Source organism: Macaca fascicularis, chromosome 9 (genome assembly GCF_037993035.2).
Source record: "Macaca fascicularis isolate 582-1 chromosome 9, T2T-MFA8v1.1".
NCBI lineage: Eukaryota > Metazoa > Chordata > Mammalia > Primates > Cercopithecidae > Macaca > Macaca fascicularis.
This window is the reverse complement of record NC_088383.1, coordinates 66995090-67138152: the sequence shown is the minus strand read 5'-3', so window position 1 is coordinate 67138152 and position 143063 is coordinate 66995090. Positions and strand designations below refer to the sequence as shown.

General features: G+C 49.7%; 2 protein-coding genes and 1 long non-coding RNA gene across 5 annotated transcripts; 2 read left to right on the top strand and 1 right to left on the bottom strand.

Annotated features, from left to right (window-relative positions):
- Nucleotides 1-5839: 5839 nt before the first annotated feature.
- Nucleotides 5840-13485, top strand: PPIF (peptidylprolyl isomerase F). 3 transcript variants are annotated; one of them, XM_005565327.4, is made up of 6 exons: nt 5840-6117; nt 7561-7591; nt 8142-8230; nt 9964-10060; nt 11090-11165; nt 12478-13485. In XM_005565327.4, the coding sequence occupies exons 1-6, from the start codon at nt 5923-5925 to the stop codon at nt 12611-12613; spliced, it is 624 nt and encodes a 207-aa protein (XP_005565384.1). In that variant the 5' UTR covers nt 5840-5922; the 3' UTR covers nt 12614-13485. The 3 variants fall into 3 exon arrangements, with proteins under 3 accessions (XP_005565384.1, XP_045255948.1, XP_073857791.1); XM_045400013.2 differs by having other exon boundaries at nt 9964-10082; nt 11046-11165; XM_074001690.1 differs by lacking the exon at nt 9964-10060.
- A 29959-nt stretch (nt 13486-43444) lies between these two features.
- On the bottom strand, nt 43445-106796 carry ZCCHC24 (zinc finger CCHC-type containing 24). The gene is made up of 4 exons (XM_005565326.4): nt 106367-106796; nt 93358-93558; nt 54029-54193; nt 43445-47599 (listed from the first exon to the last, which is right to left on the bottom strand). Exons 1-4 carry the CDS (start codon nt 106610-106612, stop codon nt 47486-47488), a joined length of 726 nt encoding a protein of 241 aa, XP_005565383.1. The 5' UTR covers nt 106613-106796; the 3' UTR covers nt 43445-47485.
- Nucleotides 106797-109320: 2524 nt separating this feature from the next.
- LOC135965105 (uncharacterized) lies at nt 109321-117564 on the top strand. Its single transcript, XR_010577964.2, has 3 exons — nt 109321-110101; nt 112261-112334; nt 117091-117564. It is a non-coding gene; the product is annotated as an uncharacterized lncRNA (long non-coding RNA).
- The last annotated feature ends 25499 nt before the right edge of the window (nt 117565-143063 follow it).

Sequence of the window (143063 nt, the reverse complement as noted above, 5' to 3'; positions counted from 1 at the left end):
CTCAGCCTCCCAAGTAGCTGGGATTACAGGCACCCGCCACCACGCCCGGCTAATTTTGTATATTTAGTAGAGACGGGGTTTCTCCATGTTGGTCAGGCTGGTCTCGAACTCCCAACTTCAGGTGATCTGCCCGTCTCGGCCTCCCAAAGTGCTGGGATTACAGGCATGAGCCACCGTGCCCGGCCTAATTTTTGTATTTTTTAGTAGAGACGGGGTTTCACCATGGCGTTTATCTTAATTGGAAAAGACAAACACTTGTCATCAAGGGTGGACCATATTGATTGGAAGGTGGACAATATGGATCACAAGGTAAGCATTGTTGACCAGAAGGAGATTTATTCTAATGGAGCAAGGAGAGGTATCAATGTGAGTTAGTCAGTGAAGATAGAGGGTCAAGTCAGCAGATTCATCAAAATTGCACAGACCAAAACAACAGACCAAAAAAGGGAAACTGCAGAATTGGAGGCTGCTTGCTTCCTTGCACCCACAAGGCAGAGAGCCCAGAGCTCAGGCGAAGTCTGACTGAGCAGCATTTTAGGCTTGGCAAAGTCTTGGGCCCCACTCCTAGACAACTGGCAGTGGGACCCTCTCCTGAGGATAATGACGCATTGAGAAAAGCCACTGCAAATCAGTAAACAGTAAATAAAGGTGGCAATGGGGCATGCACCAAGGACAAATCTGGACTGAACTTGGCAACCTTGTGGGTCCTGCTGACCAGGTACTTTTCTATTGACTCTGGGCAGGGACTGTGTAAATGAAGTCAGTGTGTTTCTGTGTTACCTAGCTGTACTGTTGCGTGTCATCCTGCAGGGCTGAGCCAATGGTAGATTCTCTAGGGTGAGAAGACCCAGTCAGTGGGAGGGAGTGCAGATGTGGAGTCAGCCAGGCCTGGGTTCAAACCCAGCTCAGCCACCTGGTGTCCACCTGGTGTCCACCTGGAGACAACAGACCCTCCCTTGCAGAGGTATCATGAGGACTACATAGGATCATGGATCTCAATCACTAAGCACAGTGTCAGGCTAGCTGGAAGAAAAGGCTGCGTGGAGGGGATGATGTCTGACACAAGCCAGCTCAGAGGCACCACTCAGAGCCTACCTGCCCCTGGAGACACAGAGCCAGGTCAGTTGGGAAGAATTCCACTCTCCGCTTGGCCCTAGTGTGACCTTGGGCACATCATTAATCTCTCATGGCCTCCATTCCTTTATTTGTAAGGCAGGGACAACAAGCTCCACTTTGCAGGGTCACCCTGAGGCTCAGAACAACATCTACAAAGTGCAGAGCGCCCAGCACGGAGGCATAAAGTGAGGCCCTGTCCCCTTCCCAGAGGCCAATAGGATGCCACGGCCAGACCCAGCTCAGGCCCTGCCACTGAGGACTTTCTCCCAGATCCTCCATCCTCCGCAGCTTCATTCATTCTCCCTCAGAGGCATGAGACAGAAATAGCCAGCCCACTCCACGTCTTTACAAAGACAAGGAAGTCCTGTCTCTTGGGCCAGTTCTCCCTGACCATGCCTGTGAGGTCCTTGCCAAGAGCTGGTGACCAAGCTCGCTGAGACAGCAGATCCAGGACTGGCTGTGCATGGAGCAACGGGATCTTCCAGGAGCCCTGGCCGGGGCGGGGTCCTATGGGTATGAGTTATCTATTGCACATGGCAAATGACCCGGCACTTAGTGGCTTCAAACAACAAACATGGATTATCTCGCAGATATAATCGAGCTCTGCTGAGTTGTGAGTTGCGGGGGGGCTGTGGCCAGGCAGGTTGTGTGAGAGCCCAGCAGCTGAGGGTCAGCCACACCCTGCTGAGCTCCACCCTACCATGCTGGCCCCACTCTCAGTGGCCTGCAGTGACCCAGATCACATGAATAACTTTCAAAGTCCAGCTGGACTCCAGAGGAGAGCTTCCCCCCATCTTCCCCCTGTGGGTCTCTCCCACCACTTCCCTGGGCCTCAGTGGAACCTCCCTTCTCTGCCTCTGCCTCCCCATCATGGTCTGGTTCTTAGAAGTCAGCAGAGAGAGGATGATGAATGTACTGACTTTACAAAGGCCACGGGGGACACTCCATCCCCAGAGAGTCCCACAGCAGCCCATTAGCAGGGTCTGGTGGATTTCTGAGTTGCAGCGAACCTCTCTCTCAGTTTCCCTTCCCATGACAGATGCTATCCTGGACCTCAAACCCCTCAAGCATAACCAGACAGATGAAGTCCATGGCCTCATCCTATCTGAGGACCATTGTCTAGGCTGGCAGCACAGGTTGTATGACCCGGTGACTGGCACTGACAATGATCTCAGCCTTCATGATATTTAATATTATAGAAACCCCACCTCATGCCCACAGCGGGGCTACCTTCACCCCCGGCCCCTCCTGGAGGGCCTCTCCAGAACAGCTGTAACTTTGTACCCCACAACAACCACAGCGTTCACTCCTGTCACACACAGGGCCACCTGGGAGAGGTTCGTTCAGCAGCTCCACCATCTCAGGGCACCGTAACCTCCTGTCCCTTTGTCCTTCTGAATCCCCAGGGTGAAGCTCAGGGCTCAGAACACAGTAGGTGCTCTGAAATCATGTCTGCTGAGTGAACTTTGCAGAAAAGGCCATGGGGAGAGTGAAGAAAGGGTCTGACCACAGTCCTGGTACTGCCCAGCTGCGTGGCCTGGGGCCATTCCCCATCCGTCTCTGAGTCTCATTCCTCTCACCTGTATAGTGGAAATCAGAGCTTACAAACTATTGGTCCAGAGTCCTCATCTAGTTTGGATATGTTGTTTACAGTTCATTCAGTGTTTAATTTTATTTTAAAATTCATTTCAAACATTTGAAAACTAGATTTCTATAAAACTTAAAGTCTTCAGCTTTTATTGAAAGATGAGAAAACCTGGGTGGCCTGTGTGGACCCATAGTCCTATATACAACAATTGGCTGGCCTGGGCAGCAGCTAACTCTTTACCTGGGACATCCATTAGCTATTTGGCTACAGTGCCACCTCCCCTCACTCCCTACATCCTTACCAGCTTGCACCACTCATGTGTATCACCTGCCTGGCCCCCACAGGCATCTGAGTTTGCAACCCCTGAATGAGATTCTCAGCTTAGCACAAACTGATTTTTCTATGGCTTTGTGAGGCCTAGAGGTGGTATTACAGGATCCCTAGGTGACAAAACCCATCAGCACCTTGGATAAAAAACTAGGTGAGCTGAGCGGAGAGAAACACTGCTATTTCTGAGGATGACACAGTCTGTAAATAGCCTCGGAGCCAGGTGAGTGCTAACACCTGCCTGATGTCACCTGGGCCTGGAGCCCTCAAGGGCTGGGCACGTGTTCAGCTCATGGCTTAGCCTATGAACTTTCCTTCTTCCTAATACCACTGAGAATAGCACAGGAAGGGATGACATCGTAGCTAAGCCTTTGGGGAAGGTAGGCTTTTCTCTGGCTCAGACCGGAGGTAGTGATGACGTTTGCTTTTCCAAAGAGAGTGGAAGGAATAACATGAACGAAAGAAGCTGGTTCCCAGTCCAGAGTCCTAAGCATGGAATCTTTGCACTACTGATGACTCCCCAGTGCTATCCAACAATGTCAGACCTCAGCCAGGCCGTCAGAGCCCTCTGCGATTAGGTCCCCAAAGGCCTTTCAGCTCATGCTCACTATTAAACCACCTCCCTAGGCCCTGAGTGCCACAGCCCCCTGGCCAACCCCACGGTTTCTATCTTACTGTGTTGTCTGCCCAGGCTTATCTCTCCTGCCTCCTCACCCTGTCCCAAGGATCAGCTTCATGGTGAGAGTGAGAAGGGTTTGACATGCAATAACCCTGATTGTGAAGTCAGACAGACTGGTCCCAGCTCCAACAGCCTGCCCTTGGGCAATTCACTCCCCAGGCCTGGTTTCCCCATCTGCAAAACAGAGCTGCCTCTTAGACAGAGTTCACAGCTGGGAAAGGGTTCTGAGAACTGAAGTGGTCAAGTGAATGAAGGCAGCATTCCCCTGGAGTGGGGCTGCTCACGCTTCATCAGGATGGAGCGTAAACTGAGTTCCCCTAGGAGCAGGCTTGAGAAACAACAGGGTACGCTGAGCCACCCGCTGTGGCTGAAGGTCCTGTGAGCTCAGGGCCTGGAATTGGCCGCAGGGAAGCCTGGGGCCTTAAGGAAGCTTCATGACAAGGCACATGGCGTGATTCCTCTGCTCTCAAATCAGGTTGCACTGGTAGAGGAGGGTCTGGGACATGTGCTGAGGGCTCAAGTGGGCTCCCCACTCAGGCCTGCTCACCTCAGGGCACAGTCATGAGAAAGGAGGGGCTGCTCCTCAGGGCAGAGTGAGGCCCCTTTCTGGGCTGGGACCTAGAATGCATCCCACCTGGGCTTCGCTGGGTCCCTAGGCCCCTCCTAGGCCAGGAATCAGAGAAGGGGGCTATGAACTTCCAGAAGCCAAGCTAGCCAAACTTCCAGAGGCCAAGCCAGCATTCTCATGAAGCTAGGACACTGCTCTGACCTCGTGAATTTGCTTGGCTGGCATTTTGCTGCCCGACCTATTCCCATGAGCCCATTCAGAATCTGGGGCAGGTCAGTCCAGAGCTGGTCCCTGCTCAAGCCCACCTGCCTCCAAGGCTCAGCCCCACCCCTTTCTCTGGCCACTCAGGGCTCTGAGACCACTGCTCTCTGAATCCCAAACCCTGAGAAAGACAGTCCAGACTGTATCCATCACAGATGCCCACAGGCACAGTACTTAGTTGACAAATCCATCTCTCTCTAGTTCATTTTATCCTAAGAACAGACCTGAGACAAAAGCAGAATGAGGAGCATGATCACACCCTTACCCTCCAGATGGGAAACTGAGGCCCAGAGAGGCCTGGAGCACTGGCGCAAGCTGGCAGCAGGACTCTAGGGCTCCCCAGCCCTAGCCAGTGCCTTCCCGTGTCCAGGCCTCAGCTTCCCCTGGGGACAGTACTAGTGTTGGGCCAGATGCCCTCTCAAGTCCCTGCTTGGCATCCATTTATTGCAGGCCTCCCACCACCTTGCAGTGAGGGTGGCTCTTGCTGCTGGGAAGCCCACTCTCAGCACATGGGGCTTAAATGCTCCTGCTGTGGGTCTCCCCACTAAGTCCCCTCCCGGGGTGCATGCTGATGGGAGGGGGCAGGTGGCTGCCCTGGCTGGCCGGGTACGGGGGCTGTCAGTGTGGGTCCTAGGAGGAGGGATCAGAACCAGTCCTGGGGAGGGCTGGGGGCCTGGAAGGAGCATGATGAGCCCAGGCTGCGTTTTCAGTCTTGCTGGAAGCAGGTCTGGTCCCTAGAAATAACTAGAGACAGGACCAGGCCGGGACAAGCAGGCTAGGGGGCATCATGGGAGGTGTCTCAGCTTATCTCCTCCCTCTTTCGCCTCTGGCTCACTAATCCCGCCTCTCATCTCACCTTTCTCTAACCCTCTCGGACTGCAGGACCTAGGGCAGCAGGGAAGCTTATTTGGCCTGAGCCTTACCTATAAAGGGCCCTGAGCCTTACCTATAAAGGGCTCAAAGGTAGACTTTTGTTATTATATTCAAATTGCAACGTGTAGATGCTCATATTTTTTAGTTAATTACGTTTTAGCAGTTTTTCCTTTTTAAGAAAAGTCTGCTGGTACCTTAATAAACATGGAATCAGCATCCTTTTGCCGGGTGGTGTCTGTTCTCCGGGTCTCTGGGCCTGGAGGCGGGAGTGTTCCAAAGCATTTCACGCCCGGCGGCCCCACCGGCTGGCTGCGCTGCGCGCTGCGGCCGGCAGGGGTCGCCCACGGACAGGCCCGGAGGAGGCGGGACAAGGGCGGGGCCGCAAACCTGGCCAGGCCAATAAAGGCTGCTGCGCGCGGCTGCGCGGGACTCGGCCTTCTGGGCGCGCGCGACCTCTTTTTCAGAGTTGTGTGTTCTCCCTGCCCGTTTCCCGCCCGACCCTCGCCCGCGATGCTGGCGCTGCGCTGCGGCCCCCGGTGGCTCGGCCTGCTCTCCGTGCCGCGCTCCGTGCCGCTGCGACTCCCCGCGGCCCGCGCCTGCAGCAAGGGGGCCGGCGACCCGTCTTCTTCCTCCTCCTCCGGGAACCCGCTCGTGTACCTGGACGTGGGCGCCGACGGGCAGCCGCTCGGCCGCGTGGTGCTGGAGGTGAGACCGCTCGCAGGGCCGGCCTGGGCGCGAGACACGGGCCCGGGGAGAGCCCTGGGCTTTGGGCGGCGCGGTGCCGGGCGCGCTGGGTGACCTTGGGCCTCCCCCTGCCGGGCTCTGGGCCTCAGTTTCCCCATTTTGAGAATGGGCGTCGGAATGGCTTCTTCCGGCCTCGGAGCACTGGAGCCGGGGAGACGGGAGGGAGGGCACGTGTGGAGGAGAAAGCTCAAGGTCAGATCGCAGAGAGGGAGGGCCCAGCACCCCTGGGCCGGCCCCGGGACGAGAGAGGGGCTCCAGGAGTTTTCTGGGGCTGAGCCTAGATCCGGAGCTCTGAGGTGGGTGTCGGGGGGCTTGGGGTGAGCGTTGTGGCCCGGCGGGTGCTCACGTGGCGGCCCTTGCACAACGCGGAGCGCGCCCTGGCCCCGACCCCGCCCCCGCGGTCGGGCTCACACTCGGGGTGCTGGGAAATGGAGCGAGAAGTGGTTTCCAGCAGCAGTGCGGGCCCAGTAGGCCTCGGGCCCGGCCACCTGGTGGACCCCAGAATGCCCCTCCTGCGAGCTGGGACACATTCAGAGGCAGTGTGCCCGGAACCTTGCCCTGCCACCGTCCTTGGGAGTCACACTCAGCACCTGCCCAAACTCTTTGGGTCTTTTATAAAGCAAAGTAAGAAACAGTCATCAGGGTAACTTTAGAGGGAAAGCCCTAGTGGAGCCTTCAGCCCGGCCTCACATTGACAGCAGAGGTCAGTTCGTGTTGACTGGCCCTTTTCTCAGGGAGCCCTTGGTATTTCTTTTTCAGTCTCAGTTTCTTCTGGAAAATAGGGACACCCTTCCTGCTTCCATTTGGTTCAAGGGTGGGTCTTGCAGCTTCGAGGCTAGAGGCTGGCTGGGATGGGGCTTCAGCCTTCCCTCCCCACACCCTCATGCCTCTCCCTGGGCCTCAGTTTCCCAACCCCGAATGGAGGAGCCTTAGACCCACTCTCTTGTCCCTGAATTTCTGATGCTTTGGGCCCAGCTGTAGGAGCACTGCCCCTCCCTGGGAGCATGCCTTTCCCTGGGCCTCAGTTTACCATCCCCAAATCAAAGAGCTGGTCTGGCTCCTACCTTAGACCCACTTTCTTGCCCGAGTTTCTGATGCTTTGGGCCCAGCTGTGGGAGCAGTGCCAGCTGTGTCCACAGAAGTAGGCCAAGATAGCATTGTCATCTCTTCTGACAGATTAGGAAACCAAGGCCACCTCCTCCAGCCTTGGGTTCAGGAAATGGCTCCCAGAAATGATAGAGCTGCCACCTACGCGGGTTGGCAATAATGGGAATGGAATGTCCACGTGCTTCTTCCTCAGCCTCCTTGGCCGCTGTGGGGGTGGGTGGGTGGGTGCTGAGAGACATCCACCTTCACCTGTCTCTCCAATGACCACCCACTTTTGTCCCTCTTCTCCCCCAACAGCTGAAGGCAGATGTCGTCCCAAAGACAGCTGGTAAGACAGGGCGTGGGGCCTTGTGAGATGGGAAGGGGGCCAGGCAGGGCAAGGTGGGTGGCGTAGTGAGAAGAATCGGGGCTCAGAGACCCCTGACGAATGGGAGCTCCATGTGTGGCTCAGCCACTGGGTGCCCTGGGGCAGCTCTTCCCATCCCTCTCTGGGCCTCAACGTTGGCTCTGCCCTCCTCTCTCATAGTAGCTGGGAGCCTCAGAGCCGGTGGAAGGCACACGTAAATTTCCCAGAGACTTCCCCACTCTTGGTCCCCAATGAGGCAGGGTGGTGCGCACATAGCCCTTGAGTCGCTGCCCTGCTGGTGCCAGCACAGCCATGAGCCTGTACTCTTGTCACAGTGCTCAGGTACTGAGGTCAGGGAAGGGGAGTGACTTGTCCAGTTACATAGCGAGTTGGGCAGAGCAGACCCAAGAGGTGCCAAGGTCTTTATCCCCCTGTTCACTGCTGGGGATGTAGCAGGGATTTTGGCTGGAATGGGTATGACCCGGGAATTGGGGCCTGGCCGTGTTAACCTGTGTCTCCCTTTGACCCTCAGAGAACTTCAGAGCCCTGTGCACTGGTGAGAAGGGCTTTGGCTACAAAGGCTCCACCTTCCACAGGGTGATCCCTTCCTTCATGTGCCAGGTAACGTGGTTTCCTTTTCTGTAAGGGGGGATGAGAGCAGGAGCTGCCTTGTGGGTGTGTGAAGATGCCTGGCATGAGGAAGGTGTTGAGCAGGGCAGCTGCAGTTGCTCTGTTGGTCAGGCTGCCCCCCCTGCATTAGCCCTGTATCCAGGCTTCACTGCACATGGAAGTCCAGCCCCAACCCATTGCCACTCCAGGCCAGTGGCAGGCCCTGCCCAGGGGACTGGGAGGTGGAGTCTATCAAGGCAGAGCTGGGTTGGGGGATGGATGTGCTGGGGGTGGCCCTGAAGGCTTTGAAGAACCAGCATATTCCAGTGGTCTCTGACCTTGTCCCCTGCATGCCCCTGAGCACTGGTGTGGGAGATAAGAGGGGGAGAGGGAGAAGCGGCGGAGGTGGAGGAGGAAGACGGGTCCAGGGCAGGAACACACATGCCAGGACTTGGAGCTTCCCTTCCCAGAGAAAGGCATTATTCTCGGTGAAATGAATGTTTTTCAGTCATGTGCCACGCTCGGTTTTCGCAAGCATTGGTATTGCTGTGTCAGAGGTTTGGGGGTAGGTGTTGCAGCAGGAGCTTCCCGGGGGTCAGGACCCAGGTGGTATTGGGGCTGGTCCTCTATTAGCACAGATCTTCAAGATCAGGGATTGGGTATCCTAGGCAGGCAGAGCCTGGAGGCAGCGACATGGCTGTCATGACCTCTTTTAAGACCTTTCTGCCCGAAATTCTCTCCCCATTCCCTCTACCCTGACCCAGTGACTGTCATCGTATCATGCTAAGGGGCGGTGGGTTGGGGCTGGACGTCTGTGTGCGGTGAGGCCTGGATATGGGGTGAACACAGGGACGGCAGGCCTGGCCCAGCCCTGAGGCTGATGGTAAAGCAGGAGCTGAGGTGGAAGTCCTGAGCCAGGCTGGGGACTCCAGAGCTGGAGGGCTCCCTGGCACAAGGCGGTGGCACTGGGAGTCCAGGCCAGGGTCCTGAGTTATCCGTTGGGAGGGATATCAATTAGCGAGCACCTAATTAACACCTGCGGATGCTTCAGCTGGTCAGTTCCCTCTCTCACCCAAGGATCCCATCTCAGGAAAACAGCAGCCAGCCATGGCCTGGGCTGGGCAGCACTAGGCATAGGGGCTGCTACCAGGCTCTTCTGGCCATGGGTGCCCCATGCAGGTTTGGCCAGGGCTGCCCGGGCCTTAGCTGAGGCCTGAGGAAGGATGCCAGCCCTGGGCAGACTCTGTCCTGGGTCTGCAAGGGTTGGGGAAGCTGCTGGGCTGGGTAAGGGGCAGTGCGGGGACAGTGAGGGGACCTGGCATGGGGAGCTGGTCTGGACCAGCTGCTGGTGCTCCCACAGACTAGACACGGGAACTGCGGGGCCTCTGGCCTCTTCCTTGTTGCCCTCCAGGAGGAGTGGGTTAAATTCTGGGTCACTAAGTATCATCTCTGAATGGCCATTAGGTCCTTTGAAGATTACCTAAAAATTTGCTCAGACAAAAAGTAAGTCATTTGGAAACAAAGGTAGTTACTGTGACAAAAGATATTTAAGTTTAGTCTTTTTTTTTTCTTTTTTTGCTTATTTTTCTTATTATTAGTTCTAATTTTATTGGATGTTTATTGACGGCTTTACCTGAGGGGCACCAACTGGGTGGGCTTGGGTGGGCTGAGGCCGCTGCCAGTGTCGGGGCCGTGGCCCCCGTCTGCTCCATGGCAGCCACTCAGAAGGTGCTGTGTGCTCACAGGCGGGCGACTTCACCAACCACAATGGCACAGGCGGGAAATCCATCTACGGAAGCCGCTTTCCTGACGAGAACTTCACACTGAAGCACGTGGGGCCGGGTGAGTGGGGGTCGCCTCTAGGGTGAGTGTCCCCACAGCTCTGACCTGGCCTGGAAGCCCCAGCAGGCCCTGAGAGGCCACATGCGGTCACCGCCCAGTATCTGATGAGGCCCTTCCTCCCTGCGGCACTGCAGGCCGTCTCAGCATTTCTGGCTTGTTGAGTTTCCCTAGAGTTTTCTCGTCTCTCAGATTAAAAAGCAGGGTTTCCTTTGGGAACTTTGCGGAAGAACCTTTAAGCAGAATGGAGGCCTTGGCCACCTCCCTGTCTGTCCTCTGAGTTTCGGGTTGGAAATTCTAGGACACTTAGAATTGTTGCAGAATGGTCCGGGCACGGTGGCTCACGCCTATAATCTCAGCACTTTGGGAGGCTGAGGCGGGTGGATCACGAGGTCAGGAGATCAAGACCATCCTGGCTAACATGGTGAAACTCCGTCTCTACCAAAAACACAAAAATGAGCCGGGTGTGGTGGCGGGTGCCTGTAGTCCCAGCTACTCGGGAGGCTGAGACAGGAGATTGGCGTGAATCTGGGCGGCAGAGCTTGCAGTGAGCCGAGATCACGCCACTGCACTCCAGCTTGGGCGACAGAGCGAGACTCCATCTCAAAAAAAACATTGTTGCAGAAAAAAAGAATTGTTGCAAGATTTAAAATCTTGCTTAGACAAAAAGCAAATTGTTTGGAAGCCAGGGTGGTTATTGTGGCAGCATCTTGTCACCTATAAGACCCAAAGTGGTAGGTGGAGAAGTCTGGAGGTCAGGGCCTGGGGTCCTGTCCCAGGTCCCGCCCCAGCCCTACCACTGAGAGCTTCCACAAGGCCCTGTCCTCTCAGGCCACCCCACTGAGAACTAGCGGACAGCAAAGGCAGACACACCCTGGGGGGCTGGTATCGGGCCCTGGTTCTCCTCTTCTGGGTCCCAGGATCTGCAGACTCAAATGTCCCTGGTGTGGTTTGCACCGTCTGCCCTTTCTAATGTCCTCCCCGGCAGGTGCCTCCAGGGGCAGCGTGGCTCAGCTCTGCTGGTTTTTGCAGGTGTCCTGTCCATGGCTAATGCTGGTCCTAACACCAATGGCTCCCAGTTCTTCATCTGCACCATAAAGACAGACTGGTGAGTTCCCTGCCCCAGGCCCTCTGGGAATGTGGGCAGCCTTGCAGCTGGAGGAGGATTTGTGCACTTTTAGGGGCAGGCAGTTTACAGCCAGGCCATCTGCTCTGGAACAGTGGCCCTCTCCCAGGCTGTGTGTTTGTATGAGAAAGAGAAAGTTAGTGGAAGGATCAAAGGAGAATCGCAGTTGTTCCTGCAATTCTGTCATGGTTTGGGTTCCCATTGTTGCTGTCATCTGGAATTTTCTCCGTGTATTCTGCTCACACGCACACACGAAAGGGTTTCTCTACCAGATACATCTGGGAAATGTTGCAAAACATTATGAGGCCTCAGGAGGGACTGAGTAGAAGCCCACTTGTGTGGTTTTAACCTGGAGTTTCCCAGGCTTGTCTTGACCATGGGCTGAGCCTTGGCAATGCTGCAGCAGACATTTGGATATCAGCAGATTTCCACATGAAGCCCCTGTATTACCATAAGCCTGCAGATAGCCACAGGCCTGTAAGGGCCCTGTTTTCGATGCCCATGGATTTTAGGGATGTCTCTTTCCTGGTACATTTTCCTCTAAGGGATAAATTTCTCTGGCCAGAGTCCCAAATGTCATAGCCCTGGGGCACCTGCTGATGAGCTGGCTGGGAGCTGACTTGGTAAAGCCCATTTCCAAGAATTTTAGGGAGACCTAGGTGGGGCGGACACTAGAAGTGTCCAGCCTCCAAGCCTAAGAGATGTGGCCGGCAGGGCTGGGCAGGTCCTTGCTGGCTCAGCCTGCTCTTTGCTCCTTCATGGGACCCCAGTGGATCCTGCAGTTCTGCTCTTGGCTGAAACCATGCCAGCTTCGCCGGAGCTGAACTGAGCCGCCTTTTACATTATTGGACTCTCTTGAGTTGAGAGCTGCCCAGGACTCTGCAGTTTCACCACCCTTGTTCCTTTGGCTCTTGACTCATCATTCATGACCGTTAACGTGGTTCCATTTGTCTGGACTTCTTCTTTCTTCAGAGCATTTCATTATCCTGTTACCTCCCTGTGCAGAACAAAGAATAAATCCACTTTTAATAGATGGAGTTACCAGGATTCAGGCTACGTGACCTGAGGCAAGGTCACAACATGAGTGGCAGAATGTGTCCTGGAAGCCAGGCATTCTCTGGGGTGTATCTGGGGCGCTCAACAAGGCTTGATTGAGCTTTGGTGGTAGATCCAGGTATTACGTGGGGATTCCTTGCAGAATTGCTGTTTTCGGTAACTAATTCCATGACCGGGGCCATGGCATTGGATGACATTGCACTACACTGTTGCTCACCCGGGTCACCCGTCCTCACAGGTTGGATGGCAAGCATGTTGTGTTCGGTCACGTCAAAGAGGGCATGGATGTCGTGAAGAAAATAGAATCTTTCGGCTCTAAGAGTGGGAAGACATCCAAGAAGATTGTCATCACAGACTGTGGCCAGTTGAGCTAATCTGTGGCCATGGTGCTGGGATGGTGGCAACTGCAAATGTCCATGCACCCAGATGGCTGCCTTGGCTCTCAGCCAAGGTGCCCAAAATGATATCTGTGCCCACTCCACCATCATGGTGTGCCTGAGGAAGGCTGCTCAGGGATGTCGGACCTTGGCCAGGACCCACCACACTGCTTCCTAATACCCACCCTTCCTCACGACCTCATTTCTAGGCATCTTTGTGGACATGATGTCACCCCTCATCAAGCATTGCCTGTGATTGCCCAACCCAGATTCATCTGTGCCTTGGACATGGTGGTGGTGATGGGTTAGCATCCAAGTGAAGGTCTTTTCCTTGACCAAGGGGGACAGTCAGTTTTGCAAAAGGACTCTAATACCTGTTTAATGTTGTCTTCCTAATTGGGATAATTTAGTTAACAAGATTGACTAGAAGTGAAGCTGCAACACTAACTTCCCCATGCTGTGGTGTGACCTGAGTTGGTGACACAGACCACAGACCCCAGAGCTTGGCTTTTGAAACACAACTCAGGGCTTTTGTGAAGGTTCCCTCGGCTGAGATCTTTCCTCCTGGTTACTGTGAAGCCCGCTGGTTTGCTGCTGTCATTTCTGAGGAGGGCCTATGGGGGTAGGAGCAGTTGAACCTGGGAACAAACCTCACTTGAGCTGTGCCTAGACGATGTGAATTCCTGTGTTGCTAACAGAAGTGGCCTGTAAGCTCCTGTGCTCTGGAGGGAAGCATTTCCTGGTAGGCTTTGATTTTTCTGTGTGTTAAAGAAATTCAATCTACTGATGATGTATTATACATAAAACATTTCTGGAACATGTATTTGTGTTCACCTTAAATGTGAAAATAAATCCTATTTTCTATGAAAGACTGGTACCTGATTTCTGGAAGAGGGATCTGTAACTTGGAGCTGATCTTTACTGAGCTTGCCGTGGCGGGTGCCATGCTCAGGACGTTCATGTGGACGGTTTCATGTCATCATGCTGGCAACTTGTCCTCCCTGCCTTAGAAATGAGGCTCATACAAGCGACCTTAGCACCCACAGCCTGTGCCATGAGCACTGGCTTCACCCTGAATCCCAGCTCCTCCCCTTAGTGACCCCGAGTCTCAGTTTCCCTCAGCTGCATAAGGAGGCAATATAGTTTGAATATTTGTCCCCAGCCAAATCTCATGTTGAACTGTAATCCCCGGTGCTGGAGGTGGGACATAGTGCGAGGTGTTTGGATCATGGGGACGGGTCTCTCATGGCTTGATGCTGTTTTCTTGATAGTGAGTTATTTCAAGATCTGGTCATTTAAAGTATGTGGCACCTCCCCCTGCCCCCCTCTTGCTCCTGCTTTCCCTATGTGACATGCCTAATCCCCCTTCACCTTGTGCCATGGTCATAAGCTTCCTGAGGCCTCCCTGGAAGCCAAGCAGGTGCCAACACCATGCTTCCTGTACATCCTGCAGAACCATAAGCCAATTAAACCTTTTCAATAATAAATTACTCAGTCTTAAGATTTCTTTATAGCAATACAAGAATCCTAACACAGGGTAACAATAAGGCCCACCTCGTAGGGTGGTGATCCACATGAAGTGCATAACACAGTGCGTGGTGCATCTTCCTAAGCAGAGTGACAAGGATGATGACCTTTCCCCTGTCAGGGTCTTAGGGTCTTAGGAAAGAGGAGGGATGCCAGAGCAAAGGAGCCTCCATCATCTGAGGTTAGGAGTGGACTTCCTAGGATAAGCCAGTTCCATTTGGAGTTGACTTCTAGGTGTTTCTGAATTCACAGGGAAGGCAGGATTGGAGGTAAGAGCTTCCCTAGGTAGACAGGGCCGTGGCGTGGTCAGGCAGTTGAGTGGTTGGTCAGGCAGGCATTCTCAGAGGAAATTTGGGCTCTTGGGAGCATCTAACAGAATTATTTCTCACTGGGGTTCCCTGAGTGAGGTTATGTGCAGTCTCAGGTTGATGGAGTTACTCTGAGGTCATGGTGGCTGGGTTCGGGTCATTTGGAGTCGTGGAGAGTTTCGTGAAGTCAGTTTCAGTAGGACTAGTAGTCTTCAAACAATTATCAAGAGCCTTAGGGGTCCTCAAAGCAGACAAGGAGGACACAAGGAGCATGGGCCCCTGAACCCCATTTGCAGTCATAGATGCCCTCCATTTATGTTGGGGTTCTACAAAGGATTTCATTTGAAGAATGGGATCTTGAGCCAAATCATAATTAGTAATTTCTCACCCAGTCCAATACTTTACAGATGGGTAAACTGAGACCCTAAGAGGGATTATGATTGCCCCATGTGACCCTGTGAGTCAACTGGCAAAACAGGGGCTAGAATCCAGCGTTTCTGGCAGTCTGCAGGGATTTCTGTTGGGGGCCTTCGAGAATGCACAGGTGCCTTCGGGAACATATTGCCAAAGGTCCTCAGGCCACACATTCAGAGCACAATTGATACCTGAGGTCAAAGCCCACAGCTTCACTCCCTCTGGAGTTTCCTCTTTGGGGTCTTATGTTTAGTCACTGTGTGTGTCCTTCTTGCTGAGGAGTGTGTGTTTGTGTGTATCTGTGTGTGTGTGTCTGTGTGTGTGTATCTCCACCCAGAGGAGTCTAAGGTGAGGTGAGGGTGCAGCAAACATGCAGGAATCTCCTAAAAACCAAGTTCCCTGAAAGCAGGGCCATTCTCTGTGCTTCTCATTCCCTGAGCTCCCTGCACAAAGGCCTGAGCCTAGTCATATTTCTTGCATAAAGCAAGAACATAAGTAACATACAAATAAAATATTGGCTTGTTTATGGCCAGTGAGCACTCAATACCTCATGCATAAATGAGGCAGTGAATCTTACACGTGCACTCATAGATGTAATCATAAGTGGTGCCATGTACACGATTTTTAAAAAAAATCTGAAACATCAATTTTATTTTCTGCTATGTGATAGCTTTTCAAAATGATTTCATTGAGGTATAATTTACATAGAATAAAACTTCAAGTGTACACATCAATGACTTTTGACAAAAGTATATACTAGTAATAACTATCACCAAATTAAGATACTATCACCAAATTAAGAATGTTTCCATCTTTCCAGAAAGTTCTCTCCGTGCCCCTTCCCAGGCAGCCACTGGATTTTATCCCTGTAATTTTGCCCGTTCTAGAACTTTGTAGAAATGGTATTGAGCAGGGTTCACTTTCATGTCTGGCTTCTCCAGCGTGGCACGTGTGAGAATGTGTGAGACTCCAATATGCTTCTGGGTTCTAAAGGATCTTGCTCCATGAAAAGGAATTTCTTAAAGTTTTCCTAGGTCTGGGAAGGCCTAAAGCAATGCTTCTAGGGATCACAGAGTGCCAGTAAATCATGCAGATTTCTGGCCATACCTGACACACCTTTTGAATATTTGCATCTAGGAATCTGAATTTTAAAATAATAATTCTGAGAGGTGAAGCCAGCTGAACTTCCTGGGTCGAGTGGGGACTTGGGAAACTTTCCTGTCTTACAAGAGTATTGTAAAACACACCAATCAGCACTCTGTAAAACATACCAGTCGGTACTCCGTAAAATACACCAATCAGCGCTCTGTGAAACAGACCAATCAGCAGGATTCTAAAAGTAGCCAATCGTGGGGAGGATTGAAAAAAGGGCACTCTGATAGGACAGAAATGGAACATGGGCAGGGGCAAAAAAAGGGAATAAAAGCTGGCCGTCCCAGCCAGCAGCAGGGAAGCAGGTTGGGTCTCCTTTCACGTTGTGGAAGCTTTGTCCTTTTCCTCTTCACTGTAAACCTTGCTACTGGTCACGTGTGCCGTCTTTGAGAGTTTTAACCGTCACCGCGAAGGTCCGTGGCTCCATTCTTGAAGTCAGCGAGACCATGAACCCACCGGCAGGAGCCAATTCCGGACACATTTCTACTAAAGCTTAAGAATTTGAGTGTAGCCACAGTGGCTAAGAGTGAAAGGGAAAGTCATGGCTCAACATTGGAATCATCATTTACTTCTGGAAACATTTTTTACTGGACTTTCTGGGACTCAGAAGTGACACTCTCCACTTCTAAAAGAAGCCTCAGTTAAGGAGTCTGACCGACAAGTCTCGGATGACTGGGTGGGGCACATCCTATTCTACTCAAGCTCTGTGGGGGCCAGTGGGCAGGGGGGCTCCTCGATAGCGCTGGTGAAAGTGGCCAGTCAGGCATGGTGGCTCATGCCTGTAATCCCAGCCGCTTTGGGAAGCAGAGGTGAGTTGACTGCTTGAGCCCAGGGGTTCGAGACCAGCTTGGTCAACACAGTGAGACCTCATCTCTACAGAATTTTTTTTTTTTTTAATTTAGCTGGGCTCAGTGACATGTGCCTGTGGTCCCAGCTACTCGGAAGGCTGAGGTAAGAGGATCACCTGAGCCCAGTAGGTCGAGGCTGCAGTGAGCCATGATTATGCCACTGGACTGCAGTCTGGGGGACAGAGCAACACACTGTCTCAAAAAAAGAAAAGAAAAAGTGGCTCCCCCTGCCTTGGCCTATGCAGGAGCCTATGAGGGAAGAAGCTCCTTGAGGGGTGGAGGCCCCAGCTCTTGTTTTGCCATCTAGGATGAGAGGCTGCCTTGGGTGGGCCTCAGATGGAGAGCATTTCTCAGTGAGTGGATTGTGGAGGCCAGAAGTCAGCTCTGTGTCCAAGATTCCCCAGAACATGGCAGGTAGAGAAAGTCTTGGGTCCACTCTGCCTCCCAGATCACTCAGCCTGTAGAGGCTGTCCAGAATTATGCTGATAGCATTACTGCTATTGTATCATATTGTGATAGTTAATTTTATGGCAGTTTTTTTTTTTTTTTTTTTTTGAGACGGGGTCTCACTCTGTCATCCATGTTGGAGTGCAGTGGCACAATCATAGCTCGCTGTAACCTCGAACTCCTAGGCTCAAGCAATCCTCCCACCTCAGCACCCTGAGTAACTGGGAACTACAGGCACATGCCACCATGCTTGGCTATTTTTATTTTTTATTTTTTAAGATATGCAGGTCTTGCTATATATCCCAGGCCATTCTCAAACTCCTGGCCCCAAGTGGTCCTCCCACTTCAGATTCTCAAAATGTTGGGATTATAGGTGTGAGCCACCACACCCAGCCTTCTGTGTCAACCTAACTGGGTCACAGAGTGCTTACACATTGGGTCAGACACTATGCTGGGTGTGTCTGTGAGGGCGTTTCTGTCTGAGATTAATATTTGCATAGCTAGACCTAGTAAAGCAGGTGGTTCTCCCTAGTGTGGGTGGACCTCATCTAGTCAACTGAAGACCTGAATAGAACAAAAGGCTAAGAGGGAACGCCTCCTGCCTGACGGCCCTGAACTGGAACATTGGTATTTTCTGCCTTTGGACTCAAACTGAAATGTTGGCTGTCTCAGGGTCTTGAGCCTGCCAGCCTTCAGACTGAAACCTACATTGGCTCTTCTGGTTCTCAGGCCTTCAGACTCGGACTGGACCTAAACCATTGACTCTCCTGGGTCTCCAGCCCGCCAACTGCAGATTGTGGGCCTTCTCAGCCCCATGACCACTTACGCCAATTCCTTATATTTTTATATCATATATATCCTGTGTATATGGTATAAATATATACACACACGCACACACATGTGTATTCTATTGATTCTGTTTCTCTTACTTACACATATTGTCTTCTTTCTATTTATAAAACCAAAATGCACATATGAAAATTCAAATGTTACATAATTATATAGAGAATTAGCATTGCCTACAATCCTATTACAGTAATAGTTGGTATAGGTTTCTGCATTTGCGTAGCTGCAAAGACCACCATTCCTTTCCTAACAATGAGAAGAAGCTGAATAAACTACAAAATCGTAACTTTTCTTGAGCTCACCAGAAAGGCAAACAACCTGTTTCAAAGAGGAACAAAGCAACCGGTCGCGGTGGCTCACGCCTGTAATCCCAGCACTTTGGGAGGCCAAGATGGGCGGATCACCTGAGGTCAGGAGTTGGAGACTAGCCTGGCCAACGTGGTGAAACCCCGTCTCTACTAAAAATAAATTTAAAAAACAGCCGGGCATGGTGGTGCATGCCTGTAATCCCAGCTACTTGGGAGGCTGAGGCAGGAGAATCACTTGAACCCGGGAGGTGGAGGTTGCAATGAGCCAAGATTGCACCACTGCACTGCAGCCTGGGCAACAGAGTGAGACTCCATGTCAAAAAAAAAAAAAAAAAAAAAAAAGGGCGGAACGAGGCCCTGCAAGGTAAGACAGGACACACAGACCGTTTCACCTGTGGCAGAGCACTGTAGTAAGATATGACCACGAAACAACTGTGTAAAATAAAATTAGGTAACCTCTTAATGAATTGCTAAAGGCCAGGAGGGGGCTAATGTGTCTGTCTGGAGTAGCTGGAGACCCCAGATACAAAGGGAGTTCAACATCTTTCTCCAGGCTCCCACCAGATGCACAGAAGACCTAAGAGGGAGCCCGACTTGGTGGTTTAGGTCTGTAGGAGGGGACCTTCAGCTGCTGGAGAAAGGCATGGAGCATTGTCCACTTCCTCAGATTCTTCTCTCCTATGAAGTAAATTTGAGAATCCACTGGGAGGTTGGGCATTACACCGTCCACCCCCAGGAACATGTAAAAGTGCACTGTGGCTGGGAGAAGTAAAACACACATCCTTATATCCCTGGGGGAGGAGCAAGAAGCCATCCAGGGCACAGGATCCTTTAGCGATACCAACCAGAAATTGACTACCTCTGGTGGGAGAGGGGGCAAGAAACAGCCAAGACATGCCTAAGACTAAGGCGGGATCAGGAGAGCAGAAAAGCCTGCTGTCTTACTATGAGCCTGGTCTACCAGTGGGGGAGGGTGGGGCATGGAGAGAGACACCTTCCGTATTGCAGAAAGCTGAGTGTGGAGTCTAAACAATCCTTTGGCCCCCCAGCTCCACTGTAAGCACAAGTCAACAGTAATCCACCACTTAAGGAATTTGAAGTCTATGGAGCTCTGAAAGCAAGAATAGCAACACAAACCCCAAATCCAGCTCAACCCTTGAGGCGACTAACTCAATTTCCCACAATAATGGTCTGAAATAATCAGTGGCATGCCTGTCTCCAGTGTACATACTGTATTAATCAGGGTTCTTCAGAGAGCTAGAACCAATTGGATGTGTGTATACATATAGGCAGAGGGAGAGAGAGAGAGATTGAGAGATTTTAATTAATTGGCTCATGCAGTTGTGGGACCTGGGCAAGTCCAAATTCTGCAGGGCAGGCCAGCAGCCTGGTGACCCAGGGAAGAGTTGATTTTGGAGCTTGGGTTCTAGAAGCAAAATGCCACCTTCTTTGGTGGACCTTAGTCTTTTTCTCTTAAAATCTTCAACTGATTGGATGAGGCCCACCACATTATGGGGGGGCAATATGCTTTACTCAAAGTCATTGATTTAAATGTTAATCTCATCTCAAAAATACCTTCACAGCAGCATCTAGACTGGTGTGTGACCAAACATCTGAGTACCCTGGCCTAGCCAAGTTGACACATAAAATTAACAATGATACATACTGTTCACCACTGTCTCTTCTATTGTTGAAATTCTATTGAATTTCAACAAAAAATTTAAAAACACACAAAATGCAAAGAAGAAAAACATTGTCAAGAAATAAAACAATCATACTCAGATATAACATTGTCAAATATGAATATTAAAATAACTGATTAATATATTGGAAGATCTAGTGGGAAAGGATGCATTTCAGTAGAGAAAAACTACAAGAAAGAGTCTAATGGAGATGCTAGAAGTGAAAAAACATATTAAAATGAAGAATTCCTTTGACAAGCTTATCAGTAAACTTAGCACAGCTGAGGAATATATCAGTGAACTTAAAGAGGTCAAAAGAGATTAATCCAGATGGAAACACAAAGAGAAATCAGAGTGAAAGAGACAGAACAGAGCATCAAAGAACTATGGGATAATATCAAAATGCCTAGCAGAGGTGTCATTTTAACCCCAGAATGAGAAAAGAAGTGAGTGCACAAGAATAAGTATTTAAAGAAATAAGTGGTAACATTTTTCCAGAATTATTGAGACATATCAAACCACTGATATAAGAAACTCTGAGAACCTCAAGCAGGAAAGATCACACACACACACACACCATAGTAGCTTAGCATCAAACTATGAAAACCAAAGATAAAATCTCTAAGGTAATCCCCCACAACACACACACAAACCATGAATTACTTACACAGGAACAAAGATAAAAATGATAGCAGACTTCTCATCAGAAATTATGCAAGTTAAAAACAATGAATTGACAAGTTAATTTTTATTTTTAATTTTTGTGGGTACATAGTAGGTGTATACTTTTGAGATACATAAGTTGTTTCGATACAGGCATGCCACGTGAAAGGGAAATAAACACATCATGGATTGAGACTTTAAAGTACTGGGCAGGAGAAAAAATAACCCATCTATTCACAATTCTATGGCCAGGGAAAATACCCTTCAAAAATAAAAGCAAAAAACAAAACAAAACCAAAAATCCTTTCCAACAAACAAAAGCAGAACGAATTCACTGTCAGCAGACCCATGATACAAGCAAGGTCAGAAGAAGTTCTTCAGAAAGAAGTATGATACCAAACAGAAACTTGGATCTACACAAAGAAATGAAGAATTCTGGAAATGGTAAAAAATAAAGTATATAAAAGCACTTTCTTTCATTATTTTAAATGCAATTTGACTTAAAAAGATAATCTTAAAAAATATTCCTGCTTTAATTAGGACACATGCCTAATGCAAGTGGGGCTTAAAACCTAGGTGATGGGTTGATGGGTGCAGCAAACCACCATGGCATATATATACCTATGTAACAAACCTGCAAATTCTGCACATGTATCCCAGAACTTAGAGTAAAATTAAAAAAAAAAAAATCCTGCTTTAACATTTGTTTCAAAGTCTATTTTAATATGTGTAAAAGTTAAATGCACGCTAAAACTGCACAAGGAATGAGAGGAAGAAATCGGAAGTAAACTGTTGTAAGATTCTTACACTATAGTTGAAGTTGTATAGTATTTGAATGTAGACTGTGATAAATTAATGACATATGTTGTAAACATGAAAACAACCACTCACTTTTTAAAAGAGATCTAACTAATACATCAGTTTCCCATGGCTGCTGTCACAAATTACCATAAACATACTTGCTTAAAACAACACAAATTGGCTGGGCATGGTGACTCACTCCTGTTATCCCAGCACTTTGGGAGGCTGAGGCCGGTGGATCACGAGGTCAGGAGTTCAAGACCTGCCTGGCCAAGATGGTGAAGCACCGTCTCTACTAAAAATATAAAAATTAGCCGGGAGTAGTGGTGGGTGCCTGTAATCCCAGCTACTTGAGAAGCTGAGGCAGAGAATTGCTTGAACCCAGGAAGTGGAGGTTGCAGTGAGCTGAGATTGCACCACTGCACTCCAGCCTGGGTGACAGAGTGAGACTCCGTCTCACAAACAAACAAACAATAGCAACAAAAAAACCCCACAAATTTAAGTCTGAAATGGGTTTCACTGGGCTAAAGTCAAGATGCTGGTAGGTTGCATTGTTTTGGAGGCTCTAGGGGAGAGACCATTCCTTGCCTCTTCTAACTTCTCTAGAAGTTGCCTGTGTTCCTCGGCTTGTGGCCTCTTCCTCCATCTTCAAAGCCAACATAGCATTATCACCTGAATCTCTGCTTCCATATTATATTTTCTTCTCTGACTCTCACTCTCCTGCATTCCTCCTTCACTTTTCAGGACTCTTGTGATTACATTGGACCCATTGGGTAATCCAGATAATCTTCCCATATTAAAATCCTTAACTTAATTACATCTGCAAAGTTCCTTTTGCTATGTAAGTTAACACATTCATCGGTAGAAAGAAAGATGAAAGGAACAAAACACAAATGGATAGTATTTGGATGACAGCTTTAAATTCAAACATATTATAATAACATTACATGTAAATAGCCTAAATATTGCAATTAAAGCTTATTCTGTTAAGTTAAGACCTATATGGTAAACCCTAGAGAAACTACTAAAAAACCCTCAAAAAAAAAAAATGAAAAAAATCACGTTTAATTAATGAAAATTAAAATACTATATTGGAAAATATTCAGTTGATGCAAAAGACAACAATAAAGAAGAAACAGAGGAACAAAAATGACATGAGACGCATGAAAAACAAAAGGTAAGTTCGCAGATGCAAATCCAAACATGCTAATGACAACATGAAATCTAAATTGATTAAGCAATCTGATCAAAAGACTGAGCTAGACCATATTTAAAAAAAACCAGATCCAACTATATGGTGTCTATAGGAGATATGCTTTTAAATACATACATAAACAGACTGAAAGTGAAAGGATGGAAAAAGACACATTATGCTTATATAACAGCAACCACATGAAAGCTAAAGTGGCTACAATAATATCAAACAAAATATAATTTAAAACAACAAATGTTACTGGAGGCATGGTGGCTCACACTTGTAATCCCAGCACTTTGGGAGACTGAGGTGGGAGGATCACTTGAAACCAGGAGTTTAAGACCAGCCTAGACAACATAGTGAGAGCTTGTCTCTATTTAAAAACAAAACAAACAAATGTTACTGGAGATAAAGAGGGACATTTTATAATGGTGAATTCATTGGAGAGATATAACAATTATATACATATATGTACCCAATAAAAGAATACCAAAATACCCGAAGCACAACCTGACAGAAATAAAGGGAGAAATAACAATTTAACAATAGTTAGAGACTTCAATAATGAATAGAACAACCAGACAGAAGATTAACAGGGAAAGAGAACTAGAACAAAACTGCACGTGAACCAGACCTAACAGACATCAATAGAACCCTCCGCCTAACAACAACAAAGGGTACCTTCTTCTCAAGCACACGTAGAACCTTCTCTAGGGCAGGCCATCTGGCTAGACTATAAACAAACCTCTATACATTTAAAGGATAGGAATAATGTGAAGCATGTTTTCCAAGCACAATGGAATGAAATTAAAAGTCAATTGCAGGGAAAATTTGAGGGAACTCATAAATAAGTAGACAATAACAATTAAACAACACAGACCTTCTGGGATGCAGCTAAAGCAGTGATTAGAGGAAAACTTTTAACTGTAAATGCCTACATTAATGAAGAAGAAAGGTTTCAAATGAGTAACTTAATCTTTCATCTTGAAACACTGGGAAAAAAAGACAGAATAAACCCAGAGCAAGAAAAAGGAAGGAAATAAAGATTAAGGCAGAAATTAATAAAATAGAGATGAGAAAAGCTATAGAGAAAAATCAATGACCCAAAAGCCAGCTTTTCATAGAAAGATCAACAAAATTGACAAAGCTTTAGTCAATTTGATGAAGAAAAAAGAGAGAAGACTTAGTTGAATTATAAATTAAAGAGGGAATATTATTACCAGCCTTTCAGAAAGAAAAAGGATTAAAGAGAAATAGTATGAGCAATTGTATTGCAATAAATTAGGTAACTTACATAAAATACACTAATTCCTAGAAAGACACAGACTTCAAAAATAAAGAAATAAGCCGAATAGACCTGTAGTAAGTGAAGAGACTAAAGCAGTAATCACAATCTACCTGCAAAGAAAAGCCTAGGTCCAGATGGTCTCCGGGCTGGATTCTACCCAACACTCAAAGGAGAATTAATACCAATTTTTTACAAAATCTTCCAAAAAATAGAAGAGAAGGGAACAGTTTCCCTGTTATTCTATGAGGCCAGTATTATCTTGATGTCAAAACCAAAGACATCACAAGAGAAGAAAACTATGGACCAATATCTCTTATGAATATGGCCATAAAAATCCCCAACAAAATACTAGCAAATGAATACAGCAACATATGAAAAGAATTATACATCTTGACCAAGTGTGATTTATCCTAAGGATGTAAGGTTGGTTTAACATCTGAAAATCTATTAATATAATATATATTATAAATGCATAATATATAATAGCATATAACAAAATTTCAATAGAATAAAAACAAAAATTACACGATTATCTTAATAGATGCAGAAGAAATATTCAACAAAATCCAAAACCCTTTCATTATTTAAAAAAACCACTGAATGAGCTAGTAAGAGAAAGGATCTTTCTCAATATGTAAAGGGCATCCATGACAAACCTAGAGCTAACATCATATTTAATGGTGAGAGACTGAATGCTTTCCCCTTAAGAACAGAAATAAGACATGATATTTGCTTTTGCTTTCGGAACTTTTTTTTTTCTTTTTTTTTTTCTTTTTTGGCACAAGGTCTTACTGTGTTGCTCAGGCTGGAGTGAGTGCAGTGGTGCAATCACAGCTCACTGAAACCTTAACCTTCCAGGCTTAGGTGATCATCTCACCTCAGCCTCCTGAGTAGCTGGGACCACAAACACACACCACCACGCCTGGCTAATTTTTTGTTTTTGTTTTTGGTAGAGATGGGGTTTTGCCATGTTGCCCAGGCTGGTCTGAAACTCCTGGACTCAAGTGATCTATCCCCTTGGCTTCTCAGAGTGTTGGGATTATAGGTGTGAGCCACCGCACCCAGCTTGCTTTTGGAACTTCTATTCAAAATTGACTGGAGTCTGCAGTTGGGGCAATTAGGAAAAACAAAGAGGCATCTAGTTTGTAAAGGAAGAAATAAAACTGTCTCTACTGTCAGATTACATAATATTTTATATAGAAAAGCTTAAGGAATCCACTACAAATTATTACAATTCATAAAAAAGTTTATCACAATTGCAGGATATAAGCTCAACATACAAAAAAATCAGTTGTATTTTAATACACTTGCAATGATAAATCCAGAAATGGAATTAAGATAGTTCTATCCATAATAGAATACTTAGGAATAAATTTAACAACAAAAGTGCAAAACATATTCTGAAAACTACAAAACATGGTTGAAAAAAAGAACTAGACAAATGAAAAAACATTCCATATTCATGGATTGGAAAACTTAATATAGTTGAGATGGCAATACTCCTCAAATTTATCTACAGATTCAATGCAACCCTTATCAGAGTCTCAGATGGCTTCCTTGTACAAATTGACAAGCTGATTCTAAAATTCATACAAAATTAGGGGGACCCAGACTGACTAAAACAATCCCAGAAAAACAAGAATAAAATAGGAGTACTCACACTTCCTGATTTCAAAACTTATGAAAGCAATGATAATAAAGACAGTGTGGTATTGGCAGAAGGATATATATATAGCTCAATAGAGTAGAATTGAGATTACAGAAATAAACTCATACATCTATGGTCAACTGATTTTCAACAAAGATGCCAAGAGCATTCAGTGAGAAAAGAATAATCTTGGTGCTGGGACACTGGGTAATCACATAGAAAAGTATAAATCTCAACCCTTACTTCACATCATAAACAAAAATTAACTCAAAATGATCAAAGAAGCCTAAACCCCCAAAACAAAGCAAGACCCCATCTCTACAAAAAAAATGTAACCAGTTGTAGTGGCACAGCTATGGTACCAGCTACTCAGGAGACTGAGGCAGGAGGATCACTTGAGCCCAGCAATTTGAGGCTGTACTGAGCCATGATGGCACCACTGCACTCAGCTTGGGCCACAGAGGGAGACCCTGTCTAAAATAACAAAAACAACAACAAAAATGGATGAAAGACCTAAGCATAAGGGCATAACTAGATAACTTTTTATTTTATTTATTTTTTGAGAAGGAGTCTCGCTGTATTGCCCAGGCTGGAGTGCAGTGGTGCGATCTTGGCTCACTGCAAGCTGTGCCTCCCGGGTTCACGCCATTCTCCTGCCTCAGCCTCCCAAGTAGCTGGGACTACAGGCGCCCGCCACCACGCCCTGCTAATTTTTTTTGTATTTTTAGTAGAGACTTGGTTTCACCGTGTTAGGCAGGATGGTCTCGAACTCCTGACCTCGTGATCTGCCCGCCTCGGCCTCCCAAAGTGCTGGGATTACAGGCATGAGCCACCGTACCCAGCCTAGATAACTTTTTAAAGAAAATGTAGCGATAAATTTTTGTGACATGTGCAAACATCAAATCTTATTCCTGATCTTAAGAGGAAAGCATCCAGTCTTTCAGATTTGCCAGATGATTCATAGATACGACACCAAAGCATGAGCAACAAAAGGGAACAAAAATAGAAAAGGATAGATTAAGACTTTATCAAAATTTTAAACTTTTGTGGTTTTCCCACACAATGGGAGAAAATATTTGCAAATCATATATCAGATAAGGGACTTGTATTTAGAATATATGAAGAGCTCTGACAACTCAATGATAAAAAGACAAATATCCCAATTTTAAAACATGCAAAAGATTTGAACAGACATTTCTCCAAAGAAGATATATGATTGGCCAATAAGCACATGAGAAGATGCTCAACCTCATTAGTCACCAGGGAAATGCAAAAAACCCACAAAGAGATATCACTTTATACCCACTAGGGTGGTTAGATTAAGAAGTCAGATAATAACAAATGTTTGCAAAGATGTGGAGAATTTGAAACTCTCAAACATTGCTGTGGGATACAAAATGGTCCAACTGCTTTGGAAAACTGCCTGGCAGTTTCTCAGATGATTAAAGATAGAGATAGAGTTATCCTATGACCCAGCAATACCATTCCTAGGTATGTACCCAAGAGAAATGAAAACATGTCCACACAAAAACCTGTACACAAATGTTTATAGCAGCATTATTCATAAGGGTCAAAAGGTAGAAACAACCCAAATGTCCATCAATGGGCAAGTGGATAAAGAAAATGTGGCATAGCCATACAATGAAATAGTATTTGGTTATAAAAAGAAAAGAAGTACTGATACCTGCTGCAACCTGGATGAACCTTGAAAACATTATACTATGTGAAAGAAGTCAGTCACAAAAGACAAAATAGTTTATGATTCTATTCATATGACATGTCCAGAATAGATAAATCCATAGAGATGGCAAATAGATTAGTGGTTGTTTAGGGCTGAAGGGAGTAGATAGGGGCAGGGTATTAGTGCGTGATGGCTGAAGTTACAAGGGTTCTTTATGGGATGATAAAAATGTTCTAAAATTGACTTTTGTGATTGTTGCGTATATCTGTGAATATACTATCAACATTTTCATGGGTAAATTGTATAGTGTGTGAACTATATCTCAGTAAATCTGTTTAAAAATATGTATAGACGGTCCCTGACTTATGATGGTTCAACTTACAGTTTTTTCAGCTTTACAATACGCATTCAGTAGAAACTGTACTTTGAGTACCCATATGACTATTCTGTTTTTACTTTCGGTAGAGTATTCCACAAATCACATGAAATATGCAGCACTTTCTTATAAGATAGGCTTTGTGTTAGATGATTTTGCCCAACGGTGGGCTAATGTAAATGTTCTGAGCACATTTAAGGTAGGCCGGGCTAAACTCTGATGTTTGGTAAGTTAGGGGTATTAAGTGCATTCTCAACTTATGATATTTTCAGTTTACAATAGGCTTATCAGGATGTAACCCCATCACAAGTTGAGGAGCATCTATATTAGCCAAGTCTCATGATTCTTTGGGTGTGTAAGCTGTTTCCTCTGGAGTACTGCTGTTCCTCTGGAAAATGCTGAGATTCGACACCTATTATGGGGCTGGGGAGTGATCATAGCAGGTCTTGAGCATCCCCTTTCAAACCTTACGAGGTTATCACAGTGTTTTTAAGCAAAGAAGCCTCTTTTCCTCAGACACAGGAGAGCAAGCTAATTCCATTGGTAAGGAAGAAACAGAGTGGCTTGAGGGTTCAAGCTGTTGGTTTCATTTTGATCCACTCAGGTGACTCCATTCCAAATTTCAGGATCTTGTTTGAGATGAGGTCTCACTCTCTTGCTCAGGCTGGAGGGTAGTGGCACAATCAAGTCAAGTCACTGCAGCCTTGACTTCCTGGGCTCAAGTGATCCTCCTGCCTCAGCCTCTCGAGTACCTGGGACTACAGGCGTGCACCACCATGCCTGGCTAAATAAATTTGTTTATTTATCATTTATAATTTTTATTATTTATTTATTTTTTAGTAGAGAAGAGGTCTCATTATGTTGTCCAGTCTGGGATCTCATTCTTTTTGTATTTTTTGTTTGTTTGTTTGTTTTTTTAGAGGGAGTTTCATTCTTTTTGCTCAGGCTGGAGTGCAATGGTGTGATCTCAGCTCACTGCAGCCTCTGCCTCCCAGCCTCAAGTAATTCTCCTGCCTCAGCCTCCTGAGTAGTTGGGATTACAGGCACACATCAGCATGCCTGACTAATTTTGTATTTATAGTAGAGACAGGAGTTTCACCATGTTGGCCAGGCTGGTGTCGAACTCCTGACCTCAGGTGATCCTCCCGCCTCGGCTTCCCAAAGTGCTGGGATTACAGGTGTGAACCACCACACCCAGCCTGGGATATCATTCTTTTTCATCAATGCCCTTTCACATGAAAAACTTTGTGAAAAACTTGATGAAACTGTGAATTGAAATGATGTTGTAATTCAGCAACTTACATGGTAAAATTTTTGTTTGATTTTAAGTGCTGTTAACCTAGTGCCTACTGTTAGAGTTATCATGGAAGCTTTCTGGTTCTCAGGCTGTAATATAACCAGAAGCTTTCTGGTTCTCTGGTTTATGCCAAGAATTAAAGAACACAAGTTCTAAATTTTCTTTTGGTAAGCAATCAAGCATCCTCAAAAGAATTTTCCCCACATCCCAGTCTTTATGGTTATGATTACTACTGCAATGGTCAAGTGCTGCTGTCACCTGGTCTCCCAAGGCACGTGCTTCTCTTGTCACTTAATTACAGGTGACAGCTTAATTAATTGTGATGTCATTGCATGCCATGGATTACTAACATACCATTTCCCACTGGTAGATATGTTGGAGTCCAAAAGCACAGCAAAATACATCTCCAAATCTCATCTTGGTGGGGTTATCTTCTGGGACCACTTCTGGTATCAATTCCATATAGTCAGAGTCCAAACAGGAGACAGAAACAACACAGCAGTTTTAACAGGGAAAATGTAAAAAAATTATTAATTATAACAGGAGTTTACCAACTAAAGGAAAAAGAGAATACTGAAGACTAAAGTATTTCTCCAGTGCCTTGTACTGATAAAGCTTCATATAATTCCAGATGGCAAGGGAGAACAGTTACAGTATTACAAACAGGACAATGTAGGGAGGACTTAGAACTAAGAGACAATGGACTGATAATGGTGCACTGAGCATTGCTTTCTTATCAAATCTGACAATCTCTGCCATTCAATTAAATGTTTATCATTTATATTTAATGTAATTCTCAATATGGTTAAATTTAAACCATCCATCTTGCTATTTATTTTGTTTGTCCCATCTGTCTTTTGTTCTCTTCTTGCCTTCTTTTGGATTGAGATTTTTCTCCCAAATGATTTCATTTTTATCACCATTATTGGCTATTTGTTTATATATATGTATAAAATGACAAGTGTTGATGAGGATGTGGAGAAACTGGAACCCTCATACATTGTTGGTGGAAATGTAAAATGCCACAGCTATATATATGTGTATGTATACATATATGTATACATACATATATGTGTATATAATGTATACATACATATATGTGTATATATGTATGCATACATGCATGTATGTATATATACATGTGCATGCATACATGCATGTATGTATATATACATGTGCTTATGTATATGTACATGTGCATGCATACATGCATATATGTATATATACATGTGCATGCATACATGCATATATGTATATATACATGTGCTTATGTATATATACATGTGCATGCATGCATGCATATATGTATATGTACATGTGCATGCATGCATGCATATATGTGTATGTACATGTGCATGCATGCATGCATATATGTGTATGTACATGTGCATGCATGCATATATGTGTATGTACATGTGCATGCATGCATGCATATATGTGTATGTACATGTGCATGCATGCATGCATATATGTGTATGTGCATGTGCATGCATGCATGCATGCATATATGTATACATGCATACATGTATATGTATGCATACATGCATATATGTATACATGCATACATGTATATGTATGCATACATGCATATGTATGCATGCATGTATATGTATGCATGCATGTATATGTATGCATGCATGTATATGTATACATGCATGTATATGTATGCATGCATACATGTATATGTATACATGCATGTATATGTATGCATGCATACATGCATATGTATACATGCATGTATATGTATGCATGCATACATGTATTTATGTATACATGCATGTATATGTATGCATGCATACATGTATTTATGTATACATACATGTATATGTATGCATGCATACATGTATTTATGTATACATACATGTATATGTATGCATGCATACATGTATTTATGTATACATACATGTATATGTATGTATGCATGCATGTATTTATGTATACATACATGTATATGTATACATGCATACATGTATATATGTATATATGCATGTATATGTATACATGCATATATGTGTACATATGTATATACAGGTATATACGTATATACATACATACATGTATATCCCACACATATATGTATATATACATGTATACATACATGTGTATATGCATACATACATACATGTGTGTATGCGTTTATACATGCATGTGTATATGCATGCATACATACATGTGTATATACATGTATATATCATATATACGTGTGTGTGTGTGTGTGTATATATTTTTAAGAGCTGGGGTCCCACTCTGTAACCCAGGCAGTGGCACAGTCATAGTTCTCTGCTACCTTGAACTTCTAGCCTGAAGAAATCCTCTTGCCTTAGCCTCTCAAAGTGTTGGAATTACAAATGTCAGCCACCATTCTCAGCCTAATTATTCAGTCTATATTTTTAGTGGTTTCCCTAGGATTTACTATATATTGCTTAACTTATCACAGACTAACTGCAAATAGTATTATACCACCTTACATATTGTGTATATATTGCTGAATCAAATGATTATGTTTAACTTTTTTAGGAATTGCCAAACTGTTTTCCAAAATGACTGTGACATTTTACATTTCCACCAACAATGTATGAGGGTTCCAGTTTCTCCACATCCTCATCAACACTTGATATTATCTATCTGTTTTCATTCTAGCCATCCTAGTGAGTGGGAAGTGCTACTTCATTTATTTCTGGCTTGCATTTCTCTGATGACTAATGAGGTTGAGCATCTTCTCATGTACTTATCAGTCAGTTGTATGTCCTTGGAGCTGAGTCTGTTCAGATTCTTTGACTTTTTTTTTTTTTTTTTTTTTGAGACGGAGTCTCGCTCTGTAGCCCAGGCTGGAGTGCAGTGGCCGGAACTCAGCTCACTGCAAGCTCCGCATCCCGGGTTTATGCCATTCTCCTGTCTCGGCCTCCTGAGTAGCTGGGACTACAGGCGCCCACCACCTCGCCTGGCTAGTTTTTTGTATTTTTTAGTAGAGACGAGGTTTCACCATGTTAGCCAGGATGGTCTCGATCTCCTGACCTAGTGATCCGCCCGTCTCGGCCTCCCAAAGTGCTGGGATTACAGGCTTGAGCCACCACGCCCGGCCTCTTTGACTTTTTAAATTGGGCTATTTGCGTTTGTACTTTTGAGTTGTCAGAGCTCTTTATATGTTCTAAATACAAGTTCCTTATCAGATACATGATTTTCATATACATTCTCTCATTATGTAGGGTGTTTCTTCACTGTCTTGATGGTGCCCCTTGAAGCACAAAAATTTTAAATTGGGATGAAGTCCAATTTATTTTTGTTTTCAAAAGCACTTCAGGCTTCCACATGCTATTTCAAAAATAAAATAAAATAAAAGTTCCTTTGTGGAGAGATTTGGATATCTTTCTCTTATGGATTGTTTCTCTTTCTGATAAGCCAGTACTCTGGGGGCTGGGCAGGGTGGTAGCCTCTGATATTCTTGGCTTTCCTCTCCTAGCATAAAACCTGTGCTCTATGAGTGAGCTGGAGCAAGACTTGGGGTCCCAAAGTTTTTGGCCTTCTGCATCTGGGGTGGAGCCACTATTCTATGGGTTAGGGCTGGGTGTAGAAAGAAACCCCCCACTTCTCAGCTGCACTCATTCGGAATTTAGCTTCTTTAACTTGGAGTTGGGAGAGATGGGCAAAATTTATTAGTCTGCCTCTCCCACTAATATGTGAAAATACTTGATTGGGAAGTGAGGGCAGAGGGGCCTTGTCTTTTTGGCCACCCTCACCTTACGGAAGATTCCATTAAGCTGAGCTGAAGGTGAAGGAGAAGGGAATAGTTATGTGTCAAATGCCATAGACCAGCTGTTCTTACTGAGTTAGTTTTAGTGACTTCCCCACATACTCTCTTTATGGTCATGATTACTGTCATGGTCAAGTGCTGTTTTTGCTCTTGGCCGGGAGATGAGCTCAAAGGTGAGCCAGGTGGAGGAGATGCCCCAAGGCAGAGTGGGAGCCTTTCTTCATTTGCTCTATATCCTTAGGACGACTTCCAGAGACTTTAAAGGTTGATTTTTAAAAAGCAGTTTTCACCAACATTGCTTGTTTCACAGGGAAGTGGGCTCATGGAACTCTTCACACTGCCTCCAAGAAGTGGAACTCTTCACCTTTTTACTTTTAAGTTATTTGTATCTTTATGTTTCAAGATGAATCTATTAAAAGGAATAACCTTAGACAAGTTAAATTTAACAGTTTAATTGAGCAAAGAGTGATTCATGGATCAGACAGCTTTTGGAACCAGAACAGGCTCTAAGAACTCCAGCCCTGAAGTGTGGTGGGATACCCACATTCCCCTCCCAAGAGAAAGCAGCCAGGCCAGGTGTCCTCAGAGAGCACCAGAGGAGGAAGGCGGGTCTGGCCTCAGCCTTCTCAGCTTCAGTCTTCCCCGACCAGGCCCTCCCACGTCTAAGCAGGAGAATCTCAGACTTTTCCTCCCCACAATTGTGCAAGTGCTTACTGGACCTCATGCCCCAGAGAGCTGTGTGGTCCCTCATGCCCCTTTCTAGCACTGCCTAATAAATTTTATTGATGACCCCAGGGCAGCCTGTAGGCTCTATCAACTCAACATGGAATAATCGACTTGGGAGCTTGTCAGAGCGATGGATTCGAGATGGAGCCCAATGCCTGAGTTTGATACATTGGGACTGAGGCCTGGAAGATCACAAGGATGTGATCAAAGATAACAGGAATAAGAAGACAAATAGAAAAAATAGAAAGACAAATACTACATCTCACTCATTTGCGGACTTTAAAAAGCTGATGTCATAGAAGTAGAGAGTATAATAATGGTTACTATGTGCTGGAGAAGGAAGGCAGGATGGGGGAGATTGGCCAACAGGTACCAAATTGCAGTTAGATAGGAGGAATTAGTCTGGTCTTGCACAGTAGCATTACTGTAGCTAAGAACATTGTATTGTATATTTCAAAATAACCAGAAGAGAGGGTTTTCAATGTTCTCACTACAAAGAAATGATAAATGTTTGAGGTAATGAATAAGCTTGTCACCCTGATTTGATCATTACACAATGTACACATGTATCAAAACACCATACTGTGTCCCATAAATATGTATCATCATTATGTGTCATTTAAAAATAAAAAAAATTTAAAACCCAGTGGCCTGAGATCTGAGTCAAACCGTGGTTCTCCTGACTCCAGATCTTCCCACTGTACCAAACAGAAAGGTGATTAAGAAAAAAGATTGGCCAAGCGCAGTGGCTCATGCCTGTAATCCCAGCACTTCGGGAGGCCCAGGCAAGAGGATCACTTAATTCTAGGAGTTCAGGACTAGTCTGGGCAACACAGTGAAACCCTGCCTGTACAAACAACAACAATGACAACAAAAACAGAAATTAGCCCACAATAGTAGTGTGTGCCTGTAGTCTCAGCTATTCCGGAGGCTGAGGAGGGAGGATTGCTGGAGCTCAGGAGGTTGAGGCTGCTGTGAGCTGTGATAAAGGTTGTGCCACGTGTGCACCCCAGCCTAGGCAACAGAGTAAGACTCTGTCTCATAAAGAAGAAAAGAAAAGAAAAAAGATTGACTTGTAAAAGCAAGAATGCTTCAAACCCTTCAATAGGGAATTGGTAAGTATGTTAATCATTAACCAACAAAGAAATACAGCTATTAGACAAATGAGAAAGGTCTCTATGTTAACAGGGAAAGATGATGATGATGAGTCAAAGCAAGATATGGATGTCTATCAGGTATAATCCATTAACATACGTGTGTACACACACACACACACACACACGTGCGCACACGCACACACACACAGATTTCTATAAGCAAAAGACTATGGAAGGATATGGCCAAACTCTGGACGGTGCTGCTCTGGGGGAGGTTGGGCTACTGGGAACGCTCACACCCTGCTTACTGTCTTTGTTTCCATTTCACATTGTGAAGGCATTGTTTTTATAACCAAGGGCGAAAAACACGATCTTACCACTTGACAGGTGCATGAGGCCCAGGTATCCCTGTATTGGGAGGTCAGAGTTTGGGAGAAAAAAAAAATCTCTTTTTGTTCCCTGCACTGGGTCCTTGACAGCAGAAAGTTGCAGTTTTCAGTTTTGGCCACCAGGGGGCAGCAGGGAACCAGCTGATTGCTGCAAGATCCTGGAACGCTGGAGAATTCTGAGCTGGCACATTTGTTGGGGTGGGGCAGGGAGACCCAGTTTGAAGCAGCCTCCACCATTGTGCGGGACTGTGGTCAGGTTCCCAGGGAGAGGATGACAAATTACATGCTGGGCTAGGGTCCTTTGCCTCAGCACAATGGGGAAACTGAGGCAGAAGCCCAGCTGGAACTGGACTAACAGGGTGTGGCTGCCTGGGGAGGGGAGGTGAATGTCCCACAGGCCAGAGAGAGCCAACACACCCAAGTCCCTTCCTGGGGCTTCTCTTTGCCATCCTGTCAGGGTGAAGGTTCCAGAAAGCATGGCTCAAAGGCTGACAAGTGGAGGCAGAGACAGAGGGGATCATGGGGCCCGTTTAGAGGCAGCACAGGCCGAAGTGGCCATTCCACTCCATGACCAGAGCAGTAGCTAACAATTCCTGAGCATACCCCATGTGCCAAGGGCTTAGCCACTGTATCTCAACTAATCTCAATGGTGACCTTGGGTAGGTAGAAGGGTATTAGTGTCTCCATTTTACAAGGGAGGAAACTGAGGCTCAGAGAGGCGAGGTGGCTTGCTTAAGATGGTGGCTGATAAGTAGTGATGTTGTCACTCAGGGTCCAGCCCTTCTGCCCCCAGAATTCCTGCCCAGGATAAGAGTGCGGAGGGAGATGGAGTTCCAGGCAAGTGCCATGGTCCTGGACTTACAAGGCAGGATTTGGACTCCGGGTTGCCCCACAATTTGCAGGAGCCGCGTGTGGAGGGTTGTGGGCCCCCCACTAGGGACCAGGGAGAGGGTGGGGGTTGTTGAGAAGATGGTGGAGGGGAATCTCAGCTCCCAGCTTTGAGTGCTTCTGGGATGGGGCATGGAGAGGGTAACTGGCCTCAGTACAGGGCTCCAGGAGGCTGTGGGGCCAGGCATGAAAGAGAAGGAGGAGCAAGTGTCCAGGGAGAGAGGGCACAGGGGCCTGGCCTGGCTCAATCATGCTGGACACAGTGGGAACAGGAGCAGAGCTGCCCCTACCCCCAGGAGCTCCTGAGAACTTAGCAAGGAAGGAGGTAGAGGGAGGCCTGGAGGCTCCCTTGGGTTCTGGCTTCCACGTAGGCCTCTAACAACCATGGGGCTGGCCTTACATGGTTCATGACTCTGAGCTACTTCGGGGAGGTTGCAGGCCAGGTTGGGCAGTGGGGAGAGGCCCAGGACAGAAAGAGGGAGCTAAGAGAAGGCAGGTGGCTGCCTGGCTGTCTGGGAGGGCAGTATAACAGCAGGAAGCAGCAGGAGGTAGGGGTTAGACCTGGGCCTGAAATGCCCCTGGAGTTAGGGGGTGGAGGGGGAGAGGTTCTAGGAGGGGGCAGTGGGGGGCTTTGCTACTTACTACCTCTATTATCTTGGACAAGTCAGTTGACCTCTCTGAACCTCGGCTTCCCCATCTGTAAAATGGGAATCCTTGTAGTACCCACCTCCCAGGGCTGTTGCAAGGATGAAAACTGATGTGTGTGAATCACTAGCACCATGGCTGCCACACCAGCTCCTGGCTGGATGTTGGCAGCGACTCTTATGCACTCATTTACTCCACATTTAACCTGACTGAGTGCCAGGCCACAGTGAGCACTGGAGGTCGGCAATGAAGCAAGCCCAAGTAGCCCCTCTAGAGGAGGTGGTCAGGACTGTGGAGCGCACGGCACAGGGTGAGGATGTGGAGGGACCCGGCTCCCACTCTGCCTTGGGGCATCTCCTCGGCCTGGCTCACCTTTGAGCTCATCTCCTGGTCAGGAGCAAAAACAGACACAAAGCAGAGAGAGCAGTACAGCAGATCCCAGGTCCCCCTCCAGACCCTATTCCAGATTGTTTGAGAGCAAAGCCCAGACACTGCCTCATTTCACCCGTAAATTCTCCAAAATGCAACAGACGGAACATTTTTTACATGATCCCAATGCCATTATGACACTGAACAAAATGTGAATTCTCTCAACTGCGTCAACTGTGAGAATGGACTTTTGCTCACTGTGTGCAAGGCCTGGGTGTGACATCACCTGCCTACCTGGGGTCCTCAGCCCATGGGAAGGCCTCAGAGCCTGTGGGGAAGGAGATAGGCAGATTCACATGACATTTGTTACCCTGCTGGGCAGGAGGATCCCCACCCTACTGCAGTGCCCTTCCAGCTGGAGCGGGGCCCCAGGCCCGCTGCCCCCATGGGACTCCTGATGGTCTGTGGCCATGTGTGTTTGTGGGCTGTGCATGTGTGAATATGTGCAGGCTTGAGTGTGCAAATGGGTGTGTATGTGAGGGTGTGAACAGAGTGTGAGATGTGTGTGAGTGCACCTGTGAGTTGCATGAGTGCATGTGTGAGATGTGAGAATGTGCGTGTGAGATGTGTGAGTGCACATGTGAGATACGTGAATGCACTTGAGATGTGTGTGTGTGCATGCATGTGAGATGAGTGCATGTGTGAGATGTGTGAGTGCACGTGCGAGATGTGAGAGTGTGTAAGATGTGTGAGTGCACGTGTGAGACTGTGTGTGCATGTGAGATGTATCAGTGCACATGTGAGATGTGTGAGTGCATGTGTGACATGTGTGAGTGCTGGTGTGACGTGTGAGTGTATGTGTGAGATGTGTGTGTGCATGTGTGAGATGTGTGAGTGCACGTGTGAGGTGCATGTGTGTGAGATGTGTGTGCATGTGTGAGATGTGAGAGTGTGCATGTGAGATACATGTGAGTGCACATGTGAGATGTGTGTGTGCACGTGTGAGATGTATGAGTGCACATGTGAGATGTGTGTGTGTGAGATGTGTGTGTGCACGTGTGAAATGTGTGTGCGCGTGTGAGATGTGTGAGTGCACGTGTGATATGTGTGAGGGTGCATGTTTGAGATGTGTGAGTGTGTGTGTAAGATGTGTGGCTGTGCATGTGAGATGTGTGAGTGCACGTGTGAGATGGGTGTGGGTGTGCGTGTGAGATGTGTGAGTGCATGTGTGAGATGTGTGAGGGTGTGTGTGAGATGTGTGAGGGTGTGTGTGTGAGATGTGTGGGTGCATCTGTGAGATGTGTGAGGGTGTATGTTTGAGATGTGTGAGTGCACGTGTAAGATGTGTGGGTGTGTGAGATGTGTGAGTGCATGTGTGAGATGTTTGTTGGTGCACGTGTGAGATGTGTGTGGGTGTGCGTGTGAGATGTGTGAGTGCATGTGTGAGATGTGTGTGGGTGTCCGTGTGAGATGTGAGTGCACGTATGAGATGTGTGTGGGTGTGCATGTGAGATGTGTGAGTGCATGTGTGAGATGTGTGTGGGTGTCTGTGTGAGATGTGAGTGCACATGTAAGATGTGTGTGGGTGTGCGTGTGAGATGTGTGAGTGCATGTGTGAGATGTGTGTTGGTGCACGTGTGAGATGTATGTGGGTGCGCGTGTGAGATATGTGAGTGCGTGTGTGAGATGTGTGTGGGTGTGCATGTGAGATGTGTGGGTGTGTGAAATTGTGGGTGTGTGTGAGATGTGAGTGAGCGTGTGAGATGTGAGTGCACGTGTGAGATGTGTGGGTGTGCATGTGAGATGTGTGAGAGTGCGTGTGTGGTGTGGGTGCATGTGTGATATGTGTGAGATGTGTGTGAATGCACGTGTGGATTTGTGAGTGTGCACATGAAGTGTGTGGGTGCGTGTGAGATATGTGTGTGTGTGAGAAATGTGTGTGGGTGCCCGTGTGTGTGAGTGTGTGAGATGTGTGAGGGTGCACGTGTGAGATGTGTGTGGGTATGCGTTTGAGATGTGGTGTGAGTGCACCTGTGATATGTGTGAGTGCGCATGTGAGATGTGTGGGTGCGTGTGTGAGATGTGTGGGTGCATGTGTGAGATGAGTGTGGGTGCGTGTGAGATGTGTGTGTGTGAGATGTGAGTGCATGTGTGAGATGTGTGTGAGTGTGCATGTGAGGTGTGTGGGTGCACGTGTGAGATGTGTGAGTACATGTGTGAGATGTGTGAGTACACGTGTGAGATGTGTGAGGGTGCATGTGTGGTGTGGGTGCATGTGATGTGTGTGTGAGATGTGTGTGAATGCACGTGTGGATTTGTGTGTGCATGAAGTGTGTGGGTGCGTGAGATGTGTGTGTGTGAAATGTGTGTGGGTGCCCGTGTGTGAGATGTGTGTGAATGCACGTGTGGATTTGTGAGTGTGCATATGAAGTGTGTGGGTGCATATGAGATGTGTGTGAGTGTGCGTGTGAAATGTGTGTGGGTGCCCGTGTGAGTGTGTGAGATGTGTGAGGGTGCACGTGTGAGATGTGTGTGGGTATGCATTTGAGATGTGGTGTGAGTGCACCTGTGAGATGTGTGAGTGCGCATGTGAGATGTGTGGGTGCACATGTGAGATGTGTGGGTGCATGTGTGAGATGTGTGGGTGCATGTGTGAGATGTGTGTGGGTGCATGTGAGATGTGTGTGTGTGAGATGTGAGTGCACGTGTGAGGTGTGTGGGTGTGCATGTGAGGTGTGTGGGTGCACGTGTGAGATGTGTGAGAGTGCATGTGTGGTGTGGGTGCATGTGTGATGTGTGTGTGAGATGTGTGTGAATGCACATGTGGATGTGTGTGTGCATGAACTGTGTGGGCACGTGAGGTGTGTGTGTGTGTGAAATGTGTGTTGGTGCCCGTGTGTGTATGTGTGTGTGAGATGTGTGAGGGTGCACGTGTGAGATGTGTGTGAGTGCATGTGAAATGTGTGTGGGTGCCCATGTGTGAGTGTGCGTGTGTGTGAGATGTGTGAGTGCATGTGAAATGTGTGTGGGTGCCCATGTGTGAGTGTGCATGTGTGTGAGATGTGTGAGGGTGCACGTGTGAGATGTGTGTGAGTGCATGTGCGTGTGGGCAGGGGGAACAAGTGTCCCCAACATCTCAGTTGGGATCCAGCTCAGGACAAACGGCAGTGGAGTTGTCGAGAGAGGCCTGCTTTGCACCCAAGTGCAGCCGGTTCTTGGCTCCCACCAGTGCTCTGGGGGACTAGCAAGGACACCTGACTCTGGAGAGATGGCAAGCCCACTTCGGCCCTCATTCCCTTCATCTGGGGTATTCCCTGCCCCTTCTCCCCAATTCCAAACACGTGGGCAGGAGCCGGGCACAGGCCGCACAGGAGGCAGCCACTGGAAGGGTGGCGTTCGGATGCCTAGCCCTGGGTTTACCAGGCTGTGGGGAGGAGCACCAGGGTGTCTGAGGAGGGCAGGTGGGGGCTTGAATCCCCAGCGCATTGTGGATCCCAAGCCTAGCTCAGAGCTCCCGGCCGGGCCCCAGGACACACTGACAGACAGCTGTTTGCTGAAGGACTAGACAGGCTGGTGGGAATCCGCTCGGTGGCCCTGGTCAGGATCAGAAACAGTGAAGGTTGTCAGAACAGTGGAGATGGTGGAGGTTGAAGGGTGCAGCAGAGGTCCCTGCTTGTCAATCTGGGGCAGCAGGGCTTCCCCAGGCCTCAGTTTCTCCACCTGGCATACTGACATGTTGTTCCCTGTCCTGGTTCCTGCCAGGACTGTTAGGAGGATGCATGAGGCCAGAAAACCGGGAGGAATTCCAGCCTATGGCCGGAGTCCAGTGCAGAAGCCGGCTGGTGGCCTGGGCCTGGGAGCTTCAGCACCACAGTGGGGGTTGGTGGGAGAGAAGTGGCCACCCTAGAGCTGTGCGCAGGAGCTGCCCAGGTGTCCCCTACACTCAGTGTGTCCTGATTGCCCCTCACTTACAGATAAGGACCTGAGGCTCTGTGTCACACATGCCAAGAAGCAGAGCTTTGTCAGGGTCCTACCAGAGGGCCCTGGGCTCCTGACGGGCTCTGGTGCTCAGGTGGTTGAGCTCCCGCTGTCTCTCCCCAGGCCAGGTCTCCCCTCTCTGTGTCTGGAGCAGATGCCAAGGGGGCTCCTCACAACCTGGCAACCATCACCACTTGGCACCAACCTGCCCCACCTCCCTTCCTCCTGCCTGGTCTCTTGCCCTTTGAGACACCCAGCCTCGGACCCTCACTCCTGGTCTGACCTTTGCAACTCTGTCTCTGTCCCAGCTCTGCCCTGATACACTGCACTGGGAGGTGAGAACTCCAAGTTCAATCAAATCCTGGCTCTGCCACCTGCCTGCTGGGTGAGTGTGCCAGGTGAGACCTTTCCCTGTGGGGCCTCAGCTTTAGCTCAGGGCAGGGCCACCGTCTCTGGATCCCTTGCCAGCCCTTTCTTTGGTGGACTCTGCTCTCTCCTGGGTCCTCAGCAGCCAGCTGCCTCTGGACACGGGCACTGAGTCCAACCGGAAATCCTTCCTGTCCAGGGAGTTAGTGGTTTCCACGGCTCCAGGAGATGTTGAAATGCAGGCTGTGTTTGCCTTGGGTTTGTTTCCTTTCCACAGAAAACAAAACAAAACAAACACACAGGCGCATGCACACTGCCACACACTCAAAGACAAGGGCATGTCATCAAACAACAGCCCCGAAGCCCCAGCCTCAGCATGCATGGGTGCCCAGTCAATGCTTACTGGATGTGCAAAAGCACCTGGGGCCCTGGGTTCGAGGCCTGGCTCCCTGTGGAATCCCTGGTGTGATCACTGGTCGGATGCTTCTGCCTGAGCCACAGACAATGGGAACAGGAGACCCACACTCCCCGGGCCTCTCCCGGGTGCAAGCAGTGCGCTTTGTCTTGTGTTCAGTGGGTTGTCTCATCCACACAATACCCCCGGGAGAGCTGGGGCTCGGAGAGGGGCAAAGCCACCCAGTGTCACACAGCTGGGGTCGCAGGGCTGGCCTGGTGGCAGTGCTGAAGGAGACAGGAGGGCCCTGAGACAGACACCGGCTCTGTGTCCTCAGATCTGCCCAGGGAGAGCAACAGCCCCACCTGGGCTGCTGGAGGACTTGGGCTGGCAGAGGGCACAGTGTGGAGGAGGGGGTCCTTCATTCTCCTCTCACCCTGGTGGAGGTGGGTGCCCTCTCCACTCCCTTGCTGGGCCTGGCTGGCAGCCACCTGTGTTCAGGCTGACTCTAGCCTGGCTGCCATTCGACACACTGAGGGCAGGCACCCTGCGGGGAATTCTCTAGATGCCAATCAGCAGGAAGGGGCTTTGTTCTGGGATTTGCTCTGTACCCCAAATAAGACAGGAGGTCTGGCCTTGGTGGTCTCTGTTCCTGCCTGTCCCTCCCCCCTCACATCCATGGTCCCTGACCCCGAGGACTGGCATTTTGTTTTCTTTGCTCCATCTCAGAGTCTGCAGTCAGGGGGCATGGACTGGCCCGTACAGATTTGCTTTGACTTCTACAGTATTCAAAAATCCCGTTAACTCGTTGCCAAAATTTAAAACATGGACAATTCCATGTAACAACTGGGATTTCCAGTCTTTCTCCTGCTGCCCCTTCCTCCCTCCCCGGGCAACATCATTCACAGATAGCAACAGTTGGCTGGAGCTGAGGACCAGGCGCCCCTTGACAGGACTCTCTGGCCCCCGCCTCCTCCCCATCACCGTGGGCCCCACGGGAACACTAGGGACCATCTGAAGCCCAGTGCTGCTCAACTCTGGATGCACAATGGACTGAGCTGGGGGGCTTTACAAACTCAAGGACACCCTGAACCACTTCCTCGGCCTCCCTGGGGTGGGACCAATGATGTTCTTAAAGCCCCACAGGTGACTCAGGTGAGCAGCAAGGTTGAGAACAGCAAGAGCTGATGCTGGGCTTTGCAGGTGGGTGGCTGCTGACAGTCTTGCTTCGTTGTGATTCCCCATGGTCCTCAGCAGGAGCCCCACCTCATGACAGCCCAGGCCAGCCCAGGCTTTGGTCAGAAGAGGGGTCCCTGCGCCGTCTCCCCTGGACTCCTCTGTTTGCTCACTGTGTGATGCTCCGTGTCTGGGCCCAAATCCTGATCTTGGCCCAGTGTGCCAAGTGGGAGCGGCCCAGGGCTGCCGGCTCCGAGGCAGATTCACTCCTATATATGGTCACCCGGGAGTCCCCCCACTGAGTGAATGCGTGACCTCATCTGCCGACAATCTCACCCAGTCTGGGGCCAACTTGGGGAGGGCCGTCGCCCTGCAGAGTGTTCAGTTGGGGGCAGAGAGACTGGGAGGAGGCAAATCAATGGCATGGAGGCAGGACAATGACAAGATGACCCAGACCCAGGGGAGCTGAGGCCAGCCCCAAGTCTCTCTGATGCCTGCCCCGTCTCCTGCCTCTGAAAGAGTCCAGCCTCCCCACACGCTTGCGTGAACAAGGAAACCTGTGAGCCTCTTTTGCTTTTAAAAGTCCTTTTAATACAGCATGAAGAGGCTATATTTCTATAGGCGAGCCGTATACAGATTCTCCAGGAATAAGGCACACAACGGAATGCCATCCCAAGGGCTGCACTTCGGAGATGTCGGAGCCTTCTCCATGCACCCTCCGAGCTGGGCCCCCGGGTTCTGTTTTGTCTTTTTAGCTGGACTCACACGTATGGACAGACACAGACACAGATGGGGTCACCGCATGGGGGTGGAGGAGGTCCGTCGGCAAGGTTGGCAACAGAGAAGGGGATAAGCCCGCTGCCACAGCCCCCAGGGGACTGCTTGGCCGTCTCGCTGAAGGCTGGAATACTCCCATTTCAGGGTTAGTCGTTGGACTGAGCTACAATGTAGTGAGGTTGGATTAAATATTCATTTAGAGTAGATTCAAGTCTATTAGATGCTGGAGGGCTGGTGTAAGGGCTCCGGTTGACATTTCCAAGTTCAAGGAGCATGGCCTGGAGGAGGCGTGGCTCAGATGGCAAAGCTCCGGAGCGGCGAGGCCAGGCTTTGCCCCACTTCTTCTTCCCTCCTGGGGCCCTGCTGATCGAGAGCCCTCCCACCAAGCCAAGACGCTGGTGGACCACAGAGGGGCTGGTTAGTCAAATAAGCTGCTTCTTCCCCTCGCCCACCCCCTGCCCCTCTACAAAATGAATAAAACCGTAATAACAAGATAAGAAGAAGAAGGTGCCAGAGAATGGATTACAATGCTGTTTGTTATCCTCAGTGGAAGAGGCACAAAGGGGTCACCATTCCCTTTTTCACTGTGTATCAAATTATAGCTTCCCTTAAAAAAGGCAATACTTTTCAAAATACACATATGTATAAATACAGGACGAGAACATATTAATAAGCCTAAACACTTGAATAATATGCTGGCTACTTAATACTGATATTTTCATCCAGGGAAAACAACACAGAAAAACAATATGGCTTAAAGAATTGCAGAGATTTTTTTTCCTCATCAGAATTATGTACCAACTTCATATAATATTCTATGTAGACAATATTTCCTTCTGAATGTAGTTCAGTTGCATATTTTTACAGACCAAAGCAGAGTAAAAAACAAACAAAAACCAACCAAAAACCCAATAACGGGAAACAGAAAAGTTCTCACCATAAATATTTTCTTGCAGTTCAACCAGAAGGTTGGCAAAATACTTCCAGAAATCTTTGTTTGATATTCTCTTGCCCTCCTGAAAGTTCTGAAGTTTTGAAAATGCCTCTCTTTTTGTTTGTTTGTTTGTTTATTCTCAAAAATCAAACAATTATATTTTTCTTTTCTTTTTCTTTTTTTTTTAAAAAAAGGCCTTCAAATATATACAGACAAAAAATCACTGTGAAGATTTTTTCGGGAAAAGCTACCAAATTCAGTGTTGTGAGAAAAACTGGTAACCATGCAGAAATTTTAACATCTATGAATATTTTTTTTTCCAAAATACACACATAGTATTTTTTTTAAAAAAGGAATTCTGTGTCAAGTATAACTCAAAATAAATACAAATTCACAAGTAGAACTATTGAATACTTCATACGGGGTAAACACCATAATCTCCCAACTAGATCGCTAGATCTACCAACTGCAAGCGATTGTCCCTTTTGAACTTACTAAAACCACATACTTTCCTGTCCCCTGGGCTCCTGGCCCTCTGAGCACTTAATTCTCACGGCACCCAGCCTACATGGCAGTGGCTTTGCTGACCACAGAGAGTTCCCCAGTTCAGCCAGAGCCCAGTCAAGGGGAGCATAGGGGGTGGGCCTCAAAGCGGGAACCTCAGCCCCCAAGGTGGCTGGCTCTGCACAGATGGCAGGGCACTGGCTACCTGCTGAACAGCTCACTGGCCAGGTCACTTTGGGGTGATATCCCAACTCCCCTTAGCCCGTGCAGGGAAGCCCTGGCCTCCAGTGGTCAGGGACCTGGGTTCTTTTTAGGGTGTGGGCTCCCCCTGGGGCCTGCAGCACAGCTGGCAGGCCCCAGGCATCCTTGGGCCAAGGTCCCACATGGGGCCGGGTCCCTGGAAGGGTTGGCACAGGCACACTGCCCACCACTGTGAACATTCTCTTTAGTGATGCAGTAGGATGACTGTCAGTGGCAGCTTCTCCTTGAGGACAGAAGCCTGGGCCGGGGCCAACCCCAGCTCACCTCAACACCTTGGAGAAGTCGGGGAACAACGCGCTCGGGGAGTCCTTAGTAGCAGTCCCCAGTGGTGACAAGAGTGTCCACAGCCTGCTGCCTGGAGCAAATGTACCTTTTTTAAGTGCTCAGAGGGTATGGCCCCTCAAATCCACCCTGCAGCTCCCTGGCTGCAAATACACTCACTCCATCTTTTCAACTCGCTCCCTGGACCCCTGGTTAACACTTCACTGTAACTCCTCAGTTGTACAAAGCATTTTCATTTGAATACAAAAGGCAACTGGACACCAGGTGGGCATCCTTGAGGCCGTGGTAAACACTGAATTTCAGGCCCATTTCGTGGTCTGATTTTTTTTTTTTTTCCCACAGAGGCATCATGTAGGGGCAAAATCAAGAAACCCAGTTCTGACAGCCGGGAGAAAGGAAGGGTCATGACTATGGAAACGGGGCTTCTCATCCGGGAGACAGAGGAGCGCACGATCCCGCTGCCAGTCAGGACAGTGGGCTCCCTGGCCAGGGACGTGCCACGAGGCCTCTCTGCTCCCTTGGGAGGTAGGAAATTATTGTCCCCATTTTAGAAAAGAGGGGTTCTGTGGCTTGTCTCAGGGTTCCCCACGTGAGGGGCTAGGAGACCGAGGTGAGAAGGAGGAGGCTCCTCCATGTTTGCAGGGGTTGGGGATGAAAAGCAAGGCTGGGGCTGTAGGGGCCAGCAGGGGAGGACTCAGCATCCCTCAGCCTGACTTCCTAAGACACCAAGTGAAGGGTCACGGTGCGGGGTACCTGGCACCTGGGAGGCTTCTCCCACCATTCTGGGTGAAACTCCCCAAATAAAGCTCCAGGACACAGCACCGGCCAGCATGAATCCCAGAACAACAGACCTGAAATGGGCCCTCTGCTCTCTGGTGTTATGCTGTCATTTAACTAATGGAGAAACTGAGGCCCGGAGATGTGAATTCCTTGCCCAAGGTGACAGAATGCGTCAGCAGCAGGGCAAGGACTTGAGCCCAGGTCTCCAGAACGCCAGGCTTGCGTCCTTTCTGCTAGAACAGACACGCTGGGCTTCCACGCTGGGCCAAACTACCTTGATGTGGACCCCCAGCGTGGGTGGGAGGCACAGGGGAAGGAAGGGGAGTGGGACTGACAAAACCTAAGGCAGTCTGGTGGGGGTCGTGGGAGGGGCTGCTCACGTTCCCCAGGACAGATCCGTCCAGCGTTTCGTGCCTCCCCTGTGCCTAACCCCTCCTATCTGGGTCCATAGGGTAGGGAGGGGGGCACACCCAGGTGCAATGCCAGTGATGTCAGAGGGGGTCAGGATTTGGGGCTTAAAGTGGGCAAGGGACAGAGAGGTCCACTCCCCAGCAGCTGCTAGAACACATGTCCCCTTGCCAAGATTGCTGACTCAGGAAAGAAACAGGGATTTCCGAGAGTGGCTTTCCATACCGGGCAAACCGGAAGGTTGTGGGTGGGGGCAGGCGGCCTGGCTGGTCTGGGGGAAGTTTGGGATTCACAGTAAATTTAGTGCACCTGTGGCCAATACAAGGCTGCTCACCCCAAAGAGGCTCTCAGAGGAGAGTCTGTGGGGATACCCGGGGCTCCTGGACATGGGCTTTTGCTTGCTTTTGTCCCCTCCACAGAGACCTCAGGCCCGCCTAAAGAGCCCCAGACTCCCTGCTTTCCCTGGCCTGTGGGGGCAGCGATGTCAGTAACACTGTTTGTCAACACACACAAGACAAGGACGCTAAGAGCCCCCGGCCCAGCCCCGCAGGCCTGCGAGGACACCCCACGCACAGGGCGACACGCAGCCCCTTGGAGCAGCACAGGGAAGCAGCGTCTCCTTGGGCTGGTCGGGGGCGGCTCTGGGTGCGAGCGGGCAGCTGGTCACTGCACGCGACGGCAGTAGTAGCCCAGGACCTTGCACTTCTCGCAGAGGTGCTGCGGGTGCTCCTTGCTCTGGTCGGACACGTCCAGGCCATCGGGCTTCTCGAGGGGTCTCTGCAGAGAGAAGAAGGAAGGGGCCCAGGGGAGTGAGGGGAGAGAAAGACAGAAACACAGAAACAGACAGGGAGAGACACACGGAGACAGACAGGTGCGACAGGTACACAGAGAGGGGACCAGACAGACAGAGACAGAAACTGACAGACACAGAGAGGGAGAGACACACACCCGATGCGGGGTGGGGCGGAGGCACCTGTGGTCACAGGTCATTTCAACCACGGTGCTGGGGCCCTCCTGCTGAGGGAGGCTCCCTGCGATCACCCAGCGAGTGGGCTCGAATGCCGGTTCTTCTACCTAACAGCTGTCTGACCTTGGGCAGGCCACCTGCCCCCTCTGGCCTCCATGCTCCCATGGAGCATCAGGGATGCTGATAACAGCTTTTTCACGGGCTTGTTCTCACCAGACAACTCAATGGAGATAATGAATACAAAGAGCCCGGCATGTAGAAGCTGTCTGTGGTTTGTCTTATCGGTGGGAGGGGGACACCAGCTGGTGCAGGGCCATCAGAATTGAGCCAAGATCTCAAGGTGAAAGGACCTAGGAAGGGTAAGTTCCCTGCTCTCCTGGACGTCCCAGGGAGACCTCCAACAGCTCCTCCATCTAGGGCTTGGGTGTCCCCAGTTTACTGCCTGGACGGTAAGAAGGCTTTCCACCTTGAGTTAGAGTCTGGGTCCCTGTCGCCTCATCCTGGAGATCCAGCCACAGACTCTGTTCGGCTCCCAAAGGACCGTCCGATCAGTATAGTTGTGAAGTGTCACCTCCAGCACCCCAAACCCAAGCTGGTTTGCAGCCCTCACCCCCTAGGCTGGCCAGGGCCTCTTCCTGCACCCAGTCTTCCAGGACAGGCCAGAAAGGCCAGACTCAGCAGGGCCCACACAGCCCTCACTCCCCATGGCTTACACGTTATGTGGCAAAGTACTGCCACCTAAGTCAGGCCACTCTGGAACACACCCTAATGTCACCACTTCCCTGTGAGTGGCACAGGGAGGAAACAGGCCACAGATGTATGAGGAAGGGAGTTTCCACAGATGAGGCAACTGAGGCTCCAAGACATTAGGGACATCCCTGGGGCCTGCAATGAGGAGGTGGTAGTGTGTGGCCTTCCAGCCACACATGCTGTTTCCAAGCCCTGTGCTGCAGGGACATGCTGCCTACTGCCTGCAGTTGGCCCCACTGGCTGCACTGTACTGGGGCTCAGGGCCAGCTTATGACCAGTGCCCACCCCAGACTGCCGCACTCCCTCCCAGCCTGGCTGAGTCCCTGGCTTTCTGTCCCCAGGACAGCACCTCCTGTGTTTGGTGGAGGGAAGGCCATCTTCACCGGCACAGCGCTCTCCCCTGGGAATTCACGGGCACCTGCCAGCTGCACCCACCCTGACTGGCATCTGCCTTCTGAGTCTTTATCTCTGGGGCTGACAGAGGTTTGGCAGGCCCAGGACTGAGGGCAGAACCTCCATGGAGACTGAAGGGGTCATCGCCAGTTTGTTTTGAAGACTGTTCTGGAACACCCTGTGTCTGGTGTCTTCTGCAGTGTCTCCATATGACACGGTATTACCAAAGTCCGACAGACAGAGCTTTGCATGCCAGCTCTGCCACCTATCAGCCAACGGCTGTTGGGAAGGAGCTTTCTCCTCCACAACCTCGACTTGTCCTTTTGGCACCTGGGTGGGAGGTTAATAACATTCATTGCCTTTTTCCTAGTTTTGTGTGTGTGTGTGTGTGTGTGTGTGTGTGTGAGATAGAGAAGTAAATAAGATGACTGTCTTCTTTTTACTTTTTATTTATTTTTATTTTTTCAGACAGAATCTTAGTCTGTCACCTAGGCTGGAGTGCAGTAGTGTTATCTCGGCTCAGTGCAACCTCGGTCTCCTGGGTTCAAGCGATTCTCCTGCCTCAGCCTCCCAAGTAGCTGGGATTACAGGTGCACACAACCACCCAGCTAATTTTTGTATTTTGAGTAGAGACGGGTTTCGCTATGTTGGTCAGGCTGGTCTTGAACTCCTGACCTCAAGTGATCCACCCATCTTGGCCTCCCAAAGTGTTGGGATTACAGGTGTGAGCCACCACACCTGGCAGACTGTCTCTTTTAGAGACAGGGTTACCGTCACATAGGCTGGAGTGCAGTGAATCCTCCCACCTCAGCCTTCCAAGTAGCTGGGACCACAGGCATGCACCACTACGCCTGGCTAATTGTTTAAAAAAATCTTTATAGCGATGAGGTCTCATTATATTGACCAGGCTCGTCTTGAACTCCTGGGCTCAAGCAATCCTCTCACCTTGGCCTCCCAAAGTGCTGGGACTACAGGTGTGAGCCACTGCGCCCAACAGAGATGACTGTCTTAAAGTATTTTACAACCATAAAAAGCTCTGGAAGACTTAGTGATCACAGTGTGACCTGTAGCAAATCACTTAGCTTCTCTGGGACTCAATTTTCTCCTCCATAAACTGGGGGCTAAGTCTGTAGGCTAACTCTACATGATAGGGTTGCTGTGAAGAGTAAGTTAGTCTATGCAAAGGGATTAGAACAGTGCCTGGCACATAGAGAGCACTCAAAATGTTGGCCAGTATTGGTATCATGTGTTATATAGCGTTAGGGGCAGCATGGCGGCAGGGGAAGCCGCGAAGTCCCGGGTGAAATGCTCTGGAAACATCCTTGCCAGCGCCCTCCTGGGCTCATCTGAGCTGCGCCCCCTCCTTGGCCGTGACCCCATGGTGCAGGTTCCCTCTGTGGGCCCTGGTCTGACTGCTCAGCCCCGCTTGGCCTGCCACTGGGCGAGGAGCTTGCGGAAGCTGTCAAGACACTCTCCTCTGTGGATGGAAAACACTGCGCAGCTGGGGCTGACCGTGGTGGAGGGCCTCCCCCACTCCCTGCAGCAAGGCAAGGCCCAGTGGCGTTTTCTTTTTGGGGGGACCAGAGCCGGCAGGGGGAGCTGCAGCTGGAGGCTGACAGGAAGCAGATGTGGCGGCCAGGAGAGTGGGGAGGTGGAGGGTTCTCCGGAGACGGAGGCCACACAGGTCAGGGCTCTGCGGGGCAGGAGAAATAAACCAGCCCTCTCCACCGCGGGGCGCCATGGGGAGCACCACCGCTGGGCTCTTCAAAGGCTCTGGACAGCTGGGGGATAGAGAGGCACCACCCTCCCACCCCCACCCAGCTTGGGAGCTCAGGAGAGATCGAGCCCTGGGTGGTGGGAGACCTGGATTCCAAGGCCCCTTGATAGCAGCTGACTGGTCACCCTGCTCATGTCCTGTCTCCTCTTGGGGCCTCGGTGTCCCCAGTGCACACAGTAGGTGCTAAACAGTAGCCTAATGACTGGGAGAGGGGAAGGGCCCAGACACACGCTCTTGAGGGATCCTTTAGATTGGGTCCTGGGAGAGCTGATCCTGAATGTGGAGATGGGGGACAGGTGGTCAGGGAGGCTGCGCTGGGACCGAGCTTGGCAGGATGGAGATGGCGAGGCAGGTGAGGCCGTTGCCAGCTTGGGGATGGTGACATAAGCCAGGAATGGGCCTGGCATTATGGAAGGGGCATGGTGAGGAGCCCTGCCCAGCCAGATGCTAGGGCGATATCGGGGCAGGGGCCGAGGGCTGGAGCCACTGCAGAGACTCGGTTCCTGTGGGGCTTGGGTGCATGGGCTGGGCGCTGCCTCTCCGCTTAAGTCACGTAAGGACCCAGCCCCCAGGACGGTCAGCACAGACCCCAGCAGCTCCCATACATCTGAGGCCCTGCAGAAACTGGACTGTTCCTGACTCCTGCCCCCAGCCAGCCACCATTATCTGCCTTCCCTCCTCCCCTCCTCCCTCCCAGGCCACTTATCTGCCCTTCCAGGCTCCAAGCTATCCTCCAGGCCCCCAGTCTACTGACCTTCTACCCCATCAGAGCTCTGCCCCACATCTCTCCCTCAGGGGAGCCTTCCCCCAATAGCTCCCAGAGCTCTCTCCCCTCCTGCCTCCTCTGTCTGCTTGTCTTTTGTGGTGACTCAGCACACATGGAAGGCCCACCCCACCCCTGGCTCCTCCATCCCCCGCTACCTCATCGACAGTGACCTTTCCCTCCCACCACCCCTCAGCCACACCCTAGACTTGGGCTTCTTCAGAAACCACCCGTCTCTGCCCCCTCCTTTTCTCCTTCCATTCCACTGGCTCCCAGACTCCCCCCAGTCCACAGGCCCACCAGGCCTCCCTCTCCACCGGGCCTCTCTAGCTTCCCCTTCCTGCTGATGCCCCATGATGAAGCACGGTCGTCATGCTTTTACAAATATGCCCACCCCCCAGCCATCTGCCCTCTGGAGTGCTTGCCCAGCCAACCTCTGTCTTGTGGACCCTTTGTACACCAGGCCTGGCCTGCACCTGCCAGGCGAGCTGTGCTGGAGCAAGTCACGGAACTAGGCTGACACCTGCCACTGCATTAGGATCACGTACCTCCCCCGGGCCTGGGATGCGGCTGGGTGGTCCAGCCAGCTTTCCCTAGCAGGCTGCTTCCTCGCTCGTCCTTCCTCAAGCCCGCCCCAGCCCGCCTCACTCCTACCTGAGAACTTTGTCTTCCATTTGCTGAGAAAACAGAAGCGTTGGATGTGAGGTTCTTCTTGCATCATCCAACCCATGGACCTTCCTAATTACCCCCTCTTCTCCCTCCCTCCTGTGCCGATGGGTGAAGCATCTCCCGTTTTTCCCCTGAATCATCAGCCTTTGGCTGTCTTCTAGATCATTCTCACCAGACTGCACTGGGCTCCAGGCTCTACCATCTCCACAACACCTAGCTCCAGGGCTCCTTCCTGGTTGTGGCTACTGCTGTGATTCTCTCCACAATCAAACTCTCCTCAAGAGACTGGACAATGAGGCATTCCCTCTGCAGCCAGATCCACACCAGCCTCCCCTGACACTGCTCCATGGACACTGCCCCGACCTCCAGGCCAGCTACACATCAGCACCTCCACTCTCGCCCTCACGCCTGACTGGCCGGGCTTCTGTGCTTCTCAAACCTTGGTTGTAGTTCAAGTTCCCCAGGTAAAAGTGATACTTTTGTTTTGCTTTGTAAAACTTTGAGGACCGTCTCCTTATTGCCAAATTTCCAAGGCACTCCTCTGTGGTCTCTATACCTGACATTTGAGCACCAAGCACCAGTCAAGCCTCCAACAGCACTTCCCGAACCCCACCCCCGGCTTCCAGGACTCCACGCTCCCTGGTTCTCTTTCTCCTTACTGGGTCTTCCTCCTCTATCTGACCATCAAACACTGGGATTCAGCAACACTTGGTCTAGGGAATCCCTTCTCTACTCCGTCCACATTCTTTCTACAGGAACTCAAATCCATTCCCTACCATGTTTAGGTTGATGACACCCACTTATGTATGGGCCATCTTGACTTCTCACATGAGCTTCAGAATTACAAATCTAACTGCCTTCTTGACGTCTCTAATTGGATTACTGCGAACATCTCAAATGTAATCTGTATCAGAGGAGCCCTGCTTTCATTTCCAACACCTGTGTCCCAGCCAGGCTGCCCAGTTCAGGAACAAGCTCCTCCATCCACTCAGGTGCTCCAGCCTGCCTGGGGTGGGACTGTTCTCCAGGGCTCCTGTTCTTCCCCCACATTCCACCACCAATCTGATGATGCTTGGTGTCGCATCCAGCTCCAGAGCCTCCTCCAGAGTTCAGCCCCCTCCCAGCTTGTATGAGGGCTAGGGTGTTGTCTTTCTCACTGGTCTCCCCACTCAATCTCTGCACACAACCAGAGTAACTGACTTAAAATGAATCTGAAAGCCCTGCTGCTCTTGGGTTCCTCAAGTGCCCCCAGGGCTCTGTGACCGCCCCGTCTAGCCCTCTGCCCCAAGCCTCTCACTACCCTCTCCTGCGCCTTCACTGAACTGTGGTCCTGGAGCGCCCCAAGTCCTTATGGCCTCAGGGCATTTGTACCTGCTGTGCCCTCTTCCTAGGATGGCCAGCCCCCAACTTGTGATAGGCCTAGCTTCCCCCTGTCCTCCAGGTCCCCGAGTCAGCAGCACCTCCTCTGAGTGACTTTCCCTGTGCAGCTGCCTGAGGTAAGACCTTCCTAGGAGGAGCTGGCCCCATCCCTCCCACATGCCTGGGCCTGGTGCACACAGCCTCCCTGTTGACACTGGCCGACTGGATGGATCAAGGAAGGAAATTGGAGTTTCCTGCTGTTTCCTGCTGTCCTCACGTCTCTGTCTCACAACAGCAAGCCCTGTTCACTAGTTTTATAATTTGCTGGGATTCTCTGGTCTCAAGATCTTGGTACAGTTGCCCCACCATTCTCCTTCCCTTCCCTTCCCTCCCATTTCAGATGAGACAAGGAAAGAAAGAGTCAACTTAGAGACATATCCCTCGTAGGAGGGAGTAAACTGAGGCCCGGTAAGGGAAAAGTCACCCTCCCGTGGTCCTTCCGAGAAGGCCCCAGCCCGCCCGGCTCACCTGCTTGTGCGGGTACACGTTGATGTGGCACTTGATGCACTCCTGCCCCATGTTGGCCCAGGAGTTCCCGCTCATCCATTTTCTCTTGCACTTGGGACACTTGTACTCACCGAAGCAGCGCTTTTTGCCCTGGTATGGAGTCAGGCCCTCGCCTTTGGGGCGTGCCTACAGGGCAGGAAGCAAACACAGGGGATTGGGGTCCAAAGGCCAAGATGATGCCCCATGGGGTTCCCCTGGCCTCTGCCTCAGTCTTCATGTCCTGTGTCCATGTGTACAGGCCCCTTTTGCCCCCAGTCTAGATAATATCAGGGATGTCCCCAGAGCACAGACAGGATCCAAAGGCTGGGAGACACATGGGGAACAGAAAACAGAGGAGATGGTGAAAAAACAGAGGAGCACGTCTCTTCTAGATTTAAGGAGTAAAGTATTCAGTGGTGGCTGGAAATTACTTCCTTAACTCACACGTCATCAAGGGCAGCTGGTCTCATGGGCCTGCACACAGGCACTCTTTGGCCTACCCAGCAGTGTGCTTTAAAGGGTCATTGAAGAGGCAGTACAAGCGCGGAAACTGGTGGCAGTGCCAATGAGTCTTCCTCCTCCCTGCACCCAGTCAGCTCCTCTACTAGGAGGCAATCCAATGTCCCTCATACCACTCCAAAGGCGGGCCCTGCATTTACAGATGCATATGACATACCAATTTGTACGTACATTCTTTTCCATCATGAAAATGGAAACAGATTATCCATCTGGTTCTGCATCTTCCATTTTAAAACTTTATCTTATTTTGTTTTTTCGAGACAGGGTCTCGATATATTGGCCAGGCTGGACTCAAACTCCTGGGCTCAAGGGATCCTCCTGCCTCAGCCACCTGAGTAGTTGGGACTACAGGTGCATACAGCTGTGCCTGGCTACTGTTTTCTTACTGAATAATACATGTTAGAGTTTTCCCTACATCACTACAAATAGAGCTACTGCATTCGGTTTAACAGCTGCACACAGTATGTATGAGTCCATGCAAGCTCCATAGTGCATGGACCAGTTACTATTTTAGAACATCAAGCTTGTTTCTGTTCTTCCATCATTACAAACAATGCTCTAATGAACAACTTCATATGTGTATCATTTTGCACATGTGTGAGTGTATTTGTGAATATAGAAGTAAAATTGTTGGGTCAATGGGTATGAGCACCACTAATTTTTAAAGAGCAAATTCCCACTGCCCCTCCCCACATACTGCAGGTATCCCAACTTAACATTCCACAACAGCATCAACAGAGTTTTCATTATCACCAATCTAAGAGGTAGAAAATCTTCTCAGAGGAGCTTTGACTTTCATGTCTTTTATTATGAGCAAGAGTGAATTTGCCATGCATTTAAGAATCACTTGTGTTTAATTTGTGAACTATTTGTTCATACTCTTTGTGATTCTTTTTTCCTGCAAGAGTAGCCTAATATTTTTCTTGTTGATTTGTAATTGCATTTTATATATGAAAGAAACAAGCTGTCTCCCACACAGTGTTATTTTAACAGCTTTACTGAGATATAATTCATGTATCTTACATTTTACCCATTTAAAGTGGACAAATCAATTGGTTTTAAGTATATTCACAGAGTTCTACAGTCATCACCACAATCTAATTTTAGAATATCTTTATTGCCCCCCAAAAGTAGCCCTATACCCAGTAATAGTCCTTCCCCATCCTACTCCCACTTCCTTACCCCACACAGCCCTAGGCAGTCACTAATGTACTTTCTGTCTGTCTGGATTTCCCCATTCTAGGTATTTAATATAAGTAGAAACATACAACATTTGTCCTTTTGTGTCTGGTTTCACTTAGCATCATGTTTTCAAGGTTTATTCATGCTACAGCATATGTCAACACTTCAGTCCTTTTTGTTGCCAAATAATATTCCATGGTATGGATATGCCATGTTTTATTAGCCCATTTATCAGATGATAGACATTGGCGCTTTCTCTAATGTTTGGCTATTATGAATAATGCTATTATGAACATTCACATGCAAGCTGCAAGTGTTTTTAAAAGTTGAATGAGTTACCCTAATATTTGCAAATGGGAGATTTCACACAAATACGACCACTCTGATCTAGAATCCCTGCCGGCTGAGGTTAAGGAGTGGCTACCCCATCAGCTTCCTCCACATCACCTCTGCTCCCACCAGCTGCAGCTGAATTTATGTTCTCTACTAGGTCTTCGCAGGCTTTGAGTTGGAGAGGCTTAAATGCAGGCTCTCCACGGTGGCTATTCAAAGTGTGGTCCCCAGACCAACAGCGACAGCGCCACCAGCTTGTTAGAAATGTAGAGTCTCAAGCTCCACCTTGGATCTGCAGAATCAGAACTACATTTTAACAAGAGCCCCAGGGAATTAATATGCCATTACATTAAAGAAGCGCTGGGCTATGAGATGATGTCGCCATAGTAACTTTCCTTGGGGAACTGCCCATTTATGAAGTGGTGCGTAATGGTTAAGGGCACACACTCTGGATCCAGATCCTAGCTCTGGGATCTTGGGTAAGTTACTTCACAAGGATAAGGACAGTAACTACCATATAAGACTGTTCTGAGGATTAAATGAGCTGAGGATTAAATGCAAAACATTTAGAACAGTGCCTCGCACACAAGGCAAAACAGGAATATTAGTGCTATTATTATTATTAATGTAGAACAAAAAGTGGTATATAAAATGGGTACATAGTTTCTTCCTTTAGTAATCATGCCTCTTTGTCCCAGGCGCCATTACTACCACTCGGTGATAGCCTGCTAGAATTTCAGGCAAAACACTAAGGGGGGACATGCGTGCTGAGTGCGCAAACCTAAAGTTAGAAAGTGACACCAACACCACCCTGATCTCCTGGGCCCACTGCCTAAAGTCTTTGGATCCTCAGTGGCCTTCCTGGCAGCTGTAACATTCTTGGGAGAAGTTTCAGCCTGAGTTCCAGGGCAGGGCTGCCCTCAGCACTGGTCAGATCTGAGAGAGGGGTCAGCCACACCCGAGGGAGTGCTCAGTGGGCAGCCAGGGCCCAGGGGCCAGTCAGTTTGTAATAGAGGGGTCAACGTGTGCCTCTGAAGGCACACTGAGCTCTGTTGATCTCAAGTTAGTGGGTGTCCCTCTGACCATTTCTGGTGCCCGCTTCTCCTTCACCTGGGGTCTGGAACCTGTGGCTTCTAAGCCATCCCCTCTATCACAACCCCTCATCTTCCATCATCTGAAATAAAGCACTGGATGAACTCACTCCCCCATGTCTCCCCAGAAGCATCTACGTCTTCAGAGGGGATAAGGGGGCAGGCGTGGGTGCCTCCCTGATGCTGAGGTCTGAGATTCCTTGATTGAAGGTGGGAACTTGGGGACTCTCACCAGCCAGGCCCACTCTGGAGCTGGTTCTGCAGGCCTCTTAGCTTAGGGAGCTCACAGGACCAGGTGCCTGGCCTCACACAGTTGGGGCAAAGGGCAGGGGTCAAGGTACCAGAAGGAGGGGTCAAGTCATTCCAGGACACTGGGCAGAGTGAAGCATGGGGACTGAAGCCACACTGGAGGTGGACTCTGGGAATTTGTTCCCCGAGCCCCTGCTTCAGAAATGAACAGGAAGGAAACCCACGCAGATAAAGGAGACACTGAGTGCGAACTGAAGGGAACAGGAAAATGAAAGAGAAGAGCGAGGGGTGAGCCAGGAAGCATGGACGCACCATGTAATTAGAAAAGCAGCCATCTGGAGCCATCCATCAGGGCGTGTGGGCTGCTTGGCAGGCAAGGGATGGGGCCCCAGCCTCCTGCAGGACCAGACGTCCTCAGCGCACCATTCCCATGGCTGCTGTCAGGCCAGGCACTGGGAGGGCCTGGCTCCAACATGCCATTGCATGGGATGTGGCTCAAATTGTGGTCTCCAGGACCAGATGCCTGCAATGACATCTGGCTCTGCCTGTGACTATCTGGGGGGTTCCTTGTCAAGTTATTCAAACTCTCCGTGCCTTGGTTTCCTCATCTGGAAACCAGGATGATGACAAAGGACCTGCCTCCCAGGGCTGTTGGGATTTGACACATTCATGCGTGTAAAGGTCTCAGCTCAGTTGCTGGCACACTGCAAGTGCTCGGTCACCATTAGCTATTTCGGGGTGATTCTCTTCTTCCTTGCCTGCACTAGGAGAGGGAGCAGAGGTGTCTGAGGTATTGCAGAGGCTAGGGCTGAGGTCCGCAGGCATTAGTCCCAGGAGGATGGTTCCAGAGATGGGAGGGAAACCTGGGAGGGACATCTGGGTCACTCTCTATCCCTGGGTAGGAACGGATTGGCAAGCAAAAGAAGAAACAGCATTAGGCGTCTTCACTTTCTAGAATTCTCATGGAAGGACCATGCTGCAGAAGCTCTGGGGACACTGGTGGCAGAGGTTGAGGAAAGAGGAAAGAGAACTGGCATTAGTGTGGCACCGCCTGTGTGCTGGGCTTTATGCTCAGGACTCCACAGCCCACTAGGCCCCCAACGAACTCTCCTAGAATCCTGTGGGGCAGGGGACATTATCAACCCATTTAACAGATGGTGAAACTGAGGCACAGGGAATGGGTGGGACTTGCCAAAGTGCTTCCAGTGCGTGAAGGGCAGCAGGCTAGGCCCAGCAGGCTCTTCCACAAGGCCACACTTGATTCACCTCTTGTCTGCCATCCCCAAAATTGTCCCCACCATGATGGAGGCTTGTGCTGTTGGGGAGAGACCCCCTAGCAGGAATTTTATAAGAAAATTCCTAGAGCTTCCCCTCAGCCCAGTCCAGTGTCAGGCCTTGGCTGTGACCTCCGTAGAGGTGGCCTGTAGGGCAGGGGTAAAGGCAGTGGATGGAGGAGAAGACAGGACTGTGGGCAGCTCTTAGCAGCGAGGAGCCACTTCCTGGAAGGGTTCAGTCCCGACATTGTTTATGCTTACAAATGAGGGCAGGGCCAAGGGGAGAAGGAATTTCTAACAGAACAAAGGCTTCTCTACTCACCACCCCCCACCCCCCACCATCCCCCAGCCCCGCCTCCTCCCAGAAAGGCACAGCCTCTTCTCATAAACTTCAGCATGAAACAGACGGTAACTGCTGACAGCACTGCAGGGGCCACCACCCGCCCAGTTGGGAAGGATGCCAGGCCTGACCAGGCTCTCCTGACCCAGGCCCCTGCCATGTACCCCTCTGGGGAATGACATCTGCCAGGAGGCTGGGCAAAGCTCACTGGAGCTCAGAAACCACCCCTTGTAGCACAGACAGGCCCTTTGGGGACCCGAGAGGCAAGAGGACTCACTCAAGGACACACTCAGTAAATCTGACTGAGCTCGGGGGAGGGAGGGATCCTCTGACTTCCAGACTGGGGCTTGGATCGTCACAGGAGGGCAGCCTGGGAAGTGGGAAACTGTGGCCAGAGTGGGGGTGGGAAGGAGGAGCCAAGCCAAGGAGCAAAGAAGGCAGCACTGCAGGGCGGGGAAGTGGGAGGGGCCCCCCAGGCAAGCCAGTGGCTGGGGAAGAGATGTGGAGGAGGCTCACACTGGCTGGGCACTTCTTCAGAACGGTTCAGTGTTTTCTTCCCATCCCTGCGTGAAATCTCTTGTGGTTGGCTGGGAGGTGGTGAGCTCCCTTTTACTGGGGGTATGCAAGCAGAGGCTGAGTTAACAAGTATCAGGGAGGCTGCTGAGGGGGCCTTTGCCCTGGTCAGGCAGGTGGATCTGGTGACTCTGGAGGCACTTCCACCTCTACAGTCCTTCCAACCCCCGCATCTGGTAAAGGCCAACCAGGCAGGTGTGCAGACAGGCACTCTGAGATGCTGCTGGGTGGGGACTGAACAGGTATATTTTCCTACTGTATTTCTATATGACAACTTCAAACTTCTGTAAGCCTTCAAACTTTAAACAAATGTGCATTCCTTATCCTAAGCAAATCCATCTCCGGGCGACTATCCCAAGGAAATTATCAGACATGTGGACAAAAGAGATGTTCAGAAATGTCCATTACAGCATGAGTTAGGACAATGTAAATCTGGAATGAGCAAAATATTCAAATACAATGCCTGGGTTCCCTAAATTACGTTGTACCCTTTGGATGAATGACAACAAAGCCATTAAAATAGTTATGGTGATTTTTTTAGGGGTTTGGGAAAATACTTATAAAGAGAGCAGGATAAGCAACCGAAGACAACCGCTGCACAAGAACAGGACTGGCAGGAAAGCAGCCACAAAGGCTGAGAGACACGACTGTTGATGATCTTACTTCTGCAGCTTACTCTCTTTCTTAACGAATGAATTGCCTTTAATGAGTGGGTTACCGTCTTGGAAGAAGATGATAACCAGCCCACTCCCTGCCCCGCAGGGCCCTCCTGCCCCCTAGGGGGCGCACTGTGCTTTCACAAGGTGACAGAAACCCCAGAGATGGTGGCTCTGGCCACACTCCTGCCCCTGCAGGTGCGGACCCTGGGGCCTGAGCACTGGCTGGCCTCAGGCTGCTGGTTCTGTTGGATCATGCTCATGTCCATAGAGCTAGCCGCCCAACCATGGAATGCACTCCCCACCCCTGGGTCCCTTCTGCTCCTTCCATTTTAAGGGAAGTCAGACATGTCCACACACTGTCACGTAACACCAGAGCCTGACTGGTCACTCCTCCCCAGCTGCTTGAAGTCCCATCACGAGTGAGTGATCCTTTAGGGTGAAGCTTGATCTCCTCACCCCTTTGAGACAGTGAATCCCTTTTGCACAGAGGTGACATTGTGGCCTTTGGTTGTTGAGGCAGAGAATCACAGGGACTGGGAGGGGAGCAGGGTGGGCACTGGGAACCTGAGGCTGTGCCCTGCACACCATGATTCCAGGCTTCACTGTGCCCCAGGATGCATGGCCTCTGCTCTCTGGATATGGGTTCCAGCCAGGCCTCGATACCTCCCAGCCTGAGGTAAGTGCCTCACCCCCAGACCTGGCCTTGCCACTCCCATCTGCACAGGGGCGCAGGCCTGTGCCCTGCCAAGCCCTGGGATGGAGAAATCACTGTTGCTCCATCATTGGGTATTTTTGGTCAGGGCCAGGCCCTCTTTATGCCCTGACAACCACCCATGAGCTAAGTACGGTTAGTCCCAGGTTTCAGATGGGAACGCTGACGCATGAAGAGGTTACATGGCTTGCCAAAGCTACACTGTCAGGAAATGGGGCAGTCCAGATCCGAGCCCAAGCCCCTTAACGTGGGCTCACTTTCTAAACTGCTATGCAACATGCCAGGATTGCACAAAGAAGAGACCCACCAAGCCGGGATGGTGAGAAACAGGAAGGGGCCGCTGTTCTCATGGGTCCTGGCACGCTGGGGGCATCCCTTCCCATCTCTGGGCCTCAGTTTTCCCATCTCCAGAATGAGAGGTTGGACTGACTGCTGGGCAGGGTCACTGGCCTCCCAGGAGGCCCATAACTCAGCATGTGCCTGGCAGCCCACTCACGCTCCGCCCTCCCATGGAGCACAAGCCCGGCCCCACCGTGCGTCCAGCTGAGAGGTTCTGGCTGGAGCCAAGAGGAGCAGGGGGAGGAAATAAAGAACAGATGGGCTGCCCGCCGGCCCCTGTCCTGCCTGGTCTGCCCAGTCTGCGTGCTTTCCTGCAGCCCTGCCGCTGAGGTGGCCCTGGGCTCCAGTCTACCTTCCCAGAGAGGAAGATCCCCAGTCTCAGGAGTTTGAGAAAGACTTTCCACTGATGCAGAAACAGAGGTCACAGGGGTGGGGCAACTAGTCCACAGAGGGGGTGCAGGGCTGGCCATGGGCTCACGACCCCAGCCCAGGACCCTCTGTGTGGCCTTGCTGGCCCTTGCCAGAGGAGGCAGAAGGTCCCTGGTCATTCTCCCTAGTGTTTCTCTTTGAGCCTGGGGCAGTGTGGAGTAAACAGGGGATAGAGGTCAGAGGTCCAGGTTGGGCCCTGGCTCTCCCACGCCTGTCTTAGAGCCTCGGTTTTTCTTTTTCTTTCTTTTTTTTTTTTTTTTTTTTTGAGACAGAGTCTTGCTCTGTCACCCAGGCTGGAGTGCAGTGGTGTTATCTCGGCTCACTGCAAGCTCTGCCACCCAGGTTCACGCCATTCTTCTGCCTCAGCCTCCTGAGTAGCTGGGCCTACAGGCACCTGCCACCATGCCCGGCTAATTTTTTGTATTTTTAGTAGAGACGGGGTTTCACCGTGTTAGTCAGGATGGTCTCGATCTCCTGACCTCGTGATCCGCCCACCTTGGCCTCCCAAAGTGCTGGGATTACAGGCGTGAGCCACGGTGCCTGGCCAGAGCCTCGGTTTTTCTATCTTCCATGTGAGGGGGCTGTTCTGGTGGAGCTGGAGACACTAACATTCAATGAGCACCTACAACGTGCCACACGCTTTCTGACCTGACTCTCAAGAGCCCTTTCAATTGACAGGAGAGCAAACTGAGGCACAGAGAGGCCAACCAACCTGCTCAAGGCCACACAGCTGTGGAGACGAAACTTAAACACAATCTGCTGACTACAAAACGACACTTTCCACTGAATGCGCAGCCTCTCCGAGAGACGGTTGAGAGAAAATTAAAGAGAAAGCCTGCTCCTAGGAACACAGCCCCACCTCTGACCTCTGACCATGGCCACCACCTCAATATTCATTTGTTCACCTAATTTACATTGAGCACCCACTCTGCACCAGGCTCTGTGGAAAATTCCAGAAATATGGAAACAAGACAGATGAAGAATATATTGTCTTCATGGAGCTCTCAGTCCAAGGCCTTCCAAAGAGGCCAGCCCTGTGACCCTTTCCCCAACCATGGCCCACACCAGTCACGAACTTCCCCAGCCACGTACTCCCAGGCTCAAGCCCAAGTCGGACTGACACCTGTGAAAACATGCTTGGACTCATGCCCTCAGGCAGAGGCCACACAGACCTCCCAAGTGACAGGCATGGGACCTATGCATGGCACATGAAATTGTCTCTGATCACTGCCACGGCCTCATGAAGTCAGTACTCTTAACCCTAATGACAGATGAGGAAACTGAGGCTCAAGACAGGGGGAGCAAGTCTGCCAAGTGCTGAGCCCCTGGCTTTTCCTTCCCTTCTGTGCTCTGTGGTACTGCTTTAGGGATCAACCAAAGACCTCCACACTCACATGTCCACATGCACGGCTGGGGGAGGCAGGTGGGAGGGCTGCAGCCCTGCAGCCCTACAGCCTGGTCTGGGCAGCTGCAGGCTCCACGGAGGCCCCGGAGGAAGCAGGCGGTCAGAGGGACAGGCGGGCTGGGCCGCGGCCTGCAGGATGCCGGGAGGGAGGAAGGACGCAGCAAGAGGCCACCCAGGGCTTCCTCTGGAGCCTCAAGGGCCTCCTTGTCTGCACACAGCCGTCCTCGCCTCCTTGCCCAGGGCCCCCTCCCCTCTTCTGGGATCCTGCTGCAGCCCAGCATGGGTCCAGAAGGCCTGGCCTCTTGTCACCCCTCCCCCCCCACCCTGTTCCCAGCCCAAAGCCACCGCAAAAATGCCATCCTGATTCCACAACACTAGGGTTTGTCAAAGTGCAGGGAACAATGGGAGCTTTCACAGGGACAGGAAAAGGCCTCAGGAAAACCCTGGGGAGGAGGGCATGGAGTGGGGGTGTGGAGAGGAGGGAAGGGAGATAGAGAGGAGAAAACAAGCGGGAGACAGAGAGATGAGGGAGAGATCCTGGAGAGACGGGGAGTGAGGACGTGATGTTGGGAATGAGGGGCAGGGAGTGAGAGAGTGCCCGTCAGAGCAGATAAGAGGAGAGGGGGGCGACAGGGTGCCCAGGAGAGGCAAGACATGATGCGGAAACAAACCAAAAGGGCTGGGAGACAGAGACATTCGGGGGGATGGGGCCCACAGAGACCAAGGAGCCCCTCCAGGACCCAGAGAGGTGCCAAGCCCCCCAACACTCCGTGCCTCCAGGCCCTGTGCCCGGCCCTGAGGCACCACTGCCCAGAAGGCAGCAGAAGCCCCCTCTCCAAATCCCACCCCAGCTAGGCGATTTGGCGTAATCTCAGGCAAAACTTTTTGGAAAGCAAAGACATTTTAATCACATGAACAGCCACTCCCTAAGTTATCTGTTTCCTGCTCTGGCTTTCCTCCCTTAGCAAACCACATGGATCAGAGTGGAGGGGCGGGAGGGGAAGAGGGGCCGGTCCAGAGGGGTGGAAAGCTTCCGAATCACAGGGATTGCAACAGAGGTTTCCTCCACCGCTGCAGAGACAGGGATTGCTGGCTGCCTTAGTGGGTGGATGGAAGATTTGCAGCCACCCTGCTGTTCGCTGATTGCTGGAGTGGACTCTTGAGTTTGAAAACCATGTGTTGTTTCCAGGTCTTGCACATCCCTCTTTGGGTCCCATTTGCTCAGCAAGTCCTTTCTTCTGACTGCACCCCTCTGTCCTGCTGCAGTCACCGGCCGAGCTGGGCCAGGCAGAGTCTCCTCGAATACTTAAATGAAGGCCCACTTCAAGTTTGGGCCTCACCGCAGAGCTGAGACAAAACACTGAAGGCATTCAGGCCCCTTCCCCCCCTGGCCCCAGCTGACCTTCCACCCACAGCGCTTACACTCCAATAAAGAAAAGTCGCTCCCCGCAGGTGACAAGTTGCCCATCTGTGCCTTTTTCTTGCTGTTCCCTGTACCCAACACTTCACCAGTGAACGGCCATGTACCCTTCAAGAGCAAGCTCCAGGGGTACCCTGGTCTCCCTGGCCCAGAGAGGGCTAATGCCCTGCTTGGGAGCTCACCCCACTGCCAAGTCCCAGGCTGGCTGCTGTGGAGCCAAGAACCCACCTGCTGCCTTACCCTGGAGAAGGCCCTCTCCCTGAACTTCCAGGGGACTTTGTGGTCTGCACCACACACTTAGCTCCGGGAAAGGCGAGAGACATGATCTGCCCTAGGTCATGTCCTGCCCTGACCCAGCCTCCAGCTTGCCAAACTCAGAAATTTCATCCGAAATTTAAAAGAAATTCCCCAAACTGCCATCTTGTTTTCCACAAGCCTCTCCGTGTGCTGTGGTCAGGCACGCCCTCCACACCTCTCACTTCTATGGGAGCACTAGGCTCAGGCTGGGACTCAGAATCCATCGGCGGCTGGAGGGGACACCAGGAGTGGCAGTGCCTGCAAAGGGTGAGGTGTGAGGTGGACAGCAGAGGTTAGGGCAGGGCGGAGGTCACACAGATAGGAGGTGGCAGTGCCGGGGCTGATTGTGGCGTGGGCTCTGTCCACTCCCAGGATGCCCCCTTGGGCTACGCTGAGCACCCTGGAAGGCTGTCTTGAGCTAGCAGTGCCATTTGCACAGGGCAGCTGGCCCCTGGCTCTGTGTCTGAAGGCGTCCCTGGCAAGGCCTGGCTAGACACGGCTGTGACCAGCCCAGCCGTCCCTGGCTGGAGGGAAGGTGGTGGGTCAAGAGGTAGAAAGGCCTCAGCCTGGAGTGAGGCTTTGGGTGTGAGGGCCACAGCCCTGGGAGGAGGGGACAGGGGAGCTCAGCTCAAAATAGTGATGGGGGAAGGGTGTGCAGGGTGGCCAAGTGCCAGAACAGAAATCTGATCTGTCCTGGCCAGTGAAATGCTGAAGTCAGCAGTTTGGGGCCACTCTGGCAGAGGCCTGGGGGCTGGGGCCCCCACTGCTGCCTGGCAAGAGGCTGCGGGCCTGACTTCCAGCCTCGAAAAACCCTCACATAAATCACCTCCTCTCTCTGGGGTTCGATCTCCTCATCTGGCCAGTGATGGGTAGAAAGAGAAGCAAACTTTTCACCTCTGGGTGAGCGCTGGAGCTCACGGTGCTTAGGAGACTATGACAACCACAGACAGGGGTGGAGAGTGCTGAGTCTCCCCTGCGTGCTGGGGCTGGCCACGCACAGAACCTGTAGGTAGCTTCATTGTGATCCCATTTCCAGGTGAGGAAATAGAGGCCCAGAGAGGTTAAGTCACCTGTCCAAGGTCACACAGCAAATAAGCAGCAGGTTTCGAACCATGGCCTTTCTGGCTGTTGCCCAATTCCCTCATTGCTGAGTGAGCTATCGGAGGTCCAGAAGGCCATGGACAGGTACAAAGGACACCTGTGGCACCTGTTCTTCAGGTGGGGGTGGGGGTGCTCTGCAGAGGAAGAGCTGCTCTTACGTGACTTTTACAGGGGGTCGCAGGGAGGAAGGAAGCCTCACATTTCCCACCCCTGCTGACCCTGCTTCTTCACCAAGGGGCTGGAAAGACATTCCCAAACTGACCTTTCTGCACTGTCCCCAAAGGCAATGGTGTTCTGTGCAGGAAGTTCTACAGGAAACAGGATGATAGAGTGTCCCCAAATGGTCACTTCCCCTGCCTGGGCCCCAGGTCCCTGGCTCTAAAACCCTTACAGCTCCTGCTATGTGTGGGGTTACCTCCACCAGCCATTTCGTCCTCCCTTTAACCCCTACAGATGAGGAATCCAAGGCACAGAGAGGTTAAGAGATTTGCCTGAGACCACACAGCCAGGAAACAGCAGAGCTGGGATCCAAACCCAGGCCTGACTGACTGCTGCAACACTGCATGCCTCCTACGTGGCCTTGAGCTCTGACCTTCTCATTGCCCTTGTCTGTGGACAGCCCCACAGGACAATAATCCCGCTGGTGCGCTGAAAAGGGAGGAGAAGGAGAAGGGGCTGGCTGGTGGTACTTGTTTTCATACCCACCTTTACACACCTCAATCTCACTCCCTGGCACACCCTGCCTCCCAACCAAATCCAGTGGAAGCTGCACTTCCTCCTGGAAGCCTCCTTGACTGCCCTGCCTGCAGGGACCCTTCTGGTCTGTGCCCCCTTGCCCCAGGGCTCATCTTGTCACTCTCTGTGCCACAGGGCCACCCTAGGACCCCCTCCACACCTACTGAAGGCAAGTTGGACACACGCCCTACAACCCGTGTGCACATACGGCCTCTTTGCTAGGGTCTGAGACAGCGCCTTTAAAGTGCTGATGGGGTGGAGCACCAGCCAGGTGCAGACTTGCCCCCAGGGAGCGCCTGTCCCAGAGGAGCACTCAGTGGTGTGGGAGCCAGGCTGACCATTGCACAGTAACCGTACCACACACAGGGCTGGGAGTGCCAGTCCACATTCCCCAGCAGGAAGCGAAGGTTCATTCTGAAGCCACACGGCTGTGCTCGTTTTTCTGATCCCAGATTCCAGATTCCTGAGCCCCTGCTTCTAGAGCACGCATTGTTCTTCGCTCATAAGAGCACGCACAGGACCATCGGGGCATTGGTACACTGCACGCTGCTGCCCTAGCCCTGGAGTCTCAGAATCAATAGGTCTGGGGAGGCCTGAGAACCAGAGTGTCTCACAAATGCCCGGGCGATGCAGCTGCTGCTGGTCTGGGGACCCACCTGGGGAGCCACCGCCCCAGGGATCCTGATCACAGTCTGTTAAAGTCCAATCAGATACTGTCACCTCGACGCTGCCCCCATATGCCCATTCTACAGCCCAGGAAACTGAGGCACAGAGACGGCAAGTGACTTGCTCAAGCCATACAGGAAGTTAGGGTCAGAGCTGGGAGTGGAGCACAGGGTTCCTAACCCCAGGAGCTGGGCTGGTTGCAGGACAGTGAGGCTGCTGTGCTTGAGCAGGGAAACAGTCTGGATTGGGGGAGAAAGGGCCATCTCTTTAAAAGCAAGACCGGTGGTGGTGTTGGTGGCGGCGGGGTACTGGGGAGGGCTGGCCTGGCTCTCCTGGCCCAGCCCCAAACCTGTGACTCCTCGGCATCTGGAAACCATCACTGGGAACAATGATCGTGGAGCAGGAGGTCGGGCTGCTCAGGGGCTCTAGCCCTGTCTGTTCAGGAAGGCAAAGGAACACAGAGCCCGCAGGCACCTCCTGCCCCCACCTCCACCACTGATGTTTGCCTTGGCACCAACACACACAGCTCCCAGTGGGCCCAGCTGTCGGGAAAAGTCAGCCCCTGAGCTACAGATGTGGAGGCTTGTGGCAAGATTGGGTGCCCAGAAGCCTGGACAGAAGCCCGTTGACGCCAGCTTAGCTCCCTGCTCTGCCTGCACAACTCCTGGCTTATGATTATAGCACTCTGGGCCTCAGTTTCCCTGCAGGGAGCTCAGGGACTACCCAGGTTAGGCTAGCTGCTTACTATATAGTGGCATGTATCTGACCAGCTTGATGCCTGGACCCCAGCTGTCCCCAGGGATCCCGCTTGTCCTCTGTAGGCCAAGCAACCAGCCAGGGAGCAGGGAAAGCTTTGGAGCACCAATCGCCACGTGCATTTACTTCCTCTCCACGTGTGCCTCGACAACTATGAATTAGGCACCCACAAGGCACTGGAGGGGGGTGGTTAACAATACAGATGCAACCCCGGCCCCCATGAACTTACAGCCAGGCGTGGAGGAAAAGAAAAGTAAGTATCCCATTCAGATCATTAAAGCTGTGATGAGAGCTATGAAGAAATGGGGTGCCGTGGCAGAGAAGAATGGGGATCCCCTCTTCAGAGTGGGAAGCCACACAGAAGGTCTGTTCAGGGTAGTCAACCATTCCCGGTCTCTGATGGTTCACAGCCTAAACTGCGTAAGGTGGGTGTTTCTGATCTCCTTCCTGACCCAGCCCCTGACCCAGTCCCAACACACTGCCACCAACAAGCTCTGTGACCTGCGGTAAGCCCCTTCCCTGCCTGGGTCTCAGTGTCCCCATCTGTCCATGATGGGGGGATAAAGTAAAATCAGGAAAGGCAAATACTTCTCCCTGTGTGTCCACTCGTTACTTGCCACCAAACCACTGTGGTGTAAAGGATTCTGCAGCTACATCCAAGCTCAACAGGCAAGAATGGTGTGATTTTCGTGGTACCTGCCCTGCCATGGCCAGGGGAAGCAGGAACACATGACTTGTGTTGGCATTCCTGACCTAGATGATCCCTAAAGATCCTTCCAAAGCAAATAGTTCCACGAGTAGACGGCACACAGGCTTGAGAAGTGGACAGAGTCCAATCCTGGCCACTGCTTCTGCACACCTGTGGGGCTGTAACAGAGGCTAGTTTTTGCCAGGCTTGGGCCACTTGGGGGGTGTGCCTTCAAAGCACGACTCTGGCTGCGGAAGCTCTTTAGAAATGTGACTCTTCCTCCAGGGAGCCTTCCCTACCAGCACTCCTAGCAGACATCTCTCCTGCCCTCCAGGGACCCCCGCACCTTATGGATCTCTGTAGGAAGCACTTAGGATGCATCCCTCTCAGCTCTTGTGTCTATCACTTCCTTCCCTGCCCTCTCCTCAGGGACAGAGACTCTGTAGAGGTCCCCTCTGATTCCCTGGGCCCAGCGTGGGTCTGGCATAGGACAGGGGGCTCTGGGGAGCAGGTGAAGGACAAGTGACCATTTGGACATGACTATCAGCCTGAGAGAAGTAGCTGGAGGAGAAAGCCAGAGGGGTAGGGGAGGTGTGGGGATGCGGCAGGCAGCGGCTTGGCAACTTCCTGGGCAAGCACGCTGGTCACTGTTCCTGGTCCTCAGTGTGGCTATTGTCCCTGATGGTCCAGAGAACGGGCTCAATAGGGCCTCTGTCCCTCCCTGAGCAGGCTGGCCTAGCTCAGTGGTGTCCCACCCGGGCAGCTGGAAGGCGAGGGCCGACACTTCCTGTCCCCACTGCCAGTGTTTGGAGGAACAGGGGGAGGAAGGGGACTCTCAAGACAAGCACCCATCTGTGTCCCCTAGAGAAGAGCTGCCCAGCTGGGGGGAGGAGGCGGGAGAAGGGAGAGCAAGGCAGGGGATGTGTTCAACACTGTGCCTCCGCCCCTCCCCTCCCAGCCAACTCTCCCTCTGAGCTGGAGCTGTCAGGAGGCCCATTTTGGCCCTCTTGCTCTTCCTCAAACAAGCCAAGCACATCTGTGCCTCACTCAGGGCCTCTGCACTTGCTGTTCCCTCTGCCAGGAATACCCTTCCCCCAGATGCCCACACCACTTGCTCCTGCTTCATTTGTCTCTATTCAAGTTGTCATGTCCTCAGAGACACCGTTCCTGACAACTGTCTTTGAATATGATCTACCAGCATAGCATATCCATTGGTGTCAATTTCTTTACTATTTATCATCCTGCAAGACTGGGAACTGCATTCTTTCCTCATCTTTCTTGTTCACTATGAAATGTCCCATGCCTGGAGCAGTGCCTGGCACATAGTAGGTACTCAATAAATACATGATGACCAGTCAGACAAAAGTAGCATGCTTGAACACAGATCTGGCCTTCTGGATGTGCTCAGGATGAGCGGAGCCCCATGTTCTGGGAGCATCTGGCCAGAGTGGCTGGGGAGGAGTGACGTCACAGTGGAAAGGGCCCTGTGGGGCTGGAGCAGCCTGTGCAAAGGGCTGGACCACATGAAGCATGGAGGGCTTGAGGCTTACAGGCCAGGCCACTCCAGGTCTTGGACCATATCATAGAGTTGGATGTCAGCCCAGGAGTATGGGAAGCCAGGGAAGCATTGAAAATGCGAAAGTCAGCCTGGCATTGTGAGATCTCTCTGGCTGGTGAGTGGACAGAGGGGTTGGACATGAGGAGACCAGTTAGGGAGGTGCTGCCACATTGCTGGGGAGAGGCAGTGGGGGTGTGGTCTGGGGAGGGGTGGCAGAGGGGAGAAGGGTGAGAGACCCCTGAGATGGCAGGAGGTTGAGTCAGCAGCACTTGGGCTAGCCTTGGGGGAGGAGAGCGAGGGCTTGAGAGCAACTCCCAGGTGTGTGGCCTCAATCATCTGTAGGGCTGTGGGGGCTGAGGCAGGAGCTCCCCTCTTGGCCCGTGGCTGCCCTGGCTCTGACTGGGGAACAAGGCCGGGATGGGACAAGGGAAGGTGATGACGGTGTCCTGTGCCGGCATGAAGGATGGAAGGAGGACTGGCCGTCACCGGACAGCAGGCAGCAGTGATGGATGGCAGCCTCATGATAACTGTCTGCCCTGGCTCCTGTCCTCAGGAATCCCCTATAAACCTGTCACGTGAGCCTGCTCAAGGTGCCCTTGCGGGCATGGTCCACTCTAAAGCTGATGTGAAAATCACCTCGGGGCTGGTAAAAAGAGGCCTTGACCTCTGTTCTTAGCTTTACAGTCTAATGTGGCCAGGCACCCTGGCATGGTGCTGTAATTAAACACACACACTGCCCTGCAGGTGAGCAAATAGGCTCAGAGCAGGAACCACGTGAACACAGGCTGCGGTGGCAGGCCAGGGCTTTCCCCACTGTTCCAATTATTCCACTGCTGGGCCCCGAAACAATTCTTTGGAGCCATGAAGGAGGACTCAATGGAAGGGGTGTTGAGTCTACAGCGGAAGAAAACCCAGGAGGGAGAGGATGGAACCAGAGTCTAGAGGGAAAGGCAGCCCCAGCCTCCCAGCGCTCAGTGTGTGCGGCATGTGCACAGAGCAGGACTGCCAAGGTCTCATTCCACTGCCCACGGGTGCCCCACTTTACAGAGGAGGAGGCCGAGGCCAGGGGATGCCCAGCCCACACAGTCGTGAGAGGCAAGGCCAAGCTCAGGCCTCCTGGGGTCCCAGGCCAGTGCTGGGGAGAGTCTGAAGCAACAGTGGGGATAGAAGAAGGGTCAGGAGACCTCCGGGAGGCCTCGGCCCCTCCTGGAGCTGCCATGCTCAGCCCTGGGACCCTACCATCCCACTCTGAGAAGGTTTCTTAGTCCCAAAGGCCTGCTCTGCCAGGGCAGGACCCCCAGCAAGTCCACCGTCCCAGTCCCTGGAGCACCCTACATGTGCCCCTTACGGAGCCCTGGCTGTCTCTCCTGCCCTTCCCTGGCTCCCAGAAGCCCAGAAGGCCAGAATCTTGCGAGTGGGAGGAACCACGTGGGGAGTCTCGGCATGTAGAAGCCCTGGAGAAAGGACTTCCTGCTACTCCTCCACAGGGGGCATTGAGCCTGTGCCCTGAACTGGGTCTGGGTGGGCACAGGTCTGCAGCCGCACACGCACACATGCATGCACGCACACAGGGAGCAAGCGGAATGCACCGTGGCATGACCTGCCAACTCCGTTTTCAGTCAACTGACAAGGAATTGAGTGGCTAAGGCGGAGCTGCCGCTCCAGAACCCCAAGGGAGGCAGCTCAGGAGCTTCCCGATAAGCTCCTGGGTCCCCTGGCCTTGGCAGCAGCCTGCAGAAGCATGAGCCTCTGTGCAAGTGTGCACAGGCTTATCGGTGAGGGACGGACATGCCCTTGTACACCCTCGCCTGTCGGCAGCCCCATGTACGTACATGGTGTGGGTGGCCGTGCAGAGCCCTGTGCGCTCCACCCATCTCCAGGCCCTGGGCAGCCACAGGCAGCTCTAGATTTCTAAAAGTGATAAAATAGCCACATGGAAAATTGGAAGAATCCCACCGAGGGAGGAGAACATGCAACCATTCGCATCTGTTCTAGAAAATGTCTTTCTATTTCCCTGGCCATGGACTGCCTGCAGCCATGTAGAGAGATGGCCACCATCCATCATGTGGCCCTGCATCCCCTCTTTTAGCTGAGTATGAAGTGAAAGAGAGCTCTGGCTGTGCAGTCCTGGAGACCCGGGTTTGAATCCCAACTTAGCCATTACTGGCAGCAAGAGCTTGGACAAGCCTCAGTTTCCCCATGTAAGTAGGGATAATAAGACCGATCGGGCAGGCAGTCAAGAAGCTTTAAGGAGTTCGTGAGTGCCAAGCACATGGCTGGAATTCAGTTAACAATAGCCACCATCACCATTATCATCACCATTTTATGGACACCTGCCTAAATCTCAGGTGTTCAAGGCCTTTGGACTCTATCTCCTCTACCTGCCAACCTTCTGAAAACCCAGGAGAGTCTGAAATCCATCATTTTACCTCTGAAGGATTATAAGGAAGTCTACCCGGCCACCTTCAACAAACACAAGCCACTCGTCCAAAATGGGTTCAGTGCTGAGGGGACCAGTGGGTGGTGGATGTGACCAGCCTCTGCCCCTCCCCTCCCAGCATGCTAGGTTTTCCCCTGGGGTCTCATTTAATCCTCACAGTAACTCCGTCAGTTACCATCCACCGGCCCACAGTATGGAGAGGCCCAGAGAGGTGGAGAGACTTTCTCAAGGTCACACAGTGAGTGAGTGGTGGAACCCCTCCCTATGCCTAACTCTTCAGCCCAGCCTCTGCCTCCTGGCCTCTGAGCCTGACATGCGCTGGCACAAGGCAGGCACCCGTTCTGGGGGAGTGAAACGGAAGACTGTGGTCAGGCAGGCAGGAAACAGCCAGGAGATCATGCGGGGGCAGGGGGAGCCTCTCCTGGGCCTGGCAAAATCCGCCAGGCTACAGGCTTTAAATGTGTAATCCTGAGTCGCAGGACTGGTCCCTGTCCCCTTGGAGGGACCTGAAAGTCAGCTATAGAAAGCTGATGGTTCTGTGCAGAAAGCCAGATCTGGGCCCCACTAGCTGGAAAGGATCGTGCAATGACAGCTGGGAGTTCAGGGCCCTGGGTTTGGATGCCAGCTCTATCAGGCATGTCACCTCCTCCTTCTGGGCCTTAGTTTTCCCATCTGGAAAAAGGGTATATGTGCATGTGCATGTATATGTGTGTGTGTGTGTGTGTGTGTGTGTGTGTGTGTGTGTGTGTGTGTGTGAGACAGAGAGACAGTTAGTTTAGGGAGCTGCTTTGGATATGATAGCCTCTAATGTCTGAGCCAGTCTGACACAGAGAATTGACAGCTTTGCTGTGAGATGGGTGGATGCAAGCAGCAATTCGGGGATGCGGCTGCATGTCCACCTGCTGCCCTCCTTGCCACATGGCCACATGTGCCCCTCACACTTGCTCCACCTTCCAGTCCTTTACAGCCAGTGTTGGAGGAAGAGCCAAAGAAGTGAGAGCTCTGTGGGGTCTCTGTTCTCTCCACCCTTGCCCCTTCCCCCAAGACAGGTCCTCCAGGCCAAGGAGGTGAAGGGTCATGCACCCAGGCTTATACAATCACCACCTTGTCTCGAGGAGACAAAGACTGGGCCCAAGCCTTGGTGGCCAACTGCCCAGATGGAATGACAGGTCACAGAGTTGCTGAATTTAGAATTTTAAAAAACATGAGTGCCACGGTAGCTTAAGTTCTTGGAGTCTCTAGAATTTGGGATAATGTGTTGGAATTACAGACATGTAGAATCTTCATTTTAGAGAAGAATAATAACTGCACATTGGAACACAGAAACACGTGGAAGTTTCAGAAGCACGTACTTTAGGTATATAGAATGATTATAGAATCTCACACTCTTAAAGTCACAAAACCAGAACACTCAAGTGTCAGAATCCTCCGTCGTGGGAAGCTTCACTTCCCAGAATAATAAAGCTGCAGTCACACGATCTAGGGAATCTGAGATTGAACATCTGGAACCTCTGGATACTGGAACCTCTTGAATGTTCATTTGGGAGTCTCCCGGAACCTTGTAATCTTGCATTCCCCGGACCTCAGGAGGATAATTGTGGTTATGATCACCTGCAACCCCCACAGCTGCCATCTCAGACCTGGCAATGGTGCTTTTGCCCAGCTGCACATCAGAATCACCTGGGGAGCTAGGAAAATGCCCATGGCCAGGCCTACCCTGGATCTACTGAATCCAAATTTCTAGCACCAAAAACCAAACCAAAACAAAAAAACCCAGCTGGTTCTAATGCGAAGCCCCAGTTGGGAATCACTGATCTTGTCTAATAACCTCTCCTCCATTTACACATAGGGAAACAGAGACTGCAAGTACCTGGCCTAAGGATACACAGTGCTGGTCTCCAGGCTCTTCATCAGTGTCAGGCCTCCCGAGCCTCTACTTGCTTTCTCTACCTGGACTCTTTGGGTTCCAGGGTTCCTGTCCCTGACTCACCGCATCTGTCTCAGAGGACTTCTGCCCCTGGGGTATTCCTAATTATCTTGGGTACCACGAAGCCTGAGACAGAGTGAGACACACAGAGTTGCTAGGCTCACAAAGCCAGCCCCTCCCGACCTCCCACTGACATGCTCAAAACCTCCAGGTTGCTTCAAGAGATGTTGCTAAGGTCATCAAGGTCACTCCCCAGTCTCCAGGAAGGCCTGCAATGAAGAGGGGTCCCAGACACAGGGAATCAGAAGCCAGGGCTCCTTGCTGTGTGACCTTAGATGAGTCCCTCGGCCTCTTGAGGACAAAATGGTCTCAGGGCAGGATGGCGGGCAGAGGACCTCTGGGAATCCGTTCCAGCTCTGCCTCTTGACCTCACACACACTGGCCACACATTTAAGGGACGCCTTCAGTGTCCTTGGCTGGCTTGCTCCTGATCAGTTGGGACGTTGCTTCTTATTTCTAACCTGGAACATTCCAACTGCGGTTTCAACCTTTTGCCCTCCTGTGTGAAGATGGAGACTATCTGGTACAAATGCCCTTTGCTTGTTCAGAAGAAATCCCTAGCCCTCCTGAGCCCAGGCTGAGGTTACCCCCTCACTCCTCCCGCACCCTGTCCCAGGTCTGAAAGGCCTTGCTGATTCTGGTGGCAGTTGCACCCCCAACAAATGAAGTTGGTCTCATCAGAGGTTGTTGGAGTGACAGAGGCTGTTAGAGCCTCTGCCCAACTTCAGCTTAATTCTGACGCACTCATATCTCCTAAGCAGTTAAACAGGGCAGGCGTCTGGCTGGGTCATGGCATTTTCTCCAAGATGGGAATTTCCTGCCAAGAACCCCTTGTAGGCTACGGGAAGAAGGCCCAAGAGGCAGCGTCTAGGAATGGGGAACTGGGAAGCTAGAAATTCTAGACCAGTGTTTCCCATGGGCGATGGGGGAAGCTTGCGAAAATGCAGACTCTGATCCAGCAGGACTGGGGTGGGGCCTGAGGCCCCGGGCAGCGCATTTTTGATAAGCTCCAGGTACTGCCACTGCTGCCGGTCCACTGACCACACTTTTAGGCAAAGCCTTTAGATGTTCATAAATAAAAGTATTTTTATTCCTACAAAGCTCTTTTGTTCAGCTTGACTTTCATCACTTCCAGCTTTGTTAGCTCATGAGACCCACACGGCAGCCTAGAGGGACAGGATGTATATTGCTGTGTCCACTGCACAGAAGGGGAAACTGAGGTATGGCAAGGGCAATGGGCTTATTCAAGGTCACCCACTTGGCTCTGCTCCTTCCTCTAAACTCCTCACCTATGGCTGGTTTGAACCAAACGTCTTGGTAATGAGTGGCCTCACTGAGTGACTCCTTGTCTTGCCTCCAACTCAACTGTGTGGTCTGAGGCTGCTGGGGGTGACTAGGCGGCCCATGATGAACTGCGCTTGCTCCCTGTAGCCTGAGCTGGTGGGATAGGGTGGGGAGAAGGGGATTAGAAATCACCCAAGGCTCAAATCCTAGCCATGCCCTTGGCTCCTCTGTGACCCTGGGCGAATCCCTTGACGTCTCTGAAGACATCAGTGATGTGCACCATGGCTGGTACGTGGAGGATGCTCAGTCAACATTAGCTTCCTGCCTTTCTTTCCTCGTCCACATCCTGAGTCTTGTTCATTTCTTCCTTTCTTCTGCACATATTTATGACAGCACAGCCTCTGAAGCAAGACTGCTGGGGAACACGTCCAAGCTGTGTGACCCTGGGCAAGTCACTCTCTGTGCCTCAGTTTCCTCCTCTGTGCAATGGGGATAAGAAGAGTGTCCAGCACAAGGGCCATGAGAAGATTAGAGGAGTCAACGGGTGAAAAGTGCTCAAAGCAGTGCCCAGAACACAGCGAGCACTCCCTGTGCGTGTAGCTGCTGTGCTGTTAATATGTTTCCCTTACGACCAGGGCCCTGCTCAGAGTGGGCACCACGGCAGACACTGTGGATGGAGCACTGAAGCCACAGCAATGCAATGGCTCATGCTTGCTGAGCACTCACTATGTGCCTGCCAGGTGCTGCGCTAAGTGATTTTCTGCCAGCCTTCCCCCTCTCTGGGATCACAGTCAAAAGAGAATACAAAATACTAAGCTGATTGTGCAGGGTGTTTTGGGAACACAGAGGCAGGACTGATGCATGGGGAGGGCCCAGAGGGCCTGTGGGAGGGAGGGACACAAGGCTCTGTTTGAGTTTCACAGTCCCCAGGAAGGAGCAGAGGAGGATGGGCCTCTGTTGGGTTTTACCCCTTGTCATCATGCCTACTGCCTTGGGGACACCCCTCCACCTCACCATCACCCCAACCTGTCAGGGAGAGACCCATGGCTCCCACACAGCCAGGGAACTTGGAGGAAGCCAGGCAGGGAGGAAGGCCTGGGTTCACAGTGCCTCCCGCAGCCTGATTTCTGCCAGGGCCAGAGCTCAGCAGGTCTACAGCGTGTCCTAGAGGACAGACCCCCATCCGTTCTTTTGGGCAGAGGGAACAGTGGGAAAGGCAGGGCCTAAGATCGGACTAACTTGGCCTGATCCTAACCAGCTGTGGGACCAGGGGTAAGTTACGTAATCTGTTACAAAAGAAAAGAGGAAGAAAGGATGAGAGAGAGAGAAGAAAGAGAGGAGTGGGCACGTGGGCTACAGATGACATCCAGGTGAGTCTGAGAACCCAGCCAGCAAATGAGATGAAGGTGCTCCATGAGCGAGGCATGAGGGAGGTCTGATGTCCCTGGGCTCCTCATCCCTATTCCATGCACATTTCTTCCCTGCACCTGCTGCCCCGTTTCTCTGAGCCCTGAGCCTTGGAATGCGAGGAAGGGGGCACTGTGTGTTGAGGAGCCAGGTCTCCAAGTCAGGCCAGGTCAGTGGTGCCAAGTCCTCTAACCCCAGGCTGGGACCTGGCCGCCTTGCCCCAGCGGGGCCACTTCCCACTCCACACAAAGCCACTGGGTGCAGGAGGCACCCAACACAGGCTCCACCCTGGGCAGCCACCCCAGACATGGTGGAAAGGGAAAATGCTGCCCTCACAAATATGCCTACAAGACCCCATGGCAGCTGAGGCAGGGGTCGGCCCACAGCAGCCATCAAGGCCTAAACACCCTCGCTCGCACACCTCTGATCATCTCAGCAAATGTGGCTGCTCGCTGGGCAGTGGAGCAAATGGTATAACTTCACAGTTCTCAAAGCGCGTTCACCTGTCTGATCATCTCTGGATCTCACAGAAGCCCTGAGAGACAGGCTTCATTGCTGATGCCACTTCATGCATGGGGGTGTGGGGGCCCAAGGGTAAAGTCGACTTGGCCAGTGTTGAACAACTACTGAGAGATAGCCCTGGGATGAGAGCTCGGGCCTTCTGACCCCAAGGCCATGCTCCCTCTGCCAGCCAGGCAGACACAGACCCCACCTGGGAAGTGGCCTCAGGAAGTAGGAGACAGGCTTGTGCCAGGATCAGCCCTGGGCTAGGCACGGCTCAGCAAGGCAGGGCGGGAGCACATGGGTAGGAGCCAGCCCAGGGGGCACAGAAGGGCACAGGAGCTGCACCATGGAAGAGGATGCATTTGGGCTGAACGTGGGGGATATGAGAGAGGCACTGGCTGAGGCCATAGCACAGGTGGAGTGGGGATGAGAAGGCTCAGCAGAGGTCAAAAGGCCCAGCCTGGGCTACCTTCCAGGACTAGGGCAGGGCAGAGTGAAGCCCACCCAAAGAGGGGCATTCTCTGTCCCCTAGGGGCCAGATGGGGATTGGGGAAAAGGTGAGAAATCTGGTTGAGATTTCTTACTCTTGAGGGCCTTAAAACCAGGTTCTAGGGTAGAAGTGCTGTCCTGACAAGTTGGGGTTCAGAGAGGAGAGCCCCGAGGCCCTGGATGGTTGGGGAAGACTCCCTGAGAGAGGTGGGCTCAAGCTGGGCTCTTAAAGGGTGATAGGAGGGAAGAGATGCGAGAAAGACATTGCAGGCTCAGGGACAGTGTGAGCAAGGCCTTGAGGCTGGAGAGCCCAAGGGAGGTGTGCATGCACGCACGCTTGCATGTGTGCACATGTGTGCCTGTGCGTGCGTGCATGTAATTAAGCAGCTGCAGGGGTGGGTCGGGGAGAAGGAGAGGGGCTCCGATGCGTGTTGCTTCCCAGGCATCCGGGCTGCTTCTCATCTCCCTCACACCAACCCTCCCATCAGGTACATGAGCCTCACTTTACAAATGAGGGCAGATCTGGCCCAGGAAGCCCCATGGCCTAACAAGTGATACCAACAGCGAGGGCTGCCACTTACTTACTGAGTGCTTGTGGGATGCCAAGCCCTGCATCAGACGCTTTCCACACACACGCTCTGCAAGGATGGTGAACCCATTTTACAGATGCCTGGGAGAAGTTGGGCAACACAGCGAAGGACACACAGCTGGGAAACAGCAAAAGTGAATTCTGAGTCTAGCTCAGTGGGACTGCGCTGCCTGGGGCTCTCCTATTCTTACTGAGGTTGAGGGACCAAGGGATGTCCCAGCCAGAACCTTTCCCGGAGTCTTCACAGCAAAGGGCACTTCAGTTACTCCAAGACAAAAGTAAGCCATGTGAGAGGGGCAGACCAAGGGCCTGGCACACTGGAGGCCCTTGGCAGGTGAGGAATAAATGAGTGAGTGAGTGAGTGAGCCTTTCCGGCATTCAGAGGAGGCCAGTCCCTCTGAGCTTGGAGGAAATGAGAAATCAGAGAGGGCTTCCCGAAGGAGGTGATACTTGGAGCTATTCAGCTTAAGGATGCACTTGCTGTGCTCCAGCATTCCATTCACAAGGCCCTGCAGGTAGTTCAAGACCAGGACTGGTCCTAGTTCCCAGGCTCTGCCAACATCTCTGTCCCTAAGGCTCAGAAGCAGAGGGCTGGGAAGGTGAGGCCACTGATACATCGAGATTTCTGGGGACTCCTAATCATCAACTGTGATTCTTCTAAAAGCAGAACTGGCAGCTGAGGATGTGAAACTGGCCCTCCTAGGCTCTTTCCTGCCAGGCAAGAGGCAGCAGGAAGGATGTAAAAGTGGCTTCCCGTGAGCCCTCACACTCCATGCCCCACCCATCCAATTTCCCACCCCTGCTCCACCCCCAGCAGCTGCTCCTATTTGCCTGTGCCAGGGCGAGCACTTAGGGAGATTCCTCTTCCCTGGGCCGTAGGGGAACTGACAGCCCACAGGTGGCATTGGGCACCTTCCATCTGTGCATCGCCCCTCCTCCCACAGCACCCATCCTGGGCACAGCAGAGTCTCCAGGACTCAGTTCCCGAAGCCAACCTGAGGGATTCAAAGTCATCTGGGCCCTCCCCTGTCCCCTCCCCAAGACCCCTGAGAAAGCAAGCCTTGTCACCCGGCCTCTCTGCGGCCCCTTCCAGAGGCAGCCCCTCTCTTAGGGGATGAGGGTGGGAAGGGAGGGCTCCAGCCACCTCTGTGGATCCCCAAAGTGCTGAAGCAGTCTCTGAGACCCCTGGGACTTCTCAAGCCAGTTTGAAACAGCAGAGTTGAGGCATAATAATAATGACGGTAGGCTGGGCACGGTGGCTCACACCTGTAATCCCAACACTTTGGGACGTTGAGGTGGGCAGATCACATGAGGCCAGGAGTTTGAGACCAGTCTGGCCAACATGGAGAAACCCTGTCTCTACTAAAAATACAAAAATTAGCCAAGTGTGGTGGTTCACGTCTGTAGTCCCAGCTACTCAGGAGGCAGGAGAATTGCTTGCAGCTCCAGGAGGCAGAGGCTGCAGTGAGCTGAGATCATGCCACTGCACTCCAGCCTGGGCAACAGAGAGAGACTCTTTCTCAAAATAATAATGATAATAATAATAATAATTTTAAAAATTGACAGTAATTAACAGAGTCCCAAGAGTTACTACTTGCAGTGCGAGCAAGGTGCCAGGCACTCTTATAAACACTTCAGATAAAATAACTCAGGCTCACAGCATCCCATGAAGTAGGATGTTTTAATATCTTCATTTTACAGAGGAAGAAACAGAGGCCTAGAAAGACTGAATGAATTTTTCCCAAAGGCACATAGCACTGCTGCTACAAGGTGGCGCCGGGGTGGAACACAGGCAGGTTGGCTTCAGGGCTGTGCTCGAAGGCACCTCACTGAAAAGAGAGGGCTTTGGCAGGGGAGGGAGGAGAGCCTCGAGGCCCAGACGCTGGGTTTGGGGCACTACCCTAACATCAGCATCTATGCCAAAGCCACCACCTGCCAAACGGCAGGCACGGCACCCCCAGTAACACCCATCCCAGCTGACATTTCCTGAGTGCTCACGACATTCCAGGTTCTGTGCCAAGTGCTGGAAGAACCTCAGCTGAGGCCCCTCGGCCAGCCAGCCCAGGCTCTAGAAGAACCCCCTGCAATGCTACCTGCAGCACCCATCCCCTGCTATGCCACCTGCCCTGGGCCCAGTCCTTCCTTGTGGGAACACAGAATGATGCTGTCTGTCCTCCCTCTTCTCCCCCTCCCTTTCCCCTTCCTTCCTTCCTTCCCTCCTTCCCTCCTTCCTTCCTTCCTTCCTTCCTTCCTTCCTTCCTTCCTTCCTTCCTTCCTTCCCTCCTTCCCTCCTTCCTTCCTTCCTTCCTTCCTTCCTTCCTTCCTTCCTTCCCTCCTTCCCTCCTTCCTTCCTTCCTTCCTTCCTTCCTTCCTTCCTTCCCTCCTTCCCTCCTTCCTTCCTTCCTTCCTTCCTTCCTTCCCTCCCTCCCTCCCTCCCTCCTTCCTTCCTTCCTTCCTTCCTTCCCTCCTTCCTTCCTTCCCTCCCTCCTTCCTTCCCTCCCTCCTTCCTTCCCTCCCTCCCTCCTTCCTTCCCTCCCTCCTTCCTTCCTTCCCTCCCTCCTTCCTTCCTTCCCTCCTTCCTTCCCTCCCTCCCTCCCTCCCTCCCTCCTTCCTTCCTTCCTTCCTTCCTTCCTTCCTTCCTTCTTTCTTTCCTCCCTCCCTCCCTCCCTCCTTTCCTTCCTTCTTTCCTCCCTCCCTCCCTCCCTTCTTTCCTGCCTTCCTTACTCCCTCCCTCCCTCCGTCCCTCCCTTCTTTCCTTCCTTCCTCCCTCCCTCCCTTCCTTCCTTCTGGATATTTGCTAATGAGTAGTGGGTGGCAGTATAACACTTCCTTTGCTAATTCCACTGTCTAACATTCAAAGGGCTTTTTGTCTGTGGTGTTATCTTTCTGCCCCTCCCTCTCTTTCTCCGTCCCTGTATGCATTTTTAATATTTATTTATCCATTTATTTTAGAGACAGAGTTTCACTCTTGTTGCGCAGGCTGGAGTGCAGTGGTGCGATCTCGGCTCACTGCAACCTCCACCTCCTGAGTTCAAGCAATTCTCCTGCCTCGGCCTCCCAAGTAACTGGGATTATAGGTGTGTGCCACCACACCTGGCTAATTTTTTTGTATTTTTAGTAGAGATGAAGTTTCACCATGTTGGCCAGGCTGGTCTCAAAACTCCCAACCTCAGGCGATCTGCCCACCTCAGCCTCCCAAAGTGCTGGGATTACAGACACGAGCCACCACACCCGGCCTTCTATAGATTTTTTTATGACAGGCAGTCCTTAGCCCCAGTGTTGTGAGAAAACCTCAGTTTCCCCACCAGTACGTTGATGGGTCTGAACTAATCAATGGTATTAAACTTTATAAGCCTGAGAGCCTTTCCTTTGCACGCTCTCTAACATGTGAGGTGGATATGTGTGAGGCTGCCCTGGTGGGAAGAAGAGGCTAGGTTCTCCAGCTGGCCCACCATACCCCTCATCCTCTATCCCTATGCCACTCAGCTCTGGGGTTCTGAGAAGCTTCTAGTCAGCCCACAATTCTGCCTAGCGTCAGTCCTTTTTGGCCTGTCCCCTCCCTGCGCTCTAGCCACTCTGGCCCCAGAGGACACCCAGACCTGCAGTGAGGTCAGGGCTGGAATGAGGGGTTGGAAACTGTAGGCAAGGGTCAGACATGGGCTGGGGGCCTCGGCCCTGCCTGCTGTCTCCCACAGCCTACTCCCCTCAAGGACCAGCCTGCTCTGGCCTGGGGAGGAATGCAGGGGCTGGGGTCCGAGGGCTGCAGAGACGTGGATGAGGGAGAAGGGGGACTGGGTCAGCCCCTTCTTTCCCTTGTCTCCTGCTCTTTCCCCCAGCAAGACCCTGAAACTATTTACATCCCGTCTCTAAGATCTCAGCTGTTCTAGGATTCCATTCTCTCTCGGCTCTATTTTTCTTCTTCTTTTGCAATCTCCAAGAAACCCGAGCTGCCAGATGGGTGGGGGCGATGATTGTTTTCTGTCTGACATCTGGATTTCATTAGCAGCCCTGGGCATGCTGACTCAGGAATGGCAGTTCCCCTGGGCTCGGGCCCTCCCAGACCTCTCACAGCACCGGTTCTTAGCTGGACACAAGAGGCACAGGTGACAACACCCCTCAGACCTCCCTCAAAGGAGTAACGAGTACCGCTAACAATGTCTCAGAAGTGATGGAAATGGGTTCTAGAAAGCTTCTGTTCCCAGGTCAGTGCCTGAAGGGTGGCTGCCAGGCTGGGCGTGCCTGGGCCTGACAGCCGTGAAAGGCAAAGGGAGAGCTTAGGAAAAGGTGCACAACCCCACCACCACCCCAGCCTCTGTTTCTACAGTGGTACTGAGTACATCATCAAGGCACCAACCTCAAATTACAGACGAGGAAAGGTGGCCAGAGAGGTGAGCAGCTTGCCCAAGGTTGCACAGCAGCTAAATGGCAGAGTTGGAATTTGAACTCTGGTCTTTGGGTTAAAAATTCAAGGCTGTATCCTTTGACCTCAACAAGATATCACCCATGTCAACATCAGGATCGTTACTGTGGGCATGTGGACCTCACCCTGCCTGAGCTTTAGTGGAGCGGCAGTATGTGGAATTTTCATGTCCTATCATAGGAGAGACCCACAGTGGCCACCCAATCGAAAGCTGCCCCAGACACCCTTCAGGGCTTCATTATGACTTCTGTGGACCCGGGGCACTTTTGCCTTTGTGGCCCATTTTTGCATAAAACCTTACTAAAAATTTTATTTTCTGGCCGGGCATGGAGGCTCATGACTGTAATCTCAGCACTTTGGGAGGCCGAGGCAGGCAGGAGTTTGAGACCAGCCTGGCCAACATGGTGAAACCCTGTCTCTACTAAAAATTCAAAAATTAGCCAAGTGTACTGGCAGGTGCCTGTAATCCCAGCTAGTCGGGAGGCTGAGGGAGGAGAATCGCTTGAACCTGGGAGGCGGAGGTTGCAGTGAGCTGAAATGGCACCACTGGACTCCAGCCTGGGTGACAGAGTGAGACTCCATCTAAAAAAACAAAAACAAAAACATATATATATACACACACACACACACACACACATATTTTCTGACTGCGTTGGTGTAAACACAAATCTCCAGGCTGAGTTCATAATTATATATTCATTATTATACTAATTTTCTCTTCTGGTTATAAATAAATACAAATAGAAACATATCTGTGGCTGGGTGCAGTTGCTCACGCCTGTAATTCCAGCATTTTGGGAGGCCAAGGCAGGAGGATCACTTGAGGTTAGGAGTTTGAAACCAGCCTGGCCAACATGGTGAAACCCCATCTCTACTAAAAATACAAAAATCAGCCGGGCATGGTGGCGGGCACCTGTAATCCCAGCTACTCGGGAGGCTGAGGCAGGAGAATCACTTGAACCCAAAAGGTGGAGGTTGCAGTGAGCCGAGATCGCACCACTGCACTCCAGCCTGGGCGACAGAGCGAGACTCTGTCTCAAAAAAAAAAAAAAAAAAAGAAAAGAAAAAGAAAAAGAAGCATATTTGTGGACCCTAAAAGTATCATGGGCCTAGGCATGCAGGCTACTAACTACTAAGTCCTGCTACTCCTGGAGAAGGCAGCCCGGTGCACGCTCTGAAAGCACCCTCTGTGTTCTTCACCGGATCTGACAGCTGCCTGTGTTCCCACTGATGTGTGCTTACTGCCTGACTTCACCAGCCGAAACACAAGCTCCTGGACAGAAGGAGCCTTTCCTGTTTTGCTCATTGTGGTGTCCTCTAGTGCTTACTATGCGTCTGACACACAGTAGATATTCAATAAATAACCACAGAAGTGGTAAATGAAGGTGAGCCTACCTGTTCGTGCATGTGTACTTGTATCCCAGTTGGCAGCTCATTTGCCCAGGCAGCCACCCTAAAGATCTGGTAGCCCTCCTTGCTGCCTGCTCCCTCTCCCTCTCACTGGGCACCACAGCCTATAGATGGTGCTTTTCCATTCCAGAATCCATTCCCTTCCCTTCAGCCTCTGCTCACCACTGTCTTGTGTCCAGTCTTATCAGCCCTATCCATGCTCAGGGCCTGGCTTCCTTAGCATTCTTGCCTCCTTCAGCCCAGCCTCCAACCTGCCACTAGCAGGATCTTTCAAAATGCCAATCTGAGCATGTCACCTAAAACCCTTCTCCCTGGCCTCCAGATAAAGTCCAAGTTTGTGCAGCCTGGCACACAAGCCCTTCATCACCTGTTCCAGCCACACCCCCACTCCTCCCCCAGGAGCGCCTGCTGTGGCCAGGGCTCACAGTGCCCGGAAAGCATATTCCTGTTATTTACACGCTCGCTTGAAAGCCTTCCCCACTCCAAATCCAAGCTCCTCCTCTCTGAGGCCTCCCACGAAGCTCCAGGCTGAGCCGGGCCTGCACAGCAAAACTCACCCCAGCCCTGCTCCCCCAGAGTGGCCAACACTTTTTCTATCTGTCCCACTGAGGACAGGGGAAGGGCCTTATCTAGCACAGGCCTGGTGCACAAGAAGCTCTCAGGAATGGTTGGGCGATGGGAACATGTCCTGAGTCCTGCTCTGTCCTGGACAGACTGTGTGTCCTGGGCACAAATGTGGCACTGCGCCAGACCCCCACCACAGATCCCTAGAGGCAAGTGCAGCTGGCTCAAAGCAACACATTGCTGCTCAGGCCCTCACAGTCCTGACCCGTTAGTGTGCAGAGGCCAAAACGAGATACCAGGCGACCCTGCAGGCAGGCCCAGGAGATATCATATCAACCATGCCTCCCTGCAGTCAGTGGGCTTTCTGTTGCCACCAGAGCTGGTAATCCCAACCCACTCCTGATCTGCCTGACTAAACTGGGGCAGCAGACACCCTGAGGCAGGGTGCTGAAACTACCAGGCAAGCCAACTTGGCCAGACCAGGCCTAGGATGGCCTCTGCCTACATTGTCCTTGTCCCTCTCTACTTCCAGTCATCTATCTTTTTAAAGAACCCTGATTTTTCTGGGAATGATGGTGGAGATCAAAGTCTGGATGCCAAGGGCGATGCAGGATGATACTGAAAAAGCATGCGCTCTGGAATCAGGAGCACCTGAGTTCCAATTCCAGCTTTGATATTCACTAGCTGTGTGGTGTTGGGCAAGTCACTCAACTTCTCTGAGTCTCAGTTTTATCATCTGGCAATTGAAGATCACTATAGTACCTACTGAGATAAATTTTTTTTTTTTTTTTTTTGAGACAGAGTCTCCCTCTGTCGCCCAGGCTGGAGTACAGTGGCCGGATCTCAGCTCACTGCAAGCTCCGCCTCCCGGGTTCACGCCATGCTCCTGCCTCAGCCTCCCGAGTAGCTGGGACTACAGGCACCCACCACCTCGCCCGGCTAGTTTTTTGTATTTTTTAGTAGAGACGGGGTTTCACTGTGTTAGCCAGGATGGTCTCGATCTCCTGACCTCGTGATCCGCCCGTCTCGGCCTCCCAAAGCGCTGGGATTACAGGCTTGAGCCACCGCGCCCGGCAATTTTTGACAGCATTAAATGAGCTAATACATAGAACATGCTAAACCCAGTGGTAAACTCAGTGCTTAGAGGCTACTACTATTGCATAGTGTATAATATTATTATTACCTTTGGGCTAGATGACTGGTACACTGCATAGGGACAACAGCAGCTGTTTTTTCAAGAAGCAAATGATAGACACTCTTGAGTCCTAATCCTTTTTGTTTCAGTGCTGACATTGGCTGGAGGTGGACCATGGCCTAGGCACAGCCTCACTCCACAAGGAAGGACTGCCCTTTGCTGATATTCAGAATTGGCTTCTAGCACCTTCTCCCTCTGTTTTGGGGGTTCCCAGTCTTCCTGCCAGGGCCCAATCCCCCTCCCACTGCCGTGGGGATATGTGAGAGGCCCCATCAGTCTGATGAGCTGAGCTCTGGACACCTTCGTCCTACTCTTAAGGTGAGAAAGGACCAACTAATAAGTGACCAACCCCTGGCTCCCATGGCAGTGAATGCTTTAAGCTCGCTTTCACTGTTGCCCTCCTCAGACCCCTGGGGCTCCATGGGCAGCTTCAGGACCTAGGCAGGGTTGGCCTAGTGTTCTGCACATTTTACTCCCAGTTAGACCATTAAAGGTTTTTAAGGCATTTAGATCATTTAAAAATCATCTCACAGAAGGAGAGGAGATAAATGAGCAGAAAGAATATTTGAAGAAATCATGGCTGAAAACTTCCCAGATCTGATGAAAAAATTTAAACAATACATACAAGCACTTCAACATACTTTAAGCAGGATAAACATAAAGAGATCCACAGACACAGTATAGTAAAACTGCTGAAAGCCAAAACAAGGAGCGAATAGAGCTATATAGGAGTAACATTTCTATATCTCACAGGAATCAAGTTATAAATCTGAGGCATTCTGGTAAGACACAGGTATAAGATAATCCCTAGAGCAACCCTAAGAAAATAACTCACAAAACATAGTAAAAAAAAAAAAATCATTTAAGAAATTAAAATGTTAGTTAGAAAATTAATGCAAAAGAAAGCAATTTATTTGGTTATTCTTTAGAAGGAATAGAGAAATTAAAAAAGACATGAGTAATTTAGAAAGCAAATGGCAGTAAAATGACAGACCAAAATCTATGTCAAAAAGAGCATTAAATGTGAGTGGATCAAACAATCCAATCAAAAGGCAAGGATTTTCAGATTAGACAACAAAAAACAAGATTAACTATATGCTATCTACAGGAGATGCACTTTAAATTCAAATATATGAATAGATTGAAAATAAAAGGATGGGAAAATATCTGTCATGTAATCTGCAACTATTAGAAAGCTAGGTATACTAGTATCAGACAAAATATACTTTAAAACAAAAAAAAACAGTTACTAGAGATAAAAAAGGACATTTTATAAGGATAAAATGATTAATCCATCAAGAAGATACAACAACTATAAACAAAGGTGCACCTAATAATAGAACACTCAAATGCATGAAGCAAAAACTGACAGAATTGAAGAAAGAAATAGACAAACAATAATTTCTGGAGACTTAAATATCCCCACTTAAAATCATAATAAAAGAACTAGGCAGAATATCGACAAAGCAGTAGAAGACATAGACATCACTATGAACCAACTAGACCTAACAGACATCTATAAAACACTCCACCAAACAACAGCAGAATACATTTCTCTCAAGTGCACACAAAACATTCTCCAGAATAACTCATAATGCTATGTTCTGAAACAATCCACAATACATTTAGGAGGGTTAATATAATATGTTCTATGACCACAATGGAATAAGGTTAGAAATCATTAAAAGATGTTTGGGAAACACACAAATACGTGGATATTAAACAACACACTCCTAAATAACCAGTGAGTCAAAGAGGAAATCAGAAAATCAGAAGGGAAATAAAAAAAAAATGCCCTGTGATAAATGAAAATAGGACACAATATACCAAAACTTATGGGATGGGGCTCAGAGGAAAATTCATAGCTATAATCGTCTACATTAAGAAAAGAAGGGGCCAGGCACAATGGATCATGCCTGTAATCCCAGCTCTTTCAGAGGTTGAGATGGGAGGATTACTTGAGCCCAGGAGTTTGAGTCTGCAATGAGCTTTGATCACAACACTGCACTCCAGTCTCGGTGACAGAGTGGGAGGAAGGATGGAAGGAAGGAAGGAAGGAAGGAAAGAAGGAAGGAAGGAAGGAAGGAAAAGAAAAGAAAAGAAGGATGTAAAATCAGTAACTTAACTTTCCACCTTAAGAAACTAGAAAAAGAAGAGCAAACTAAATCTAAAGTAAGCTGACGGAAGGAAATAATAAATATTGGAGTGGAGAATTGAAGGCAAGCAAAGATACTTATAAACCCTCGATCACAGCAGCAATATTTACAATAGCCAAAAGGTGGAAGCAATCCAGTTGTCCATTGATGGGTGAACTGATTTAAAAATGTGGTATATACATACAATGGAGTATTACTCCATCTTAAAAAGGAATGAAACGGGTACATGCTACAATGTGGATGAAACTTGAGGAAATTATGCTAAGTGAACTAAGCCAGTCACAAAAGGAAAAACGCCATGTGATCCCACTTACACGAGGTACTTAGAGTAGTCAAATTCATAGAGACAGAAAGTAGAATGGTGGCTGCTGGGGGCAGGGAGGGAGAATTATTATGTAATAGGCACAGTATTTCAGTTCTGCAAGATAAATTTCGAGATAAATTTCAGTTTTGCAAGATAAAAAGAGTTCTGTGGCTGGAAGGTGGTGATGGTCATACAACAATGTGAATGTATTCAATGCCACTGAACCGTAAGCTAAAAATGGTTAAGATGGTAAATTTTATGTCATATGTATTTTAAATATAACTTAAAAATAAAGATTAAAGTGCAAGTTAATGAGATAAATAATAGAAAAAAATAGAGAAAACTAAACCAAAAGTTTGTTCTTTGAAAAGTCCAAAATAATTGACAAAACTTTAGCTAGATTGAACAAGAAAAAAGAGAGGACTCAAATTCCAAGAATTGGAAATGAAAGAAAGAACATTATTAACGACCTTACAGAAATAAAAAGGATTATAAGGGAATACTACGGACAACTGTATGCCAACAAATTAGACAAATTAGGTAAAATGGACAAATGCCCAGGAAGATGCAAACTATAGTAACTGAGTCAAAAAAGAAATTAAAAAAAAATCAGAATAGGTCTATAATGAGTAAAGAACTCACAGCAATCATCAAAAATCTACCCGCAAAAGAAGGCCGTGCTCAGATGGCATCACAGGTGAATTCTATCAAACATCTGAAAAAGAATTAGTGCTCATTCTTTACAAACTCTTTCAGAAAATACAACAGGAAGGAACGCTTCCTGACACGCTATAACGTGGATGAACCATGAAAATATTATGCTAAGTGAAAGAAGCCAGTCATAAAAGACCACACATTACGTGATTCTAGTTACATGAAATGTCCAGAATAGACAGAGTTACAGAGAGAGAAATAGATGAGTAGTTATGGATGCGAGGGGATAGATGATCAAGAGGTGATACCTGGGCCAGGCGAGGGGGCTCACGCCTGCAATCCCAGCTCTTTGGGAGGCTGAGGCAGGTGGATCACTTGAGACCAGGAGTTTGAGACCAGCCTGGCCAACATGGTGAAACCCTGTCTCCACTAAAAACAGAAAAATTAGCTGATCATGGTGGCAGGGCCTGGATTCCCAGCTACTTGGGAGGCTGAGGCACGAGAATCACTTGAGCCTAGGAGGTGGAGGTTGCAGTGAGCCGAGATGATGCCACTGCACTCCAGCCTGGGCAACAGAGCCAGACTCTGTCTCAAAAAATAAAAAAAAGAGGTGATACCTAAGGAATATGAAATTCCTTTCCGAGATGATGACAATATTCTCTGATTGAGGTGACAGCTGCACAACTCTGGGCATATACGAAAATCACTGAATTGTACACTTCAAATGGGAATTATATGGTAAGTGAATTATATCTCATAAAGCTGTTCCCAAGAAAATCATTCTACTTTTAAATATTATGGAAGTTAAGTTCTAACACACTATTTCATTTGTGACACAGGTTTCCTTCTGAGGTTTACAAAAGCCCTGTCAACCCGTTCCTCCCTTCAGGGAGCCTTTCACTGAGCACTGCTGTGTGTGAGGTTCCTTTAGCTGGCGTGGTCAGATGGTGAGGAGCACGGAGATGAATCCAGCCCAGCACCTGCCCCTGGAGCCATGGCCAGGTGAGGGGTAGACAGCATCCAATCAGGTTTCAGCCTGCCCAAATACCTAGTGCCTTGCCAGGTGGTTGCACTCTTCATAGTGACCCAAAGGAGAAGAAAATGCTAGCCAACATTTACCAAGCACTTCCTGTGTGCCAGGGACTGTGCTAAGCACCTTCTATGCATAGTTTCACTGTGTCCTCACAATACCCTGGGTGTCGGTGCTCTCCTTAGCCTCATGGGACAGGTGATAAAACTGATGCTGCGAGCTTCTATCTGTCCTCCCACCACTCATTAAGGGAGGAGGAAGGTGCCTGGGCCTTCAGGAGTGTGGAACAGAATCAAGTTTGGGATGAAGCCAGGAGAAGGCCTCAATCAGCTCCAGTGAGAAACTGAGGCCCCATCGATCATGTGGGTCTTAGCTTGGAGTGACATGGAGGTCAAGGAGGCAAAGAATATGGAGATTCTGAGACTGAGGATCTCGTTCTGCCCTCTCCACCTCCCCAAGACTGTACAATGAGGCCGCTGCTCCTCCTTCTGCCATAGAGTTAAGAGTCCGATAGGAGATGATGATCTCTATGAAGGAAGATCCCATGTTAGTGCTGTGCTGGGAGGTGCCAGGGACCCTCTGCCCCAGCACTTAGAAGAGCTCTGGCTGTCAGGAGAGAGGATGGCGCATGCATGTGTACATACACTCATACATACACACACACACACACACACACACACACACACACACACAACCTCTGCCATCCCCGGGCCTCTGGCTCACATCCATTGCCTTTGGATATTGGTCACCCTGGGGGAGGCTCTGCCACCCTTCTCCAAAGCCCTTCTCCTGGAGGCATTCCCAGGCTGCCAGCCCAGAGTGAGTATACCTCCTTGGGGCCCCAGAGCCCCTGTTGATGTCTGAGTGTCACCTGCCTGCCTGGATTAAAATCCCAGCTCTTCCACTGATAGCTCAATAATCCTGTCTGAGTCCCTTCCTCCCTCGAAGCATCTGTTTCACCATGGAAAATGAGGCAAATAGAGCACTTAACACATAGAGTAGTTTCATTAAATGAAATACTGCTTGGAGAGTACTCAGTACAGTGCCTGTCTCCTTAATAGAGCTCAGTCTGGCTCTGCCCACTTCCCAGGCTGTAGGCAGGGGATGGGGGAGGGTTGTTGTGGATGGCTGTGTGCACATGAGCTGGGGGCCGCTGTGCTGGGGCTCAGCTGGACAAAGTGCAACAGGCTATGGACTGCACAGGCCATGAGCACGGCTTAAGGACCAACCAGATCCTCAGTCGCCTGTTTGCCCCTCATTCTATCCAGAGAACCTCAGGGGGACAGAGGGTGCTCACTCTCTGCTGGGAGCCACTCGTGCCAATGGCCTCCTGCTTACTATGTATATTAAGGGGGAGGACAGGACCCACTGGGGATGTGGGGTCTGCAGGAAAGTCATCAGTGGGTCAGCTCCCACTATGTATGCGGAGTCTGTGATGGGGGCACACGGATCACCTGGGGACCCTGCTAAGATGCTGCTTTGGGTGGGCCTGAGAGCCTGCATTTGTAATAGCTCCCTGAAGGCACTGATGCATGTCTGCCAGGGCTGTACTTTAAGCGGCAAGGACCTGAAGTGTGGTGTGGCCGTTTCTGAGCAGAGTTTGGGAATGTAATGAATGACAAGCACATCTTGGCCTCCCACTGGTCCTGCAGGGACCCAGCCCCACCCAACCACGCATCGGTTTCCAACATCTGGAGGGGAACACTACATGCATTTCCAGAGTTTCCAGGATTCCATTTCCATTACAAATGTAAAGTAAAAGTAATGCCACATTATTAACAAAAGTTGGAAAATAGGAAAAACTAATAGGAAAAAAAAATCACTGATAATCTCATGCTGTATTTAAAATGACTGCTACCCTCTCTTCCCAGGATCCCTAAACCATGTCTATCAGGGTCAGGGACCATCCTGTGGGTGGGCTGGCATGGTAGGCCCACTCTGTCACACTGAAGCATCGGGTCAGGTGGGGGCCTGGATCTGCCCACCCCTTCTCACTCCAAGAAAGAGATGCTCCGCCCTGCAGTGCCTGAAGCCTTCGCCCAGACCTATCCTGGGAGCACAGAGTGCGGGGCAGGGTCCCTCCCCTCTTCCCTCACAGGCTGAGGAGGCAGAGGTGGGGTCCGGGGGAGGGGGTGCACATCTGGATTCCTGGCCCAGAGCCTGCATTCCTTCCCCGTGAATGTGATGAGATGGGGCCTCCAGGGAGCTGTGAGGAGGCTGCCCCCTTAGAACAGGCCCTACCTAGCAAAAACGACTGGTGGAGACCTGAAGGCACAGAACCTCCTTGGGGGCCCAGTTTGGGTCCAAAAATCCCCCACCCTGATTGCTGACCAACCAGCGTGGGCCGAAGATGGGCCTCTGTCCTGACCACAGCAGCCAGCCTTGCCTCAGAAATCCCAGTGGGGACAAAAGGGTACAGGCCAGAGGACCACGGGGCCCCTCATTGGTGGAAGGGGCCCTGGGGACACCGCTTTGCCTGCCCCACCCACAGGAGCCTGTCCGCAGGTCAGTAGGGGAGCCCAAGAGCATCCCCTGGGCCAGGGCTGCCTTACCTGGGGGCAGTCCTTGATGTAGTGTCCTTTGTTGAAGCACAGGTGGCACAGGTAGTTGGGTGGGGGCCGCTTGCTGGGCTTGCGGGCCTCGGAGGTGAGGGTCAGGTCTGAGAAGTGCTCGGTGAGGGAGCTGAGGCCATCAGCAATGTTGTTGAGGGAGCCGTAGGGCGACGCGCCCTTGTACACACTGTTGCTCAGTGCCTGTGGGAGACAGAGGCATACACGCTGCAGCCATGGCCCTGGGACACAGGCACACACGCTGCAGCCACAGCCCTGGGACAGAGGCACGCACGCTGCAGCCACGGCCCTGGGACAGAGGCACGCACGCTGCAGCCACGGCCCTGGGACAGAGGCACGCACGCTGCAGCCACGGCCCTGGGACACAGGCACGCACGCTGCAGCCACGGCCCTGGGACACAGGCACGCACGCTGCAGCCACGGCCCTGGGACAGAGGCACGCACGCTGCAGCCACGGCCCTGGGACAGAGGCACGCACGCTGCAGCCACGGCCCTGGGACACAGGTATGCACGCTGCAGCCGCGGCCCTGGGAGAAGTTCCATAACCCCCAGCCCAAACACACGCATGGATTCACACTGAATCTTCAGCTTGAGGGCTCTGGGCTCCAGAAGCCTGAGTTCAGATCCTAACTAGTGTGTCTCCATGGACAAGCCAGTTAACTACTCTGGGCCTCGGTGACCCTGTCTGTAAAATGGGCCTAGTAACAACTCCTCCTAGGGTTTTTATGAAACTAAAACGAGGTCACTAATGGAAAGTGGATTATCTCATGCCTGGCACTTCAGAACCACTCAGTAAATGGCGATGATGATGATGGCTATTATTATTATTACCATTAGTTATTAACATACTGCCACAAGGTAAGAACATAGAGTAGAAAGCAACCTGTCAGATTTGGGGCTCTGGGGTGACTTTAGGAAAGTCACTGCTGCCTCAGTTTCCCCACCTTGTAAGGAAGGGGAAACGTCAGCTTGCAGCATTGCTCCCGCTTCACACTAGAGAAGGCTGAAGCCCAGCCCTTTGCCAGGTTTCCTGAAGCCCGAGGCTTGTATAGTCTGTGTGTGGGGAGCCCTCAGCCCGGCCAAGCCACCTCTCTGGAAGCCCAAGGAGGGAAGTGGTCCATCTCTCTCACCTCCAGATGACAGGAACCAGACATCTTGCTTAGCTTCACAGCAGACGTGGCCCAGGCCCCCTCCTGGTATATACAGCCTCTATTTATAGGAGTCCCGGGCTCCGGGCTGCCTCGTGCACTGGAATTTAGCGAAGGTGGGGCTGACAGGGAGCAACCAGTGGTCCCCCTTTCCTGGAGCAAGGCCAAGGCTGAAAGAGGCGGCCTCCTCAGGAGGGTCAACCACAAATCTGGGCTTGGGGCTTGGGTATCTCCTGGCCCCAGCACAGGTGCTCAAGAACTGCAGGAATAAGCTACGGACCTTGGGGGGCCTAGTGTCTGATGGGGAGACAAGGATTTATTTTCGGGAGTTCCAGGCTGAAGGAGAAGCAGGGCCACTGAAAGGAAGGGCCTCAGGCTCCCTTACAAAGATGGGGCAGACAGGAGCCCAGGCTGGGGACAGTCCTTTCTGTGTTCCCTTAGCATAGGAAGGGAGGCAAGCTGCGGGCTGGCCCCAGAGCACAGGGCACAGCCTTGTCTCCCCCAGTTGAAGTAGATCCTACTTTGCACAAGTATGTGTCCCAGCCACCCGACTGTTTCCATCTGCAGGCATCTGCCACTCCCCTTCCAGCGACATGGTCCTCATCATCTGGGTGTCACTAATATTCTTGGTGCCTCAGGGCACATGGCTGTGCGACCACAGCCCTTTCCTTCTGGGCCTCTGTTCCCTCTCGTGTGCATCTGGAGCAGAGCCTGGGATGTGGAAGGAAAGACACAGACACCACATCCGGCACAGGCTAGCCCAGCACACAGTCATCTATAGAGATTGGGAAGGATCTCAATGGGTCCTACTGACTGTAACTTCTCTATCACTGCCTGGCCCGACCACCAAATCCAGAGTGGAAGATTCCACATCGACCTGCGTTCAGCCTGAGGGGGACTGCAGCTCTCAGATAAGCCCAAGATGGAGCAGTCCACCCTGAGAAGCAGAGGGTCCCCCATCCCTGGAGCTGTGGGAGCCAATGGGGGTCGACCTTCCAGGGCGCCGGGGAGAGTTCTGATAAAAACCAGATCAGAGGATAATAGTGACACAGACCAAGCTCTTACTGTGACCCCGGCACTGGAAATTTTGCACGTATTGAGACAGCTGATTCTCCCCACAACTCTATGAGTCACTATCCCATTTTACAGATTACATGAGTGTGCCCAAGCCTGCATTGAATGACCTGGGAAGCTTATGACAAATAGTTTTCTGGGCCTCACCTCAGACCTACCAAAGCAGCCACCTGGAATCGAGGGCCTGAAATCTGTATTTTTAGGTGTGTGGCAAAATATACACAACAAAATTGACCATTTTAATGATTTTTAAGTGTACAGTTGAGTGGCATTAAGAGCATTCACGCTGCTGGGCAGCCATCGCCACCGTCCAGCTCCAGAACTTTTTCATCTTCCCAGACTGAAACTCCATCCCCATGAAGCAACAACACCCCCGCCTACTGCAGCCCAATCTGTATTTTTCAAGCTCCCCTAGGCAATTAAGGTACAACCAGCACTGTCCCACCCAGCCTTGGAGCACCTGGACTTCCCAACCATCAGGGTCTCCCCTTATCTTGACTCTAAGACTTTCCCCACACCAGAAGGCCCCCTCCCCCTCCAAATCCGCCCCAGCCTCCCAGAGAAAAGTTCATCCAAACAAGAAACTTGAAGCCCCAAATGGTGTGACTCACCCTCATGGCTGGGAAACACAATTTCACAAATAACAACCCACTTATTATTTTTTTCTTTTTCTTCCTTTCTTTCTTTCCTTCTGGTTTGTTTTTTTTTTTCCCCCCTGGATAAGATTTAAGCAAGTCCACAGGAATCAGGCTGTTTGGCAGCAAATTGTCAAGAGGAAGGGGAAGTTTGGTGGGTGCCAGAAAGTGCACTAATTACACCCTGAAAAACCTCTCCCCCATCTTGCGGCCACGGTCCCCTGCCCACGGACGGCCCCACAGGCATCCCTGGGCAGTCAGAGGCCTCTAAGCGGGTGCCCTCTCCTTGGCAGCTCGACACCCCACCCTCTGGAGGGCCACAGCCTTGCTGCTGCCCCAGGCAGCTCCACAGTGAGAGAAGCGACGTCAGAGCTTCCCCTCCTCATGGCCTTTCCACCTCTAGTGCCCTCCAGCCTGGCTGCAGGGAATTAGGGCCCTTCCCCAAGCCCTAATTCCAGACGAACACTACCTTAGAGCCAAAAGGGCAGAGACCATCAGCTGATCCCACCTCATTCCCACATGACAGATGGGGAAACTGAGGCCCACAGGGGCACAGGGACGCAGACCAGGGCACCCAGACAGGCCCCAGGGCCAGAAGTCCTGCTTGGCTGGCCGGTGTGAAGGGTGGGTGGGGCAGTGAGCTGCTTCCTCTCCGAAGCCCCGTTTGAGCTCGGGCCAGGGAGGTGAAAGGCAAATCAGCCTCCTGGTTGTTTCCACAGCCTGTGGGGACTGGATGGAACAGAGGCCAGGACACAGAGCTCTATCCTCTCCTGCTCGGAGCTGGGGCTTGGCCTCCTGGGTTTCCCACCTCTACAGTGTAAAATGGAGCGGGGAAGAAGGGCGACCTTGCCGATCCCTGCGGTCCTGCTTTCCTAGGGTCCAGACACCAGGGTCCTGAGAGACGTCCCTGGAGCCTGGCATGCAGAGGCCAACACAGGCACCCTCTGTTCTGTGGCCTTCCTTCTGTGGCTGGAGCGCACGGCAGCCCTAGAAATGTTCATCTATAGGCCCTAACCCTACTCCTCCCCGCATGCCCACCGCGCAGATCTGCCTTTCTCCCTCCAGCCCGCACTTGCTGCCTCACCCTGGGAATGCTCTTCTCTGTGTCCATCCAGAACCCCTCCAGGGCCTGGCTCCAGATCGGGCTCTAACTCCAGGGTTTTGGCCTTGACCCCATCCCTTCCCCTTACTCAGGCCTCAGGCTCCAAGGAAAAGCATGAAAAGCACAGATATAGGTGCTCCTGAAGTTCCCCCTGGCCATAGAGGCCCCGACCCCCACCAGAAGCCTCGCTGATCCCTCCGACCCCAGTGTAGCCCAGTCCAGCACTGTGGTTGGCAGGAGGGGGGGCAGGGATCATGGCGCAGCCCCTCCTGAGTGACAGGTGGAACTCTGAAGTTGGTCTCTAATCTCTCCCCACGGGTGAGGCCTCCTCACCTCTCCCACAAGGCTGGACATCCCTGAAGACAAAAGTTCTGCAAGCCTCCGTTGCCCCACAGCCTGCCCTGGGTGCAGATGGGCACCAGCAGGGAAGGGCCTGCCCACTTGACAGACAGGGTGACAGATGCCCTAGCGGTCTTCTCATTTCCATGGGCCGAGTGGAGGGGCACTCCCACCTTAGATTAGGCTGCACTGGGCACTAATGCAGGGCACACCCACTTATGCGGTAAGTGGAAGCCCTTGGGCCATCTAGGCCCAAATCACCAGCCTTAGGGAAGAGGCCACCTCTCTTTCCTCCCTAGGTCAGTGACCCCAGCAGCTAGCAGGAAGCATGTGACCCTCACACCACATCTGGGGGACCATGCATCACACTCCTGCCCAGTGCTGGAATTTCTCCAGGGTTTTTGCTTGGCTGTTGGGGAAAGGTAGGTGGGAAGACATTATAGTTTACTTTTTTTTTTTTTTTGAGACAGGGTCTCACTGTTCTTACTCTGTCACCCAGGCTGGGTGCAGTGGCACAATCACAGCTCACTGCAGCCTACTGTTCCTGGGCTCAGGTGATTCTCCCACCTCAGCCTCTCAAGTAGGTAAGACAACAGGTGCATAGCACCATGGCTGGCTGATTTTTTGTATTTGTTATTTGTAGAGATGAGGTTTCACCATGTTGCACAGGCAGGTCTCAAACTCCTGGGCTCAAGTGATCTGCCTGCCTCGGCCTCCCAAAATGCTGGGATTATAGGCATGAGTCACTGTGCTCAGCCTGTGGTTTACTCTGATCATGTGGTGTGTCATATATTTGACTAAATCCTTTACCTTTCTTAGTCCCTTCATAACTGGCAAGAATACTATTCAAATGGGCATTATTGGCCCCATATTATAGAGCTAGAAACTGAGGTGCAGAGAGGCTGAGCGATTTGTTCAAGGTAACACAGCCAGCACGTGTTGCCCTGTTATATTTCAGCCTCTACATGGTCTCCAAGGCTTGACCTCCCCTATAGGAAGGGGAATCAGAGGAAAACGCCAGGTGCAGACCACTCTCCTTGGCACGGAGGCCCTGCGCCATCATATGCTAAGCCCCTCGGCCCTTGCAAGATGAGGGACCAGTGTCTCTGGGCTGCATGAGGGATGCAGGCCCTGGGGATGGTGGTTCTGCTGCAGAATACAGGGTACAGAGGCAGAGATTTCCAAGGCTGACTCCAGTTCTCCCCAGAGCCTGACCAGCAGGACTTCTTCTCTTTTCTTCCCTCCCTGCAGGACAGTAAGTAGGCACAGTGGGTGAGGGATAGCAGGAGTTAGGGCAGGGGGGTAGAAGCTGCAGAGGGCAGCCCAGAGGGAGAAGAGAGGGCACAGAGACAGGACAAGAGACAGACGGGAGAGGCAGTGACAGCAGGCAGGATGGGGAGCAGCATGTGCTGGGAAGGATATGGCCACAGTGAGACCATGGAGAAGGCAGCGTCTGGGCCAGGCTGCCAGGCAAGGCAGAAGCAAGTGCTGAGTCCTGCTCCCCAGGCCTGAGAAGGCCCCGGAGGAGGAACTCTGATTTGAGTCCCCAGCTCTGTAGGGGTTCCTTTCATCAGCTGAACAACCGCTTTCTTATCCCAAAGCCACCCCTACTCCACCCCACAGACACGCGCACACACACACACGCACCCACACTCCTCTGTTTGGGACAAGAGACCATTCATCTCACCAATGAATCCACCCCTGTCCCAAGGGGATCTGTACTTCCTCCACCTCAGGCATCTATCTGGGGCTGGTCAAACACATACATGTCCGATATACACAGAGGTGGACACCAGCCCATCTCAGGGAGACAAGGAGACAGCCCGTGGGCAAGGTGGGAAGTGAGCCAAAGGGAAAACATGGCCACACCTTGACTGAGGGTCTTCAGCTGTGCTCAGCCCCTGACTCTGTTTGTTTCCCAGGTCTAAAGCTGACCCATGGGCCAGGACAGTGCTGGACTGGCCACGACAGGCACAGCAACCCTTCACCCAGGACCCCAGAGGGCACCACTGCCTCCTGGAGGCCCATTCACCCGGCAAATGTAAAACACAGTTCCCTGGACACAGTCAGTGCTTAGCAAAAGATTCTTATTTAAATCACAAGTCCAGGTTATTTTTGGTGGGGGAGTGGGCAGAGAGAAATAGGGAAAGGACCCAGGAAAGGGGGAACAGACAGTGGCAGCAGGACAAAGCAGAGGAGACCTGAGGAGATCCCTTTCCTCCTTGGTTCTAACAGCTCCAGCCCAGGGTCACCACTCACCTGACAGGTGCTCGCGTTTCACAGCTATACGCCCTCTGCCCAGCTAGTGTGTAAGCACTGGGGACCGGGCTGCCTCTTACTGCTAGAGCATATTCGTTGAATGAAAGCAGAGAGCAAGAATATGAGAATCCCAGGACTGGAAAGTCTAGCATATTTAGCTAGACTGTACTCGGTCTGGAGTACCGATGAGGCTTGCAGTCTCCATTGTAGGGGTCCTTGATCTGTGATCCACTGTGGGCATGAAGGTGTGCACGGTCCCCCTGAAATCACATGCACACATGTGTATATGCATGTGCACGAATGCTTCTGTTCTGTGCATTGTGCTGGCAGCAGAAACTCTAGTTGTCTTCAGAGTCTCAAAGAGGTCCCTAACCAAAAAAGGTCAAGGACCATTCATCAGCATACCCAGGCCTCTGCTGAAACACTTGTAGGGGACAAGATTTCACTATCTCCCAAGTCAGCTCATTCCAATTAATCAAGAAATCAATAAATAGTTTTTTTCTGTGAGACAGAACAAAAGGCAAAGTAGCCCAGGAGAGTACTTACATGCTCACAAGTCTGGAGGTGGAAGGGAGGAGGGGAGGTTACAATTCAAGACACCCACCCATGTAGAAAACATTAACTGAGCAGCTAGCATGTCCTCCGCACTAAGAACCAGATGCCAGGATTACTAAGTAGAAAAGACAAGATTCCTACTCTCAGGGAGCTGACAGTCTAACTACTGAGACAGACACACACATTGCTATTACAGGACAAGACCAATCGTTCAGACATGCTTTACAAAAAATTAGCCAGGAGTGGTGGTGGGTGCCTGTAATCCCAGCTACTAGGGAGGCTGAGGCAGGAGAATCTCTTGAGCCTGGGGGGAAGTGGAGGTTGCAGTGAGCAGAGATCGTGCCACTGCACTCCAGCCTAGGTGACAGAGCCAGATTCAATAAAAAATAAAAATAAATAAAAATAAAATAAAATAAAATAAAAAGACATGCTTTACCAGAGCACCTACAACTCATTTTTCACAGGCTCACAGCAGCTGGAGAGAGATCTGCTCCTGGTGGCAGCCAAGTAAAACCCCTCAGAGAAAGGACATCCATTTGTGTCATAAAGAAGCCAGTTGGAATGTGTCCATGTACAAGGGCAGGGAATGGCATTTTAGGTAGCAGCAATAGCAAGTGCAGGAGCTTAGAGGAGGGAGAGTGCTTGATGTTTTCAGAAACCCCAAGTAGACCCGTATGGCCAGAGGAGGGCTGAATAAAGAATCACATGCCATCACTACCACCACGACACACACACACACACACACACACACAGACACACACACACACACAGACAGACAGACACACACACACACACACACACACACACACACACACAACAGATCGAGGACTTGAGACCTAGGCTGGAGTCCTGGTTCTGCTACTGATTCCCCGAATGCATCATCTTTCTGTAGAAGAGCCTCAGTTTCCCTATCCAAACAATGGGGATGCTGCACACAGGCTAGGATATTGGTGCAGAAGCAGTAGGAAGTACTCAGTGCCCATCTTCTCTGCTTCTCCTAAAGCAGGCCAGCCCTGGACTCATGCCCCCATGCTGGGTTGATGGGGAGTGGCTGGAACAGGGACATGGTAGGAAATCCAGTACCCATGACCAGTATTCAGCAATTCCAGAAAGTTTGGGGATCAGAGACAAAATGTCGGAGGCATTGAGGCTTGATAGGATGCCCCTGTCCAGATGGATTGCTGCCTGCCCTCACTGGGACCCGGAGGCTGATCAAGGGGAGGGCAAACCTGGGGACCAATTGCAGGACGGGTTGCAGAGGCAACCCATAGCTGGAACACAGAATTCTAGATCGAGCTCTCCCACTGACTGGCTAGGTGACTTGCCAGGCCTCTGTGTCCTCTTTTGCAAAAAATGGGAGCTATGAGGAAAGAGAGGCCATGAATAGAGCACCACCCAAGAGCAGGGGACTGTTCCACACGGGCCATCTCCTCCCCAAGCCCTCCTCTGGGTACTGGTGGCATCTGGCTCCCTGCCACTACTACTTACTGATTACTAATGCCGTCTGCTTTCCTCCCTCCCACCTGACTCAGAAGGTCCACGAGGTGTGGTCTTTCCTCTGAGCCCATGCCTGTCCAGTCAACGTAATCTGACAGAGGGAGGGTCAGGTTGCCTCAGCCAACAGCTTCTCAAATGACGGTCCTCCTTGCCTGAGTCACACTTCAGCTTCCTAAGGGTGGCCAAGAGAGCTGGGAGCATCCTCCCAAACTCTGGACTGGAATAGAATGGCCATTGCTCCCAGGCCCTGGGGCTGTCCCCTAAACACACACAGACCACAAAGGCTGCTGGGAACCCACTGGAGATCCTTAAGCCCATTCTCAAACATGGGCACCTCATATCCTCAGGCAGAAATGTGGCTTTGTTCCACACATCCACACTGGTCAGGCAGCCCGTGGGCTTATCTCCACCTGTTGAGGGCACAGGTGACACATCCAAACCCTTGGGAAACTGTCAAGACTGGGGCCTTTTAAAGCAGGACACTATAGCTACTCCTCTAAGGGTTTTAATGGCCATGTCTGTACAGAAGGGCTGGGCCCAGGGAAAGGCCATCTGTTAAGCCTTGTGACACCTTGCTACTGTTCTCAAACCACCAATGGGTAGACCTGAGCAGCAAAGAGGAGGTTCATTGCTACAGAGGCTAATGCTCTAGGAAGAGCTTCCTAAAGGTTGGAACTATTGGAACTATCCAACAATGGAGAGGTCTCCCAGGAATAAGCATCCCTGGGCCTGGAGATATTTGAAAGAACACTGGCAGGTGTCCTAAGCCAAAAATGTTCTCTGCTCAAATAGGTGTGGGAACTGTCACACTGAAGAAAGGTTAACAGGTTTTGCACTGCAGGACTTCTCAGAGCCTTTACTATGCTAGTGGGCATTGTGTGTTTCCAAGGGAAAGGAAGGACACTGTGTCTTCCAAATGTATTTGACCACAAAGTCCTTCCCCCAACATTCACAAAGTAGGGGTCTCTTGACAGTAGGGCCACACCTTCCAGCTACCTCTGTCCCTGGAGAAACGGGGAAAGGGAACAGCTGCCCTAGGAATTCTACCTGAATGGAGTGAGACAGCCACATCTCCCTGGAGGCTGGGGGGTACAGGGACTACCTGGCAGGGGCTCTGGGCAGTCCTCCAAGGGGCCCAAGAGGTCATCTTCACAAGGAGGTAACTCAGCTTTTCCAGAAATGACTCCCATAGTCCCTTTACAACTGTGAATTTAAATTCCAAACAAGCAGGGAAGACCCCATGCAGCCCAGCCCCCACTCTGTCTAAGAACTGCCTTCCTTGGGTACCTGGAAAGAGAGAAGGGGCTCAGCCAAGGGACTTAAGAATCCCTTTCTAAAAGTGTATTGTCGTTGCCATAGATCAGGTTTTTGAAACTGGGTTTCACGGGGCCTAGTTTGTAGACCCAGAAGCCTTTTAAGAAACTGTGCAAGGTGCTTGTGTCCACTTCAGCCTGGCACCCTCACCACAAGCTGGGAAGTCCCCACAAGAATCCAAGTCACCTCCTGGTGCTTGCTCCTGCACCAGGAACTCTGGTGTGAACTCTGCCATCTCTCTCTCTGCTCTCAGGGCCAGTGTGCCACTCAGAACCGTTGGCTTATCTTCAGCTTCCAGAGCCGAGGTTCCAGGGGCACAATGGGCTTCTGTGCCCCCATGTCCTCACCCCCTCCAAATCCCAGCTGCATTCATGGTGTTTTGCTATTGTGGTGAGAGCAGCCTGGGGGTGGTGCAGGAGGGGGTGGGCTCTTGGCACAGGGGCTGGCGCAGACAGGCCGTGGTCAGTGGTCAGCATGCAAGTCACATCCACAGGCACTACCACCGGGCCTGCCAGGCCTCGCACAGAATGGTGATGCTCCTGGACCCCCTGGGTCCCTCCGTAGAGTCCCCTCCGGCCCACACACGACTTGCTTCCTCTCCGACCAGCCCCTTGGTGGCATTGAGGTGGGGGGTATTTTTTCTTGCCTTCTCAGCCAGTTGCTATTTTGGAGCCATATTAGGTCACCAGCTAAGCCCTGGGCGCAGGAAAGGCCTGTCCCCAGGAACACAGCTGAGGCTTTGAGAGGGTTTAGGAGGCAAAGTGGGTGGGTGGGGGGGCGGTGAGGATGAGTGAGCCTGTAGCCAAGAGGGCCTTCCGGAAGTCAGCAGGCACAGCCCTTCATCACCTCCGAGGAAGCCACTGGCCTGTGAGCATCGGAGAAGTCCCTCTTGCCTCCCCAAGCCCTCTCTTGTTTGAACAGGTCTCAAATACTATAGATATACCATCCTGGGGTGTAGCAGAGACTACATTTAACAGATAGGTAAGCTAAGGCTCAGAGGGAGACGGGGTTCCCTGAAGTCGGGTCATGAAAGACTTTTCCACACCACTGCACTATACAGTATAACCTTTTCCTGCTCCTTTCACAGTGTGTGCCTTTATGGGGAAACTGAGGTACGCAGCAATGAAGTGACAGAGGGCAGGTCTCACTGAGCTCCAGTTGGGATCCTGGATACCAGAAATTTTCAAAAAGCAGCACAACATCCTATTCTCATAGGGTACTCTTGATGGCCCCAAACTCCCAGGTCCTTTCAGGGGAGACCCACTGGTGGGGAACAATGCCACCATGGTAGGGAGAGCAGAGGGAGGCTAGAAGAGGTTGACTAGGGGTCCACACTTGATCTGTGGGTCAAGTTCAGCCTTCTCCCAGGGTGAGAAACTCCCTTGGGGCTCCCACAAGCGCCCCCATCAAATCACCCACCATTCATACCCTATGTCTGTTTACTCATCCGTGGCCCCCACTAGCCTGTGGTTGTGAATCCCCAGGGCCTGCCCAGAGCTCAACAAATGTTTGGTAAGAGAACAAACAACTAAAAACACCATGGACCGAAGAAACACCCCACAAACGGTCCTCCAAAGTCACTGGTCACCTGAAGCCAGTTCCCCGAAGAGGCAGAAAAGTCTCTTACAAGAAAGAAAGATCTCCAGCCAAGAACCATTCCTCACTCAGAGGGAATGCTTTACAGTTTACAAAGAGCTTTGGCATACAAATGCTTTTGCCTGGCACCAAAGGGTGCACTTCCAGACTCATCTTCCTCCTCTGCACCCAGCCCCCTCCCACACCTGTTCTACCCACACAGGTCAACACGTCAGCCTGGGTAGTATTGGCCTTAGGCCAGCATTTTATATGTCCATGTCTCCCCTAGTAAATAATGGCAGAGTCGAACTCAAGGGCGACCCTCTGCATCCCTCTCTTATCCCCAGCACACCCTTGCATACATAGGCTTTCCTCCCAACCCATTCAGGACTCTGAGTCTCCTAAAATTCACCGATGTGCCCAGGTCTGGAAGGAAAGTGACCCCCATGTGTGTCCTCCCCCCAACACACCTCTTGCATCTTTGCAGAGAAAGCCCCCACAAGGGGAGGAAGTGAAGGCCACAGATGGGTGTCTGAAATTCCCAAATGAGGCAGAAGTAAATGGAGGGAGAAGAGGAGTCCAGCCCAGGGAAAGGAGTGGTATCTGGGCAGGCCCTGGAGACTCTTCAAAAAGGGCTGGGAGGTGGTGGCGATCTGTGTATTTATCTTGCTGGCAAAGAGGCGCTGCCCAGTCAACTTTGTAACTGAATCTACCAAACAGGCAGACTTTGCAACACAGCCGGCCCAGGTTTCTGCAGAAGGCGCTGGGCAGCTGGAACCTCTCTCCCTTTCTAGCCCCCCTCCCAAGAGCTCAAGAGGATTTCCCTTTCATTTCCTTCCAGGCTGGGAGGGCTAGGGACAGCGCAGTCTGTGGGGTCAAGCCCTCAGAAACCACTTCCTATGTGGCTGGGGGAGGGCGAGCAGCTGGAGGACTTATCTGGGGTCCCCGAGTGAGAACAACAGGAGAAGCCCTCTGGGCAGTCACTGCTCTCCAGGGTGCCTTTCGGGTCGGGAAAAGCAGAGGTCGGAGCAAAGATTTTAGGCCCTTCCAGAGGAGCCCTGAGCAGAATCTGCACTCTCGGTCCCAGCCCGCGGTGGCCAGGACAAGGATAGGGTTGGGCGTGAGAAGGACACTTGGAAGGGGCTCCCCGCCCAGGCCGCACCCCAGCTGTCTGGAGAAAATCCGGAGACAACCCCTCCTCAACTCCCTCCCCCAACCCCTTTGGAGTAGGGCTGCCCTGGCAGGGAGAGGGGGCGGGAGAGCCCCGCCCCGGCCTGCGTTGCTCCAGCCCAGGCTCAGCCGGGAGGTGACGCGCTCCCGGCACCCCGGGGACTTCGGGCAGCGAGTTTGGCAGAGTTGAACGAAGCCAAGCCAAGCCGGGCCGGGCAATGCGGAGCCAGGCCGCGCCAGGCCAGGAAGAGCGGGTCAGACAGGGAACGGCCCGCCACAGTGGGGCGGTGGGGCGGTGGGCGGGGGCGCGCGGGGGCACCCACCTCTCCGCGCTGCAGCTGGAAGAAGCTGTTGAGATAGCTGGAGTGCAGGGGCGAGCCCAGCTGCTCCGGGCGGCCCTTGCCGAAGGCCAGCTCCGGGGGCGCGGCGCCGGCGGTCGGTTCGGGCCGGAAGGCATCGAAGGCGCTAGCCTGGTGCGTGTCCTGCAGCGACAGGTAGACCCAGTTGAGCAGCTGGGCAGGCTGGTACACCGAGGCGGCGCTCGTGTCGATGGCCGACAGCAGGCTCATTTTGCGGCGGCAGTGCCGGCCCCTCCCCGGCCGCCCGCTCGCGGCCCCCCTCCGCAGCGGAGGGGCGGGCACCGGGGAGCCTGCGCCCACTGCCCGCCTCCCTAACCCCGACGGCGATCGCCCCGCGCCCTGCGCCCCGCGCGCTGCCCGCAGCCGCTGCAGCCACCGCCACCTCCCCCCGACTGCAGCCCCGGCGCGCGCGGGCGGTGGAAGGAGGCTGCGAAAGTTGGGCAGGAAACTTTTGGCCCCGCCCCCTCCGCCCCGCCCACTGCGTCCCGCCCGGCCCGGCGACCCGCTATCTGCCTTGCTGCTAACCCCTCCAGCGGCGGCTCCAGGGGTGGGGTCCACGATGCCCCGCCCACTCCCAGCCCCGCCTGGCACCGTCCTCTCCTTGCATTGGCTGTCACGTTGAATATGAACCGTCAGGGGCGGGGGGAGAGGGGAATGAGGCTCATCTGCATATGCAGCACCGACGGAGCCCGCCCATGCGAGGCCCCGCCCAAGCCCCACCTCGCCCCAGCCCGGCCAACCCAGCTCCCAGAGCTGCCGGGAGCTCGGTGCAGCCCTGGCCTAATCAATCTCGTCTCATTCTGTCGTCAGCTCTCTTGCTTCGTTCTTTCCAAATCCTCCGCAATTGTTTAATTTTCACTCACTTTTCCTTTCCTATTTTCCCTCCTTTCTTATACTCCCTCTTTCTCTCTTCGATTAGTGTCTCCCGTGTCCGTCGTCTATGTGGCGCGCTCCGTGTGTGTGTGTGTGTGTGTGTGTGTGTGTGTTGTGTATGTTCTTCTCTTTCACTCTTTCTTGTCTCCTCTCTTCTATTTCCGTCTGGTCTGATGTTTCTCCCTGTCTCTCCCGCTCCTCTCTCAGACGCGCGTACACAGATACACACACTTCTAACTCCCTCCTCTCGCTATCACCATCGGACCCTCCCCCTCCGACTTAATTCCTTCCATCTGCAGAATCACTTTGCGGGCCGGCTGCGCCAAGGGGGGCCAGGGTTCCTGCCCCAGGAAAGACTCCCCGGCCCCTCCCCCTCTCCCTTCTCCTATTTCTGCTCTGGGCCCGCCTCGCTTCTCGCCCCTCTCCTCCGCCCCGGCTCCAGCCCCAGCCCCAGCCCGCACCGGTGCCTTGGCGAGTCGCCAGGACCCCAGCCTGGGCCGGGGGAGCTCGGGAAAGCGGCTGTCACCCATCTTCCTGGGACAACTCAGCTAGTCCAAGACTGCCTGAAGGGAGCCCTGTCCCCGCCTCCGCCGGACGCCCCAAGAAGTCCCAGGGCCTTCACCGTCTCTTTCTCCGGGTGGTCTTTGCTGCGCCAGCACCTGGGACCTAGCCCAGAGGAACTCACCGCCTGGCTGGGACCGAGTCATCTCTCCCACCTTCAGTCTGGCTCTGGAGCCATTCCGCCCAGCGTTGGAGTGCCAGCTCGGCCACCGCCCAGCGGAATGACCTCTGCGTGACGCCTAACCTCTGCGAGCAAGCCTGTTTTCTCCTCTGTAAAATGGGAGCAGTCATCCTCCCGCCGCCGGGGACGTTTGTGTGCTTCCCAGCTTGGGCTTGGTAAGCGGAAGATATTTCGTAAAGGACAGCTCTTCCCTGCCACCCACTCCACGAGTTACTCCCATCACCTGCAGGTGTACCTAACCACATCTATGGACGCTTGCACCAGAAAGGCCTTCAGGGATGACCAAATGCCGCCCGTTTTCACCAACCAAGAGGCCCTTGGATCTCAGATCTCCATCTTGTCTATTAATTTGCAGTTATTAATACAAACGACAGCACATATATCAATTATATCTTAATATTTTCATTCATCAAGAACACATCTATACAGTACCCTTTATATTTTTAAGCAGTATTTAACCTATTTGTTTAAAGAGTAGGTACACGGTTGTTGCAAATAAATGTGATAACCACTTATTCTTAGAACTATTTGGGGCTGGGCATGGTGGCTCACCTGTAATCCCAGCACTTTGGGAGGCCAAAGCAGACAGACTGCTTGAACCCAGGAGTTCCAGACCAGCCCTGGCAACATGGCAAAACTTCATCTCTACAAAAAAATGCAAAAATTAACTGGGCGTGGTGGTGCATGCCTGTGGTTCCAGTTATTCAGGAGGCTGAGGTGGGAGGATCACTTGAGCCCAGGAGGTCAAAGCTGCAGTGAGTCGAGACCATGCCACTGCACTCCAGCCTGGGCAAGAGAGTGAAACTTTGTCCCCGCCACCACACCAAAAGAAATAGTTGGGATTATCTCTGGAACTCTGCTGCTGTCTTTGAGATTCCAAGGGTGGAGGCAGGATTTCAAACCACTGATGAAGACCTTCCCTAGATTTTATAAAGAAAACTGCTGTTCAGGTAGGGGACATAACTAGGAATCTGACACCTGCTTAGAGAAACCTCTGGTCCTTCCCTGTGTCCTTCGGAGTGATTTGATGCCAAGAAGGTGTTTATCATACCTGGTGACCACACTGATGGCCTCTGCCTCTTTCTCCCCAACATAGTTTCTACCCAGAGCCTGGAGCATAGATAGTAAATAATCAGGAAATAGTTGCTGGGTTGATGATTGGATGAATAGGTGGAGAGATGGATGGATGGATGGATGGATGGATGGATGGATGGATGGATGGACGGATGTCCAGATTTTGCTCCTCTTTGAAGCCTGAGTGGCTTCTTTGGTTTTGTCCTTTTCTCCCTCTCCTTGACCACAGGACATCTGCTCAACATGTGGGCTCTGTACCCAGTAGGTGATTAATAAATATGAGCATCCTATAGGCAGCTTGCCTGGATGGCAACTGATTGACGTAAGGTCAGCCCTCAGCCAGCTGCTGGGAATGCATGCTCCAGGATCCCCTGTGACAACGTGTACTGTGGGAGACGGTAATAGGTGAGAGTGACCAGATGAGTATCAGAGGACTAGGTACCAGGCCAGAAGACCGGGCTATGCCCAAACTCCGCACCTTCTTGCCCTATCATGTGCACACTAAGGAACTCTGCGTTTAAAATGTCAGAGGTTCCAAGCCCTCAATTTACAGAGGAGGAGGTACCATGGCCCAGAGAAGGAAAAGAACCATCCCAGGGTCACTCAGTAAACCTGATAACTACACTACCTGCTCCTAACCCACTACTACCTCCCAGCTCTCTCTTCGTTGATCCCAGTGTGGCAGCATTCAGATGTGACAGCTCTGGCCCCATATACCGTCCTCAGACTGGAAGGCAGGAGGGAGCACCCAGGTAAGGCTCGCATCCCTGTCCCCTTCCCTGTCCAGAGGCTCCAGCCATCCCACAGTCTCCAGAATGGGTCAGTGGAATGAACACAGGATTTGGAGGAAAGAAACCTGGCCCAGTGACCTTGGGTAGGCCCGCCCTCTCTGTTAACTTCAGTTTTTCCAGGTATCAAATGGGAATGTTGATCCCATCCTTACCAACTTCTACAGTGACTGATGGGATCCAAAGAGGATACAAACAGGAAGGAGCTTTGCTGTTCCCTGAGTGAGTAGACAGTCATGCGTGAGGGGAGGGTGACATTGATACTTTCAATAACAGTAATATTCATTTTATCTGGAGAAATGCGGGCAGGAGGGGACAAGTAGGAAAAAGTATGCTCCTAAAGTTGCCCAGGTAACAGGTCTGATAAGTGTTTGGTGGAGTGTCAGACCAAGACCTTTGAGCTCAGAGAAGCAGGAGAAACCTGGGCAAGAAGAGGAAGCAGTTGGCCTTTATGAGGGAGTCAGCCTTCAAATTGGGCCCAGGAGGCAAGCAGAGATGGGCAGGGGAAGAAGATGGGGCTTCACAATCCTGTGCAAATTGATGCTTCTTATTTCTGTAAAAAATACCCCATGATGATTTATCATGCAAACGAACCCCTAACCCTCTTCAACCCACCCACACTCCATGTGCCAGGAATAAATAGCAAAGCACAGACTGACAAAGCTAAGATTTGCTTCTCCTCTAGGCCAGGGCTGGGCATTGGGTTCCTTTGGACTGTGTGTTGACACAGAAGGTGTCAGTTTACAGCAGAGATGGCAAAATGGCAAATACTGTCCTTACAGGCACCACTGCCCCATCCCCCACCCAGGACAGACCTCACTGAGTGCAGATCCCCTTCCCAGGCAAGACGTCAGGTTCCTACTCAATACGGCACCCCACGTCGCCTCTAATGAGACACTGGAATTGGCCCTGAAGACGCAAATTATTTGCCATGTTGACTTTATATCCACTCTCCCAGGCCAGTGTCTAACCCCTATGGTGACTGTGCAGAATTACTAGGCTGGTGCAAAAGTAATTGCTCTTTTTACCATAGAACCAACCCAGTGGGTTGAAATCCAGGTTTCAAGGCACCTTTACACACACACACACACACACACACACACACTCTCTCTCTCTCTCTCTCTCTCAAGGCACCTTTACATACACACACACACATACACACACACACACAGAGTGCCTCCTCCTTCCATGGATGCAGCCCTGCTGTTTGCACTAACCAGATTTCAGCCCCCACTAGCCCCTGACCTCTTTGTGCAGTGCACAGATGACAAAACCATAAGGGCAACTTGACCACTCCAGGCCCCACCCACAGGCTCTTTAGTAGCCTTTAAGATTATTTTGAGCAGCAAAGGGTGGGTAGGTCCTTGAACCTTAAACTCAGCCTACCACTCCTTGCAAGTTTCGAGTTGTGGAAAGTGCCTGGAGCTTTGGAGACTGTCACTTCCTGGGCTATGTGACACTGACAAGTTGAGTCTCCTCCCCTGGACCATTTCCTTGTGTATAAAATCTTCCCACTGCTGCTGGAATCCCAGATGACACGGGGAGGCAGGAGACACTTTGAGGGCCCTGGCCTCTGGAAGCCCTGAGAGAGTGCTTGCTTGGTTTCATGGCGGACAGTATGACATGGGCCTGAGGGGTCCCAGCCTGGGTGTCAGGGGCCTAGGGTTTGTGTGTGGTCTGGGAAAACTGGCAGAACATCCCGGACCTCTGGTTCCTAGAAGTTCGGAGCAGGCCTAGTGGGCTTCCTGCTCCCTAAGGAACCATCCTCTGAAAAGTGGTGTCTAGTGTCACATAGGAGCTGTGGGCAGCAATCACACACTAGTCACCTGTTATTCATGGAGAATACATTCCAAGACTCCCAGTGGATGCCTGAAATCGCAGGTAGTTCTGAAACACACACACACGTGCGTGCACACGCATGCACACAATGTTTTGTCCTATACGTACATATATACATACCCATGATAAAATTGAAATTATAAATTGGTACATTAAGAAATTAACAGGTTGGGTGTGGTGGCTCATGACTGTAATCCCAGCACTTTGGAAGGCCAGGAAGATCACTTGAGGCCTGTAGTTCAACACCAGCCTGGTAACATGGTGAAACCACCGTCTCTACAAAAAATACAAAAAAGTAGCCAGGCATTGTGTTGTGCACCTATAGTCCCAGCTACTCGGAAGGCTGAGGTGGGAGGATCTCTTGAGCCTGGGAGGAGGAGGTTGCGGCGAGTTGAGATTGCCCCACTGTGCTCTGGCCTGGGTGGCAGAATGAGACTCCATCTAAAAAAAAGTCGGGGCAGAGATTAACAATAATAAACTGAACAATTATAATAATATACTGTAATAAAAGTTACATGAACGTGTTCTGTCTTTCTCTAAAGGTTTTATTGTACTCTATCACCCTTCTTGTGATGATGTGAGATGTTAAAGTGCCTGCTTGATGAGGTGAAGTGAGGTGAGTGACATGGTCATTATGTCGTTGCATTAGGCCGCTCTTGACCTTCTGATTACATGTCAGAATGAGGCTCATCTGCTTCTGGTGATCTTGGACCACTGAGCTCTGTCAAGGTCAATGACTGGATGTCAGGAGCAGACGATATCTATAAGCAGGCAGCGTCCACAGCATGGATCACTGGACAAAGGGATGATTCATGTCCAGGGTAGAACAGTACAAAATTGTATCACATACTCAGAATGGCATGTAATTTCAAACTCTTGAATTGTATATTTCTGGAATTTTCCATTTAACATTTTTGGACCGTAGTTGACTGCAGGGAACTGAAACCATGGAAAGCAAAACTACAGATAAGGGGGAACTACTGTACATTTTATCGGTGGCCTCTTAGCAATGCTCAACCTGTGGAGAGAACACAGGCCTCCAGGGCGGACTGGTCACTCCACATAATGCCTAGTGGGTCGCAGCCAGTGATCAAAATGTGAGCTTGTCCTCTTGTGGGTGACAAGGAGAATGGCTCTGGAATTTCTATGTATTTAGTTAGTGAGACATCTGTTTGGGAGATGGGGAATAAGGCACTCGCGGTAAAGTTGAGTGTGCAGAGTTCTTTACCTTATTCTGAGAAAAACTTTGTTTACATCAAAGAATAGAAGGAAAGTTGGCTAACGGAGACTTTGGGAAGGCTGAAACTGCCACTCCAGTCACCCCTTGGCCTTCCTTGCCTATTTGGAACCTTTCCATGGTGGCCCACTGGATAAAATCCAAACGCCTACTGGGCACAACATTCATGGCCTTTCAGCATCTAACTCCTAATCACCCTTCTATCCTAATAGCAGGTACAACCTACCCCCATAACCCTTACACCACGTGTACCCCACCTTCAGCAAAATGAAATAACTGGCCTTTAATGCATGCGAGGCTTTCCTTGCCTTCATGCCTTTGCACATACTGTTCCCCTACTGGGAAGAGCCCCCTCTTTTAGTCTTCCTAGCAGTCTCCTCTCACATTTAGAGACCCAGCTGAAAAACTGACTTTCTGAAAGAAGCCTTTTGTGATCACAACCTCCTCCCCTATCACACACACCCATTAGATATTCTCTCTTTTATCTTTGACTATGGGGCATTCACACAACATGATGACATTTGAAAAACGGTCAGTCCTCTCTTACCCTCCATTCCCACCAGGACTCACCCCCGAACTATGAGCTTTTTAAGGAGTGATAAGCTCCTTGGCCTAACCCAGCGCTGGATCAGAGCAGGCCCTCTGTTTACTTAAGGAATGAATGAATAAACTCAGAAAGCCTTTGTGGTTTGTAGACTCAGAAACAGGAGATTGTCGAATCTGGGCTGGAACATCCCGGAGACTCTGAGGATTACAGACACGCAGGGAGCTCAGACAGGGAGGGTCAGTGTTCCCTGAGCATGCACGTCCTCCTCCCTTCTCACTCAGCATCCCTTGTAGTGGGGTGGGGGTTGTGCGTTCTCAGCAGGAAGGTGAGTAGGAACTGCGTGTCTCTTGGGAGTCAACAAGAGTAGATGTGGGTTCTCCACATTTTCTCTCTCCCCTCCATGGGGTGAAAGACTCTAAGACAGAAGAGGCCAGATCTCTAAATCAGTGTTGTAGGTGAGCTGACCAGGGTGGCCTCCCAGACTGCGATGTGTACAGCCCCTGAGATGGAGAGGCTTGTCTGTTACTGCAGCAGGGCCTACTCTAGCTCAGCTAATAGAGGAACTCAAAGATGACCTGATCCCCAAACCTAATTTTACTGATGTGAAAACTGAGGCCTGGAAGGGGAAAGCACATGACTTCTGGTTCTGTGATTTTCAGTTGTCCCCCTGAAAACCGGATAGTGGCACCAGCCAAGTCTGATTCTCAATGCTAGCCTTCTTCCTCCCCCCAGCCCAGGGGCACAGAAGGGAGTTAACCATAATCCTTGCTTCATAATATTATGTTTTATTTAATTGTTTGCTTATAGTCCCTGTACAAACCAGCCACCATAAAAATGAGAACCCTGACAATAACTTATGTCTACATATGAGATCTATCCCTAGCCCATCTCCTAGGTTCCCCCAAACTGACATAATCACCATCTGGAATCACTCCCTTGCTTTCATATTTATTTAATTGTATCTAATCTGTATGCATTCTAAAAACAGATATTTTTGATTTGTTGTTTACCTTTCTTAAAAAAGTATCATGCTGTATAAAATCTTTATGATTGACTTATTTCACTTAATATTGTACTGCTATTTTTTTTTTTTTTTGAGACAGAGTCTCGCTCTGTTGCCCAGGCTGGAGTGCAGTGGCCAGATCTCGGCTCACTGCAAGCTCCGCCTCCCAGGTTTACGCCATTCTCCTGCCTCAGCCTCCCGAGTAGCTGGGACTACAGGCGCCTACCACCTTGCCCGGCTAGTTTTTTTGTATTTTTTAGTAGAGACGGGGTTTCACTGTGTTAGCCAGCATGGTCTCAATCTCCTGACCTCATGATCCGCCCGTCTCGGCCTCCCAAAGTGCTGGAATTACAGGCTTGAGCCACTGCGCCTGGCCTTTTTTTTTTTTTAAGTAGAGACAGCATCTTGCCCAGGCTGGAGTGCAGGGGCTATTCACAAGTGCAATAATAGTGCACTATAGTCTTGGACTCCTGGCCTCAAGCAATCCTACCTGTTTCCTAAGTAGCTGGGACTATAGGTATGTACTCCCATGCCTGGCCATACTATTACATTTTAGTCACATTGAGGTATGCCACTGTAATTCATTCATTCGTTCATTTAGATTTAGATTCCTATATCTCATCCATTGTGTGACTCAGCCACAGTTTATTCAACTATTCTCCTGTTGATGGTTCTTGCAACTGTGAACACTGCTGCTCTGACTCTTCCTGACCTACATTTGCAACAATATCTGTTCAGTGTATGTGCCACATTGTAGAATATATGCATATTCACCTTTCCAAGATACTACTAATGTTCTCTAGTAATGCATAAGAAATCCTATAGGTTCACACCCTCTGCAACACTTGATCTCCCACTTTTTTTTTTTTTTTTTTGAGACGGAGTCTCGCTCTGCCGCCCAGGCTGGAGTGCAGTGGCCGGATCTCAGCTCACTGCAAGCTCCGCCTCCCGGGTTTAAGCCATTCTCCTGCCTCAGCCTCCTGAGTAGCTGGGATTACAGGCGCCCGCCACCTCGCCCGGCTAGTTTTTTTTTTGTATTTTTTAGTAGAGACGGGGTTTCACTGTGTCAGCCAGGATGGTCTCGATCTCCTGACCTCGTGATCCGCCCGTCTCGGCCTCCCAAAGTGCTGGGATTACAGGCTTGAGCCACCGCGCCCGGCCTCGATCTCCCACTTTTTAAATTTATGAAATGTGTGTACAGTTGGTTCTTTTGCCATTTTAACAGGCTCCATGACCTCCCTGGACCTCAGTTTCCAAATCTGCTGATGGAGGATGATGTTTTCAGTGCCTACACAGCTCCCAAAGTGAAGATGATATGGAAACTGGGTGGTGTCCAGGCCGGTCACACAGAGCCAAGAAGGAGGAATGCTTGCCCTGCTTCTGCCATGGTCTTCATAGTGAGAGACAGGCAGCTATGCCCCTGAATTCTCCAGGACCTGCCAAGTTGGGCCATTTCAGAGAGGAGAAACTGAGACTCAGAGCTATGTAATCAGCATGCTGGAGCACAGAAAGCAGAGACAGGCAGAAGGCAAGAGTTCAGAGCTGGGAAAGGAATCCTGGCCCACCCAGATTGGCAAAGCCATTGCAAACCCATGGTTCTGGGTTTTTCCTGTTGGCTTACGAAGTGATATCAAGGCAGGGGCATTGTTTTCCCTGGTCTCTGCCATTGATAAGACAGAGAAAAACAGCTCCCACGATAACATTGATGCTGCCAGCCCTTCCTGCCACTGGCTTTCCTGGTTGGAGTCCTCTCCTATGCTTCTTCCTCTCTCTCCTTCCGGACTGAGATTCAAGCCGAGATGCCTTGTGGGGCCAAGGAGCCAGCGGTGAGATTCCCTCCTTCAGTTGCTTCAGCAGGCACATAGCTCTTTCTGATCTTGGACAAAGCCCAAAAGGCTCTGAGGCAGTGGTGTGCTGGGGCAGGCTCATACTGACTCACTAGAGCCAATTGCTAAATTTCGGGGAATCTTGTAAGCCAATTGTTAAACACAGTCATTATTAAAAATTAGATGATGGCCGGGCGCGGTGGCTCAAGCCTGTAATCCCAGAACTTTGGGAGGCCGAGACGGGTGGATCATGAGGTCAGGAGATCAAGACCATCCCGGCTAAGACGGTGAAACCCCGTCTCTACTAAAAAATACAAAAAACTAGCCTGGCGAGGTGGCGGGCGCCTGTAGTCCCAGCTACTCGGGAGGCTGAGGCAGGAGAATGGCATGAACCTGGGAGGCGGAGCTTTCAGTGAGCCAAGATCTGGCCACTGCACTCCAGCCTGGGCGACAGACCAAGACTTCATCTCAAAAAAAAAAAAAAAAGAAAAAAAAAATTAGATGATATGAGATTGCAAATAAACAATTTACATTTTTTAAAAAGTAATAAACACTCGTAACTCATCATGCCCTATTTACTTTATTGCATTTTACTGTTAACTATCTTCTGGAGGTAATTTACATATTGTATTTACATGGTGGAAATACCATATACTTGTGTACTATTGTTCATCTTTTCTCAATTTGCATTTGAAACTGGTAGTTTTTATGCCACAGAAATCAGTGAACACTGCAAATCAAGGGTGTTTTATTTTTTAGAGAGCTGGTGGTTACGGATTTACCAAGACACTACTGCTGCAGGTACTTTCCTTGAGATCCCCCTCTGAGGACCCTGTGGTCCCAAGGCCACACAGAGATTTGCAGATAGGGAGTACCAGGATGACAGCCCACATCTTCAGAGGCCTCCACCACAATGCACACTTGTCCTTTGAGGCACTTTGCTGCCATGAATCTGTGTTACAGACAGGCTGGATATGCCGAACACTGTTTCCATTTCTTTCTCTATTTTAAAATATATTATTTAACAATGACTGTATATGATCACTGACAAACATTTAAACCACCTGTATCCCATCAGTGAGAACCTGTGTTAATTTTGTAATATACATAATCTTGTCTTTTATCAATGCATAGACACATTTTTAACTTTTACTGTAAAAACAGATCAGAAGCTGCTGTTTCTGATTTGAATCCTGCTTTTGTGTTTCAACTCTGCAATATAATGTGAACATCTTTCCAAGTCAAAATTCATTTTAAAAAAAAAAGATTCATCCTACTCCAAGAGATTGAGTACCTCTTTCCCTGATAGGGCAATGTCATTTTGTCATCAGGCAGACTTGGTTCACATCTCAGCTCATATAGTTGCTGTGCGACTGAAGACAAGGAAAGTAACCTTCTGTGCTTCTTCTGTAAAACATAGACAACGATAGCACCTATTTCATAGCATTATCCTGAGAAGTAAATGTACATGTGTAGTGCTTTTAACACTGCCTGGTACAGAGTAAGCCCTGAGTAGATGTTAACTAAGTTTTCCGTTTTCCTTAACATTTTCACTGTGGGGTCTTTCTCTACCTCCTATGTACTTCTCTCCAGCTGACTCTAAGACTAGAGCAGGAACAATGAAAATGGGTGAGATTGCATTGAAATGGACACAGCCCAAACAGAACTCTCAATTACCTGCAAATCTGCTCCTTTCCCCAGGCAAATCCATGTCAGTAATCAACACTGCTGTTCCCCCCAGCGACCCAAACCAAAAATGAAGTCATCACTAATTCCTCCTTCTTGCTCATCTAATTCATTAATAAGTCCTGTACATTCTGCTTCTAAAATACAGAGTGCCCACCGGCCTCTGCCCCCGACACCAACATCCTGCTCCAATCCGCTATCTGCTTGTGCCTGAGTTTGTGCAATATCCTCCTCATTGAGCTTCCTGCCTCTTCTCTTGCCTGCCCCCACGACCCCCACAATGTATTTTATACCCAACAGTGAGAATAGTATCTGTAAAGCAGTGCAATCTATAGGTTATGACCGATTAATGGGTTGTGAAATCAATTTAATGGGTCATGATCAGATTTTTATTTGAATGAAATGGAAGAATTGAATCTATCAGAATACATGGTACAAAGTATTGTTTTGTGATACTTTTGTGTCATTTAAAAAAAGACATTCATTTGTATACATATTTAATATGCCTAATCATGATATACGATATACTTCTTAAGCCAGAGGCCCCAGCCCACAGGCCACAGACCAGTACCAATCCGTGGCCTGTTAGGAACCCGGCCGCACAGCAAGAGGTGAGTGGCAGGAAAGAAGCAAAACTTCATCTGTATTTATAGCAGCTCCCCATTGCTCTCATTACTGCTGAGCTCTGCCTCCTGTCAGACCAGTGGCAGCATTAGATTCTTACAGCAGGACAAACTCTCTTGTGAACTGCGCATGCGAGGGATGTAGGTTGCAGGCTTCTTATGAGAATCTAATGCTTGATGATCTGTCACTGTCTCCTATTACCCCCATGTTAGGAATATATGAATTAAAAAATAAAAGATTGATCAGATTATTTGAAGAAAAACCTCATCATATTCCACACCCAGATGGGACTGTCTAGTAGCAAAAAAAATAAAAAATTAAAAATTAAAAAAATAAAAAAAGCAAGCTCAGAGCTCCCGCCGATTCTACATTATGGTGAGTTGTATAATTATTTCACTATATGTTATAATGTAATAGTAATAGAAATAAAGTACACAATAAGTGTAATAATGTGCTTGAATTATCCCAAAACCATCCCCATCACCCGTGCTGTCCCTGGAAAAACTGTCTTCCATGAAATCGGTCCTTGGTGCCAAAAAGGCTGGGGACTGCTTTTGTTTTGTTGTTTTATTTTACTTCGTTGTATTTTATTTTTGCTGTTTTTTTTTTAATTTTAATTTTAATTTTTTCCTAGATGCAGTCACGCTCTGTCACCCAGGCTGTAGTGCAGTGGTGTGATCTCGGCTCACTGCAACCTCCACCTCCCGGGTTCAAGCGATTCTCCTTCCTCAGCCTCCTGAGTAGCTGGGACTACAGGTGCTTGCCACCATGCCCGGCTAATTTCTGTATTTTTAGTAGAGATGGGATTTTACCATGTTGGTCAGGCTGCTCTTGAACTCCTGACCTCAAGTGATCTGCCCGCCTCGGCCTCCCAAAGTGCTGGGATTACAGGTGTGACCACCACGCCCGGCCTATTTTTGCTGTTTTTTATTTCATTTAATTATCCTATAACAATGATCTACCAAGCTTCTGTGTTCTGGTGAAGGCTAATGATTTACTAGCTGACCTGAGCTTTGGTCATTTCTCTTCTCCCTGTCTCTCCCACCTTCCACAGTGATGACTCCCCTCTCCTTGCACCCTGCCTACCGCTTTATTAGGGAGAAGGCCAATCTTGCTGATCCCGTGCCAGGGTACAGTCTTGGCACCATGCTCCATGGGGTCTGCTGGGTGGGCTCCAGGGTTTGCACCTTCACCCATCATGTATGAACATGTGTCCTTCCCTAAGGCCCCTTCCTTGGTGGGCTCTGACTCTAGAAGCTCAGCAAATCTCTCCTGGAACCTTTGAGTAAAGGGGTCTATGCTGTGCCTACTTCCCAGGGCTAGATGAGGATCTAATTAAAATAGGGGATGTGGACTTTCGTTGTTGGCTCTGAGGCTCTATCTGCTCACTTGCAAGTGACATGGCCATGAGCAGAAAGCCATTCTAGGAGGAATGGAGAGGGTTAATTGGTACAAAAATATAGTTAGAATGAATAAAATCTGGTATTTGAAAGAACAACAGAGTGACGACAGTCAACAATCATTTATTGTACATTTAAAAATAACTAAAAGAGCATAATTGGAAGGTTTGTAACATGAGGAAATGATAAATGCTTGAGGGGATAGATACCCTTTTTACCCTGATGTGATAATTATGCATTGTATGCCTGTATCAAAATATCTCATGTACCCGACAAATATAAACTCCAACTATGAACTCATAAAAATAAAACATAAAAAAATAATAAAATAAAGCCATTCAAGTCTTCTCTCAGCTACGCCTGAACATAGCTGAGAGCGCCTGAGCCTGGCCCTGCCCTCCCAGCCTCCGAGGCTACTAAGAAAGCTCTCTGATTTATTCAGCCACTCTGGCCTGCCCCCTTTCTTTTTGGATTGCCAGATTTAGCAAAACAACAACAACAAATCAAAAAGCAAAAAACAAGGGTGCCAAGCTAAATTTTTTTTTTTTTTTTTTTGAGACGGAGTCTCGCTCTGTCGCCCAGGCTGGAGTGCTGTGGCCGGATCTCAGCTCACTGCAAGCTCCGCCTCCCGGGTTCCCGCCATTCTCCTGCCTCAGCCTCCCGAGTAGCTGGGACTACAGGCGCCCGCCACCTCGCCAGGCTAGTTTTTTGTATTTTTTAGTAGAGACGGGGTTTCACCGTGTTAGCCAGGATGGTCTCGATCTCCTGACCTCGTGGTCCACCCGTCTTGGCCTCCCAAAGTTCTGGGATTACAGGCTTGAGCCACCGCGCCCGGCCACCAAGCTAAATTTGACTTTCAGATAAACAATGGATAACTTTTTTGGTAGAAGTGTGTCCCATGCAATATTTGGGAGATTCTTATACAAAAAATGTTATTTGTTGTTTATCTGAAATTACATTTTAACTGAGTGTCCTGTATTTTGTCTGGCAGCCCTACTTCTGGAGTTTCCTCAGTTTGCCTTGGGTCATCACCTAAACCATCCTCCACCTTGGTTTCAGTTTCTGAAAATGGGAAGCACAGTAGGTAACGCTCAAGAAAGTCAGGAGGCTGGGAAAAAAAAGTGCTTGGGAAAGTAGGAAAACATGTGATACATGCATGAGGTTGAGCAATTCTCATTCTACAGATTAACAGCCCCCAAGAAATGTGGAGATGGGACCTATGTCCTCCACCCGCCCCAGCAAAGCTTCCCACCTAAGCTCCTCCACCCTCTTGTAGAACCCCTGCTTGGCCAACCTCTTGCCATTGGCCACGCCACTTCCCATACTCTGCGCTCAACTGCCTGCAAGCCCCGTCAGTCCCTTATAGTTTTGCATGAGGGCACTGTCATTTTCTCCACCTTGAGGCTTGCAATCAGCCCGAATGGCTAAGCATTAGGATTACCATATGTCTTGGTTTGCTCAGTACAGTCCAGACTCATGCCTGTTATTCTGGGATGAATGACAAATTAATAATGCTTCCTTTCACTTTCAAAAGTGGACAATAAATTATATGATGACTTGTCACCACCTTGCCCTCTTAGTTCCTTAACTACCTCATCTCTAAGGACTGTTACTTCCACTGTACTCCAGTCCTCAAACTACCCTGGCCACCTGCAGAACTGCCCCACCTCTGACACTGAAAAATGCAAACATCTCTCTTTGATCATAACTCCACTCCATCCAACTCCTCTTATTTCTATTTAAAAATATTTTTTTCTCATTTACCTTACATGTCTTGGTACATTTTGTCAATTACTTTTGTCAGCATCCCATTAGTCCCATTGGCCTGGCCTAGAGGAGCCACCCCGCTTGCCTGGAAAATGTCCAGTGTAGATTCATCCATTCTCTGCCTTCTCCACACTGGCCTTGGCTGTCAAGGGCTGCTGGAGAACCTTGCACAGTCACACAGGCTGGGGCCATTACATTCTTGGTCTCCAGTTTCTACTGGCTCTCAGCAGAGTTCAGCAAGCCTCCAGATCTCTCTTCATGCTTCTCAAAGGCTATTTCAAACCTTTTTCGCAGTTTTTTGTTTTTGTGTTTTTTTACAATTTTGTATCCCACTATCTTTTCATCCATCTGGGCAGGTGACTTTGTCTTTCGTATCAGAGACTAAACAGAAGCCATTGAATGGATGGTTTCTCAACATTCTGCCACAAACCTTTCTACTTACCTGTGTTGGGATCCATTTTGGGGACCTCCTCATGTGTTTGGGAATGCTTTCTTCCCTGTCAATCATCCCATATCTTCAACCCTCCCCTCTTTCCTATCCCCTCATAAGCACTGGAGCATCCCTGGATCTCTACCAGCTAAGGAAAATCCTTCCACTTCTCTAGCTACTCTTTCTGTCACTTCACAACCAAACTTGTATGAGTTTTCTACACTTGCTGTTTTCCCATCTCAGCCACTCACTCATCCCCATATCTTTTGGACCTCACTCCTACTCCCACCACTCCACTGAAAACGCTTTGAGGAAAGTCAAGATTGCCCCCTCTGATGTTAAATTTCCCAGTTCACTGGCCACACCAGCTCTGACCTGAGCAGTATTTGACACTGCCGTTCACTCAGCCTGGAACTGCCTTGGCCTCTGATACAGTTTGAATGTTTGTCCCTCCAAACTGCATGTTGAAATATAATCCTTGATGTTGGAGGCAGGACCTGGTGGAAGGTGTTCGGATCATGGGAGCGAATCCCTCATGAATGGCTGCGTCCCATCCTTGTATTAATGAGTGAGTTCTCATTACGTGAGATCTTGTGTTTTAAAAGAGCCTAGCACCTTCCCCGCTTCTTGCTGCCTCTCGTTCTCTCTCTTGCTCTGTGACACACTGGCTCCCATTTGCTTTCCGCCACAATTTTGAGCTTCCTGAGGCTCCACCAGAAGCAGATACTGGCCCTATGCTTCATGTACAGCCTGCAGAACTGTGAGTCAAATAAACCTCATTTCTTTACAAATTACCCAGTCCCTAGTGTGACTTTATAGCAATGCAAACAGACTAACATAGTTTCCTCCTCTCTGACCACTGCCTGGCAATATCCTTTGCAGGCCCTGTTCTTCCAAGCCTTAAATGTTGGTTCTTCAGGATACTGAAATCTCTCAGAGGTACCTTATCCACTTTCATTGTTCCAATGACCTTTGTGTTGGTGAATCTTGTATTGGTTTTCTGTAGCTGCTATAACAAACAGAAACCAAAGTGTCGGCAGGGCTGCCCAGCAGAAGCTCCAGAGGAGAATCCATTCCTTGTCCCTTCTAGCTTCTTGGTGGCTGTTGACATTCCTTGACATGCAAGCTTGTGACCTCATCAGTCTGCCTCTGTGGCCATGTCACCTCTTCCTCTGTATGTCTGTTCTCCTTTGAGTATCTTTTAAAAGGACATTTGTCATTGGGTTTAGGGCCCACCCAGATAATCCAGGATGATCTCACCTTAAGAGCCTTAATTATATGTGCAAAGAAGCTTTCCAGGGATTTGAGGACAGACAGAGAGGTTCCAGGGATTTGATGTGGATATCTTTTGAAGGGGCCTACTATAACTCCCCTGTCAATTATAAATTATAAATTTCTCTGATATGCTCCATTTGCATATCAGAGAAAACCTCAAACTAATTATATCTTAAATGATATAGAAGTTTTTTTCTAATATAGAAGCAACCTGTAAATAGGCCTCTAGTGCCAGTGTGAAAGTTCCATGTGTCATCAGGGCCCAATTTCCAAGCTTTGCTTCTCTTCTCTTCTCTTCTTTCTCTTCCCTTCCCTTCCCTTCCCTTCTTTTCTTACTCCCTTCCCTCCCTCCCTCCCTCCCTCCCTCCCTCCCTCCCTCCCTTCCTTCCTTCCTTCCTTCCTTCCTTCCTTCCTTCCTTCCTTCCTTCCTTCCTTCCTTCCTTCCCTCCTTCCTCTCTTTCTCTCTTTCTCACTCTATAACCCAGGCTGAAGTGTAGTGGCACAGTCGCGGCTCACTGCAGCCTGGACTTCCTGGGCTCACGTGATTCTCCTGCCTCAGCCTCCCGAGTAGCTGGGACAACAGGCATGTGTCTGACTAATGTGTCTGACAGCTATGTCTGACTAATTTTTTGGTATTATTGATAGAAATGGGTTTTGCCATGTTGCTCAGGCTGGTCTGAAACTCCTGGTTCAAGTGATTCACCTGCCTCAGCCACCTAAAGTGCTGGGATCACAGGTGTGATCCACCATGCCCGGCCCTAAGTTCCAAGCTTTCTGCTCCATATCCTATGCACTAGTTTTGTCCTTAAAGTCATCTCATGGCCCAAGATGGCTTTTGGAGCTCCAGCCATTATGTCTGGGATAACTTGGAGGCCAGAACATAGTCACACGGCCATACCTAATTGTAAGGGAATATGGGAGATGTAGACTTTTGTTCCAGGTCGAATGTATCCATTTAACAACCAGGGTTCTTATTCTAATAGGAAAAGAAGAACGATGTTGAGATAGATAATGCACATTTCTATAATTAACAGCTTCTGAGTTCAAAATATGTGCTGTTAAGTGTGATCTGTGGGAGAGTAGAAGGTGACAAGATTTAGAGAGGAAATAGGATCACATGTAGAGCCTTGTGGGTCACTGTGAAGATAACGGCTCTTATTGAGAGGGAGAGGGAGAGGATTCAGTGTAGAGTGACAGGATCTGACTTACACTAGAAGCAAGCGCGTGTGGAAGTATGGATACTTTTGGAAGCTACTGTGGTAGTCCAGGCAAGAGATGATGGTGGCTAAAAACAGCTAGATAGCTGGTGAGGTGGTGAGAAATGGTTGGATTCGGGATATGTCCTAGAAGTAGAGCTGACAGGATTTCCTGACAGATTTCTCATAAAGCATGAGAGATAACACCAATGTTTTTTTAAAGCTGAGTATCTGGAAGAATAGACTTGTCATTAACTGAAGTGGGGAAGATGGACTGCCAGAGAGCAAGTCTGCAGGGAAGATTAGGAGCTCAGTCTCAGATATGGCTCCTTTGAGATACTGTTAGACATCCTAACTGAGATAAAAAGTAGGCAATTAGATACAGTTTGGACTAGAGTTAGGAGTCATTAACATATAGATGGTCTTTAAATCCCTGGGACAGGACGAGATCACTCGTGGAGTGAGCAAGGTAGAAAATACATGTTAAGAACTGAGTAGTAGGGAACACCAACATTTAGGACTTAGAGAGATGAAGGTGAACCAGCAAAAGAACCTGAGAAGAAACAGCTTGAGGACTACGAGAGAGACTGGGCAAAGGAAGTGTCCAGAGACTAAGGGATGAAGGTATCTCAGGAGGAGGGAGCCATCCACTGTGACAAATGCTGTTGAAGGGTTAGGAAAGATGAGGACCAAGAATAGACTCTTGGATTCAGCATCATGGATGTCACAAGGGACCTTGAAGAAAGCAGTGTGGGGGGAGTGAGGGAGGCAAAACCCTGACTGGAGTTGGCACAAGAGATACAAGGAGATCTGATGGGGGCCTGTGCTGTGGATGAGCCATAGGAGCAGAGAGGGGAGGGCAGAATCAGGAGATGTTAAAGAGGGTCTGATGATTGAATGGATATGGGGAATTCGGGAGAGCAAAGCTCTAGGATGACATCCAGCTTTCTGGCTTGGGTCACTGGCTGGATGGTGGGGCTGTACTGAGACTGCAAACATGGAAAGACAAGCAAGTTTTCATGGGGAAATGAGGAGTTCAGTATCGGTGTGCTGAGTTTGGGATGTCTTGAGACTTCTGGTTCATGTGTATAGGACCAATTGGGTAGTCAAATCTTCAGGAGAAAGATCTGGGCTGACAGATGCTAATTTAGGAGATTAAAGAAGAGATTCAGAAAGACATCAGGTAAAGGAAGGTCAGAACGGAAAACTGGTTCTGTGGTTAATGATGACAATATTTTCCATTCATCAGCCCATTTTGTCAGTTCTGCATTACATTAGACCCTTATACATTGTGATGGTTAATTTTAGGCATCAAGTTGGCTGGGTTAAGGGATGCCCAGATAGCTGGTAAAACATTATTTCCGTATGTCCTTGGAGGTGTTTCTGGAAGAGATTAGCACTGGAATCAGTAGACTAAGTTAGGAAGATCGTCCACACCCGTGTGAACATCATCTAATCCACTGAGGGCCCAATCGAACAAAAAGGTGGAGTAAAGGGGAATTCACTCTCTCTTCTGCAGCTGGGACATCCATCTTCCACTTCCCTCAGACATTAGAGCTCCAGGTTCTCGGGCCTTCAGACTCAGGACTTAAACCAGCACCTCCCGCAGATTCACAGGCTTCTAGATTCGGACTGAAAGTTGTATTGTCAGCTTCCCTGGTTCTCTAGCTTGCAGTGGCACAGCATGGGGCTTCTTGGCTTTCATAATCACGTGAGCCAATTCTCATCACAAATCCCCTCTTATATATCTGCATCAGTATATTTTATTGGCACCATTTCTCTGACTAATGCATATCCCTTACCTCATTTGTTCTCACAGCCACCTTATGACACCAGACACCTCATTTTGCCAGATGGGGGAGAGACATTCACAGGTGTTAAGTGACTTGCACCAAATCACACCTGGATTAAATGGTAATCCAGCATGCAAAGCCCACACTATTTCCATGGCCTAGGAGGTTAGCAGGGACGTTGGACTGTGGAGTTACCAACCCAGACACCCAGAGTGTGCCAGACCTGGTGCTGAGGGCCAGGGCAGAGGGCGCTGTGGAGCCGGACACAGGCTCACAGCAGGAGCTCTCACAGCTATGATCCTTCTGAATGTGCTTGTGGGTTCAGCCAAAGCCCATGGGTGTGGGCAGCTTGGAATCTGAAGCTGGTCAGCTGTGGTCCCTGTCTCCTGGCAGAAGATGTGCTTGGTTCGGGGTTGGCTTGCCCTGGTTTGGCCTGGGAAGATCTCCAGAGACAAGCTTCCCACAGTGGTCAGCTCCAAGTCGGCTGACCAGAAAGCACTACAGCCCGCAGAGTGTCCCTGGAGATCAGGAGCAGAGCAGGCGCCTTCCCTAGTTCTCTGTTTTCTGCCTACCCTGCCTGTGTTACTATCTTAGCCTGACCTGATAGTGACAGGGACTTGATCCTGCCCAGGGACTGTACATTTTCTCCCTTGGAGTGAGAGAGGCAGTGCCAGCTCCCAGCCACCACCATTGCCCTAGCACAAAGTGCCGACCTTGCTTGGTGGGAAGCCAGGCTTAGTGCACTGTCCTGCTACTGGTGGTCTTGCTCCAAGCAGGGCAGCCACTCTTGACTCCCTCCATTGTGCTAGGTTCTTACCATCCTCTGGGGCCTTCACATCAAAGTTCACCTCAGAACCTGTGAAGAGAGAATGGATGTATTCTGCAATATGAGGTTACACCCAAGGGAGGACTTACTGACCACTAGGTCATTACTGTGTTCATCATTAAAAGTTCTGATTAATTGCACAGTGTGGGCTTGGTTTTTTTTTTTTTTTTCCAGAGTTGATCATTGTCCCTGGGGAAATTTGTGATCTGAGACAGATAGACTTGTTCAAAATGTAAGTGGTAGAAAAGACATTTGCAAACATCAGGCAGAATCCAGAACTCAACAGATGGAAAGAATCTGAACTTAAGGAAAAAGACATATATCTTAGATATGACACCAAAAACGCAAGCAACAACAACAAAGTAGATAAATTGAATAACTAAAATATTTTGTGCTTCAAAGGATACTATAAAAGAGGTGAAAGGGCAACCCACAGAATGGGAGAAAATATTTGCGAATCATATATCTGATAAGGGACTTGTAGCCACAATACATAAAAAAAACTATTACAACTCATTGATTAAAAAAAACAAAAACATAGGCTGGACGTCGTGGCTCATGTCTGTAATCCCAGTACTTTTGGGAGGCCAAGGCTAGAGGATTGTTTGAGCCCAGGGGTTCTAGACGAGCCTGGATAACATAGGGAGACCCTTTCTCTACAGAAAAAAATTTAAAAATAAGTATCTGGACACTGTGATGGACACCTGTGGTCTCAGTTACTTGGGAGGCTGAGGTGGGAGGATCACTTAAGCCTGGGAGGTCAAGGCAGCAGTGAGCCATGATCGGGCTACTGGATTCTACCCTGGGTGACAGAGTGAAACCCTCTGTCAAAAACAAAGAAAGCCAGGCACAGTGGCTCATGCCTGTAATCCCAGCACTTTGGGAGGCCAAGGCTTGAGCCCAGGAGTTTGAGACTAGCCTGGGCAACATGGTGAAACCCCATCTCTACCAAAAATGCAAAAATTAGCCAATCTCATAACTTGGTCTCAAAATAAATAAATAAATAAATAATTAAAAAGTAAATTTAAAAATTAAAACAAACAAAAACAAATCAAATAACTCAATTTTTAAAATGGGAAAAGGATCTGAATAGACATTTCTTTAAGGAAGACATACAAATGGCCAATGGGTGCATGAGAAAATGCTCAATATCGTTAGTCGTTTGGGTAATGCAAATCAAAACCTCAATGAGATACCACTTCGCACCTACTAGGATGGGCAAAGATGTGGAGAAATTGGAACCCTCAAACATTGATGGTAGAAATGTAAAATAGTGCAGTCACTGTAGAAAACAGTTTGGGGCTGGGCGCAGTGACTCACGCCTGTAATCCCAGCACTTTGGGAGGCCAAGGAAGGCAGATTGCTTGAGGTCAGGAATTCGAGACCAGCCTGGCCAACATGGTGAAATCCCATTTCCACTAAAAAATACAAAAAATAGCCGGACGTGGTGGCAGGTGCCTGTAATCCCAGCTACTCAGGAGGCTGAGGCAAGAGAATCACTTGAACCCTGGAGGTAGAGGCTACAGTGAGCCGAGATTGTGCCACTGCACTTCACCCTGGGCGACATAGTGAGACTCTTTCTCAAAAAAAAAAAATTAAGATTAAAATTAAAATTAAAAAAAATTAAAAAGAAAACAGTTTGGTGGCTCCTCAACAAGTTAAACATAGAATTACCACATGATTCAGCAATTCCACTTCTGAGTCTATACCCCAAAGGATTGAAAACAAACAGGTACTTAAATAGTTGTACACAAATGCTCACAGAAGTACGACTCGCAATAGACAAAAAGTGGAAACAACCCAGATGTCCATCAATGGAGGAATGGACACACAAAATGTGAACATTCTTCAGCCATTACAAAAAGTAAAGTGCTGATGCATGCTACAATGTAAATAAACCTTGAAGACGTTGTGGTAAGTGAAAACACCATGCTTAAAAGGTCAAATTTTGTATGATTCTATTTATATGAATGTCCAGAGTAGGCAAATCCTTAGACACAGAAAGCAGTCTGTTGAGTGCCGGGGCCTGGGGAGGGTGGAAGGAGAATGGCAAGTGACCACTAGTGAGTATGGGGTTTCATTTTGGGGTGATGAAAACATCCTGGAATGTGATAGTGGTAATGGTTGCACAACTAACTCTATGAACACACTAGAAAACGCTAAATGATGTATTTTAAAAAGGTGAGTGATACGTTACGTGAATCATATCTCAGTTGAATAAAAGAAGGCTGCAGGCCAGGTATGGTGGCTCACGCCTGTAATCCAAGCACTTTGGGAGGCCGAGGCAGGCTGATCACCTGAGGTCAGGAGTTTAAGACCAGTCTGGCCAACATGGTGAAACCCCATCTCTACTAAAAGATACAAAAATTAGCCCCATGTGGTGTGCACCTGTAATCCCAGCTACTCAGGAGGTTGAGGCAGGAGAATCGCTTGAACTGGCAGGCGGAGGTTGCAGCCACTGCACTCCAGTCCAGTGGACAGAGCAAGACTCTGTCTCTAAAACAAAAACAACAAAAAGGAAGGCTGTAAACTCCCTGGTCAATTGTGGGAACTTGTTCTCCAGCGCCCCCTATGGGGGATCACAGACTTTCTGTTGCCTCCATGTTGAAGGACAGGATAGCCAGGGACAAGGAACAGGAGACCTGGCAAAGTAGCTTGAGCAAAAGGGAAGATTTGCCAGATAGATGCAGAAATATCTGATGGTACCTGAGGGCAGCCAGGGCATGACTTTCAAGGCAGTGAAGACACAAAGGAGGAAGTCAGTAGAAGCCCAGGCAGCCCCTCTCCCAGCCTCCCTCCTGTCTCTGCCCTGACCTCAGGCTCCAGGGAGTTCAGTTTTTCTCTGCTATGTAAGAATCCTTATGACTGGTCTGAAGGCTCAGTCTGCTTACCTCACCAGTGCAGCCCTGGAAACACCCGACCCTGGCACTCTGTTCCAGCTCTAGGAGGTAGTGGACCTGCCTGGCTTCTGGATTAATTCTCCCTGGTCAAATGTCTACCCAAAGTCCGATCAGCTGGACCTCAGAAGAGGCTGGAAATGGGCTGCTCCTCTTGGATCCTAAGGATGGTTTGTGTCACTAAGCAGGAGACAGACAGGGCTGAAGAACACAGAAACCAGGAACTCAAATATGCTGCATCTCTTGTCTCTGTTTCTCTCCCTGTCAGCTCTGTCCCCGCACTGCACACTGGCAGCAGCTCCAGGCCTGCACACCCTGGAGAAGGAAGGACTGGGATTCTTCCACTTCCAATCCAACGAATCTGAGGGGAGAACTCTGCCTAATCCAGCTTGGGTCCTGAGGTCAACGGAGCCCCAGGGGAAGGGTGACAATACTGCAAGGGCCCCCTCTATAGACGTGTGCATGGGGTGGGACAGTTCCCAAGAAGGGGAGGGGAAGGCACAACTACAGTCATCTTCTACAAGGTCTATGAAAGCTGGGGAGAAAGATGAGGAGAGCATGGGACCACCAGCCTGTCTGATCAGCATATGAGGCCTTCTTGAAGGAAGGCAGGATTTCAGGAGTGTTTCCACGGTAGGTACATTACTATTTGCCATCAAATTACAGGATTGCTGGAACACGGGCTTTGAAAGTCCCTCAACGGATTCTGAAAATCAGAGAAGGTGAAGGGAAGACCTCATCAATAAGACACAGTAATACACATGCCTGTTAGGAAGCTACCATGGGCTCGGTACTTCCCATTCCCCGAGCATCTCCTCAAATGAGTTCTTTTCCCTGTTTTTCAGATAAGGGAAACTGAGGCTGTGAAAGGCATACTTATCTGAGCAGAGCAGGATCCCTGGAGGCCTCAGACTTCAGCCCAGACCCCTTCCATCATGGGGTACTGCCCCACCCTTTGCAGACCTCTTAGGAAGTGGGGGATCAGGCCTGGGACTAGGTGAGGGGATTGGATGTGTGTGGCCAGATGGGAGCAGTCTAGACCTCAGGAACTAAAGCTGCAGGGCACGTGGCCTTCCCTAGGCACTGCAGAGCTCCTGTGGGAACTGACGACGGGGGAGGAGGCAGTGTTTGTATGTGTGGGAGATCATATCCTTCCAACAAACACATGCGTGAGGAGCCTGGGGCTCCTCCCTGTGACTGAGGCCATTTGTTTCTAAGCAGTAAACTGTAACTGACCTGGAGACCGACCAATGCTTCCAGGGAAGATGCTCGTCAGATGCCCACCAGCTTCAAGATGCCTTCCCCAAGGGCCTCCCCAGCTCCCCACTCCAGACGTTGGGGCCCTTCTGTGCCCACCGTCTTTGAGGTGACAGGCCTGGGAGTGGTCAGTTTGTTCCAGAGAAGTCTTTGGGAAATGCAATCACTGTTTACACATTCCTGTAGGACCGATGAAGCAGATGTATCCTGGATATCCCAGAGGGGAGGGCTGGGCCCATGGGAGAAGACACAGGAAGGAATGTTCCAACTCAATATGAAGAGAGACTTCCAACGGTTATGGACGTCTCCAGAACGAATGTGGGTTACTCTGGAGGAGTGTGCTCCCTTTGGTCTGAGGTATACAAGCTGAGATTGAATACCTTGGAGGACAGATAAGGAAGGAATCACAGCAACACAAGTGAATTAAACTATGAGACGTTCAAAGTCCTCTCCCAGGCAAGGCCCAGCGGCTCACACCTATAATCCCAGCACTTTGGGAGGCAAAGGCTAGAGGATTGGTTGAGCTCAGGAGTTTGATACCAGCTGGGCAGTATAGAAAATTTTAAATTTTTTACAAAAAAATTAAAAATTAGCCAGGTGTGGTGGTGCATGTCTGTAGTCCCAGCTATTCAGGAGGCTGAGGTAGGAGGACCGCTTGAGAGAGAGTTGAGACTGCTGAGAGCTGTGATCACGTCATTGCACACCAGCTTGGGCAACAGAGCAAGATCCTATCTCTAAAAAATAAAATAAAAAGAAAACAAAGTCCTCTTCTAGCGCTGAGTTTTCAGGTTTCTACACTCTTCCTCTTGCAAGCTTTATTCCCACTCCACTATCACCTTTTGGTTTAGGGAAACAAGTTATGTGATGAACATGGCTTCTGGCTTCTCAGCATCCTTCCTACCCTCCCAATGTTCAGGAACAGCTGCCATGCAGTTGGGGGTGGGGAAGGGTGGGGGGCTGGTCCTGCTCCCAGCAGTAGAGGAGGCCCTGGTTTGCCTCAACCAAGCAGCACAGCCACATCTCTTGCCACAGTGGCTGCTGGGTAGGCAATACCTAAAGACCAAAGCAGTCCAGACAGAGTATTCGCTGGGACACAGGTTTTGGCTCCAGTGTAGGCATGGAGCTCAGCAGGGCAAAGCAGAGCGAGGCCCAGGACTTGTGTGTGATGGTGGTAGGAGGGAGTGTCCCCTGTCCTTGGCCTGACTGAGGAAGCACACGCCCTGGTGTGACAGATGTGCTCGTGGCCTTGCTCATATTCTCCTATCTCACATTGCCAGCTTTTGCTTTTTTTTTCTTTTTTGAGACAGGGTCTCCCTCTGTCACCCAGGCTGGAGTGCAGTGGTGTGATCATGGCTCACTGCAGCCTCGATCTCCCAGGTTCAGGTCATCCTTTCACCTCAGCCTCCTGAGTAGCTGACTGCAGGTGTGCACCACCACGCCTGGCTAATTTTATTTGTGTGTGTGTGTGTGTGTGTGTGGAGAAGGGGTTTTGCCATGTTGCCCAAGCTGATCTCGAAATCCTGAGCTCAAGTGACCCTCCCACCTCAGCCTCCCAAAGTACTGGGGCTACAGGTATGAGCGATGGCACCTGGCCTGGCTTTTGCTCTTCTTTTTTCCCCCCGGCTGCTGGAGCCCACTCCACCTGCTCCAAGGCAGGCCCAGAGTACCATGCACACTTAGTGGGACAGCTCTGCCACATGGTTTTATGTTTGTCCCTGAAATTCCTCAGTAAGACTGTACTCTAGTTTTCCAGAGGTAATTTTCCAGTTAGCCCTTTATGGGCTGTTTTCCTTCCCTGTCTCAGTTTCCCATGTTCCTACTGGTGTTTCTGAGATCACTTTCCAAACAAACTCCTTATCCTCATATCCTTGTCTCAGGATATGGGGAGACTCTAATGTGAGACATATGGACTGGTACTGACAGCTGCCCTAAGCTGCAATGGGAGCCAGCCTTAGGAGGGGTCAGGACCACGGAAGAAGACAGAGCTGAAAGAACATGAAAAGTGGCTCCTTGGGACATTGAGAAACCCTTGGGTCCACCCTTCCTTGAAGTCTGCCTGTGCTCTAGCTATTTCATTATTGTGAACAATTAATTCCCTTTCTAGTTATGCCAGCTTGAGTTGCGCTGAGTTTTCTATTACTTGGAAACAAAAGCATTGTAAGTGATATAATTCGTAATACGGAGTGGCCTAGGCATAGCCTTGCAGCCTGGCAGAGTGAACAGTAAATGTTTGATGATAAGACAAGGAGAGACCAGGCACGGTGGCTCACACCTATAATCCCAGCACTTTGGGAGGCCGGGATGGGAGGATTGCTTGAGCCCAAGTGTTTGAGACCAACCTGGGCAACATGGCAAAACCCCATGTCTACAAAACATGCAAAAATTAGCTGGGCATGGTGGTGTATGCCCGTAGTCCTAGCTACTAGGGAGGCTGAGGTGGGAGGAGCAATTGAGCCCAGAAGGTTAAGGCTGCAACAGCCGTGATTGCACCATTGCACTCCAGCCTGGGCAACAGAGTGAGACACTATCTCAAGGGAAAAAAAAAAAAAAAAGGGAGCGACAGCTGGCTGAGGAAGGCAGAGTCAGGCAGGAGGAACACAGTTCAACTCTCAGTTCTGCCACTTAGCACTTAAGTGACTTGACACATTATTTCTGTCTCATTTATGAAACAGGAGCAAGGTTTCCAGCCTTTCAGGGTTATTGTGAAGATTTTGAAAATCACTTTTGAAAAGTAGCTAGCATGTAGCAAGTGTTCAATAAATGGTAGTTCTTCTTCGTAATAGAAAAAGGAAAAGAAGGAGGAAAGAGGGAAAGGAGCAGTAACAGGAAGATTTTATCTCTGCCCTTGATGATCTTTTTTTTTAGACAGAGTCTCGCTCTGTCACCCAGGCTGGAGTGCAGTGGCGGGATCTCGGCTCACTGCAACCTCCGCCTCCCGGGTTCAAGTGATTCTCCTGCCTCAGCCTCCTGAGTAGCTGGGATTACAGGCACACACGACCACACCAGGCTAATTTTTGTATTTTTAGTAGAGATGAGATTTCACCATGTTGGTCAGACTGGTTTCCAACTCCTGACCTTGTGATCCACCCATCTCGGCCTCTCAAAGTGCTGGGATTACAGGTGTGAGCCGCTGTACCTGGCCCCGTGACAATCTACTTAGGCTAACAGAAGTTTTAGAGTTAGAGAGGAGAGTGGTCGGGTGTGACTGGAAGGAGAGTCTGTCTTGGGCTGTGAGGGAGGTAGGGTTAGTGGCTAACATCTACTGACCACTTTTCAAGCACCAGGCACTGTTCTGTTCTGAGACTTTTTCACTTGTAATTCTTTTAGTCTTCCTAAAGACTCTTTGAGGCACATACTACTATTACCCATCACTTATCCCTTTACAGAGAAGGAAACTGCGGCACAGAGAGATTAAGTAACTTGCCCAAGGTCTCACAGAAGGTATACGGCAGAGGCAGATGAGAACCCAGGTGGTCCGGCTGCAGATCCCACACTCCTGACACCTGCTGACTCTTTGGAGCCCGAGACAAGGTTAATTTCACAGATGTTGGATGACGTGAATTATAGGACAAGACATTTGGGTTCTGTCCTGTAGGTGGTAAAAGTTTACTGGTGCAGGTCTGGGGACAGTGAGAACATTGCATAATTCCCGGGTAGTTGGTTACATAACCATGGAGTCATCCTTGGAACCAGGCTGTTAACCCCCTTGTTCCCATGGGAACAGATCCTCCAGTGTATTTTTCAAAGAGGAAACCAGAGAGTTGGGAGGCTGCTGTTGACCCCTGGGAGAGATGAGCCAACAATGTAGGAGGAAGATCGAAGGTTGAAATAAACACTAAGAGAAACTTCCAAGGGGCTGTAAGACCCTAAACTGTGCTCTGGTGAGGCACCGGGAATCAACCTTCCCCAAATAGGGGATTTTCACTCACCTGAAGGTGGTTTAGGGGCTGACAAAATACCATGAGGCCCTTCAAAAATGAACTGCAGGAAAGGAGAAGAAACCACAGCTCTTCCAATTTCAAGTCATACAGCCTTCTTGTCTACACCCCAAAACCTAAAAAATTGCAGCAAAGATATTTATTTTTTATTTTTTCCAGTCTCTTGAATTATTCATAGGGGAGATATACAGAGACAGACTTTTACAATATAAGGAAGCAAGTATTACAACAGACACCACCACTGGGTCCTGCTGCTATGAGAGCTCACAGGAAGGATGTCAAGGTCTCAGCAGGCTGTCACGGTCAGGCAAAGCCTTGCAGAGAGACACCCAACTATCTGTGGGGGTGAACCAAGCAAAGAAGAGAGGCAGGATGTTCCAGACTAAAGCATGGAACAACTAGGGAATTACAATCAGTGCCACCAGACCAGGGCAGGGAATGCAGCAGAAGCCAACTCCAAGGTCCAGATCATGAAGTAGTTTTAAGAGACTAAGTGGTTAGGCCGGGTGCAGTGGCTTATGCCTGACATTCCAGCACTCTGGGAGGCTGAGGCAGGTGGGTCACTTGAGACCAGGAGTTCAAGACCAGCCTGGCCAACATGGTGAAACTCTGTCTCTACTAAAAAATAAAAAAATAGCCGGGTATGGTGGCGCATGCCTGTAATCTCAGCTACTTAGGAGACTGAGGCATGAGAATTGCTTAAACCCAGGAGGCAGAGGTTGCAGTGAGCCAAGATTGCAGCACTGCACTTCAACCTGGGCAACAGAGTGAGACTCTTTAAAAAAAATAAAGAGAGAGAGAGAGAGAGAGAGGGACTAAGGGGTTGGAAGTCATTTTGAAGACAATAATTAAAGGACTTTAAATAGAAAAAAAAATCCAGCTAGTAGAAGGTATTGGGCATGTCTTTTTTAAAGAAGAAGTCATAAATGAATAAATTTAATTCAATCCTAAATTTAAAAGGGGGAAAAAAGAAGACATTAATGAGAGTTCTGGGGCCAGGCGTGGTGGCTCAGCCCTGTAATCCCAGCACCCTGGGGGAGTCAAGGTGGGAGGATCACTGTTAATTCGGAGCTTGAGACCAACCTGGGCAACATAGTGAGAACCCATCTCTAAAAAAACTTTAAAAATTAGCCGTCTGTGGTGGTGCATTCCTGTAGTCCCAGCTATTTGGGAGGCTGAGGCAGGTGGGTTACTTGAGCCTAGGAGGTTGAGCCTGTAGTGAGCTATGATTATACCACTGCATTCCAGCCTGGGCAACAGAGTGAGATTCAATTTTTAAAAAATAATAAGCAGATTAATTAATTAATTAGAGTTCTGTTTATAAAAAAGAAATAACTCTTTTCTTGGCAATTTTAAATTATACTGTAGGATCATAAAAGTATGAATTTTCAAGTCTGAACTTAATTCCTTCATACATCTCATAAACTAAACATCTTAGTACATTTTCAAAAACAAATCTACCTTTGAGATTCCCTTTATAATAATCTTGATTTTATTTTGACGCTAGCTCCTGATGTGCTGTAACAACCAAATAAAGAGATCACAAAGCATTATCACTTTTACTGCTGTCACCATAGCAATGAGACACGGAGGCTCAATCTTCATAGCATGGCCTTCGATGCCATAGCAGATACTGAAAAGCTGCCATATAAATACATACCAGTTCTCAGAAATAAAAAGATCTATAAGCAAACCAGAAATTTGAGGACTTTTTCAGAAGCCCCAAACAGAAGGGGTGTGATCTGAAGAGGGAAGGAGTGTCCAGGAGGCATGTGGTACAGCCAGGGTAAGCCACCTCTACTCAGCTAAAGTTCAGGCAGGGCACTGGGCTGCCGGTAGCACCTGGAGTGTCCTTAGGATGCAGGCTGTAAGCGAGGGCGCTGAGTGGATGAAACCACCCGGGGAGAAGGTGCCTAGGAGAATGAACAGAGAGAAAAGTTAAAGGTCGAGGTTGTGAGGGTTGGGCAGAGGGAGAGGATTCCATTTAACGATGAGTCATTTCTTTATGGACTCTATCTAACCCTAACCTTTATCACCTCTGTTGTTTCCTCCAGAAGGTTTGCTGCGAGGCACTATTGGTTAGGGAAATGAGAGTGGAGGTGATAAACAGGGACTGGAGAAGTATTTACTTTCAAGTGTATTCTTGGGGTTCCTGCCAACTTTGCCCCTTTTCCCTGTCCCTCCATCAGTGTCTTTTCTCCAGGCTGAGCCATATCCAGACACCACCATACTCTGGGGCCTCCATTTCAGAATGTTGAGCCAATTCCTCTCCCTTCTCAATTGGTTAGGGCCTTCAAAGCCCGAAGGGCAGAGGGTTGGAACCTAGCTCTTACTGGGACAGGTGTAGGGAGATAGATTTGGAGCCACAGCTGCTGTGACTTTACTGATGCTTGTTCTGCCAACCTCAACCTGAGGGAGCTCAAGTCTGAACCTCTAAGAAAGGAAAGGGGGATACCCCCAGTTGAAATTGGTGGATTGAGCACTGGCATTAGCTTTTACTCCATCCCACTAAAATGACAGAAAAAGGGACAAGAAAAGGTATAAACCCACACAATAGTGAGACTAGAAAAGGGAGTTATGCAACATAATTGTTCAGCCTGGAACCATGACAGAAGAGTGTAACTGACTCAGTAGACCAAAGAAAGCTGAATCCATAACTGGGCAGGTGAAAAGCCATGGAGCAAGTTCATTTATGTTGCAGAACCTCCAAAAAGCTCGGGAATAGGCAGTATCCCTTTCTTCTGGAAGTGGGCGAGAAGATGGTGGATCCAAAAAAAAATAAAATCATTGGTCAAAAGTCTGTTTTATTACCCAACAGATTTGCAAACATATGCCCTCACGAAAACCTGTATGCAAATGTTTACAGCTGCTTTATTCCTAATCACTCCAAACTAGAAGCATCCAAGATGTCCTTGAATAGGTAAATGGATAAACTGTGGCATACTCATACAATCAAATATTATTCATTGTCAAAAACAAATGAGCTATCAAGTTTGAAAATGCATGAGTGAATCTTAAATGTATATTGCTAAGTGAAAGAACCAATTTTGAAAAGATTGTACACTATTTGATTCCAAATATAGGATATTCTAGAAAAGATGAAACTATAGAGAAAGCAAAAAGATCAGTGATTGTCAGTGAGTGGGGAAGGGTTGAGTAAAGCACAGGGTATTTTTAGGGCTGTGAAACTATTTTGTACAATACTGTAATGGTTCAATTGTCAAAATCTGTAGAACTTTACAGCACAAAGAACGAACCTTAATGTATGCAAAATTAAAAAAATATTATTTAGGAAGTCAGCAGATCCCAGAGTGGAATGAAGAATGTGACAAAACAATTTAACTGTGTTACAAATGCAGGAACCAAGCTGACTGAGGGTGATGAGGGGAAAAGGTGCTGACCCAAGTAACTTTGGAAATGAGTGGAATCTGTACACTGAAGGAAAATACTGAACATAATTACTGTGCTGTAGTTATACTCTAGTTATTTCCCATGGAGCACAGGATAACAATTTTGATACTGCTCTACATGTATACCAGAACTTAACAATTAGGTAAGTGGCTGGAGCCTGGTTTCTCACTGTTGGAGTGGGAAGTTACAGATCTGTAAGGGGAAGAGGCTAGAATGATCCATTTATTAATAGTCTAGAGTGGGAGTGAACCATATGAACGCATGCTTAGCTTAATACAGATACCATATCAATGGTTATATATAGAAACATTTATAGTTTTATGTTTTGTGTTTCAAGGGTTACTACACACACATATATTTCTTGCTCTATTCAATGGGCAAGCCTAGAAGCAATGACATCTCAATATCAATGAGCACCTCTATCACCCAGATCTTGGTTTCTAATATCACTTTCCAATAAAAGGAATCAAAGGTCCTTGGAGAAATGGTCGATTGTAGAAGTGGGACCAGAAATATGCAAGATAAGCCTGGAGCATCTTGTAGTATCAGAAAGTAAATAAGTGCTCAAACAACAACAACAATAGTGCACACACACACACACACACACACAGAGTTCACCCACAATAATGGGTATGTGTCAAACTGCCATACTGAAGGAACTCCTAATAGCCAAAGCTGGAACAATTTGAGCAACTAAATAAAGTAATATTGGATTATAACCCAAAGTACAAAATAAATATCTGTGAGTTCATACTGATATAAATAATGATTTAACAAATAAACAGAGGAGAATAGTCAAATCTCCTGTTCAGAAAATCCCAAATAATTTGTGGAGATACTCTTCCCTCAAGGATGTAGAACACAGCTCCCCAGTCCTTAAATGTGAGCTGTGCATAGTGACCTCTTATGATGAATACATTGTGGAAAGCGGTGGACTGGGGGGTAGAAAGAATGACTTTACAATGGATAAACATGACAAACATGATCTCGGCCAGGTGAGCAAAGTTACACATCAGTGATAAGTCATGTTGATAGTATGTACACTTGATATAATGCATCTCTATGATCTTTCTCTCAAGAACACACAAGCCTGGTCTAACCACAAGAAAACATCAGACAAATCCCAATTGAAGGACATTCTACGAAATACCTAACCAACACTCCTTAAAATAGTCAAAGTCATCCAAAGCAAGGAAAGTGTGGGAAACTGTCACAGACAAGAGGAGGCTAAGGAGACATGACTACTAAATAAAAAGTTTATTTTCAAAAAATCCATCGAAACAACAAATGCTAAATAATGCTAGCTAAAACCCAGAATGCCCTGAACAATCTACTCCACTAAAATATATAGAAGTATTTTCTGGGCCAGGTGCAGTGGCTCATGCCTGTAATCCCAGCACTTTGGGAGGCCGAGACAGGTGGATCATGAAGTCAGGAGTTCAAGACCAGCCTGGCCAACATGGTGAAACCCCGTCTTTACTAAAAATACAAAAATTAGCTGAACGTGGTGGCGGGTGCCTGTAGTCCCAGCTACTCGGGAGGCTGAGACAGGAGAATCGCTTGAACCCAGGAGGCAGAGGTTGCAGTGAGCCGAGATCATGCCACTGCACTGCAGCCTGGGCAACAGAGAAAGATTCCATCTCAAAAAAAAAAAAAAAAATTCTGATAGGAGTGTTGTGCTCAAATTTATTCCTTGTAAGTACAGATTGAGGGTAGTAAAGCTCGATCTCTGGATGAATAGATGACCAGAAAGAATAAATTTTAGTAAAACTTATCTTAGGATAACATAAAATAATTCCATTATATTTTTTGGAAATAGATTATTAAAAATTAGTGTAAAATACATATGTGTATAGTATCCCTATTTCTAATTTTAAAACTTAAGTCCACAAATAAACTGAAAAGACGTTAGATATCATTCTTGTAGAAAACTAAAACACCATGGGAAGGTGAAAATTCCCCCTTGGAATAAACTTAATATATTATGTCCCCAAAAGTCTAAAAAGTCTAAGAAGCAGTTGAGCCCCAGATCTATTCACCTCACCACACAGATGAGGAACAATCTGTAGTCTACCTCAGCCAAATCCTGAAGTCTCCTTATCTAGAAAGGATAACATTGGAGTGCACAGACAGAAAGATACCAAGCAATGAGGGGTATGGAGTATTAAAAATAGGTATTAAGAAGAAGTTTACGGCCAGGCGAGGTGACTCATGCCTGTAATCCCAGTACTTTGGGAGGCAGAGACGGGCGGATCACCTGAGGTCAGGAGTTTAAGGCCAATCTGGCCAACATGATGAAACCCCATCTCTACTAAAAACACAAAAAAGTTAGCCAGGCGTGGTGGCAGGTGCCTGCAATCCCAGCTACTCTGGAGGCTAAGGCACAAGAATCTCTTGAACCCGGGAGACGGAGGTTGCAGTGAACCAAGATCGTGCCACTGAACTCCAGCCTGGGCAACAAAAGCTAAACTCCATCTCGAAAAAATAAATAAATAAAATAAGTTTACTTACTACTACAGCCATTATGGGAAACAGTTATGGAGATTCCTCAAAAAATTACAAGTAGAGCTACCATGGGATCCAGCAATCTCATTTCCCGGGATATATCCAAAAGAAATGAAATCATATGTCAAAGAGATTTCTGAACTCCCATGTTCACTGCAGCACTATTTACAATAGCAAAGATATGGAAGCAGTCTAAGCATCCATCAACAATGAGTGGATTAAAAAATGTGGTACATATACACAATGGAGTACTATTCAACCATAAAAAAGAAGGAAATCCTGCTATTTGCAACAACATGAATGGACCTGGAGGGCATTGCGTTAGGTGATGTAAGCCCAGCACAGACACATAAATACCGCATAATCTCACTTGCATGTGGAATCTAAAAGAGTAGAACTCATAAGAGCAGGGTAGGATGGTGGTTACCAGGGCCTGGGGGTTGGCAGGATTAAGTTATTGGTCATAGAATACAAAATTTGAGTTAGGAAGAGTATGTTCAAGAGATCTATTGTATAACATGATGACTATGGTTAATAACAATGTGTTGTATACTTGAAAATTTTTAAGGTAGTAGATTTCAAATGTTCTCACCACAAAAAAATGATAAGTATGGGAGGTAATATCTCTGTTAATTAGCTTGTTTTAGCCATTTCACAATGTATACATAATCAAAACATCATGTCATACGCCATAAATATATACAGTTTTGTCAATTAAAAAGTAATAAAAATTTTAAAAATAATGGGGGCAGGTACAGTGGCTCATGCCTGCCCAGTATTTGGGGAGACTAAGGTGGAAGGATTGCTTGAGGCCAGGAGTTTTTGACCGTCCTAGACAGCTTAACGAGACCCTGTCTCTACAGGAAAAATAAAATAAAAATAAATTAGCTGGGCATGGCAGCATGCACCTGTAGTCTCAGCTACTCAGAAGGCTGATGCAGGAGGATTGCTTGTGTCCAGGAGTTTGGAGGCTGAAGTGAGCTGTGATCACGCTACTGCACTGCAGCTTAGTCAAAAGAGCAAGACCTGGTCTCTAAAAAAAGTTTTTAAATAAAAATAAATAGATGTTTACTTACTAGATGTTGAGACCTCCAGTCTTGTTTCCCCACTCAAATCCCAAACTATGAGCAGTCAGGCTTATAAGGTCCAGGCAAGGACTGTACAGGCAGCCTCCCTAACAAAATGCTCAGCCTGATTACCCTAGAGAGAAGCCCTCAGTCACCAAGCACCCCCAACCCCAAAACACACGTGCACACACGCACACACACACAATCCAGTAAGATTTTTTGGTGTCTTCTTCAGATAAGAAGACAGTCAAGAATCACCTGTCATTTGAGGAAAGCTCCTGTTAAGAAAGAAAAGCAACTTGGAAGAAATAGAGCCTGTTCAGGGAGAATAAAACTTCATGAAAAACTGTCATTAATATCCTCAGAGAGACGAGAGGAATTGTTGCATACCTGAAACAAAAAGAAATGTAAAAATGAATATTCAGCAAACAAAAATAGACTTAGAAATTAAACACACAATAAGAATAAAAACTCACTAGATTAAGAGAATAAAAAGACATACCAAAGACTGGGAGAAAATATTTGCAAACATATAGCCTATAAAGAACTTATATTCAAAATATTAAAAAAACTCTTCCAACTCAATAATAAGAAAACAAATAATCCGAATTAAAAATGGGTAAAATACCTGAAGAGTCACCTCTTCAAAGAAGATACACA

Coding starts and splice junctions, on each gene's coding strand:
- PPIF (XM_045400013.2), top strand. CDS start 5,923: ATGCTGGCGCTGCGCTGCGGCCCCCGGTGGCTCGGCCTGCTCTCCGTG. Junction 6,118..7,560: donor TCGGCCGCGTGGTGCTGGAG/GTGAGACCGCTC, acceptor CTCCCCCAACAG/CTGAAGGCAGATGTCGTCCC. Junction 7,592..8,141: donor TGTCGTCCCAAAGACAGCTG/GTAAGACAGGGC, acceptor TTTGACCCTCAG/AGAACTTCAGAGCCCTGTGC.
- ZCCHC24 (XM_005565326.4), bottom strand. CDS start 106,612: ATGAGCCTGCTGTCGGCCATCGACACGAGCGCCGCCTCGGTGTACCAG. Junction 93,559..106,366: donor TCCAGCTGCAGCGCGGAGAG/GTGGGTGCCCCC, acceptor TGTCTCCCACAG/GCACTGAGCAACAGTGTGTA. Junction 54,194..93,357: donor ACATCAAGGACTGCCCCCAG/GTAAGGCAGCCC, acceptor CCTGCCCTGTAG/GCACGCCCCAAAGGCGAGGG.